The sequence below is a fragment of the Cibotium barometz genome, chromosome 31, assembly GCF_041138505.1.
Source record: "Cibotium barometz isolate CiBa-2024 chromosome 31, ASM4113850v1, whole genome shotgun sequence".
NCBI lineage: Eukaryota > Viridiplantae > Streptophyta > Polypodiopsida > Cyatheales > Cibotiaceae > Cibotium > Cibotium barometz.
The window spans coordinates 48,210,965-48,355,143 of NC_141076.1; the positions used below are offsets into that span (position 1 = coordinate 48,210,965).

Consider the following 144,179-nt stretch of genomic DNA (forward strand, 5'->3'; position numbering starts at 1 on the left):
AGGGTAACCACCACCTAAGTTCAAACTGTTCAAGTACTCAATTGGATATAATATTTTGTCATTCTCAAAGAAACAACCGAATCTGCACTGAGGTGTTCTCTTTCAAGACCAGGTAATGCACACTCATCAACCTCTACATTTCGTGGTGCAAGAATAGTATGGTCTTTGAAGAAGCATGCATAATCCTCCACTCTTTGAAGATCTTTGTATACCCATTGTTACCAAACTCAAAAGGGACTTCCCATAGATCAACATTCGTGGTGGAATTACTATTCTACCTTGATTGTCATGATGGCCTATAGAGCCATCTCCAATTTCTAAAGGCTATTTGACAAATTCCAGTTCTGTAGAATCATAAGCACTCTATCTGACCCGCATGTTTTGGGTGAGCTTTAAAACATTCACATATCTCCAAATATATGACCGGTAAAACATTACATTAGCAATATCCTCACGCGATCCCTTTGCTTCTACAAAAGGTAAGATTTGCCCGAAGTCACCACCAAAGACTATATCACTGCATAATGTCTTTCAATATCCTGTCCAATGCTTCATATGCGTGCTGATGCATCATTGGAGCCTCATCCCAAATGATTAACCTTGCAAGCTTCAACACCTCAGCCAATGGGCTATTAGCTTTGATACCACATGTGCTAGAAGCATTAAGAACCAATGGGATTTTGAAACGTGAGTGTGATGTATGACCATTTGAAAGTAACAATGCAACTATTCCATACGATGCGCATACCAATGCAACTTGATTCTCTCCATGTAATCGAGATAGCAAGGCATTATAAATATATGTTTTGCCTGATCCACCTCGTCCATCAAGAAAAAATACACCACCCTAGTTCAAAGAAACGGCCTCAAGGATAGTATCAAATGCTCTTGAATGACTACTATTTAGACAAATCAGCCTGTTGAAAAGAATTAAACATCATCTCTTCCATTAGCAAACCATTGTTTACAATAGCAACACTTGATCTATCAGGAATAGGTAACCCTTCAAAATCATGTAGCAGTTTTTCATATTGTTGTAAGAGGTCTTGCTTGTGCAACAGAGCTTGATTCTTTGCTATAGAATGACAAACACCAACATCAGCACACCGTCTTTTACAAGGCGTGAAAAAAATCATCTGAAAGTTCAATAGAGAATTTGTTCCAAAGCTGTCCAGAAGATATAGGCTCACAAAAAACTAGTATAATGACAAATAGTTGACGCAGTTGGAATCCAATTTTCTGAAATGCAGCTTCTTGAAGGCATATATAACACTCCTTATCACTCTCCAACATTCCTCTAGCTTCACATGTAGCCTTAAAACAGGGATACAAATGTCCATTCACACTGTTCGTACATCCTCAAAAGATTTACAGCCTTTGCACACTGTGAGGAACATGTGTAGGTAATATTGCTCACTTGCACTCAGGCTAACATTATACATACGTCTAATCATATTTCCCCTTTTTCTTTTGGTCCATGATCGAAGAGTTGTATTCCACACCCACTTGTAAGGGAAATCAATATATATCAAGCTATTTGCATTTGCATGTAATTGATTAGCTCTCAACCATTCGGTGAGAGAAGTTCTTTGGTTTCTGTCACAACTAATTACATCACGTAAATCATCATGGTCATTGAATATCACATCATCCACTTTTCAATATCACATCATCCACTTTCCAATATCAATAATATATGTGCATGTGGCAAGCCTCTTTTTTGAAATTTAATAGCAGAAACAAATCCCACTACCCTTCCAAATAATGCTTTTTTTCACCAATAAGTGCATCATATCCTTATGCTTCTCATAAAAGACCCGTGCTATCGAGTAAGCCAATCTTGGGCAGCTTGACCCGGTAGTAAAGCATTGCTTATTTCATCCCACTTAGGATTGTATGTAAAGGTAATAAAGAGGTCAGATTTACCCATCTTCCTAACAATTGCCATTGAGTCATGATACAATTGATGCATATATCGAGGCCCCCCAGTATATGAAGATGGTAGAACTACCCTACGTCCAGTAATGCCCCTAGAGACTCTATTCACCCCATCACTTAAATTAACCATATCTACAAGACCTTGGTATACTTCAGCACGCAATGATTTATGGTTATTCTTTTCCATACTAATCTTGATTCTTCCATGCTACTATATGCATCAACAATGTAATGTTGCAAAAGTCGACTACCACGCAGAAGGTAGACATTTGTATCTTCCCTTATCTATAGTCTATATGCATAATAGTACCGTTGAGTTACAGTCTTTATCTCCTCATTTGAACCTTGTCTATTCCTACCATGGACTGGAATTCCAACATGCCAACCATCCTCTCCTCGAGTAAATAGAAGAACATATAATAGAGGCATATATGAACGATGCAAGTTAGATATTCTTGTTATAGCACATTATTTAAATCTCTATGTCCCACATGAAAATCATGTCCTTGACCTAGCATGATAGTTGCTACCTCACTTCCTGTAGGAACTAAGTATTACCTTGAGGTTGATCGAGCTTCAGTGTGATGACCATTCTCAAATCTGCATGTGGACTTGACTGCAACATTTCTCTCATTGTATGAAGTACAATGGCGTACGGATTATGTTCATACATCATTGTTTGCAACCTTTTAAGCATGTTATGATTTAAAGAAGGCATCCCATGAAGTCTATTCTCCAATTCATGCTTCGTATCATACACATATAATTGGGTAAATTGAGAAGCCGCATCTCGTGTTTCATCGGGTATTATAGAACCAACACGATGATAGGTAGTACCCTGGATTCGAAAATCGAATACTCCTCTCCCCTGGTGAACTAAAAATTGAATACCTAGTGAAACGAATGCTAAGGAATTGTTTTACAAGAGCGTATATTCTTCTTGTATTCCTTACTTACATTATCATTACCAAGTAACAACTTAACCAATGCAGGAGGAGGATTTTCCAAAGGCAGTAAAGAGATATTCCCACTTGCACAACGGTGTTTGCCCACATATTGTCTAAGCTTTCTTGATGCCTCACATTTCTAAATTAGCGCACCACAAAAATTGCACTTATAAGCAAGGGCTCCTAATGAGCAAAGAGTATAATCTCTGGAATATACCACCATAGTTGTTGGGTGCTTAACATTTCGAGAAAATGAAAACACGCGCCTTATAGAGTGACATTCGAATTTAATACCTTTCACATCGCTAACGACACAGCAAGCGTGTTTTCATTCCGAGAAAATGAAAACATGCGCCTTATAGAGTGACATTCGAATTTAATACCTTTCACATCGCTAACGACACAGCAATAGCTTGAAAATTATAAATAAAACTAATCTCATATATAGGTAACTCATTTAAATCAAAAGAAACAGGGCCTCGTGCCATGTCTCTATGTGCTTTAACATTTTTATGTTCATTGATAGGTTCTTGAAGTACCGTAACATTGGGAGTTACTCTATTACTCAGATCTAAGTAGATTCTACCATAGAATTCTCTATGCTCCTCCTCATCTTCAACCCTTCCAAATGTTTTGATTTTATTTTCATTAAAGTACTCCGTTAAATTAGCGAATACAAGTCCTTGTCCGCGCGAACAATTACGACGAGACACACGTGTTGCATCCAAAATTCAAAGCCGATGAATTCGGTTCAAACTTAGGTATATACATCTCCTAAACCATCTTCAACTTCTTCAAAAAAAATAAAAACAAATACTAATTTTCTTTTTACAAACATTCTTAACCTCAAGTGCCATTATCACACATGTGACCCTACTCTCAGATAGAATCCGCACAGTAGCAAACATGATGTAAATATTAGAGAAAATTATAATAGATAAGTGTGTTTAACATAATACTAATTTTCTTTTTAAAAACATTATTAACTTCAAGTGCCATTATCACACATATGACCCTACTTTCAGATAGAATCCGCACAGTAGCAAACATGATGTAATAGATAAGTGTGTCTAACATATACAATCCATCTCCTTATGACACTAATAAGTGAAAACCCTCTCCATCTCCAAAGAGAGAGAGAGAGAGTGAGTGAGAGAGTGAGAGAGAGAGAGAGAGAGAGAGAGAACAAAATAGAAAGAGAGATGTAAAGAATTTGAAAAAATAGAGAATTCATAGATATCACCACAAAGAGCCAAATCTGGAAAGTTGTCCCTTGAGAAAAAACATCATTACTCTCATAAAATCTCTAGGCAACTACCTTGGTTTCCACCATTTGTCCCTTGGGCAAAAACATCATTACTCTCATAAAATCTCTAGGCAACTACCCTAGTTTCCAACATACGGCTCATCTTTTTCATAATAGCTTTGAGTCAATTTCACGGATATCTCTAGACTCAATACCTCCAAGCCTAATATGTGTACTTGCTCTTTTAGAGAATCGACTTGTTCTTTACATTCCCTATTACATCTACCTAGACGTTCCCCAATTTCAGCATGCATTCCCAATTTTAGAGGATCGACTTGTTCTTTACATTCTCTATTACATCCACCTAGACGTTCCCTAATTTCAGCATGTATATTTTCCATGACGTGAAGATAAGCTGTGTTGGGCTCGTCGGAGGAGTAATTTGCTGCATTTTCTCTTGAGTGGCATGACTAATTGTGGCTTCTTGCATTGTCAATGCTTCTTCCTGGTATGATCTTATTTCCTGTGCCAGCTCAGCCTCCTCTAGTCTTTGTGATTCTGCAGCCACGTTCGAGATGATGCCCCTCATTTTTCTTTCTGTCTTCTTCTTCCTCCCTTTCTTTATCTCCTTCATTATGGCTTGTGTTTCCACTAGTACAGCTTAGCTCTCTTGCATCTCTTCAGCTTGTCAGTGCTGGTTGCTCTGTAAAAATGCTAATTGCATCTACTCTGTTGATTCGGCCTCTGGAAGAGGCCTTTTTACCACATGGTTGAGGACTTGGGTCAGTAGGGTAAGGGTTGCATATCTTGGACTGGTGGGCCTTGAAATAGTTTTCCATTTCCCTAGGTGTGTAATACACCCAGTCCTCTTCCTTTTCTTCATGCACGGTAGCAATCCTGTTCAATGGGACCCTGTTGTAGTGGTCCACTGGCTTCACCTACATGATCAGTGACATAGCTCTGTAGGATTTCTCCGTGACCTCATCCTAGATATTCTCATACTCTGCCCCATTAGAGTTATACAAACTGTGTTAGTGTAGGAGAATTAAAAAAGATGTGTTAATTGAACAGGTAAATGTTGTGGCGTGAAGGTGTAGGAGCTTGGTAGTCTCGTGAACCTACAGGTCGTGTGAGGAGGGAATCCCGTGAGAAGTTGTGATGTGAATGGGAGTTCCATGAAAATTCCATGAGCGCAAGTGATGATACCACCGCAAGGGAAGTTTTAGAAACAACACAGAATTTGGGTGTTGCTAATGCAGATGCTGTTAAAGAGCATGATATTGATTGATCATAAAAATAAAAATAAAAAAGGAAAAAAGAATAAGAAAAGAAAACAATAAATGGTCCAAGCTCCCACCTTAATGGGTGAATGTCGATTAGGGCTGGAAGAACCGGGGAAGGTGATGCACGATCGAATGCGGGAGCTCAAGATGACTTGCATGGATCACATGATGCGAAATGATGAAAAAGAAAAGATTTTTGAATTTATAGCGCAGTCGTCGGAATGGGCGGCTTCCTTAATGAAGAATGCCACGTGGCATCTTGCGATTGGCACATGAGAAGTGACCGTTTCACGACGTGAAGCACTTTAAATCAGTTCACCAGTTTGTGATGGTGGCCACTAAGTGGGCTTTAGGAACCCACATTGCTGTATTGCCTTGGTAGTATCCTTGCGCTCGTAGTAAATCCTTTTGGACCCATTGCTTATGAATGCCTTGTGGGATGTTGGTATGTGTGGAGTACTTCCAACCTGTTTGTGATGAAGGCCAATTCTGATTTTTGGCCTTTGAATCTTTCTTATTGTCTCCGTATTATCCTTCTTTTCCTCCTTGTGGGGATGGTTTTGAGTTGAACCTTGGGCACCCATTTCTATGTACCTTGTGACTTTGGATATTGTTTGTGTAGGGTTTGTGGGACTGATGCTTGTTTTGTTTTATGAGTTTATGTCATCGTACTCGGTGTCGCTATCTCCTCAATCATGGTCTGTTTCCTTGTGTTTGTCAGGCTCCATAAGGGTATGGACATGACATTGTCGCCCTCGCTCAGCAATGCTGTTCTTTTCTCCCATTGGATATTACATTTGCTGGCGCAAATCCAGGATCGTCCTAGGATCATTTCCTCTTCCATGGAACCTGCAAGCATGACAAACACTTTCCCAACCAAGGAATTATTTCTGATGGAAATGCTAACACTTAAAAATCCCTTAGCTTTCGTAGTTAGCAAGTGCACACCGCGTACTTGTGCATCGGTGGGTTCAAGGTGTTGTCTATCTAAGGCTACCCATGTCTCATATGAGATCAAGTTATGAACTTGATCCCGTATCTATTAGTGCAATGCTCGTTGCATGGTCTTTAGTTGTAGAGAGTTCCACCCTGAGTTGTGCTGGCTCAATGTTCAGTTCCTCTTCGTCTGAGAGAGTCAAGGAAGCCATGTTGATATGTAACATTCTCTTCTGGAGTAATTGTTTAGCTTTGGCTTCCCTTGCCTTAGCCTCTTCTTGAGCTTGCTGGGATTTTTCCTTTGCGAGCTGTTTTTGTTGTTTTAAGAGATGTTCTTGCAAGAGCATCTCTTGGGTCAGTGGTCCAAAATATTTTTTAAGTTTGCTTCCATTGATGTAACCCTCCATCTGTACGTCATCAAATTGTCTCAATTCTAATCGACCCCTGAGGTGTGATCTTAGGCACTCGGAAGGATCCTAGGCCTCTGTATTTGAGTTTCTTTTTTTTTTGGTGCTTCCTACATCATACATGAGTACAAGGTCCCCCGTTTCCAGTTCTTTTTGTTTCAAAATTTTGTCGAACCAATGCTTCCTGCGTAGTTTCTTGACCATGAGTCCATGCGATGCTATTAGCCTAGTCTCATCAAGCTTCTTTAAATCGATTAGCCTTTCAGCTCCTTAAGCTTGGAACTAGGTATTCCATAGGCATTACTACCTCAACACCATAAGCTAGACGGAAGGGAGTGTATCTCGTCGCTACCTTATATGACGTTCGGTATGCCCATAGGATCGTTGTCAGCTTATGTTCCTAGTCCGTTCGACTTGCTTCCAATGTTTTCGTCAAGATAGTAAACAAAATTTTGTTTGTACTCTCTGCTGCTTAACCATTAGCCTGTGGATAATAAGGTGATGATTTTTGATGGACCACTAAGAATCTAGCAAGTAAATGATCAATCGCCACATTAATAAAATGTGAGCCGCCGCGGTCACTAACTAATTCTAATGGGGGTAGCCGAATCTTGAGATAATTTGCTCATATAAGAATTTTGCTGTTATTCGTGCATCAGCTTGCTTCGAGGCTCTAGCTTCAGCCCATTCGGTGAAATAGTCCGTGGCCACACGATCACATATCGGGCTTGTGATGGATGTGCCGCTGGACTAATAGGTCCAACAAAATATACTCCTCCCTATTTTTCAAAGCGTTGTCTTACAATAATAGGGGTGAGCGGCATCTTGTCCCTTTGTTGTGGGATAGCAAAACACTGACATTCTTTGTACCTTTTGATAAATTCTATGGTGTCTCTGAACAAGATGGGCCACCATAATCCTACTTGAAGTTGCGAGCCATGATTTCCCTAGCAAAATTCCCGCCTGCTATTCCTGAATGAGCTTCATCCAATATCATGATGAAATCATCTTCTCGCACACATCTTCTTAGGACATTGTCTTTACCCAACTTATATAGTTCTCCCACACACAATTAATTGATAAGGTGCAACAAGCTTTGATAAGCCACTGCATTTTATCTTTGTTCAAGGGTGTTTTCGGTGAAAAAACCATGAGCTAGATAATCAGATATCTCTTCGCTCCAGTTTGAACAAACAAGCAGCATCAGGGAGATCATCTTCAACACCAGTTGCTGGTTCCCCATTTGGAATTCTTGACATATGATCGCTTAACACATGCTATGCCCCTTTTCTTACCACTGTAAAGTCAAATTCCAATAGTAATAGCAACCATCGTGTGATTCTTCCCGTGGTGCAAGGCTTATTCACTAAGTACAATAAGGCTTGATGGTCCATGAAGAATATGAATTTGTTGGCCAATAGGTAGTCTTGATACTTCTTGACAGCGTAAACCATGGCCAATCCTTCTCTCTCTGTGGTGGTGTAGTTCACCTCTACATTATTTAATTGACGACTAGCGAAGCAGACTGGATAGTCCAATTTGAACTCACTGGGATGGGCTAGTACGCATCCAACAGCAAAGTTTTATGCATCAATATGCACATGAAATATGAGGTCCCAATTGGGGGGTCATAGAATTGGCGCAGTGGCCAATGCTTGCTTTAGTCAATCATATGCTTCCTGGCATTCCTCAGTCCATTCAAAGACAATGAGTAGCTTGTACAATGGCATGGCGGTTTTAGCATAGAAAATTATGAAGCGGCGGTAATACCTAACGTAGCCCATAAATCTTTGCACACCTTTATAATTAGTGGGCGGTGGCAGCTTTAATATCAAATTGGATATACCATTCTTTGAGACAACGTGTCCTAATATCACACCATGTTTGACCCAAAATTGGCACTCTAAAGGGTTTAGGGATATACGATATAATCGACATCGCTTGAACACCTTCCTTAAGCAAGCCAGATGGTCCGCCCATCGAGAGTGTGCACACAGATCATCAATGAATACCTCCAACCACTTCTGCAAGTAGTCTTTGAAGGCTGTGCACATTAATCATTGGAATGTTGCTGAGGCATTGGTGAGATTGAAGGGCATGATTTTGTATGCAAATGTCCCCCACATTGTATTGAAAGCTGTCTTATGCTGGTCTTCTGTTGGTACTATGGACACCTAGTTGTAGCTGGAGAATCCATCCAAGAAGCTGTAAGCTTCTTCACTAGTTTTCCTTCGTATAATAGGGCACTTCGTCAGGCAATATATCGTTTCTATTTTCGCCATCTTTTGAGGTGTTGAGCGTTGGTACGGCCTTGTGTTACGGTCCCTTCTATGCTAGAGGGTTCCTCTTTTGATTTTTCATCAATGGTTTGCCAATTAACCATACAGACAAAGGTCATAGGGACAGTTCTAGATTCCACATAATACTGGGTCCCCCTGGGTTGCATCACATTTATGGTAGCTAGCACATGCATCCAGTTTCACTGAAGTCCGAAGGAGGAAGTGATGGATACATTTCCGTTTCCTCTTCTTCCTTATAATTTTCCACCGTGGTTTGGCATATTTGTACATATGTGGTCCGCTCCGTTGTGATTGAATCATTACCGAACAATTGCCCTTTCATGGGGCATGCTTTCCATGTTCTCAGATCTATCTTTAAAATTTGCGAATCCCTACACACATACACGTGATCTAATGCCCAATCATGCACCAATTTGGATTCCCTCATGAAGGATCTCCCCAATATTATGTTATATGAGTCAGGTTGGCACAGGAAGTCCATTACCACAAATGTATGATGGTAACGAAACGTAAAGAATTTGAGTTTCACATTCTCCAAAAGTCCAATGGGCCTTGAAGATGTTCCGTTAGCCATTTTAACGATTAGATCTGCCCTTTTTAGATCGGGTTTTTCCCAGTTTTTCCAATAACGTTTTATGATGATGCTAACCCCCGCCCCACCATCCAGGATAGCCAGTGCATGGTACCCACCATGATGAATCGAGATTATAGCATTTGTGTCATCGCTTTCATAATACCGTCCCAGTTGATTAACTGGTATCTTAACGACTCGGGTTTTCCTTGTGTGTCTTAGGGTTTTTTCTGCTAGAGGTGGTAGAACCTCCTCTATAGTATCAGCTGGTTTTATTCTGCCTTCTACCCATTCCTTTACGTATGTCCATAGGGTTGGTGAACTGCATAACAATTTTCCCAATGGCATTTGCACAGGCGTGGATAGTACAGTTTTGCGAGACTTTCTATGTCTGGGTTCTTTGGTGATTGAGGGTTCTCCCCAGGTGTGTGACTCGTATTCATCCACCATAGGGAAGGAATGGATGGACTCACCCAGCGTATTTTTCCTCAAACATTCTAGACATTGTGTTTTCTTGAGATCCCTCTTCTGTTTCTTTTGGAATTGTAGTAGGTACGTCCAATTCCCTTTCCCTTGTTGGCTCGTTTTGTGGATACATTATATCCCTGACCCGGTTAGCCCTTAGCTTCATGAAGCCATTGATATTCTTCTACTAAGGCCCTAGAGTCTTTGAGCTTTCTTATCTCCCCATCGGAATTGGGGTACTCACCGATTGCTTTAGGAGTTGATGGTCGCTCCCTTTGCTCCTCTAGGTCCGACTCTTTGTGGTTGATCCCTTGATCCCTTGATCCCCTTCTTCTCTCGATTGGGTGGATCCGACCATCATATCTTCTTCGGATCCATCTTGGATTGTGACCCTTGCGTCACCCTTACCCACTTTTTTCACTCTTCTCCTGCGGCCAATTCTGAAAATGGTTGCATCTGCTCGGTTCTTCCCCTTGTCCCCCAATTGGGCTTGGGCTCGCGTGTCAGGACATTGAGTGATGTGATATTTCTAGGCTGCACACTAATGGTTCGGATAGTGGCCTGATTAGAAGTGAAAGCCAAACCACTTGCACGATATGGACAATCCTTGATCAAATGATCAATACCACATTTAGGTACAAGTAAGTACTTGCATGTCATTGGGCGAAGTAGTCACTTGTTGGGGTTGGTACGTATGAACCACATTCTTGTTTGGGCATTCAGCAATTCGATGCAGCCCTCCGCAGCCAAAACATTATAGCGGTCCTCTCCTCATGTCCTTACCCTTCCACTGTATCGTGGTTTGAAACACAAGTACTGACGTGTTGTTCTGTAGGACATAGAATTTTTGTGTGACCACCACAGCTTCTTCATAGTACTCTCTGCTAAGTTCTACTTCACGTACCATATCAATATCTTCAGATGGATCTTCAATGAATACTTGGTTGATTTTAGCCTCCTGTGGTGGTTGTGGTGGTGGTAGAACAAGTGGTGGCAGAGGTGAAGTGTCATGTACTTGGAACATCCCCCTAGGTAAATTGGAAGAGTTAGGTTATCCTGCAGCTACAGTGATTTGTCCAGGTGGTGTTGGTAAAGCTAATGGAGCTCTAGGTACTGGCACAGCTGTGCAGCAGTTTGGAACCTTAGATATTTGTACATTGAAGTGTCATGATTCTCTAATTTTATACAGTGTGCACAATAGACTAATGGCCTTGCTCTTAATTGTGGACATTTGGTGGTAGTGTGATTCAATCTGCACATGGAGCACCATATCAATTCCCTGCGGGGGTAAAGATGGTTATGCCCATGCCCAAATGTTTCTCTTCCCTCCTTTACCTTCAATTTCTCTAGTATTGCGTTACTAAGCTCGTCCACTGTCATGCTTCCGACTTGCTTGCTCTCCGAGTTCCAATCTCTTGGTGACTCGAAACACACGAAGTCGTTTGTTGCTCAAGATATTCTGACATCTTCCGGTTGCGCGAATTCCAGCATATTATCTTCATATTCAATTGATAGTTTGCAACATGCATCTAGAGTGGCTGGTCAGGGCTAGTACTAGATAATCATGCATCTTGTGGTCTCTAATGCCTCTCTGGAAGCAAGGCAATAACGGATCGTCAGTTAACCTCTCCTGTAGTTTGTGCCTTGAATTTAAGTGCTTAAGTCGACTCCATTTCCTTTTGTTTGATATTGTGCAGTTGTGCCACCGGGCTCCATTTATCACACGACTTCTGGCAAAAATGGGCACAAACACATTCTTGAGTCATGTGAAGTTAACCTTATCCTTGAGAGTTCGGAACCACTGATGCGCTTTCCCTTCCAGGGTTAGTGAAAGCATGAATCATTGTCACATCACTGAACCGGCCCGCAGGATTCACACGTGGATTCAAAAATCTCTACATGGATAGGATCTCCATCCCCATAGAATTTTGGACAAGTTTGGAAATGATGTGTGGCTTCATCTGGGAGGGTCGGGATTCTAGAGCAGTGCCTAGTTCCATGACCATTCCTCGGCCCATTTCTATAGCCATATTCAACAAATCCGTCCTTGTGGCTGCATTAAGGTCAATGGTTGGATCCACCTTGGATCTATGAGGAATTTCTCCCGCCCTATCTAGATCTCGTCCTCTTCCTATGTTGGCTCTTCTAGGTATCTCCGATCCATGGGATGGTCTTGCCCCCACTGCACCTTGGAGTGGCTCATCATTAGCTGTCTCTGCACGCCTTTGCAGAATTAAGAGTTCCGTGTCATGTAGTAGGAATGTAGGATGATTGATCGTTTGATGAATGTCTTTTTTGGTATATAGACGGTCCTCCACTTCACCCACTGCTCTTGTTAGATTATCCTCTTCTTCTAGGGTTACAAACCCTTCCTCAGCTCTGGGCTCTTCATTTATGGGTTCTAAGTTTGGATTTTCTCCCTCGCTTTTTCCCATGACTATCTCTGGCTCCTTACCCCGTGATTGGAGTAGATTTAAACCTCCCATCTCCTTTTGTTCAACTCTCGCCTTTCAAGTATCGAGCTCTTGTTTCCTTAAGCTCAACTCTCATAGCTGTCGTTCCACCTCCATCCTTTTTAGATCTAACGCTACTTCTTCTGAGAGGTGGGGAAGAATACTTGACCTGTCCTGGCCGCACTTTCTATGTCTCGTCTCATTCGGGGGTGCCGGTGTTTGACAGCCTTAAATTTGACATTTGGATGGGTACTTCTTGCCTTGGACCAAGTCCAACACTGGTTGACGGACCCATGCCTGCAAATGGCGCTTCTTTATCATGACTGGTTTGGAGACCAAAAAATCCCCGGGTGATATCAATGATACCACTGGATCTGGTTGGGGAGGGTGGTTTCTCCTCTTCCCCAAACCCAGAGTACCTCAGCCCTTCTTCCATGGACTCTTCACTACTAGTTTCAATGGTGGTCAAGTTCCTTAAGACACTCAAGTGAGTGCTTACTGAGTGACCTGAACCCACACTTTTTTGATAGGAAGATCCTGGGTGATTTGATGCACTATCGTCAGGTGTAAGGTCATCTCCAATGAGCTTTCTAGATCTTAAGTGCATGTATGTATGATTTGATAAGCTACTTTGATGTCCCAATTAAGTTTTGATCAGATTCTATCGATCTGTTTCTGAGGCCGTGAGATTGCAGAGAACAGTTCATGGCGTGAAGTGGCAGAAAATAGTTCACGTCGTGAACAATTTTCTACACTTTCATGTGTTAAAATTTTTTTGTTCTTGGAATCAGAACTCCTCGTTACCTTGTTATGGGTGTCAATATTTTCAAGACTTCCTTAGCCTTAACCTGACTATACCAAGCTCGTGAGTTGGATTTGATTAAGGCATGAGATTGCAGGAAAAAGTTCATGTCGACTTTTGATATTAATGAATTTTTGATGTGTATTATATCTTCCTTTTGTATATTTTATTGTCTATTAAATTGTCTATTTGATTTAATCATGTAATATATCTTCCATCACGTTTCAATAAAGGGCTAGAAGGGTGCAAAAAAGGCTCCTCTTGGCCGTGTGCAATGGCCATTTTCACACCCTTCTGGCCCACATGGTTTTTAATTGTAAGATGTATAAATCCATGATAAACTATCATCGCGAAGAAGGGCATAGGGTGCTCAAATGGAGTTAAGAGTAGGAAAATTGTGATGGCCAGAGGGGTGCAAAAATGCTGTGTATGGGGGCCTCGTACAAGACATTTTCACACCCCTCTAGCCCTCCTAAATTTTTTTGTAGTTTTTTTACTGACGGACCAGCCAATAGTGGCCACACAGAGTTGCTTTGAGAAGGTCTTCAATGCAAAAAAGGGGAAGCTGGCATCGGGTGTGAATTGTGAGAATAATCACAGTCATTGGGTGGGAGGTGTCCAATGTAGTGGGCAAGGGCCGAATATGGACCTGCAGTAGATCGCGTTCCCCCGCCCCGCATAGCAAAACTGTACATCTCTAGCACCCTCTATTGCTTATCATCTTCATCTACAGCATTAGCCTTTCTTTCCAAGTCAATGTTGGACTTGGATTCGTCGATATTATATGTTAAAGAGTTAGTGTCCAAGGCACAATTGCACATGATACACTTTGTTGCACCGCTTGGAACTCCTCCTCTTATGACGTTTGCCTGCTCTGCATTCCTGGCTGCCTCCAAAGCAATCACCACTGTCTCCTCGATATCGAGTCTGTGAGTGGGAGGAGGTTCTCCTCCATTTTACCTGTGCTAGAGTCGTCGAATGGAAACTCCTCCTTCACCTTGATCATGCTCAAGAACTCATCTATGCGGAGGCCACATGACTTTTCAATGTCATGCAAAAAAATGAAAAGCTCCCCCCTACCACAGTTGGACATAGAGAGTCAATCTCTATCTCAGGAAGGGGGGCAAAGTCATCTTCATCTTCAATTGCTGTGCCGCTTCCATTGGCCTCAAAGCGGCGTGGATTTTCTGTGAGCGCCAATGCACCTCCTAGAAATTGTTCTGCAAGATGAACATGCTTTCATTGACACCTGTGTGCACTGCACTCTGAGGCTCTTCCTTGTCGTGGATAAATTAGCCAAGGCGCAGTTGTGGCATTTCGACCTCCTCTCCTTCTGAAAGGAAGAAAACAAAGCAGGCCAACCATGATAGAAAGCAATGGCCAATGGCACCTTTGTTGAGCTTGCATATTTGCTTCTTGTCAAGATTTCATAGCCATTGCTTCAAATCTTCTGAGCCGCTTTTGGAAGGGCCTTTCGTTGTGGTTGATGTACTTTAGGAGGTTAAAGGGCACCCATAATTTGTCATCGGTGACCAAAGAGACAGAGTGCGGCTTGATGTGGGTGTCCATGTAAGATAACGTGTCCACAAATAATTCTTCATGGAGCCGGAGTGTGGAGATCCAATCGATCTCACGAGTAAACATTACGTGTAAGTGTGTGGCCTCTAGAAACTCGCTCTCACGAAAGAAGTCCATGAAGCGTTCATCGGCAGCCATGTGCTCTAAAGCTCAAGAGTGGAGGTGGCTTGTGCTGTTTGGGAATGAGTGAAAAATGACACATAAGGCCTTCAAAGTACTATTTATACAAGATATCGGCCATTTCACACTGGACCCAAAAAAAATTGTTGATTTTTTAAAAGCAGAAACCACCTCTTCAAGAAACCAGACAACATATTTTAAATACCAAAGTATCTCAAAAAATACTTTTTTTATACAAAACTCCGGTGGAGGGATATTACAAAATTGTTCCAGTGGATACTCTCATAGCTTAGATTCTTTGAACCAAGGTGACATCATCTGGCCCCCAATCCGAGGACACCTTGGTGTTTGCTTCCATACTCCTTCCAACCTATCCAAACACCCAACAGAGTAAGTGACTCCAGAAAGGGGTGAGCAAATACAGAGGTTTAAATGTCAAACAATTCTTACCTTCCTACCTTGCACATTGAACCAAGCATTATTGATTCCCTCAAATCCCAAAATGCGTAGGTGATTCACGGACGTTCAAAAGGCTCCAATGCTTACTTGCTTGGACAATATCTACCCCCACATTAGATAGGCCTATAGAGAGATATATAGGCTCTACAACCTCCTCTTGAGCGTGTAAGGGTATCCATGCCCCCTTCTTCCTCATCCACCGCTCGTAAACAAAAATGAGTACACAAAGTGGTATGAGCTGGCAAGAATCGAAAGGAGACACTGGAATGCACTACATTGCACCTAAAATTCTCTCCTTTATGCTCCCCCTCCACAATGTCCCACCCTTGGCCAAGCAAATTGACAATCTCTTTATAGCCTACCACCTTGCACATGTACATTGTTGGCATTTGTGTGCAAGTAATGTCTCGAAACATGTGGGCAATTACATGCACAGGGCATGCCCAGCTAAGACCAACCAATCTTGAGGCCTTTGTGTACTTCAAAGAAGAATGTATATCATTGGCCATCTATGCTTTAAGAGCAACAATAGTCCAAACATCAAGCATTGGCCATTCAGCACTAGAGAGGGAAGGAGAGGAGAATTCTTCAAGCTTACCAAACCCGTTGACCTATGTCGGAACTATATATTTGTGGGTGTAGAAGAAAATCTTTCGACTACTAGTAGCAAGGTCAGAAGGGGCAATGTCAAAGAATACACCATCCCCAATGTGCGCATGTACGACACAGAATGTTCCTGTTAGGCTCCTTATGGGCTGCTCCTCAATGATATTAGAAGGGAAAATACCTAGAAATGAGGAAACTGTCAAATAAAGTTGAAAAGAACAGTTCAAATACCATGTACACTAACATACCAAAGTGAAAGCATACAGTTGCAAGGGAAACAAGGACTATAACGATGTGGGCTCAAAGAAATTTTTGATGCCGAGTACACATGTTGCACTAGGGCCACCAATCCATCATGCCTTGTTTCCTTGAATCCTAGTAGACGCCCCTTGCAATGGTGTTCAACCACATCTTGACGCCGAACTCGATGCGGTCCAGTGGCACTAGGCTGCAAATACACCCAATCTCCCTTCTGAAATCGTTTTTCAACCCAAGCATTGTGTTCACCCCTGGTATTGTGTATGAGCAAAGCCCCAACCTCGTCCATTGGCCTTCTCCTCGACAAATATGCACTACCCTCTATAGTGTGTTCTACTAGAAAGGTTTTAGGGGGGGAGAGAAAGAAAGAAGGTTGCACAGTATAGATTAGAGGTTGTTGGGGAGAGGAAGTGGGTGTGAGGAGACTTGAATGTGTGCATGCACGCGTGATAGAGATAGAGAACGCTACAAATCTGAGCACATTAGAGAGAAGGAAGGGAGGGGGAGAGAGAGAGAGAGAGAGAGAGAGAGAGAGAGAGAGAGAGAGAGAGAGGGTTGCGCAGTAGAGAGATAGGTTGAAGATCTACTCATAGTATAAGAGAGAGAGAGAGAGAGAGAGAGAGAGAGAGAGAGAGAGAGAGAGAGAGAGAGAGAAGGTTGCACAGTAGAGAGAGAATGAGCTATGGATATTTGAGGTTTGGGGTGAAGAGAATGATGTTGGAGAGAATAATAATGTGTAGGGGGGAGAGAAATCTGAGGTGAAAAAATAAGTTTTTTGATATAACATGGTTTGGGTTGGGTTTTGAGAGGGAAAAAATACACTTGATTTTTTTTTTGAAAAATCCTATTTTTTTAAGGGTTTTTGACCTACGAGAATAATGAGGCTGAAATTGGTGGAGCCCTCTACTTTTTAGAAGCTACCCCCTTACTTTATGGCACCCTCCTACTTTTTGCACTCCACCTCCCTAATTTATGAATGCCACTCCCCTACCTTTTGAACCCCACAAATGTAGTAATGAGGGAGGCAAGCCTAGTTACCCCCTACTTTTGGAGGAGACCAAATGTGCACACTCCTCTCTTCCTATTGGTCCATTGCTAATGAAGGTCATTATCAAAGGGCCCAAAAGATGTCCATGGGTTTCCCAATGACTAGCGGGGCACCCTTGGGTACCCCCACTCATTATTGATGAGACCTCTTGGAAGGGTTGTTAAGGTTGAGTTTTGGGGGGTGGTCTTCATTTTTGTCGATGAGGTTTTGGACCTCCTTAATGACTTGAGGAGGTGGTTGACATGCGCAACGAGGCAAGAGGAGTGTTGAGTGTTTAGGGGTTACTTGAGTTTATGGCTTTTAAATGGAGGGTGAGGCTTGGGATGTTAATAGATGAGGGATGGTCTCATCCACTAAGGGTACTATAGCCATTCCATGGGAGTGATGCAATTCTTTTTTTCCAACTGACTACATAATCAGCGTGGCTATAATACATCTCCTCCAACAAGGATGATGCTCTCTTTACCTTCACATGACACTTTCAAGACTTAGGTTTAGTTTCAATATAAAATTTAGCTTCAAAACAATCATCAACAGTTACGGATTACGAATTGTCTACTATGATAATGGTTACTACGAATGGTGTGAGGTGTGGGTTGCCGAATGAGGTCCACATCTCCCAAGATAGCACATTATGGCTAGCCATGATGTCAAACAAGCTGGGCCATGCAGCTAGGTGGTCTTTCGATGGAACTTTAGCTCAAGGTGAGCAAGATAATACATTATGGCTAGCCCTGATGTCAACCAAGGTGGGCCATGCAGCTAGGTGGTATTTCAATCAATGGAACTTTAGTTGAAGGTGAGCAAGTTCCACCGAGTTCCACCATGGGGGAGCTCTTGCTTAAGGTGAGCAGGTTCCACTGATTCTATTTCAAATGCAACGAGCACGAACATGGATGTGATTTAAACACCATCCAATAGTGCAATCCTTCTCCCAAGCTTCTACAAAAGAGTGTCCATGGTTGCCAAAACGTGAATCTAATCCTCATAGTCGGCAAGATCTAGGAGGGGCTCATAACCTTAGTCCTCGGTCACTATCCAACATCTTATTTTAGAAGCTCTACATATATCAATTAATGTGGTCCAAGCAGTTGTTTCAAATTCATTGGCGAGAATCCCTCCATTGGTGGGATGAGTCTTCCATGTTTTCAAGTTTATTTTCAAGGGTTGATTACCTTTACGTATGTAAATATGATTGGTTTCTCAATAGTATGTAAATATTTTCAAGGGCCGATTACCTTTACATATGTAAATATGATTGGTTTCTTAATAGTGAACTAGCCTTTGGTCTCATGTAAGGCCTTCCAAGGATCATGGTCTATGACCCTCTTCTCTGAAAATCCATCACGACAAACATGTGGTGGAAGCTTAGCTTGAAGGTCTTAATCTTTGCATCCTGAAGGATACCCAAATATTTAGTTATTTTTGCATCGACGATAAGCTTGATAGCAAGGCTCATGGCTATGAGTGGTGGGATCACGGAAGCCTCCCAACAACCCTTGGTGATTATGTGGACACCAGCATCACAATCCAAGATTATAAAGACCATTGTTTTTTTATAAACAATAGGTAATTCAGCATTCATTTCATCGCTTTTGAAATAATGTGGGCTCACCCAAGCCTCCCAACAATCCTTGGTGATTATGTGGACACCAACACCACCATCCAAGATTACGGAGACCATCATCTCTTTATAAATAATAGGTAACTCAACATTCATTTCATCGCTTTTCAAATAGTGTCCTAGCTTTGTTCATGGGAACTTTTAGCTACACTTTTGTCTTTGGTATGGAAGAAAAGCTCTCAATGTGGCATGGGTCATCTTCCTCCTCTTCAGGTGCAAGTGTGTGGCCTCTTAAGTTCCCTATCATCTAGTCTAATAAGTCTCTCCAAAGTTGAGAACTTCCTTGTAAAAGAGAACTTATTGAAACTCGTACTTTCATGGAGAAGAAGGATGTGAGGCATGCTATGTCTCTCCTGCGATACTCGTACTCACTCAGAGGTCAGCTTGGACCTGCTAATGTGTAGGGTGGGATGTGCACTCATCCTTCCCTAGAGGCAGTGCCTCTGATGAGGTCGAAATGAAATCGTCACCTATTACATTAAAGAAAATATTATGGCAACTAGAAGGCCAACTTTCACCTCCCATTGTCCTTCTTCATTACATCTATAGCAATGTAGAATCTACTTGGATTAGTTCTAAAGGTAGAGGCTCTGGACCACCTAGCTCTTTTGGTGGCTTCTTAAGAATGGTCAAGGGTTTGGCTATACCCATTAGCATGCTAAAGTTCTCTTACTAGTTCTATGATTAACTCTAGCATAGGGTCTGGGATAAGTAAGGATCACTAGTTTATACTTGACCACTTGCTCAAGTACTAGCTCAACTTGCATCCTTCTTACAAGCACTTGGGCTTGTTTCATTTTCTCCTCTAGCATGGGGTTGGGATTCTCTTTGATTTTCTTTGGAAGTTTTGTGTAGTCAATTGAGTTGCTTCTCTTTGGGAAGAGTTGGCTTGACCAGGGGATTTTCAGTTATCTCTATGAGGGAGGCAGCTTTGCTATCTAAACCACTTTCAATGGTCACAACATCGTTGCCCTTGACAACTGATCTTGTGCATTGCATTTTTGCATGCTTTTCAATGTTTTTTTCTTGTAGATCTTTGATTCCAATCCTTTAGCCTTTTCATGGGCTACTATAGCCTTTGGGGCTTGCACCGATGGCTCTTTTTGGTGGTCGGCTTCAAGGTTGAAACATGAGCTTTCTGCTTCTGAGCTTTCTGCACTAGTAAGATGGCAAAACGCCTTTCGATAGGTCGGGCTGGCAGATAAAACCATGTTCACCAACAAAGTGGTAAAGAATATTCAAAAATCAAGATACAATATTCAAAAAACAAAATTTTTGGCATTTGATTATTGTGGACCCATGTTACAACAAAAGAGGTGAAGCGAGAATATATGATGGTTTTAACTTTTGGCCTATTGTAATGCATACTTTTGGCACGATAGAGATATAGACAGGTATTACTAGATTGCTAAATTTTGAATTTCCTTATGGAAGTAGACGGTAAACACGATATGCAACCTGCATGCACATGCTAACTCGTTTGCATATTGTGATTTATTACTTTTGGAAAACCAATCCCAACTACGCCCAAGGATGCATGCACACGCATAGGGAATTCCAACAACACAAGTATGTTTCGTTGATTCACAAGATATGTAGCAAAAGTACTCAATGTATCAAACAAAGCAAGAGATGTGCAAACATAACAAGCATTGTTGAACACCGAATCCATGATGATCCGCCACATCTAATGATGCATTACCACTTTGCAAGATGGTGTAGGATGCAACACACTACAAATGCTCCCTATTTTCCTAATTCGATCATGTTTCTCTAGAAGGGCTTTATTCCTATCCTAAGACCTTAAACGTCAAAGAGAACAAAATCATCAAAAGATCCTATCTTTAAACCTTGAACATTAAAGATAATAATCTTCTTCTCCCTTGCTCTTTGAAGAACCCTTAACTTAGTTATTAGCCCAAAGAACAAAGCTAAAATCATATGTGATACATAACCATTTAGCTCATAGCATTCACCTGTACAAGTTTCATTCTTCATACACATTAAGAACAATTTCTTAAGATAGACTATAGCATGACACCACCTTTTTGCATTGATGCTTAGTTTATCATCGCTTTTCTAACCTTCTATAAGCATTATCATAGAACCCTCGTCTTCCAACAGCCATGTGTCAATTTGATTTCATTGTTTCGTGCTATTTTTCGCTACACAACATTTGAATTACTAATACCCTTAACTGATGAACCATGGTTTAAGATGTATATAATTATGCTGATGCAATGCAAGTACAACTAACCCATTCTATGGGACAAAAAAGGTAAGAGTCTCGTGATTGATGGCCACTTCATTAGTGACGGGAAAGTGCTACATTTCTACTACAATCATATGTTATGCTTTTACTCCTAAGGGATGAAAAGGATCTACAAGTAAGACTCCATTCTTACATAAAACATTGTTCAATTTGCATGTGAGATTGTTTAGCTTCCAAATTTTCGTCACTCCTAAATAATGACTTTGGATTAATTAAGTAATGTGATGGGGGACATCAATTTTTTGACCCTTGGTTATTCTATCATAACGAGCAGATGACACTGATTATTTTCACCTAATGCTTTTTTATTTTACTGCATTAGTGTCAACACAACCCCCCCAATCCCTAAACTACATAAGGATGCCTGCCACCCTTGAACCTTCTCTGGTAGATGTCAGCTTGGCCTCCACTGAGTTACCGTTCCTAGCAGGAGCATAAGGTGCCCTGTTGTTGCATCTCGTGTGTAGAAAAGTGCTGGGATCAAACAACACAGGTACCATCTCACCTGCACCTAAACAGCCCACGCATAAAGGTCACTGCTTCTCCAATCCAGTTTTCTGATAGGAGTCCAATGGAGCTGTCACTTCTGTTTTAATAGCATTGGTAGCAACGCATGGTCAACCAGCCTGCTTGTTTGACAAAGTAACCTTATGCTGCCACACGTGCTGATCGCAACAATAGCTGGTCCCAAATAACGTCTAATGCTTGTAAAGTATAGGATTGTTATAGATAAGGAACGATTCAGGGGTCTTAGGAAGCACACATGCATAGCATGTGGTCTTCTGGCACAGGTAAAATCCACTAGCATGCCTTTCATGATGTGACCTCTAAGACTCCAGATGAGCTCGCTTTCGTGGGGGCTTGGATAAAGCAGAGTCTATTTGAGTTTTCTGGGCTCCTCCATCCCTTGGTGATGGGCTTGAGGTGTCATCACCATGGCCAACTTCAGGACTCCCTGCACCAGAAGGGGTTTCATCAGCTGGACCATCCGTATCAGAACCCTGTTTCTGGCTTTCATCTGAAGTTGGCGCACCACTAGGATTGGCAGCTGCAAAGGCTTCTGTATCCATGGTTGTCCCATCGTCCATGTCCTGAGGGTTAGTGCCATCATCAAGTACTCCAGCATTGCTAGCACCCTGGAAAGCCTATCACTTCTTAAGCATCAAATTGCATGAAATTAACCTATGATGTAAGTTTTTTTTTTTTACAAGACTTACTATCTGTGTATCTTCTGCCTGAGAATTCCCTGCCTTGCTGTCCTCTTCTTTCTTTGTCACTCTTTGTTTGGATCTCTCAGCACCCTTGCCATGCAATCTCACACGTACCTCGGGTGGAAGCAACTCTGGAGGGACCACACCATCAATGCCACGTTCTGTAAACTGCATCCAAAAGCACAGTACGAGAAGACCACGTGACACACTTCGCAGATGGTACAATTTGCAAGCGTTTAATCATGTACAGCTGAGGCCAGCCTCCTTCAGGGATAGGCTGACCCAGGACAAAAGTTTTTCACACATGAATGCAAGTGGAACCAGGTCCAGGTATGTGGGCAGGTGATTCAGGCAGCAGGCAGCTAAGACAGAGGCTGGGAGGCAGGCAGGCGCCCATGGGCAGCAGGTGAAAATAGGTGGGGACAGCATTAAGGTTCAGCCTTATTTGTGAGTAAAAAGTATCTAGTGTGCACGTCACAGTATCATGACAGCTCCAGTAACAGCAGCCCCAGTTGAGAGGAGGCCCCTGTCAAAAGGTGGGAGATCATCAGCTGTATAGCAGCATGGCACCTCTGGCGTGCTTGCTCTGCAGTGAGGCCATAGAGGGCACTACCACGCCACCCGCTGAGTCCATTAGGAGCATATGGACTGACATCACACACACCCTCCATGGCTACTAGGAGAAGCTTCGAGACGGCATATTTGGAGCAGCAGTGCTTTCTTGAAGGTCAGGGACAGCAAAGTTACTTGGCTTTATAGGCCACCTGTTTGGTTGTCACCCCTCATTGTATGAGATAGCCTTCCTCCCAGAGTGGCCAGCCAGCAAGGAAGAGCCCCTCTTGTCCCTTATCGTTTTCTTGTCTTCCATGATTTAGACTGGGTGATGTACTTAGCCGTTTTCACTGTATTTTTGGTTAACTAATGGAAGGGTCTTAAACAAAAGTATCTGGTGCGCAGCACAACCAGCTCTCCACATGGATCAGAAGACTGCAGCATTTAATTGGTGCTAGGAACTGCCACACTTTGAAGCTTTGATCGTACTTTTCACACACTGATGTTGTATGGACATCCTTGGCTTCCATCCACTTTGTGACGAGCACGCATGCACACTCGTGCGCACAAAATTTAGCTGTCTAAAAGGCAGAACACTACTCTAAACACCACTCAAATAGTACAAGAAAATAGACAGGCCATGAAGTCAGTACCCTAGAGAATCCATCAAGATCTTGACGTGCAGAGAACCGTAAACCTTTCCAGCAATACACCTGCATTCATGAATCCCATATGAACAATGAGTCGTTATCAACCAAATAAAAAATAGAAGACAGAAGTTGATCCCAACACGTCGTCATCATGCCACATTACAGGATTAGTTGTGTTTTTTAAGGCGTGCACACAGGCATGTGCAGGGTCCAGCTGATGAATGCGTTGAAGATGGCAATAGCACTACTGCCCTTACAGTGGCATTCAGGGTCTCTTCCTTGGCATCTACGTAGGACATTATGTTCCCAAGGACAAGCTAAATGTCATGTGGCATTCTAACAAAAAGTGGCCTTCCCAGCTTGCCAACCGACACTTTCCAATGTTGTTGTCAATGGTATTGACAAGGTTTGGCTGGCAAGCTGGGATGCAAACTTCTCAACATTGGCAACCGATGCAAAAACGTGAGAACAGGGTTGGGACCTTGCCAGCCCAACCCCTGTCAAAAGTCCACACGTGTGTCTCACTTTGCATCCATATTCCATCAAAATTTCATGACTGTAAAATTCAACAAACTATTACCCGGTTGTTTTTGTGTTGATATTCTGGCTCGATTGCTGCTGACGAATCCAACTGGCAGACCACCGCAAAAGCATTAGAAAAATGTAAAGAATGCCTTGAATCAAAAAAAGCAGGTAATCATACCCACATCATCTGCAAGAGGTTTCCAGTACTCGGTGACAGGAGGCATCCGTGCACGCTGAGCATCTGTCAAGACATTCTGTATCACACAAATCAATCCAACCAAAAAATAAATCTTTTTACCACCTTCTAAGGTTTACGAGTTGAAGACATTGAAAAACATAACCATGTACATGTTCTCTCAGGCCAGTAAGACTAGCTCTCCAACTACTTTAGCGAGCACCTTCATGTCACAGTGATCCCTTGTGAGGACGACATGCATGAATGAAACATGTAAGGAAAAAAGAACAATATGACATCTACAACTATATTGTAAAGTTGAGGAACTACAGGATTTTGATCCGCCCATTTCCACAATTGAGACAATTCTTTGTTCCCGAGTCTCCAGCGCGTCTTCCTGAGTCACAACATAAATAAAACTGTTTTCCTTTGTGTCCTGTGGGAGAAAGCAAACTTTCTCGGCAAACCATACCATACATACATACGTACGTACATACATTTCAAACATGCATATCTATATTAAAAGTAACTTGGAATATGAGATACAAAATCTCATCGCATTCACCTTTTGTGTCATCCTGAAGCTAAAAAGAACATGTGAGAAATTGGGGGTAAAAAGCGCTGACCTTTTCTTGGACTGTTCTTGTGTTGGCTTCTTCTCCGAGGAAATCTTCTCGAATGGAAGGCATCCATCACGCTTCCACCAAACCTAGAAAATACAAAATATGTCAATCTACAGTCCAGGAGTTGAACAGCTGTCTAGGTAAACAAGATGGCAGTTGTAAGCTGACCATGGTATGATGGGAATGGAAGTGCTTTCAAAGACCAAGAAAGATATGCAATCTGGAATCGAAGCAAGGTGAGCATCCCAACAGATTTCCAAGTCGTATTAATTAGTGTCAGTAAAATGCCAAGGTTCTAGATGCATCACAATATAGGGGCCCTATCATGTTGAGAGTAACAAGCACCAAAAAAGTTCTCTGGTGAAACTTCTTTATGTAAGTTCATAAAGCCTTGGAGAAATTGTTGGGCTAGAGCCAAACTTGCTTGTTATGCCCAAACAAAGAGACTGGAAACGCTAAGAGCATTCAGCAAATAAGTGTTTTGAACCAATTAGGAAATGCAGAGGCTACCATGTGTCATACAAACATCCGATTGCCTCGGCTATAGGGCAAGATGCCAATTAACACTTATCCTGTAAATGAGCCACAAAAGTGGCTTGAGACTTTTGCAAAAATGGAAAAGGCAAATAAACTTAAAATTCCATGAAACTACTTGACAGTGCTCGGTTAGCATGCATCTACCCATGGTAAAAATTTTGGAAAAAAAAAATTTGTTGGGATGTCGGAGCTTCTACATGTGAACCAGCCCTTGTAGTGTTTTCCTATGTTTAAATGAAGCACATCTTTTATGATTGTGTGTGCGAACAGCCTCTATAAAGGCTGATTGTGCTTGTGTGTGTGAACCCACTCTTAGAGTGGTTCACTAAATATCTAGATATTTTATAAATTATACCTACATTGACATAAGCAATGATGCCATGTAGATGAACCTACATGGCTAGAAAAGTATTGTACTTGGTGAACTATCATAGGCTCATTGGGTCTTCAGTAGACACTTAATATATCTTTCTCTCTCTGGGGGAGATCAGGAAGGACATTGTGGATTGGATACTGAGAGGACCTCACATCCACCCCTCCAACCCCTAGGGATGAAGATGGCTTTCTACAGAAACCATCTTCTTCACATGACGGAGGACAACTTCATCATACGCCCGCACTACATGGATACACATCTCTCATTTGGGATGCGGTGTGCAATTGGACAAATCCGCACCTCATCCCACCAATTGAGAGTGGAGACAGCCAAATACGGGCCGAGAGCAATTGCACTAGAGGACACGACATGCTAGCTTTGCCATACAGAGGCTCATAATCTATGCAGATGCCCAGTATACTATGAGATCAGGGGGAGGTTCCACTGCCTCTTCCGAGAAGGATTTGGACCACTCTCTAGGATCATAGATTTTCCAGACCAAAGATGCCTGGGGCACTTTCTTTTGGAGCTCCGTAGACACAGGAATCCCTACTGTGGCCCAGATCTGCTGCACCTATCCAAGGACCAACACACAGAGCTCTCACTGAATTCTAGAGCCCCGATAGCAGATCCACCCCCCCTCCGACCTCCAGGCTGATGCAGGAGCCCGGCCAAGAGGAGTGACATTAGACAGAGCCACAGCCTTTGTGGGAGCACAGAATTGGAAGAATTTGAGAAGTTGAAAAAGGAAGCAAAGCACCATGCTAATCTCATAACTGATGATGAGGAGGTACCAGTTGAAGAAGAAGGAGAATTAACTGCAGCACCAGCCCAAGTTTCCCTCAATGAGAAAGACCATGATCGGGCATTCTAGCTACTTCTTCTATGTGTGTGAGAGTCAATAAAGGCTCTCTATCCTGGGTAGTTCCCCTCAAATCTGATTGTACTTATGTTTGTGTGCCTTCAATTATAAAAGGCTTCGCGTCTCCTGTTTATCCTAATTAGGAGCTAGACGGGTGACTAAAGTACTGGCCTTGCTACCTCAATTGCATTATGTGATTGGAGGGCTATTATGACATGGGAAGTGTGCATGATGGGTCGGCTCCGACACGGCATGTGATAGGGTTAGAAGGTAGTGTCTTTCTTTTGTGTTGGGTCTCACCACCTTCGCTCCGAAGGGGGGATTGATGTCGGAGCTTCTACATGTGAACCAGCCCTTGTAGTGTTTTCCTGTGATTGAAAAACCATCTTTTATGATTGTGTGTGAACAGCCTCTATAAAGACTGAGTGTGCTAGTGTGTGTGAACCCACTCTTAAGTGGGTTCACAATCATAAAACCGTCTTTTATGATTGTGCGTGTGAACAGCCTCTATAAAGGCTGAGTGTGCTAGTGTGTGTGAACCCACTCTGAGTAGTTCACCAAATATCTAGATATTTTATATCTACATTGACATAAGCAATGATCTCATGTAGATAAGCATACATGGCTATAAAAGCATTGTACTTGGTGAACTACCATATCAATCATCAATCATTCATTTGTATGTGCAATCATTTGTGCTCTCTCTCTCTCTTTGTTGTGTTTTGTTACATCTCTTTCTCTCTCACCTGCTGATCACCAATACGCGCCTAGTAAATTTGTGATCACCAAAAGTACTAAAAAATAGCATTAAAATGTTGTAATAGCCTTATCTTTAAGGAGGCATGTATTAAAAAGTATCTTTAATTGATAGAAGGTACACGCAATGGCCAAAATACATACAAAGGAATTTATGTATGTTTATAGAAAGTGCCTAAATGATGACCATGGAAGACTGATCTTAAAATGTTTTTGGAACTTGATTTTTTTTTTAACTAGCATATTAGCTTGAAAATATTTCCCTAGTAGGTTGAAACAAAATAACGTTAAGAAAAATTATTTTCTAAAGTCTCAAAAAGCCACAAAAGTGGCTTTTCCTTTACAAGACTAGTGCTGACAATGTTGGGCATTGAGAGCATTAGCACTTCCTTTTTAAGTAAAGTGCTGCCACCACCCTTTTATGTAGAACCTTGGACAACCTCAACATGTAAATCATTGTACTTGAACATACATATCAATGAGACATGTCACTCCATTTTTTCCTTGGATAGGAGAATCAACACTCAACATCAAAACAATGTAGGACTCCACCATTCCCAAGAAACCTAGTGACACATTCTTGAAGGTTGAACTAATTCATCATCCAAACAAATGCAGAGGCTACCATGTGTCATACAAACATATGATTGTCTCGGCTATAGAGGAAGATGCCAATTGACAATATCCGGCATACTACAAGACTTTGAGGGCATTAGCACTTCCTAAGTAGGGTATTACCACTACCCTCTTCAGTAGAACCTTGGACTACTTCAAGATGTAAATCACTTTACTTGAACATACAAATCAATGAAACATATCACTCACCGAGTCTATACATCAAACTGACGCAAGCCACGTAAAGACACATTCTTAAAGGTTTCAACTAATTCATCATCCAAACTATACCACATGGGATAGCTAAACAAAGACAAACCTTCCGGGTCTTACATTGTCATTTTCTGTACATATTTCCACCTACCCAAGAAAAAAATTATTATAGATTGCAAATTTCTGTGTGCCACAGCACGTAAGAGGGTTGAGTTGGCTACTCAAATCTGAAGACAAAAGCGTGTTGCAAAAGAGGAGAGAAGGACTAAGGCTCATTCTCATAACTGACAGAAGGCCGAAATATAACATGTAAACCAACCAATGTCGCTCCTCAAGGGCCTTACAACGGTTCACCAAGTCTTTAAACTCCTGGAAATAGTTGTCGAGGCTCTTCTTTCCCATCTCCAATTTAAACGACCGTCAGGGGTTGTCTATTTTATTAAAGAGACAAACTGTGTCTTAAACCTATGCTGAAAATCAACCCATGTTGTTGGCTTCACTCGAAGGTCCTTCCACTAGGCAAACGCTTTATGCAGGAGCATACTAATACGTTGAGCATCAGTGTACTTGTACAACAGATCAAAAAAAGCGGCCCACTTCCCAAACCAACTATCCAAGTAAAGTTCTTCACACTCTTTCTTCTCACCGGCAAAAGGTTTCCGGATGGAAGGAAACCTGCAAAGGAGGAGGATTACTAGCTGCAGCTTGGGGAGCCTCATAGCATTGCTCCGCCAACTTGTCTCTGTAAATCAAGCACTGTGGAATATAAAGAATCCACAAAAGGAGATGCAAGAGGTTGAGAAGCAGGTGATGATGGTTATCCAAATGGAAAAGGAGGTTACACACAGCCCATATATTGGTGATATGGTTGTGAGTATTGAGAAAAAGCAGAGTAAACATTAGGACCAATACCAGAACTTGCCATAGGAACTGGTTGTCCCAAATACTAAGCTGGTACCTAAGGCATCGAAATCATGTATCCTTGAGAGCCGAGAGGTACCTCTGGAGTCTGTGCACTGCATGGTAGTATCGCTCACGAGGTCACATGGTAGTATCACTCACGAGGTCATAACCGGATGACACCGTCGTGGGCTGGACAACAAAAGCATCCACATGCACCCCCGAAGTTGCTTGTTGTTCTACCATGGAGTAGAGGATGCAGAGTTTTCAGCAAACAAAGAGTAAAAAGCTCGTGATGAGGACGTCAGCTTGTATTACAACTTGAACTTGTGGTCTTGGGCAGCCCTCGCTCCTGTCTTTGGGTGGCTTGAATGGAGGAGGGTGTTGGAGGCAATTCGAGCATGAAATGGCTAGAAGGTGTGTTTGATTATCCCACATGCGGAGACATGGGAAGTCGCTCAGAAGCCACATAACCAATGACACATGGAGCCTCCACTGTTGATAGTGACCACAAGTCTACCATCCCTTCTCCTTGGGGCCTATTACCGCTGAAAATTTGGCTTGGGGAGGGAGGATTCACCCCCACCCGACACTGCCTCAAAGGTGCTTCTCGTGGAGGGAGGAGTGGCCGAGGGTGCTCGTGCAAAACCTCCACTCTGGACGGGGTCTCTCTGTTGTAGGGCTATCCAGCCGTGGTAGCTGCAATCGCCCACTACTAGAGAGACACTAGGGGCATGGCACAGTGTGCCCCATCTGACATTCATAAGGGTAGCCCAGAGAATTATACTCCCTGAGAAAGTGGGACCCATCCAGCCAAGGAAGAGAGACACTAGGAGAGGTTCTCTAGTGAGGAGATAATGAGTCAAAAGAACGGACGTCCTGCCATACATGTTGCCATCGTTCGGGAGATCTCTATCACTTGTCTAAGATGTCACCCAATCATCGAGAGAAGCTCAAATTACTCCTTTGCAAGGCCAAGGATGCATACGGTCACTAGGGAGCTGACCACGAAGGCAAAGGGGTCAAAGTCGCACCTGAAGCCATGGTGCAGACCCATGTGCAGTGGGTGTAGAGAAGCTCTAACCGGATAATCCAGTTGGCATCCTCATGAAAAAGCTAGAGAAAAGGGGAGTCCAAATTGTACTGATTCCTGAAGGAGTGGGAGGTGTTAAAATAAGAGAAGAGCAGCTAGCTATGGAGGCTCATAGATGGCAGCCATGGCTATGATGTTGGAGCCAACAGTGATAGAGAGAGAAAGAGAGAGAGAGCTATAGAGAGAGTGAGAAGTACACGACTCAAGAATGATGTGATGGTTACTTGATTATTTTCAATGAAGTACATGTACCTTTAATAAGTACAAAGGTTCTCTTCTTGCCATCACCGCTTATGTCACATCACACACAAATATCTAGATATTATTGATACCCCTCTAAGAGATGGTTCACACACATACTACCTCACTCATAAGAGTGGGTTCACACACACGTAAGACCTTGTAGAGGAGGAGGAGGTCATCAAGGATATCAAGCATGGGGTTAGCTTGTAGAGGACTCTACACATCCGCTGGGCATGGGACAGTGGCTCTATGCCTCTCCAAGATCTCCTCAAGCTGGGGCTAATGTTTGTGTTGCTGGCGAGGTCCATGGAGTCTGGGACGTCAGCCTCATTGTAGTGTCGTGGCCCAGTCTACAATCACACCAGAGAAAAAGACAGAGAGAGAGTGAGAAGTACACGACTCAAGAATGATGTGATAGTTGCTTGTATTTTCAATGAAGCACATGTACCTTTTATAAGTACAAAGTTCTCTTCCTAACATCATTGCTTATGTCACATCACACACAAATATCTAGATATTATTGATACCCCTCTGAGAGGTGGTTCACACACACATACTACCTCACTCATAAAAGTGGGTTCACACACAGGTAAGACCTTCGTTCCCAACAACAAGAGGTTCATGAAGAGCCCATATCCTGACAACCAAGTGAAAATTCGGGCATACCATACTCCACGGTGGCCCTCGAGTGCTAGCTGTCTCGAGGACTCAAGGGCAAGCCTAGGATACCTGGGAGGATCCATGTGACTAATGCAATGGAGGTATGTGATTGTCTCGAATAGTGCACCACTACCATCCGGGCTGCAACAAACTCTGCTTGGATAATCTGGCGTGGGATTGATGGTTTGTTGCAAATCATATGGGAGAACATCATGACCTAGGGCCTCTTGACTCGCTACCAATCCTCATCAGATAAATATGGCCTGCAGAAGGCTGCTCCATACATCAAGGCTGGTGTGACGAGGGTGTCAAAAAGCCAACCCTTCGTCCTGGGCTCCTAGAAATGTGTTTGGAAACACTGCCACTCAAGTAAGCTCAAGGCTATATATCCCCTCATTACTCTGGCATGTGTTGCGAGAAGCATGGTGAAACGTGGGCCACTGAAAGTGACACCAAGGTAGGCATAGGATGAGACAAGCTCCACAGGATCCCCTCTGTATGTGAAGCTCAATCTGGATGTGAAGGGGCGGGAAGTATTGAAGTCCATTACCTTGGTTTTAACAAGGTTAAGAGTGAGGTCCCGCTAAGTGCAGAAGTCCTGTAAGGCATCAAAATATCTCTAAAGCCCCTCAGCTGAATCTGAAAGGAGGACGATGTCATCTCCATAAAGTAGTAGGGGGATCAATATGCCTACCAGTGCGGGACCAGCCCCACCTAATCTGTCAATGACGCTCGAGATGTCATCAATGTAAAGGCCAAAAAGAGTGGGTGATAGAGGGCAAGCCTATTTCACCGGTACAATCTCAAAAGCTTTAGTGGAGATCCACAACGCAACAGTAAATCCTCTGATGTTGTGCTCTATCCTCCTCGATGATGGCTCGGATGCGATGTACTCCCTAGGGCTCTCACTCGTCCAGTGCCAGACTCATAGATGGCGATGATGTTGGGTGAAGATGTGGTCAAGGGTAGAGTAGCTCCTTCGAAAGCCTACCTGTCCTAAGGCTCTCCATCCCTATCTCTCTGCAAATGAACTGAGTTCCACCTCAACACCGATCCATAGAGTTTTGCCAATGTGTGGCCAATCATGATCATCCTGTAATTATTAGAATCAAGTGGATCTCCGACTTTGAGGATGGGGTGATGGTGTTAGCAGACCAAGAGGGTGGAAATCCTTCACAAAGGGCTCTATTGAACATGTAAGCTAGTAGGGGTGCCAAGGTATCAACGGCATGTGAGATGTACTCGGTAGTGAGTCCCTCGTGATCCTGGGCACGCCCATTATGTAGTCTACGGATGGCCTTGAGGACCATGCCCTTTATGAAGAAGGTGGAGGTGGTGGGGCGGGGATCGGGCGGTGGGGGTAGAGGTGGCTAATGGGAGATATCATAGAGGGAGCGTGCATAGAAGTGCCATCATCCATGTGCCCGGGTAGGTGATACGTGTGGGGGGACGATGTTCGTGGAGTTTCCTCCACAGCTCTTTGCAATTCGGCCCTAAGAGTCGTCGGTACAACGCATCCTCTTTCCAAGCGTAGAACTCTCGTTTCTTGCATTGGGTGAGGATTGAGAAATCCATTGCGCTTGGCGCTTCGTGATTTGCCCAATCTGTACCTCATGCTCGGAGTGTGTGGCTCGGCATTCGTCATCATACCAACAATTTTGGGGCATGGAACTGCAAGGTGGCTTGGCGGTAGACCGCCGCATGCAGATGAAAGAAGTACTGGCAGATGTGTGGAATATGGTGGTGAGTTGTGATGTGAGGGCAGGTATGGGGACAGTAGGATCCACATCCTAGAGTTGGCAGTAGATGTGATCAGAGTAAACAGGGTCAAGCTCGTGATCAAAATGGACCTAGGTGTAATGTGAGATGGGGGGTGGTGGCGGCGGAAGGGTGGTGTGCAAGTAAGAGTGAAAGAGAGGCAAGCATGAGAGAGAGAGAGAGAGAGAGAGAGAGAGAGAGAGAGAGAGAGAGACTCTGAGAGAGAGAGAGAGAGAGAGACTCTGAGAGAGAGAGAGGTGTGCCAGTTCTCCACAGCAGCTACAGAAAGATGCGCAAACTTCAAAGCCAAAGCCTTGATACCATGTAAGAAAAGAAACTGTGGTGTCTACAACACAACAAAGATCTTTCCATACACACAGGACTCAGAGAATTTGCCTAGAAAAGAGATTAAAAACGGAAACTTAATTTGCTGAATGCTTGCAACGAATAGCAAAATTTCTCTGCACACTGACAAGGAAGAGCTACTGCAATTGCTGACAAATATACGTTGGCCGCTACTGCTGCTATACTGCTGAGGGAGTGTCTGAAAGTGGGGGGGGGCCAGGGGGGGGAGCGGGCCAGGGGGGGCCTTTCTCTAACTCCCCAAGCAGCCAAGTTTAGAATGCTGCAGCGAACTATCAGGGACTCAGACCAGCTTGGTCAAGCTCTGGTCAGATAGTGGGCTCTGGAAGTATGTGACTCCAGGGTTTGAGCAAATGGCTTGACTTGGTGTTGGTCCAGATTCAGGCTTTGAGATGCTCCAACGAAAGCTATGGCTGGGGTGGTAAGCTGGCCAGCTCTCCTCCTATGGCCTGGGTGCAAGGAAGTTATTTCGATGTTCATGTTCGATCGAACACACAGGTGAGGGCTCTGCTAAACCCTGATTGCCAAGGATACCTTTTATTAGTTTTCTATATGCAAGCTTTTCCCCCCTCCATGTCCTTGCTGAATACGAACCGCCAAGCATTGCAGGTTCATTGTTCCAACAAGCTCAAGGCTGAGCTATGGAAAAATATGAGCCACTTTCTGTATCTACAAACACCTTATAAGATGAGAGAGAGGAAGACCAGAGAATCATACCATGATTCTTTCCACATGTATTTATACCATGACAAAGGCCGATATGAGATGGGCAAGGAAAAGGCTAAGTGTTGGGGTGACACATGGGACATGCTAGAGCTGGTGAAACAACAGTAATGACGAAAGAAAACTTTGTTTAGCTTCATAAACCGTGAGAAATTTTGCGTTTATGACTTCCACAGAATCATTTAGTTCAAATAGAAAGAAAAACTGACCCAGTTTTGTTCCCGCTCAAGTATATGCTCAACATTCGCAAGAAACTCTTTTCCCTTGGGGGGGGTTACCTCCAAGAGTTTCTTAACACGTTCCTCCAGAACTTTCACCTCCTCCCTCTGCAAAGAGACTCAGACAAAACTTCTATCCTTTAACAAACATCAGTAGCAAAATACCTTCAGGATTGTGATAAACTCTGATAATGTAGAAAACAATGTTGAAGGAGAAACCGGTTGTGGGACATACCAGCAGTTCCCGGAGCCCTTCCTTGTCTGTCTTACTTGGAGTCTGAAGGAACATACGAAGTTTATGAGCACCGACGATATATCTTCAGTAAAAGATAATAAGCATGTTGAGGCCAATCTCTTGTCAACTAAAGGCCAGATAGACTATGATTCTGCTGGATATCTAGTACCTTCAAGTAATCAAAGATGATGAGACATTGGACAAGTATATGTCGTCTGAAGCCTGGATCTTTCAACTGTTTCAACAAAAAATCAAAACACTGAGAAATCTAACAACAGAGATGAAACCAATTCAAGCTCACATGCTTAAAGTACTAAATTAGAGTGTCACTACGACTCCAACTAATGGATGACTGATTACAATTCACAGCACAAGAATACCTAGAATCTGTAGCACATCATTCAACTAAGTAATCAGATACATTGGAAGTCATGGCATAAGGTTCTACTGGGAGTATACCTCCAAGCTCATCAACTTGCTGCTTGTCAAATACTTGATTTTGAATGCAGTGTTGTCGCCCTCGTCTAAATGACCCAAGCTTTCATCATCGTCACCTAATGATTGTGCCTCAAATGTGCTAAGAACAACCTGTATGCAAAAGGCAAAGATATGCTTGCTTTAGACCACACACACACACACACACACTCTCTCAGGCGTGCACAAACACACTCTCGAACATATGCATGCATACATTTAAATTTATATATTTATATATGTATGTATGTAAGGACGTATGTAACTATTATACAAGCACATACACACATGTATGTGCATGCACGCGCGCAAGTTTGCGTGTGCGCGCACGCGTGTGTGTGTGTGTGTATATATATATATATATATAGACCATCCAGCACTTGCTATGGCGCTATATTGACACCCATGATTTCTTGCTTAGTTTATCTGTGCATTTGACTGCCAAATTTCCTGGTACACATTTCTCTAGGAACTTCTGGATCTTTGGCAGATATGAGAGGAGGCTAGCAAGAATGGCTCCATTTTTTTAATGGAAAAGATTTTGGGCTCTCTGGTCACTTTGGATTGCACGCAATCGACTAGCTTTCCAATCACCCCTAATTGACAAGTATTACTACTTCCATCAATCTTTATATGACTTTCTTCAGCTCCAACAGCTAGATCAGAGACATCTAAATTTGTTTTTCAACTGTTTTTTGTTTTGTAAATGAATGAGAAACACTCTCATGAGGGTGCTTCTCTCTGTACAGTAAAGTAATAGAACATTGGTTTTATAAAATAAATAAATAAATAATGTGCACCTAATTTGGGCACTAAATTATTTTTTCTACCACGTAACAAACCACTATAAAGATCACCTACTGAGAAATGGAGCAAGGGATTAGAGAATGTCACCCCTAGACTTGAAGAGAATGTTTGCCACTTTGTCCCAAACTGTAGTAAAACTGTAGGATTGCAGAAGTACTCCTGCAAATATATATAAAGTCCCCCGTTGCAAATGATTTAGTTACTGAATAAACATCACCAAGACACATCTAGTAGCATAAAACCATCTAGTACTAATTGTTTGTGAAGCCTAGTAACTATGTGTAACTTAGTTGAACGGGTTCAAGAGAAGCTAATATAACAGCAGCTTGCAGCACACACATGCATGCGTGCACAAAAAACAAGGAATAAAAGGTGGCTGAATGCAAAGACACCTGTAGGCTCCAGAAGGTTTTATAAAAATTGAAATCGAGAGAAAGTCCTGCGAATAAAAGTAATAAGTTGAAATTCCATTTTTTTAAGTTTTAAAACTTTTTCCTATCAGGAAAAGAAAATGTGAGCTGAAAAAGCAACCTTACCATCTCCAGGATGTTCTTTTTCGTATTTTGTCTCATTGGATGTGTTGAAAATCCCCTTGATATTCACGGCTGTACAAAGGATTGAAAAAAATGTCTTAATGAATGTGTTAATAAAATTGCTCATGGTACAACTGCATTCAAAATTTGAAGTTCGTTCGATAATCAACACCTTATTCTGTTTGCAAAAAACAATTTTCTTACCCGAACGCTCAGACAGAGGAAAGAAGTGAGCCAAAAACATTAAAATTCGACCACAAAAAACCACATCATTGGCCTGCAAACCCATGACAACCATTCTGTTCACATAGCAATTAAACTCTTGAAAGAATAATAAGACTCTCCTTACAATTGGATATCCATTCCATAGTAACATGATCTTTCAGAAGTTGAGTGGATCACTAATTTACATATGTCCACTGAACACATCTTCAAAAGAGGAGTACCTTTGAAAGCCGCCGGAGTAGCTGATTGCAAGTCCTTAACATTACTAATTTACCTCTTCCAAAAAGCTCCGCCTGTACATACAGCAGGATGATGAACATTATCCGAGTATGTGTGCGTGTGAGTGTGTGTGTCAGTGTGACTGTGACTGTGACTGTGACCGTGACTGCAAGTCCTTAACATTACTAATTTCCCCCTATACATACAGCAGCAGAATGATGAATATTTTCTCCGAGTATATCTAAGTGTGAGTGACAAGTGTGAGTGTGAGTGTAAAACTCGTCTCAGTCCAAAATGGATGTTAAGGGCATTTCACACATTTCTCCGTTTATGGATATTGTCAGAAGGATCAACTCATAATAGAGCATAAATGGTGTTTTAGATACTTCCACCTCTCTTGCTAAACCTCCTCTCAATGCCATTTCAATTGGCCGAAATCAAAACGTTCCCTTTGTGCCCATTTTAGTAACTGTTTCATTTTGGAAACCAAAACATATGGGAGGGGGAGAATGCACACACGAGTTACATATAGTTTCGCACACACATGGGCTTAAAACGCTGCTCCAAACCACATGCAGTCCACTAATTACTTGCCTTGCCTAGCGTCTCCTGCTTGCCTTCGATATACCCAAACACTTCCTTGCAATCCTTTATGGTTGAAACTTCAGTAAGGTCCTCTAAAAGTTGAAAGACCATGCCTCCTTCTACATGCCCTCGCTCACAGAGAAACAATACAATGTCTGCATTACAGAAAAAAAGCCCTCGTTTGAGGAAAGAAACACAAGAAAGCCATTCAACATCTTCAACAACCCACTCAGAGCATGCCCCATACAAAGCAATCAAGTTTATGTAAACAGCAGCTCATGTTATAAAAACAAGAAAGGTTTTTCATACCAAGAAGCCTGGTAATAAGACCACTATCATCATCTTCTTCAGCAACAGAACTGCCATATTGCATAACAGGCTGTCCAGCTTCTACTGCAGCACCCTACATACAATCCAACATTAAGCCATGTGTTTATGAATACATTTGTCAACATCAATACACATGGCCAATCCGGACTGGAGACATAGCCATATAGGATATTGTTCAAAGTTTCAACTGTCTAAAAAACCAAGCATGTTGTTAAAGTGATCTGAATTTTTTGCAGATCAAGGGTTGGTCTTCACTTGGACAGGATTTTCTAGGAGATTTGCCTTCATGGACAGGCTGTCTCTTGTTTTTTAAGGTTTGCATTGACCGCAAGTCATTTTCCAATGCTGCGGTAGGTCAAACTTTGTTGTGGATTTCAACACTAATATGCCCCTTGCTCACCTACCATGTCAGCATAGCAAGCCAGCAGTGCTAAACAAATGATGGATACCCTTGGGAAGCCTTCATGAGTCAACAGTAATTACCCATAAATTTATACATTAGTAAAGACGAACCGAAGAGCAAGAGAAAGAAAGAAAGATTGTAATGAATGTCTAATGAAAGACACAAAGGGCCTATGAGACCAACAATAATTCCATATGATCCATACATAACTTGATGTCAAAACATGAAAATGACAACATCTACCAAGAAAAACCGGCCCGCGTACTATGTGGGCCCGTGCATACAACGATTGTAGTTGGAGGTCAAGGTCAATAGATGTCAGCAATGTCTACCTCCACATTCAATAATAGTACCATCCTCCTCCATATCGAAGCACAGAAATGTGATGATGTCCCCCTCTGTGGTGAGACCACTCCATGGCACCAGAATATGTCCTAGATCTGCAGCTAACGGGTGGAAGTCAACGGAACCAGAAGGTGACTCTAGCATACTGTAACAATTTGGCCCTCCTAAGGGCAGACTTCAAAGAGTGGAGGCAAAGTCGCCTTTGGTTGCAGAGTGCATCTTTCAGAGGATACGGGTAGTGGCCGCCGCTTCTCGGAAGTGCCAGACCCTGCAGATGTGGACTCTGATTGGCGCATATGGGCATATGCTGCGCGCCTCTCGGCCCGGCTCCAGTGGGACCCTGGCGAGTACGAGTGGCATGATCCTTATGCGTCCCCGAGGCCACAGAGATCACCTTTTTCCAGTACACTGTTCGGCTGGGGAGGCATATTTTGATTGCGAGGAGGATGGTCTCTCCAGTTGCATCGGAGAGCATTGGCGGCTACAAGGACTCTCACAGGAGTTCCTGGAGGATTTTTGGACCATGCTCTAGGCTAGCCAACAGGCACGCAGGATCTCGACTTTCCAGTGGCTGGTTGCCCACAGGGGCTCTGCAGTTGGCACCTGGCTTGTCTACAGTGGCCTTCCGTCGGCCTGCGTCAGATGTGGCCACCCATTGGAGACACAGCGCGACATTGCCTATGGGACTGTCCACAGGCGCAGCAGATTTGGCTGAGGATTCTGCGCTTTTTGGCCCCCCTCTCTCCAGAGGGCATGTATACGTGGGGAGCCACTGCTTGGTCGACTTCGTCAGGGCCTGCTCTGAGATACGAGTCGGAGCAGGACAGCCAGGCCATCAGATTCATTCGGGGCCAGCCTCGCCTTGTTCCTTCACCGGATTTCTCGTCCGCCGGTTGGACACGAGAGGGATTTACGATGGGAGCTCCTCAGTAGCCTCACCATATGGTTCACCTGGAGAGCCCGTTGTTTCAGGGCCTTTGAGGGGAGACTGGAGCCACCAGCAGAGACTGTTCGAAGTATCTGGCAGGAGTTGATTCACACCCTGCGAGGACAGTATGACCGCATCTGGGGCGACTCGGATCGAGCGATCTTGCGGCGCCAGGCCTTCCACACTACTTGGCGCAGCGGCCCCTTCTATACTCTACACGCGGGTACCCCCCAATGGCACTACAGGCCACCTGTTTGGATTTCCCCCCCTCCTATTGTATGATATAGTCTCTCAGTTATTTGTACTTGTATTTGTACTTTTTTGCACCTAGGGAGAGTCTCCCTAGCTGCCTTGATTGCATCTCTGCTCTGCCTTCTTATGAGCAAGAGAGGGGTTTTTGTAGCCCAGTGGGCGTTTTCTTATAACTAATGAAAGGATCTTTTCTCGGAAAAAAATAAATTTGGCCCTCCTAGCCCTATTCACATGAAGGAATCCTTGCCCGAACACTAGATAGGTGGAAGAAGGCATGAGGACAGGGACCATGAGGTTTGCTCAAGAAAAAGCACCATTCTTGGTCAAAAAGCGAAGAAAAGCAAAAAGTCAAACTAGGTTGACCGCGAGCCAAGAGCACCACTGGCAAGAGGAGACTGAGCCGGACCAAAAAGCAAAAAGCTGCTTTTTCAAAAAGAAGATCTAGGGCCAAAAAGCAAGGCCTTAAAGCCAAAAAAGCAAAGCATAAAAGAACTTTGAAAAGCTGGTCTTATTTGAGTAATATTTTATTGTATAAAGTGAAAAAGGGAAAAGCAAGCAAAAGCAAAAGCATCGATAAGCTTTTCGTAAAAAGTAGGGTTCTCCTCAAGTATAAAAAGGCTTGAATGAAACCGGCCTCTGGTAGAAACCAAAGTGCGGTAGACTAGCAGTCACCCGTCCACTTGTAGTCTAGATATGAAAACAAAATAGATTGGAGCTAGAGTGTCCCAAATCTGAAAATAGAACGACACCTGTTGGCCCCAAAGCTTGGCGCCCCTTGCGGTATTTCTTTATTCAATTTCAAAAATATGTAAGGCTGAGTACACCAAAACCAACCAAGAGAATACACCTGTATGTCCAATCTGGCAGCCCACAATACCTCTTAGCACAGAGGATTTACACACACAGATCTGTGTCTCAAAGCAACACTCTGTGCTTCCCTCTGATCAGCCAAGTCCATTCAGCAGGACTGCCTTGAGCATACATTTGGCATATCTCATGCACATGGTTCAACAACTCAGCACAACATACATTCACTGTTCAATCTCTGTCTCCACCCTTTTCAATTTGCCATACCCCTCCTCTCACAAGGGGCCAGATAGCTCAAATCTGCAACAGACATAAGCCAATGGAAAGAGAGATAGATGAACAAATTCAGAGCTTACCAAAATCAGCTCGTGGATCTACACCGGAGGAAGTGATTGTACCAATCTGTACTTGCATACTTGTTTCAACAACTTTGCTTCACACGTGTGGGTGTACCTGTCTGTACCTTCCTCTCTGCATCCACTTCAGTACTGTACCTGACTGTACATACCATAAAATATGCACTGTACCAGTCCGTACTTGCCACATGTCACTGTACTTGCATGCGCCGCCTGCAGCCAGTCTCTGTACCCGACTGTACCTGCTCAGCCAGTCAGCACTGCCAGCACCTGCTCTGTCCAACGCCGCCTGTACCTGCTCTGTCCATCGCCGCCTGTACCTGCTCTATCCGTACAGTTGTCCGTACACTGTACCTGCAGCAGCACCCACAACGCCGCCTGTACCAGTAAAGCTTGCAGCAGAGAAGACAACCGTACTGTACTTGCAGTCGTACAACTCTGTACGGGCTGCACACGTGGACTATACGGCAGGTTTTCACAGAAGAACAACAGCAAAAAAATAATAATATTCAGCAGTCCCACGTTGCTTCTCCTCTCCTCCACGCCTAGACTTGCACGATTCCCCCAAAAGCTAGAGAGAGAGTCAAGAGAGAGAGGCATGCACTCCAAAAGTGGAGTTGCCCCCTCCCCAAACTTGTCCTAGGGCCCCAACTTTAATAATTATTAAAGTTCCCTAGGGGCCACTAAGGCCTAGGGGCAACCACACATATAACATTAAAATATTAATGTTCTAGTTCCCCCCTTCACACCTAGGGATGTCCATTCCATACATCATTCTCTCTGTCCGAGCACCCCAAATGTGAATCATTTAATATTTTGCCCCAACAACCACCATGCCCACAGCCTCAAAGATCTTATCCTTTGTATGCAAAATGGGTGGTACCTTCTTCCCTCCTTCCACAATCTCAAAAGGCACCTTGCCTGTCGAGGTATGTACAGTGTTGTTATATGCAAACTCCACCAAAGGAAGATACTTTTCCCATTGCTGCTTGTGCTCTGACACATAACACTTAAGAAGATCCAACACTGTAGAGTTAGCCTCTTCTGACTGACCATCGGTTTGTGGATGAAATGACGATGAAAACTTGAGAGTTGTACCCATGTTGTCAAACAACCCTCTCCAGAACAAACTCGTCATCCGTGGATCACGGTCACTAATAATAGACATAGGCAAGCCATGATACTTGAAGATGTTCGCCATGAACAACTTCACCATATGATCCACTTTGATCGTCTTACGCACGGGTATGAAGTGAGCCTGCTTACTGAACCTGCATATGATAGTCCAAATGCCATCATTGCCCGTTTGTGTCCGTGGAAGATCAAATATAAAATCCATGGCAATGCTCTCCCAACGTCTATCTGGAATAGGTAAAGGCTGTAGTAACCCTGGTGTCTTTTGACGGTCAAACTTTACCTTCTGACATACGATGCATTGCCTCACAAAGGCATCAACATCTCTTCTCAAGGTTGGCCAATAAAAGAAAGTCTCCACTGCTTTTACCGTGGGGTCAATACCTCGATGACCTGCATACGGTGGAGCATGACTTTCAATCATAACCTTGAGTCGCAATGGCCTGGTAACACACAGTCTGCCATGCATCAATAGAAACCCATCTCTGAGAGTATAATGCTCATGCCGCTGACCCTCAGACATCTGATCATACAACCTTTCAAAGTCCTCATCATGGGCATACTGCTCTTTCATTTCATCAAGCTCATGATGATAAGCAAGTGAAACTGCGGAGACCTGTGGCTTGCGTGACAAAGCATCTGCCACTACATTCTTTTTGCCTTCCACATGCACAATCTGGAAGTGAAACATAGACAAAAAGTTTGCCCAACGCATATGCTTCTCTGAAAGCTTAGTTTGCGTGAGGAAATAACGCAAGGTCTAATGATCTGTCTGCACAATGAAATCAGCCCCAAGCAAATAGTGTTTCCAGGTAGAAAGAGCATGAATTACAGCCAACATCTCTTTCTCATAAACTTGTAAATGCTTCTCGGCATCTTGCAATATTCTACTCTCATAGGCTATCACATGTCCCTCCCGCATGAGAACTGCACCAATGCTACTTCCGCATGCATCACACTGGACAACAAAAGCCTTTCGGAGGTCCGGTAACACCAATACTGGATCCGAAGTAAGCTTTTCTTTGAGCTTTTTGAATGCTGTAATTTCCCGATCAGCCCATCTAAACGGAGTTGCCTTCTTTGTCAAGGCATGAAGAGGCGAAGCAATTTCAACAAAGTACCGTATGTACCGCCTGTAATAGGAACACAATCCTAGAAAGCTGCGTACATCATGCACGGTCCTCAAATCTGGCCAATTAAGAATTGCTTCCACCTTTGCTGGATCCATACGGACTCCATGCTTAGATACAATATGTCCCAAGAAATGTATCTCTTGCAAAAAGAACTCACTCTTTTTGCCATTAATAACCAGCCTATGGTTTCTGAGTTCTGCAAACACAATGGCCAAATGCCTTCTATGCTCTTCCTCAGTTTGTGAATGCACAATCATATCATCAAAGAATGTGCCCACAAACGCTCTATGAGGCCTGAAAATCCTATCCATCATTCTGTTAAATGTGGCAAGTGCATTTGTCAAACCAAAGGGCATAACCAAAAACTCATACAACCCAAACGTGGTTCGGAATGCTGTCTTATGCACATCCTCGGGTCTAATTTATCTGATGATACCCGCTTTTCAAGTCAATGCGACTAAAGACTGTGGAGCCCTGTAAGCGGTCCAAAATGTCATCGATCCTCGGTATGGGGAATCGATTCTTGATGGTGTTCTTGTTCAGCGCCCTGTAGTCAATACACATGCGCCAAGAACCATCCTTCTTTTGCACTAAGAGTGCAGGTGAGCAAAAGGGTGATGAGCTAGGCTGTATCAACCCTTTATTCAAAAGCTCCTGCGCCTGACTCATAATCTCTTCCTGTTGGGCTGCACTAACACGGTACGATGGTCTATTTGGTGGAGTACTACCAGGAATTAGATCAATGGCATGATCTTCTGACCTCTCCGGAGGAAGTTCCCCTGGCAATGACTCGGAAAAACAATCTTGGAACCCACATAAGAAATCAGTCCTGTCCTTATCTAAAATAGACAAATTAGACTTAGACTCATCATCTTGTGCATCCTTTACATAAATCAAGTACGCAGAAAGATGCTTTTTCATTACTGATGAAATTGCCGAAGCAGATACAATAGGAACAGGTGCCCCTTTAAGTTTCACATCCAATACATGTTCTTTCCCTCTATGAGTCAGAGTGATTTTCCTATTGTATGTATCCACCACCGCATGTACTCTGTGGCACCATGGCATACCCAACAAAACATCACAGCCATCCAGAGGCATGATGAAAAACTCTTCGCTGTCCACATAACCCTGCAAATGAAGCCGAAGCTTCCCAATGATAGGAGTAACGGGTTTTGCATACCCTGGACAAGCCATATTAGCGTCATGTAACGGCCCCATCTCCTCTGCACGAATCCCCAATCGGCCAGCCAAATTTGGTGAAATGAAGTTGGCTCTAGCACCTGTGTCAAAGAATATCAAGGCATTTTGATCTCTCACTTTGCCCCATGCCCTGCACAACTCTGTCTCTTCACCACCTGGCTGTTCCCCCACAAGATCAGGAACTAACCCTGCAGAAGGTTTTGGTTTCTTTGACTCAGGCTCTCCTTTATTGTCAGAGTCCTTTTGGGACTTTCTCTTGGGACAATTAAATGACATATGCCCCTCTTCAGTACAGTAAAAACATTTCCGAGCATCTCTCAAAGCCTGTCTTTCCTCAGAAGTTCTCTTGGGCATTGGCAACTTCTTATACCGCGTCTCTGAAGACCCTTTAGCATCACGTGAAGCATGCCCAGATTTTTCAGCTTTCTTACTCGAGTTCTTACTTCCTTTAAACCCAGATGAACCTCCAGTGAGTAACGCATTAGCTGTCATAGCATTCTCTATCATCTGTGACATGTTCGTTACTCGAGTCTTGATACAATAGCTTTCCTCACCTTAGAGGACTCTGTGTAATTCCCACCAGAAAAAGCAGCATCAAACTGCTGTAAAAAGGTAAGTGCTTTCAATTTATCTTTGGCTCCACTGAATGTATCAAACTTCACTGTAGCTCCCCCTTCCTTATAATCTTTCGCCTTACCCATAGGCGTTAGATTATCGTATGGAAGTGGCTTCGCAAGATTGCTGCCCCCAACATTCATGCCCATCATTGGGTCAACATTTCCCATTCCCACACCTGGCATGCCATACATTCTAGCCATGTTTCCAAACATTCCATTATGCATACCTGGCTGCATGCCACCATACATATTTGCTTGCATTCCAGGTTGCATGCCCCCAAACATATTTCCTTGCATACCGGACTGCATACCACCATACATATTCCCCTGCATACCAAGCTGAAAATTAGCTCCAAAAGGCCCTGGCATACCCATGCCTCCCTGAGGATAACCCCCAGTCATAGATTGGAACACCGAGCCACCACCAAAATAACCTGGATGCATAGTCTGCTGAGGAATAGATGGCTGTCCAAAGAAGGAACTCTGAGAGTTAGCACCATAAGCATGCTGCATGTTCGGAAACTGGCCAAAAGATGGATCCTGTGGGATGGCACCACTATGACCTTGAGGAAGGTTCTTAGATCGCACCTTCTTCTTCTTCTTTTCGGGCTCTGTACGGGATCTCATAAATTCAGTAAACTTCTCACTTTGTGTGAGCTGCATAAACACATCCATAACACCAGCCAAACGATCTTTAAACCGAGCATCATCATCCTCTTTACCAAGTACATCTTCTGGCTGTGTTACATCCTCATAATGCTCATCATCTGCAGCCTATTCTCCTGCAAGATTATCCTCAGATGCATTTCTCTCAGGAGAGGTCTCTTGCTCTTCTTCTTCATGATAAAAGTACTCATCCTCTATATCAGACATGTTGCTGAATTTTTCAGCAATGGCTTTCCTCAAGGCAACCACGAGATCACCCCCTTAAGAAAGTTGATGATTGGTCCCGGCAACGGAACCTTGAAACCGGCCTCTGGTAGAAACCAAAGTGCGGTAGACTAGCAATCACCCATCCACTTGTAGTCTAGATATGAAAACAAAATAGATTGGAGCTAGAGTGCCCCAAATCTGAAAATAGAACGACACATGTTGGCCCCAAAGCTTGGCGCCCCTTGCGGTATTTCTTTATTCAATTTCAAAAATATGTAAGGCTGAGTACACCAAAACCAGCCAAGAGAATACACCTGTATGTCCAATCTGGCAGCCCACAATACCTCTTAGCATAGAGGATTTACACACACAGATCTGTGTCTCAAAGCAACACTCTGTGCTTCCCTCTGATCAGCCAAGTCCATTCAGCAGGACTGCCTTGAGCATACATCTGGCATATCTCATGCACATGGTTCAACAACTCAGCACAACCTACATTCCCTGTTCAATCTCTGTCTCCACCCTTTTCAATCTGCCATAACCCTCCTCTCACAAGGGGCCAGATAGCTCAAATCTGCAACAGACATAAGCCAATGGAAAGAGAGATAGATGAACAAATTCAGAGCTTACCAAAATCAGCTCGTGAATCTGCACCGGAGGAAGTGATTGTACCAGTCTGTACTTGCACACTTGTTTCAACAACTTTGCTTCACACGTGTGGGTGTACCTGTCTGTACCTTCCTCTCTGCATCCACTTCAGTACTGTACCTGACTGTACAAACCATAAAATATGCACTGTACCAGTCCGTACTTGCCACGTGTCACTGTACTTGCATTCGCTGCCTGCAGCCAGTCTCTGTACCCGACTGTACCTGCTCAGCCAGTCAGTGCCGCCAGCACCTGCTCTATCCAGCGCCGCCTGTACCTGCTCTGTCCAACGCCGCCTGTACCTGCTCTGTCCGTACAGCTGTCCGTGCAACAAAATCTGCACAGCAGCACCCACAGCGCCGCCTGTACCGGTAAAGCTTGCAGCAGAGAAGACAGCCGTACTGTACTTGCAGTCGTACAACTTTGTACGGGCTGCACACGTGGACTGTACGGCGGGTTTTCACAGAAAAACAACAGCAAAAAAAAACAATATTCAACAGTCCCACGTTGCTTCTCCTCTCCTCCACGCCTAGACTTGTACGATTCCCCCAAAAGCTAGAGAGAGAGTCAAGAGAGAGTGGCATGCACTCCAAAAGTGGAGTTGCCCCCTCCCCAAACTTGTCCTAGGGCCCCAACTTTAATAATTATTAAAGTTCCCTAGGGGCCACTAAGGCCTAGGGGCAACCACACATATAACATTAAAATATTAATGTTCTAGTTCCCCCCTTCACACCTAGGGATGTCCATACATCATTCTCTCTGTCCGGGCACCCCAAATGTGAATCATTTAATATTTTGCCCCAGCAACCACCATGCCCACACTTGTGCTGTTCCATTTTCACACGGCCATGACACTTGAACCTCTCTTGAAGCTCCAAGAACAAGATCATCAAGGCGTGGCTACCAACATTGAACATCACCATCATCAAGGAAGCATTGAAATTTGAAGCTCATCGTTGACTAAGCGTGGAAGTTGTTATGTGTGTCAACCTACAACATATCTGTTGTGCACCACCGGCTGTTGTCCACGCCTCCAGAGCACCGCCTGGCTGTTCCATTGCTTGGGCCGCCTCTGCCCAGCCAGCACCAGCCAACGCAGCCATCAAGCACCCGTTAGCGCAACCAGCCAAGCACCAGCCAGCGCAGCCAACCAGCACCCGTCAGCGCAGCCAGCCAGAAAGCCCTCAACGCCACCAGCACTAGTTTTCAGCGCTGTCTACTGAAACTTCCACCGCCGCCTCTGTTGCTGCTCACCGTACACCGCCGCCTGAGCCATTTGATGCGGCCACCACTTTCTGCACCAAAAAGTCAGCATATCCAGCTGCGTCACCTCGTTCCACCTCAATACCAGTTGTTGCCAGCGCTTCTATCACTTGGGCTACCGCTTGTAGCCAATGCCGCTACCTGCTGAGCGCTGCCACCATACAAGTTATTGTATGCTTTTACCACCAACTGAACCGAGAGTTGTTGTGTAGCCACGAGAACATTGGTCTTATTCATACTTCCCTGTTTAGTCTTTGAGAGCTGCTTCTACTCCGGATTGGGCATTGAACACCATACACCTCGTCATCTACAGATATTGTCTGTGTCACTTCTTCACGAGCTTGGAGTTTCCTGGATTTGGATTTGGATTCATTGGACTTGGATTTGGGATATTGGATCTCGTACTAGCCCGGTGAGAGATTCTTGTGGGTCATCCCCGTGGTGTGCTCAGCATCAAAGATCTTGTGCCTCAACATCAACTTCGACTTGGATATTCTACATCAGCATATTTGTTTGCTTTTGTATTCATCATTGTATTGATCCTCGCTTGCGGGCCCGTGAATTGGTCTTGAATAAATTCTTGAAAGGAGGTGGAGCCTGTTCCAACCACCCCGTTCTCCAACCATTGTCGCCTTTGCCCCGTCTTCGCCCAAGCGTCCAATGCCACCGGGCCTTGGAAGACAAGAACATCCCATAGACTCTAATTCATAAGAAATCCGGCGATGGATTTTCTCCTCTCCTCCTCCCAACTTGTTCCAAGCTTAACCATGTAGGTCTGGCTCTGATAGCAATGTAAAGTCCTCTTGCCATCAAATCCCTACAGTCAAAGCATAAACATGGAACATAGAGAGACTGGCATTTCGCTCGCCGTCCAACCGTGGAACCATTCAGGCTCACCCCCGAGCCCAGGGGGATAGTAGCATCAGACACATGGCTCCACATGCAATACCATCAAAACACACACATTGGATGTAAGCATGGAGTAGTCTCAAGGCCTCGAGTCTAGGTCTAAGGAGCTCTTTGTCACCCGCCTGTATTTGTGAGAAATCCCCAATCCAAAACCCTAATCAGCTTACAGAGGTTTTTGTATCAAGAATTTTGAAGTTAATAAAACTTGGACATGTTGTCTGACCTAGCATGGCAGACTTTATGGTTGGACATGTGTTCTTTTCCAAGGAACCATGATTGGACATGCTTCTATTCCGAAATAGAAGAGCATAATATTGCATGCATGAATGGACATGCTTCCATCCCGAGAAGTGGGGAAGTATGATCGAACATGCTTCATAAGCATGATGGACTATGCACTCTTACCATTATGGAAGAACGTATAGATGGATACAAGTGTATGGAACGGATGGTACTCACCTTAGGCACATGCACAATAAGCTGTTTGAAGATCTTGCATTGGATGCTAATTTTGAGAATGCTTGAACATTTAGGCATTCATCTTAAAGCATCGAACTTGTGCATAATACTGGTTGTTGATCTAGCGACTTGTATTTTGCAGGAGGTTAAGTATGTTTCTTACTTAAACTACTTTCAATTTTGATAGTTTTACAAGATATGTACCTTTTAAGTTGGAGGTCGATTTTGAGGCCTTTCCCTTCATCTTTTGGGAAAACAGAAAGCTGAAATTGGAATCAGAGCGGTCGAAAACCCCCCGAGTATTTTTTTTAAAATTATTTTATTTTATTTTTTTAAAATTAATTTATTTATTTATTTTTTGAGGTACTCGCCCAGGCCATCTCAGCAACTCTCTCTTCAGTTGCACATGTAAATTCGTTTTAGAACTTGAGTTATAAGCATCTCTTTCTATTTTCCAAAGAGGAAAAGAGAACTAAACTCTTTCTATTTGTTGACAAAGGAAAGTTTCCCATGCAAAACTAAACATGTGTAAAAGTTTCCCATGCAAACTAAAACATGTGTAAAAGTTTCCCATGCAACCTAACATGTGTAATCTTTTTCTATTTTGAACTAAGAAAGCTTTTTAGAAAGGAATTCACCTATAAAAGAAGGTGATTTCCTTCATTTTGGAAGAGGAGAGTTCATGTAAACTTGTGCATTTTTGAGAGCAGGAAAGCAAGAAGACTAGCTTCTTCTCTACCAAGTGTAGAGAACCATTTTTCAAGAGAGAAGGCTATCATGTGAAGACGGAGGTGCTACTCAAAAAGAGGCTTTGAAGAGTTGAAGAAGAGCTTGCTGATTTTCTTCATCAAAGGACTTCACTCTTGTGAGCATCTTTGCCACAAGAGAAGATAACCGGTTGTGTGACCCATTGGTAGGCCATTGGGGTGGCACACAGACGGGTGAGTTTCTCCAACACTTGTGTGTGTGTGGTAGGCCACCACATACAAACTAGGAGATTCCAAAGGCTTTGTTTTCTATCTTGTTTGATGGCGGTACCATACTGATTCAAATCAGCCCATACACTTCTAAAATTCAGGAGGAATAATTCATGTTCCTATGAAGGGGCCCGGCCATTCCGGGTCTATGCTGTGTCGTCTCTCTCTCTCTCATTTATTCTTCCATCTATTTGGCTCAAGTATTGTTGGCTGAAAATTCACAAGTTTTACTTCAATTTTCAGCCATGGTTAAAAGTGGATTAATGTGATTTAGCAGTGATAAGCTTGTTACGCAACCTCAGCGAGTTTCACTCTCTCAAATCGACTCATAAAGTCACTTACGTAAGCCTCCTATAAACTAGGAGCCAAATATAGCACGTCTTATAATAACTACTTACTCCCACTTAAGATGCCTTACCCAGAGGCTATGGTTAACCTAACTTGAAGGTCTTAACCTTGGTTAGCCCTAGCATGTAACACTCGAGTACCTATGGGACATCTCACTGATGCTATGGAGGTATGTTACTGTCTGGAAGAGTGCAAGAAGGGGTTGTGCATAGGCAAGTATACGGAGATGGCTGTGATTCAGAAAAAAAACGTCGATCACTTTTTGTTTAGCTGTTGCGTTATTTTTTTTGGATTGGATGTTTTTTTTTGGATAAAACATGTTTGGTCAGCTTTTTTGAGAAAGTAATGAAAAAGAGTGTTTTTGCGTGCTTGATTTTTGTACGAGATCATGTTGAGGAAAATAATGTACATGTAAACACTCTTAGTAATGATAGGTTGAAATTCTTGGAAGAGTACAATGATTGTTTTGCTGATGAGTTACCAAATGAGTTGCCACCCATACGACCGGAAGATCATCGCGTTGATCTTGTGCCGGGTAGCTCACCACCTAATAGGCCAGCCTATCGTGTAAGTGCATAAAGAGGAGATCATGAAGCAGGTGAATGAGCTTCTTGAGAAGAGTTTGGTTCAACCAAGCTCTTCCCCATATTGTTCACCCGTCCTCTTGGTTCAAAAGGAGGATGGATCCTTTCATATGTGTGTGGATTATAGAGCTTTGAATAAGCTTACCATCAAGAATCGGTATCCGATTCCACGCATAGACGACATCCTTGACAAGTTGGATGGATCGGCATGCTTTAGCCGAATTGATCTCAAGAGTGGGTATCATCAAGTGCGTGTAGTGCCTGAGGATGTACACAAAACTGCTTTCACGACAGCATTTGAGCTTTATGAGTATCTTGTTATGCCTTTTGGTGTTACGAATGTCCCGGCTACATTCAATAGAATGATGGATCGCATATTCCGGGGATACATAAAATTTACAAACGTTTTCTTTGATGACATCCTTGTCTTCTTGAAGACCGAAGAAGAGCATAGAGCTCATTTGGCCATTGTTTTTGAAGAACTCCGTAAGCATAAACTCTTCATAAATGCAAAGAAGAGTGAGTTCTTCTTGTCAGCGATACATTATTTTAGGCATATTGTGTCCAAAGATGGAGTGCGGATGGATCGTGCAAAGATTGATGCAATTCGGAATTGGCTCGAATTGAGTTCAGTGCATGAGATCCGTAGTTTTCTTGGATTATGCTCTTACTACTACCGTAGGTTCATTCGGCACTTTGCATGGATTGCTTCTCCTTTGCATGATTTGACAAAGAAGAAGGCCATGTTCAAATGGACTAATGTAGAGAGGGATGCATTCCTCAAATTGAAAGATGCAACTACTCATGGTCCAGTGTTGATCATTCCGGATTTGCAAAAGCCTTTTAGTGTGGAATGTGATGCATCTGGAAATTGCATAGGAGTTGTCCCTAATCAAGAGGGACATGCCGGGCTTATGAGAGCCGTAGATTGCATGATGCAGAACTATCTCTTGGCATTTATGAGAAAGAGCTCTTGGCTGTAATTCATGCACTTACTATATGGAAACATTACCTTCTTGGGATTGATTTCACTGTAAAGACAGATCACCAGAGTTTGAGGTGTTTTCTTACCCAAACTAAGTTGTCATAGAAGCATATGAGGATGGCCAATTTCCTCTCTATGTTTCATTTTCAGATCTTGCACGCCCCAAGAAAGAAGAATGTAGTGGCAGATGCATTGTCACGAAAGCCGTATATAGCAGCTATCTCGGCTGCCTCTCATGGAGACTTGTCTACCATGCGTGATTTGTATCGTACGGATACTGATTTTGCCACTATTTGGGCTGATTTGATGGCTGGTCATGCGCATGCCTCATATGTGATCAAAGAGGGTTATCTCATGAAAGATAATTGCCTATGTGGTGTCTGACATGAGGCAAAAGGTTTTGGATGAGTGCCATGCTCCTCCATATGCTGGTCATAGAGGCATAATGCCTACTACGCACATGATTGAGCGATATTTCTTTTGGCCAGGTATGCGGAAGGACATAGAGGCACATGTACGTGCATGTATCACTTGTCAAAAGGTGAAATTTGATAGGCAAAAGGCACCAGGCCATTGCCTATTCCCATGCAGCCATGGGAAAGTATTACAATGGATTTCATTATGGACTTGCCACGGACCCAACAGGGTAATGATGCAATTTGGACAATTGTGGACAGGTTTAGCAAGCAAGCTCACTTCTTGCCGATCAAAAAGACCATCAAAGCTGAGCATATGGTTAAAATATATCTTAAACAAGTGTTCAAGCATCATGGAATGCCGAAGTCCATTGTGGGGGATAGAGATCGCAGGACTACAAGTCTCTTTTGGCGGGTCTTATTTGATAATATAGGCACCAAATTGGACTTCTCATCACCTTATCACCCTCAAACGAATGGGTAAAGTGAGGTTGCAAATTCAACCGTGTTGGATCTCTTGAAATATTATGTGGCGGATTAGAAGTCTTCTTGGGAGAAGTACTTACCGCTTGTGGAATTTGCATACAACAACACGGTGCATGCATCTACGAGAAAGGCCTCGTTTGAGATTGTTTATGGTAAGGTGTTTTTGCCACCCATCCTTCGCACAAAGGATGAGATATTTGTAGCTGATGAGTATGTAAGAGACTTGGATATTGCTTTTGCTCAGGTGCGGACAGCCATTGCAAGGTCACAAGACAAACGTAAAAAGGCTACCGACAAGCATAGAAGGCAATTGGATGTTAAAGAGAATGATTCGGTATTACTGAAATTTGAGAAACCAAGACTTGTAAAGAGGCCTGGCAAAGATATCGCATATCCTAAGCTTGCAACCAGGTACTACGGCCTTTTCCAATGATCGAGAAGATCAATCAAGTGGGTTTCAGATTGGCATTACCTAGTCATTGGCACATACACAATGCTTTTCATGTGAGTCTCCTTCGCAAGTATGTAGGGCCGGAGCCCAGTGAAACGGTCATTGAGGATCCACCAGAAGTGGATGAGCTTGACGAGATCTTGCAACCAGAGTAGATTGTGTATCATAAGGAACGCAAGCTTGCTGTAAGCAAAGTTATCAGGCGTTACCTTGTGAAGTTTAAGAACTATCTTCCCATTGATACTAAATGGGTAGATAAAGAGTTCTTCAGAGATTGGCCGTATGTCTTTAAGACATATTTGGATGCTTTTTAGCTGCGGACAACTGTTTAGAAGCCGGGAGGGATGTCACCATTTGGCCACCCAATTGGTCCACCCGTGCTTTCTCATCATGTATGTACATTGGACTGGTATCCATGGCAGTTGTATATGCCGAGGATTGATGCAACTCATGTGATAAGTGTGGACTTGGCTTTCCGTTGGGACTTGTACCGATGTGTGCATGCCCGGAAATGCCTGGTGGAATTGGTGTTCCATTGGGTCTGGTACCTCGTGTACTTACCTGGAGCACGTCTATTTTGGTATAGTCTCATGAACGGGGATTGTCCATACTAATGCTGCATTACATAACATCTTTATGTGCTTGCTTGCAATTGAAATTGCATGCTGTTTTCATGCTTGCTTGACCAATGTGCAGTTCCGGGTAAGGGGACGCCCGCCTACGAACCATGCTTGTGAAATGGTCTGCAGACATGGTTATGTGGCATGTGACAAGTGGTAAGTATTAGTCATAAACCTAGTCTTAGGAGTTAGCACTAATTTATAAGTGAGTGTGTACACACTTCATTAAGTTTTGGGCAACCAAAACTCACTTATAAATTATGACTAGTCCGATGTTCACACACACTGATGTCCCGAGGTGGACAAAACCCAATGTCCCACCGCCCAGACCTTACCCCCTTTGTATAAAGGGAGTAACCAGCCATGTGTCCACTCTAGCTTGCTCCACAAAGCACCTGCCTGCCACCTACACTGGACAACTCACCACCTCACTCCTCCTCCTCTCTCTAGAGATTGGCGGCTCCTTCATGAGGGCTGTTGGGTTGCATTTTCTACACTTTCTCCTTCCCAAGTCCATTTCCAAGCTTGCTAAGGTGTTTCTCAAGCTTCCAAGAGTGTTTCCGGATGCTAATCACTCTCCTACATACTCCCAATGACTGAAATTCAGCAAAACAGCTCTCTTTATTGCTGTAATTTCTGGTCTTTTTGCTGAAAACCCTAATTTCAGCCCTCTTTTCTCAAGTTGAACCATAGGGGAAGCTTTCCCAAGGTTCCCTTCATCCTCTTGAAGACTTTTGTCGTGAAGAAATGCGACAAATCGAAGATTCCATCGCAAAGACTTCCGCTATCATCGACCCTACTTGCAATTGGTAAACTTTTATGCTTAAATATGGAAGCAAGTAGCAGGAGGGAGGAACCGGATTACAAGATCACATACCTTGTGTAGTGTTCTCTTGTCCTACGTGCTCTCTTGCAGATTGTTGCTACCATGTGTTGGTGGAACAATAGAGAGCAGATGGTAGGGAACATAACCACTCTTGAGGTCGATCTTAGTGAAAAATTTAGCACCATCAAAACGCTCCAAAATGTACTCTATCCTTGGCATAGGAAACTTATTCTTAATGGTGAGTTTGTTTAATGCCTTGTAGTCTACACAAAGGCGTGCAGACTTGTCCTTCTTTTGGACAAATAGGATAGGTGCAGCAAATGGTGAGAAAGAAGACCGAATGAATCGGGCTCGAAGGAGCTCAAATAACTGTTTTTCTAACTCGCCCTCTAGAGTCTTGGAAAGACGATAGGAAAACCTGCTACGAGGATCCGATCCAAGGATCAAATCAATGTGATGGTCCTCAGGGCGAGAGGGTGGGAGACTGGGTGGGAGATCGTCCCTGAGCATAATGTCCTGATGTCTGGACAGGAGGTCTGCTAACTGAGGGACTGAAGATGAGATGGATGCTACCGATGAGGTAGAGGCTGTTTGAGGACGAACATAAAGTAGTGCTCCTTCTGCTCCCTTGCGGATAGCTCGTCGGACCTGGAGATGCAAAATCAATGGGATACCAAGAATGCTTCTATCCCCACGAATCACGACAGGCTCAGGAAAACCTTTACAGATAGTAAAAGTGTCCTGCCCCCAATCGGGAATAGGCTCATACTGACGAAACCATTGAATTCCTAAGATCATGTCACACCCAAACAAAGGCGAGACAATGAAGTCTCGTTGGAATGAGGCCTTCTGAACATCAAAGGCAAATTGTTGTGCCTTCTGAGAAATGTGGGTGCGGAGACTAGGTGTGAACCTGTCCACATCCAAATGATATGGGACTAATGTGCAGCTCATTTTGTTAGCCAACTTGGGAGAGATGGCGTCTTCAGAACTGCCCATGTCGAATAGGACTACAAACTGTCGGCGGTCCTTGGCCGAGCCATAAGCTCGGATGAGGCTTTTTTGTGCAGCATCCCTCTCACCCTCCTGCTTAGCATCAAATACCACGGATGAAATAGGATGCATAGAAGATAAAAGTTGAACCGCATTGGTGGTAGTAGGCGGGGCTGGAGGAGCTAGGGATAATGTGGCAATTGTGGCAGAAGGGGCTTTGGTGGCTTGTTCCGCTTGCCATTTGTGGCAATCCTTCTTACCATGCCCTATGATGTGACAGAAAAAACATCTGTTTTCTAACTGGTATTTCTTTTGCTCCTCTGGAGGAAGATAACCTCCAGTAATGCCTCCTTTAGCCTTTTCATCGGGAGTTTTCTTAGGCTTAGATTCTTTATCTTTCTTACCCCCTGAACTAAAGCTATTACTGTCGTCCTTCTTAGCATCTTTAGAAGATGCATTACCTTTCCCTGACTGTGCAGCAGATTGCTCCTGCTGGGGTTTGGTACTGGACTGGGATGACTGCTTGGCCTTGCCTCCGTTCATCTTCATTTCTTCATTCTGAGCGAGAGTCAAAGCCCGGTCATATATACTGGGTTCAAAGTTACAAACTATGAACCGAATGTTGGGATCCAATCCACGAATGAATTGCTCCATCTTGGCCTGCGCAGATAGCCCTAACTGCTGTGCTACTAAAGTAATAACCTTGCCGAAAAACTGAAGCACTGGGGATCCGTCTGAGTCCATAGAACTCATTTGCCAAACCGGTCATGTACTGGGGCGGGAGGAATCTGGTCTTCAGGTCATGGACAAATGTATCCCAACTAAAAGCTGTGACACCTGTGGTCTGGTCTGTATGAAGATCAGACCAATCCTACCACCAAGTGACTCCCTCACCAGTGAGATAGGGAGCCGCTACGTGGACTCTATCCTAAGGATCTGTGATCCTAGCTAATGGAAAATGAGCAGTAAATTGATGAATGAACTGATTAACTGCTAAATGATCACACTCACCATCATACTTACTGAAATTTGGTTGACTGCGAATGACGGTAGTTGATGCTCCGGACGGCTGGCTGTTAGAAGTCATCTCCTGTCTAGTTTTATACACCAGGGCCTTTGTTGTGGGTGTGCCCGCCCTTATCAGGTGTTTTATCATTTTTCCTCACTCCCCGTATTTTTCCCCTATTTTTTCCCATTTTTCTGAGGCTTGGGAGGCAGCCCTGAGGCGGCTGGAGGATCAATATCTGGCCGACTGCCTGGACATCAGTCGTGGACCTCTGTGATGCTGGCCGACTGGATGTATGCAGTCGTGGGCTTCATCTGCTGCTGGCCGACTGTTGATGCAGTCGTGGAGGCCTCTTCAGCAGGCCGACTGCCTATCTGGGGGCATATAAATAGGCCCCCAGCCCCCATACCTTATTTTGTATCATATTCGGGATCTTCTTGTGTATATCAGAGCAGAGTTACACGCCTACTTCTCTCTCTCTCTCTCTCTTGTGCTGTTTTTCTGCCTGCGTTTTTGCTCGTGTTCCCAGATCTAGTCATCATCTCCGCTGCGTATTCTGACATGGTATCAGAGCCCTAGGCTCTAGATAGGTCTTGGGATTTGTGTGAGCAAGAGGGGGACTGTTTTGTGGCTGATTGGTGGACTGTTTTGGGCTGATCGGGAAGAGAAGGTGCAAGAGGAAGGCGGGCTGATTTGCTGGACAGCCACTTGCAGGTTTTAGTTCTTCTTTGTTCCCAACCACCCACCCTTTTCAGAGTACATCCCCACTATGGCAAATCTGTTTGAGATGGCCGAGAGACATGTGAAGATCCCGACACTCCCCACGTTCCCGGTGGACCGTCAGTTGGACGGGAGCAACTACGGCATATGGAAGGTGATGATGGAATCCGTTCTGGAGTCTTATGACCTCGCCGATTTCGTCGTTGTTGGTGTTCCACGACCGGAAGTAGAGGAAGGGGAGTTACCGTCGATCCGAAAGGACTGGGAGGCCTAGACACAGATGTGGGATCGTGTCAACGGTAGGGTCCGTTCGTTTATTTTCCTCAACTGCACACCACAGGTAATCAATCATGTAAAGCACATGACGCTGGCAAGAGGTATATGGCAGCATTTGGCCTCACTTTACAACAGGGTATCGCCCATGAAGAGGATTTCCTTGGAAGTACAGATACGGGTTATGAGCCCTGCAAAGTCGTCGACGATGCGGGAGCATATTAACAAGTTGCACGCTCTTCAGCAGGAAGTTCTTCAGGCTGGGAAGGAGATATCGTCAGAGGACATGGCCATAACGTTGCTGTCACATTTGCCCTCTTCGTACTCAGCATTTTACTCCTCTTTGATTACCAGTGGGCAGGCTCAGCACCATCACGTGGGAGGAGCTTGTGCCCATGGTCCTGGACCAGGAGGAACGATTCACGAACCCTCCTCAGGGTGGAGGTTCGGAGGCCTTTACTCGCCAACGATCGAAAGGCAGTAACTCGGGCAAAGGGAAGGCTTCCTCGGAGAAGTCTTCTGAGAAGAAGTCCGACGCTGACCGCGAGAAGCTGAAGGCAAAGAGGACCTATAATGATTGTGGCGAGAAAGGCCACTATTGGAGGCAGTGTCCCAAGCGGAAGACCGAGAAGGGTGAAGACTCCTTAGCAGCAATCATGAAGACTCCGGCTTTTGTGCACCTGGAGGTGATGGACACCGATGTTTCATTTTCTTCAGGCAGGGAGGAGATTGGAGGACTCTCCGCAACGGATACTCGGGAGTGGATTCTCGATAGTGGTGCTTCCAGGCACATGACTCCTTCCCGTTCCGGTTTACAGGATCTCTGCAGGCTTTCTGGTCATATTCTTACTGGTGATACATCCACTATCCCAGTTCACAGTGAGGGCAGGATGGAGATAGTTCCCGATGAAAACCAGGTGTTGTATGTTCCGGCACTTGGTTTTCATATGTTGTCAGTGCATCAGGTTTGCAAGACTGGCGTACGGGTGGAGTTTGATGAGCATTTTGTTGCTCTCCGGGACAAAGCAACAGGCCAAGTGATTTGGGAAGGTGAAGTGGAGAATGGAGTTTACAGGCTTTCAGCACTCTCTCTCCCAGGTCCTCAGGATTGTGATGAGTGGCAGTCTGGTAATGGCCACTTAAGTGTGGATACGCTGCAGGTGCGGGCTTTCCGAGACCAGGTGGTGGATAGCTTGCCAGTAGATGGCAGCAGTTGGCAGAAACTTTCCAGTACGGATGTTGGTAGTTCTTGTGTTCGTGAGTCAGAGGAAGCTGAACAAGTCACTTATGCTCTGATGTCTCGTAGTGTTCGGGACATAGAACTTCCAGTAGTTGAGGATGTTCTTTCCACGGGGACCTTTCGGAAAGCCAGGCAGGTGGCAGGTGCTTACTTGCAGAAGGAGGTGGTTTCTCCAGGCTTCGTGGTTCCGGATTCAGAGGGGGTGGTTGACAAGTTTCATCAGGTTTCCAGGACTTGCTTGTGCACCGTAACAGGTGTTGATCCTTGTGAGCAGTGTGATGTCTCTGTGACTCAGAAGCTATATGGTTCATTGGTCTGGTTGATGGACACCAGATTGGACGGGAGCTTCCTGATGAGGCGGTTGAGCTCATGGTTGCGGATGTCTCTTTGGGAGGCAGGATTGCGTTTCCTGTGGTTTCTGCGACATGCGAAGGATCAGAGACTCTTTTACACAGGAGGGGGATTGTTGGATGGAGTCCGACTCCACGGTTGGAGTGACTCAGTTTGGGGAGGAGATCCGGACACGAGGGGATCTACTTCAGGCCCAGGAGCAGTTTTACGGAGCAGTTGGAGACAGTCATCTTTTGCCTTGTCGAGAACAGAGGTAGCGTACCGGGCTGTTTATGATGCTGCTTGTGAGGTGGTGAGGATGCAGAGGTTGCATTGCAGGTTTGGGCTTCCACTGGAGGAACCCATGGTCATCCAGAGGCACTTTGTTCGTGACCAAATCGTTGCTGATGACATCTTGCTGGAGTTCTGTTCGACGGAGGACAGTACGGTGGACCTCTTCACGAAGTCGCTCTCTCAGGATTTGCTCAGGCGGCACCCCAGCTCCCAGTGGTTGGTTACACAGCCAGGAGCTGAGAGGGGGTGTTAGAAGTCATCTCCTGTCTAGTTTTATACACCAGGGCCTTTGTTGTGGGTGTGCCCGCCCTTATTAGGTGTTTTATCATTTTTCCTCACTCCCCGTATTTTTCCCCTATTTTTTCCCATTTTTCTAAGGCTTGGGAGGCAGCCCTGAGGCGGCTGGAGGATCAGTAGCTGGCCGACTACCTGGACATCAGTCGTGGACCTCTGTGATGCTGGCCGACTGGATGTATGCAGTCGTGGGCTTCATCTGCTGCTGGCCGACTGTTGATGCAGTCGTGGAGGCCTCTTCAGCCGCCGATCTTCGTCGATCCTGTGTTGGGCTTCCTCATAGTCCCGTCTTTCTGCTTTTTCTTCTTGTTTTCTTGCTTCTGCTTCTGCTTTTTCTTCTCTTTGTCTAGCCTCGTCTTCTCTTCTTTGTTGTTCCATCTGAAAGAAGAGGAAGATGTAGTCGAGGGCTGCTGGAGGCGGAGGAGGACGTGTTGTTGTTGCCTCCAAGTGTTGTTGCACTGTTGATGATAACCCAACTTGTCACCATGCACTACAGTAGTGCAGAGTGCATGTGGCAAGAAAGAATTAGCACAATATCAACTGGCCGCAACTCGGACGAAAACTTCACAATGTGAAATCTACATGTCCGCTAATACGGCTGAATTATATAACTAGATGAATCCAGGAACATGCCCAAATTCACCTTTTAGGAACGTGCATGTTATATACTCATGGTAGTCAACCCACAAGACTATATAACTATCAACTCCATTATGCATAGTATGGACTAGATACTACGACATCCCCACTAACGTCATCAGTTCCCAATAGTGGGTGTAGAACTCTGTATCAAGATATGCTCTCACAAACGCACTCCACACACATACACACATAAGAGCATATATTCACACAAAGCCCTTTGTACTAAGTTTCTGTCAAACCTCCGGAGATGCAGGGCAGACTCAACCATAATGAAGCCTAGCACTAAGGGAAGTGATTGAATGTGCAGAGGAAGAAGGGAAAGTGGAAACACATGAGAAAGAGAGAAAACACAGGTGAGAACCTGCTCTCAATATCATCACCAAAAGGAACACATGTCCCGAGCAAGAGGGGAGAACCTCGTATGTGAGAGACTACAGCTAGACAAGCAGTGAGTAATGAGAGAGGCATGCCAGTTATATATATGCCTACATGAAGACAGCCGACTGGAGATAAAGTGCCTCCACGATTGGGAAAATACCCAGGACCATAAAATGGGGAATAAATATGGGTAAAGTATATGTGAGGGGTGACCAACCCCTCAAGCTAACATGGTCAGCCCTAGAGGCTAAAATAGGACACCAAACAGGAAGCCAGCAAGAAGGAGATGATGTCTAACACCCCCTCTCAGCACCGGATGCTGAGTGAACTCCAAGAAGCCAGAGACACCGTCCTCAATCAAAGATGAAAGACTGCAGAAACAGGTACCAAGAAAGCTCCACAAGCAATCTCCTCAACAACTCAGCTACAAAAGCAACAGAACAAGCTACCAGGTACACCGCTCCTCTGGAAGAAACAACCATGTAGGCTACGACGTGCTGCTCCAAATAATGGTTCCAAACCCAAGTGTAAGAACACTCCCCGAAGTCGAATGTCGTGTATCTAGCCTGGAGAAGGTATGAAAAACCTCATAACCAACCAAGATCAGATTCTATATATAATCAATCCTGGGAGAAGCAAATTGCTCCTCACTCGAACCCTCAAAAAATAGAGTCAATCTGCTCCAACTCTATACCAAGAGTAGCCAAATGCTATACAAAAGCATCCTCTGAAAAGGTTGGCATCGCAAGATGTAAAGACTCTTTAGAAAAGATGGGATCCATTTGCTCAAACTCCATAACATAAGTACACACCACTGAGATGGGCATCACAAGATAAAAGGAATCCACATCTCCCTCTGAAAAAAGATATCGTCGCGAACTGGTACAAGCCCAACCTGATTCTGATCCAAATCCAAAAAACTCTGGAAGTACCACTGTGCCCCAGGCGCACGGTTAGCAACCACAGATACAAAGCATCCCACCGGGTCCAAAAAAGCATCCTCCAAAACAACAAGCCTGCAGAACTAGCAGGGGGAGGGGCATCCTCAGAAGCATCACAAAGAGAGGCAGAGGTAGACTTCTCACAATGAGGAAGGGAAGCAGGAATATAAACTGCAGTGGTAACAAAGTCCTCAAAAGCATCACAGATAGCAGAAGACTGTTCCAGAAGTAGAACCAAATCCCAAGAATCAGTAACAAATAAATGATCCATGTGAAAGGATCACACCGCAAGGGCAAAACACCCTCCCTGTTCTGCAAACACTGCAAAGAACACAAGCTCGGACAAAATAAACTCTACTCTCAGGATCTCTGAAGAGATCACTGCTCTCCTCCAAAAAATTGTAAACTCCTGTCACAGAAGAAAGCCTCCACAGATACAAAATAGCTCCCGAAACTAATCCTCAAGTGAAGTAGCTGGAGATAGGCCCCCCCTGAGTGTAGAAAAACTCCTATGGGAAGCAAAACGCAGCCAAAACACTACTATCCAGCAAAAATAGCACTCCACCGCCAACAGAAGGCAAGGAACATGTAGAAACCGAGAAACCATGAAGGCCAGGAACAAAACACAGGTATAGATACTCCAAAATCAGCAAAACGCTGACTGAAATCTGAAATTCAAAATCCTCCTGTAACTCGGTTGAACACAATGCTAATCAATACACTTAAATACACTTGTTCAAATACAAGTAAATTGCTGAATTGACAAGAGACACACAATGAGCCGGAACGACCGACCCCTCCCTCAAATAAAGTATATTGATCTTGGGAGAATCAAGTACATAGTGTCATGGGCATTTTTGACCAGATTTCCATACCAATGCATATGAATACAGTATTACAAACAAGTGGTTGTCGATGTAGACTTGCAATCCACACTACCCTCTCAAGTGCCCATGTTCCCTACCATCTGCTCTCTATTGTTCCACAACACATGGTAGCAACAATCTGCAAGAGAGCACGTAAGACAAGAAAACACTACACAGGGTATGTGATCTTGTAATCCGGTTCCTCCCTCCTGCTACTTGCTCCCATATTTAAGCATTAAAGCTTACCAATTGCAAGTAGAGTCAATGACAGCGGAAGTCTTCGCGATGCAAGTCCTTGGAGTGAAGAGATCTTCGATTTGTCGCATTTCTTCACGACAAAAGTCTTCAAGAGGATGAAGGGAACCTTAAGAAACCTTCCCCTATGGTTCAACTTGAGAAAGGAGGGCTGAAATTAGGATTTTCAGTAAAAAGACCAGAAATTACAACAATAAAGAGAGCTGTTTTGCTAAATTTCAGTCATTGGGAGCGAGTAGGAGAGTGATTAGCATCCGGAAACACTCTTGGAAGCTTGAGAAACACCTTAGCAAGTTTGGAAATGGAATTGGGAAGGAGAAAGTGTAGAAAATGCAGCCCAACAGCCCTCATGAAGGAGGCGCCAATCTCTAGAGTGCATAGTTACCACGGAACGAGAACGTTCCGGGAACGTCGGATGCTGGAACAGGAGCGGGAACGAGAACGGGAGCGGATCGGGAACGTCGCGGAACGCCACGTCATATGACATGTCAGCATATGACATAAAATGACAAAACATTTAAAATATCCAAGATTAAACTTTAAAGTCTTAAACATTAAAAATTTGAAGAGTCCAGACTCCAAATAGAAACTGAAAAGAAAGTACATCGCATGTGGATATATAGAAACTGAAAAAGAAAGTACATCGCATGACAAGTACAAAACTAGCCTCAAGGGCCAAGGTAACTGGTGAGTCAAAGACTAGTCATCAGCAAGTAGGATCTCATCCTCCTGTCCAGGCTGTCCCTCAATCTGCTCATCCTCATGCTGCTCCACATCATCCTCTCCCTCTGGCTGATCCTCACCATCATTGTCATCAAGATCAAGGCAAAATCCAATAAATGGCTCTGGAGTACACTCAGCCCTGAACTTGTTAAGCAAACGCAAGTTTGCATTAACAAATACAAGGTCATTTGCCTTCTGGACACCAAGCCTGTTCCTCTTCTTGCTTGCAATGTTCCCAAAACTGCTCCATAAGCGCTCACATGGCGAGGAGCTAGCACCCTGGCTAAGCACTCGAATGGCCAATCTTTGCAGCAATGGTGTATCTGCCCCATAATCCTCCCACCCCGTGCACTGGATATCTTGAACCTATCATTTTGTGCATCCTGCAAAGCGAAGAGGCCTCTCTTTTGTCGATAGAAGGAAAGGTCTTCACGAACCCTCCTCCTATCATCTGCACTGGGTACAAGCTTCCTCAAGATATCCTCCCAACCCTGCACAACCTCTGTATCTGTCTCTTGTCCTTTGCCTTGAAATTCTGGATCCACCACAATGTCCCAAAAAGTGTCATCAAGAACTATGGACCTGCATTGAATACCTGCCACTAAGGTACGCTCTCGCCATGCATCCCACTCCTCACAAACTACAAGCTGCCTCAAATGATTCTTCACTTCAAAAAGACGCTTTAGCATAAGGAAATTATATGCAAAGCGTGTATCTGAATACTTTAAGAGATCCTTAGGGGATCTCTGTCGAAATACAACCAAAATGTAGTGGTGGCGAGTGATAAATGAAACAATGTGATTGCCCATTTCAATAGAAGGCTCCACCCACTGCATCTTACCAATATCTTTGAGGAGATTGTTGAGCCCATGTGACATGCAAGGAGTGAAGCAAATATGTGGGTACCTATCCTCAATGATCCTCCCTGCTGCCCTGTTTGAGTTCTCTCCATCAGAAACAAACTGGATGACATTATTGGGACCCACGTAATCAATGGCTTCACTCCAAATATTTGCCAATCTCTCTGCAGTTTTGCCCGCCTCTGAATTGTCAATAGCTTTAATAAAAAAGCTACATCCTCTGGAGTACGCAAGAATACCCTGAATGGAGCGGCTCCTAGTGTCACTCCAACCATCACCCATGATAGTGACGCCACATCTACGCCATACATCCTGAATGGGTCCCAAGGCATCCTCTATGGCCGTCCTCTCTGTGGCTAGAAGTGTAGTGCGCAATGCCTCGGATGAGGGTGGAGCATAGCCAGGTCCGAAAGAAGCAATCTCCTTCACCATATCTGCAAAGTATGGGTTGCGGGCCTTTACCAAAGGAACATCTGCAGCATAAAAAAACCGTGCCACTGATGCATCTACTTGTGCCCTCCTCCCAGGGTGCCATCATGCCACAAGACTAGCCTGCACTAGACCTCGTGAAGCCTGCGTCTGGGAAGCATTTGTTCCATGTGCGGATGACTGTGGAGCAGCCCCAAATAATGGGGTAGATGCACTCGCTGAAGATGCCACGCCTGCAGGTGTAGCTGATGATGATGTACCTCGAGGATCAAGAACAGAGGACCGACTCCCTGCTGCATCAAGTCTATCTGCAAGTGCCTGCAATCGTATGATATCTGCTCCTGACACTGTAGGGCAAACAGAAATGCCTTTGCCTCTAACCCCCAACAAATGGGCTCGCACACTATCCGTGCCTCCAGTCTTAATGGATCCACAAAAGTGGCACTTCCACTTGCGTGACCCTCCTCCTCTTGCACTATCATATCTGGACACAAGATCCACCTCATTCCACCAAGGGGATCTGTTTTCTGCATCTATGCCACGAGGAGGTGCCATTGAAATTGATAAATGGCTGAAAATTAAAAAAACATGCAAAATGCCCTTGCATGAGACATAAGTAAAGTGTCCACAAAGTGGAAAAAAACGCAGCAAACTAGAATCTCCAAAATCCAATGTTCATTGAGTCAAATTTTAAATCTTACCTGCTCAAGACTCGAGTGCCACCCGAGCAAAAGAAGGGGCCAACTTGCCAAGGCCCAAGAGGAGGGGCCAAGAGGAGGTAGGGAGAGTGTGCACTGTGGGGCAGCCAAGGCTCAAGGTAGGGAGAGTGTGGGGCAGCCAAGAGGAAGGGTGGGGTAGTAGGTGGAATGGAGAGTGTGGGGCAGCCAAGGGGGCAGCCAAGAGGAAGGGTGGAGTGGTAGGGAGAGCACTCAAGCAGCAGGCTCAGCCAACAAAACAGGCGCAGCAGCGAAAAGAAGCCGTACGCTGGATAAAAACTGCCGCCGGCGACTTAGCGAAAATGCGCTTTTTTCGGAACGCCCGGAACGTGCGTTCCGGCGTTCCGACAAACGTTCCGCCACGTTCCCCGGCGACTGCGCCGTTCTAGCTCCCGTTTCCGCGTTCCGGGCACGCCTTGAGCTTCGGAGCAGCGTTCCGGCGTTCCAGAAAGGCAGAACGCCGTTCCGCGGTAACTATGCTAGAGAGAGGAGTGAGGTGGTGAGTTGTCAGTGTAGGTGGCAGGCAAGTGCTTTGTGGAGCAAGCTAGAGTGGACACATGGCTGGTTACACCCTTTGTACAAAGGGGGTAAGGTCTAGGCAGTGGGACATTGGGTTATGTCCACCTCGGGACATCAGTGTGTGTGAACATCGGGCTGGTCATAATTTATAAGTTGGTCGCCCAAAACTTAATGAAGTGTGTACACACTCATTTATAAATTAGTGCTAAGTCCTACGGCTAGGTTTATGACCAATACTTACCACTTGTCACATGCCACATAACCATGTCAGCAGACCGTTTCACACGCATGGTTCGTAGGCGGCCGTCCCCTTACCCGGAACTGCACATTGGTCAAGCAAGCATGAAAACAGCATGCAATTTCAATTGCAAGCAAGCACATAAAGATGCTATGCAATGCAGCATTAGTATGGACAATCCCCATTCATGAGACTATATCAAAATAGACGTGCTCTAGGCAAGTACACGAGGTACTAGACCCAATGGAACACCAATCCACCAAGCATTTCCGGGCATGTACACGGAGGCACAAGTCCCAACGGAAAGCCAAGTCCACAGTATCACATGAGTGGCATCAATCCCCGACATATACAACTGCCATGGACACCAGTCCAATGTACATACATGATACGAAAGCACGGGTGGACCAATTGGGTGGCCAAATGGTGACATCCCCCCCGGCTTCTAAACAGTTGTCCGCAACTGAAAACATCCAAATATGTTTGAAGCACATGCGGGCAATCTCTGAAGAACTCTTCATCTACCCATTTAGCATCAATGGGAAGATAGTTCTTAAACTTCACAAGGTAATGCCTGACAACTTTGCCTGCAACAAGCTTGCGTTCCTTGTGATACACAATCTGCTCTGGCTGCAAGATCTCCTGAAGCTCATCCACCTCTGGTGGATCCTCAATGACCGTCTCACTGGGCTCCGGCCCTACATACTTGCGAAGAAGACTCACATGAAAAGCATTGTGTATGTGACAATGACTAGGTAATGCCAATCTGAAAGCCACTTCATTGATCTTCTCGATCACTCGAAAAGGCCCAAAGTACCTAGTTGCAAGCTTAGGATATGCACCCTCTTTGCCAGGACTCTTTGCAAGTCTTGCTTTCTCAAATTTCAGCAATACCCAATCATTTTCTTTAATATCCAATTGCCTTCTATGGTTGTCAGCAACCTTCTTATGTTTGTCTTGGGACCTTGCAATGGCTATCCGCACCTGAACAAAAGCAATATCCAAGTCTCTTACATACTCATCAGCTACAAATATCTCATCCTTTGTGCGAAGGATGGGTGGCAAAACCACCTTACCATAAACAATCTCAAACGGGGCCTTTCCCGTAGATGCATGCACCGAGTTGTTGTATGCAAATTCCACAAGCGGTAAGTACTTCTCCCAAGAAGACTTCTGATCCGCCACATAACATTTCAAGAGATCCAACACGGTTGAATTTGCAGCCTCACTTTGCCCATCCCTTTGAGAGTGATAAGCTGATGAGAAGTCCAATTTGGTGCCCATATTATCAAATAAGGCCCGCCAAAAGAGACTTGTAGTCCTGGAATCTCTATCCCCCACAATGGACTTCCGCATTCCATGATGCTTGAACTGTAATATGCGGAAGCTTCGGAGAAGGATCGGTACTTCAAAACTCAGAAAACAGCACTCGTTTCGCGACGGAATTAACGCACAAAACTGAAAGACGATGTGCAAAAAATAGAGAGAGAAGGGGGAGATGGAGAGGACACAGTATTGGGTCCCAATTACCCTCTGTAGGGCCCCCACCACGGATGGTGTATTTGCTTTATTAGAATGATGTAAATCTGAAAACAAATACAAAGTACTTGACCTTTTCTTGGCTGGAAAACCTGCCCTTGACCTTCAGTCCTTCACCCCTTTGCGTTAGCAATCTCTTGGCTGTCCTGGCCCTTGAATGCTTGATGCACTTGGTGAATTATGAGATGGATTCATTGAATTCTTGGCTGGGCTTTTATACCTCCTTTTGCATCCAGTCGGCCTGCTTCATGAAGCCCCACGACTGGGTCTGATTTAATAAATGCTTTCACACTATAATAAATGCTGTCCAGCCTGCGCTTATGCTTGTGTGGGACAGTACCATGCTGCGCATGGGTGTGGGACTGCCCCTACACCTGGCCGACCTGCTGATTAGGGTTTCTGACCCAGTCGGCTGCCTGTCCAGCAGCAGTACAGCTGGCCGACAGCCCCTCCAGCCCATGCCATGGCTGGTGGGCACAATTTGGGCCCTCCTGGCCCCTTGGGGGTGGTTCTACACCTGCCTACAGAGGCCTGGCATCCAGTTGCAAACCAGATACACAGAACATCTGACATCATTCCAGAGGGAGACTCACAACGCGGACGGGCACTGCTTCATGTGCAGGACTGTGCACACCTGACCTTGGACTCATGTGCAGGACAATGCACACCTGACCTCGGACGACTGAGATGGATCCCTGGCTGACTCGTCCCGGACTGGGCTCACATGGGACCAGTTCACCATCCCAGGTCCTGCACCTTCTGTACAAAAATGTCTACGTGGCATCCAAGTGGGGGATGCACGTGACATCCCCTTCTGCTTAACTTGACGGAAGCTGCATAGCCTCCAAATAATCCGTCAATAATGCCGGATAGTCTTCGAAAAATTCTTTGTCGAGCCATACCGCTTCATGAGTTCCTCGGTCCTGAAACTTCGTGAGGAACTGTCTTAGTCTTCGGCCTGAGCCATGCTTGAAACGGTGCAGAAGGATCTGTTCTGGAACCATTACTTCTGCTTCATCTATAATGTCTGGTTCCGCTTCGTCTTTGACCTCTGAAGGGGGTGGACCTGCATATGGCTTTAACCAACTGACATGAAATACATCGTGCATAGTCCAACTCGGAGGTAGCTTTAACTGCATAGACACCTCATTAATCTTTTTCCGGATGGGAAATGGTCCGAAGCTCCTGAAAGACAACTTTGGGCATCGCTTGCCCACCTGCTTCAATCTTTGCTTCATAATCCGAAGATACACCCAATCCCCTTCCGAAAACTTCATGTCCCTTCGGTCTTTATTGGCCTGTCGAGTGTAGGCCTCTTGCGCTTTAGCCAATCTGTCTTTAACGGACTCTAGGATCTCCTGGTAAGACTCCGTCACTCTGTTCGCCTCCGGTACTGAAGACGAAGTCCTGGTTAACAACGACTGGAAAGGCCTTCCAAACGCTACCTCATATGGAGTCCTGCCAATAGCTGAAGAAAAAGAGTCATTCAAAACAGCTTGAACTAAAGGCAAAAACGATTCCCACTTACCTTGCTGATCGTGGACATAACACTTCAGCACATCAAAGGCCAACTGGTTGTATATCTCTGTCTGGCCATCTGTCTGTGGGTGGAATGCACTGGAAAAATTCAACTTAGTACCAAAATTATCAAACAATGCCCTCCAAAAATGACTGGTAAACTTGGCATCTCGGTCTGACACTATGGTCCTAGGAATCCCGCCAATCGGGTACCAATGCCGAATGAATAGCTGGGCAACATCCTCGGCGGTCACATTGGCCCTGCAAGGAATAAGCATAACAAATTTGCTGAACCTATCAACAATAGTTAAACACTGCGTATTACGCTTACTCGGTCTGGGAGGCAGATTTGTGACAAAGTCCATCGAAATGTCCTGGAAAGGACCCTCAGGAATTGGCAAAGGCTGTAACAACCCTATCTTCTTTCCACGAGGAGCTTTCACCTTTTGACAAATGTCACAGCGTTGTACATATGTAAACACATCACGCCTCATCTTTGGCCAATAGTATTGCCGTTCTAATTTCTCCAGAGTCGAATTCATGCCCCTATGACCACCTCTAATGGCGTCATGGGCATCATGGAGAAGAGCTGCCCGGAATGATTTCATGACACATAGTCGGCCTTTGTAGAAAAGCCAACCATCGCGTATCAGAAAATGGCATGGTCTTGTGGCATCCAATGCCTGTTCCCACTGTGTACCGAATTCCTCGGAATCCGCGTACGTGTGCTTCATGTCTTCTAGTCCTGTACCAACAAGGTCAAGTCTAGTGGTCTGAATCGCAGATACTTGTCCCTTCCTGCTCAAAGCATCGGCCACTGGATTGGCCTTTCCTGGAAGGTACTCAATCATACCACCGAACTGCTCGAATATCTGACTCCAGCGGTGTTGTCGATCACTCCACTGTGCACTTGGCATCGTCTGAATCCAGCGCAATGCCTGATGGTCAGTGCGAACCTCGAAGTCACGGCCATACAGGAAATGTTTCCAATGTTTCAAGGCCTGAATAACTGCTAGGAGTTCACGATCATAGACTGAGTAGTTCTTCTCGGCGGGCAGTAACTTACGAGACATGTAAGCTACTGGATGACCATTCTGTTGCAATACACCTCCAATTGCGATGTTACTCGCATCGGTGATCACCTGAAATGGTTCGTCCCATGAGGCAAGGGCTAAACAAGGCGCTTCTGACAAAGCCACCTTGAGGTTCTGGAATGCCTCCAACGCTCGTGGAGTCATTCGAATCTTTTGCCTCCTTGTTTTCACTCCCTTTAGCAGATCGGTGAGGTCTGCCGAGAGATCAGAAAACTTGTCAATGTGGGTGAAATATGCCTGGCATATACCCACAAATGATCTAATGTCATAAGTAGTCTGAGGTACTTCCCAGTTAACAATCTCGGCCACTTTAGCCGGATCAAGTCGAATGCCTTCAGCACTAATTATATATCCCAAGTAATGTACCTGGAACAGATAAAATTCTGACTTCTTTTCATTGACATAGAGCTCGTTGCTTTCCAGCAACTTAAGGACTTTCTCCACATCAATGTCATGCTGCTCAACTGTAGCTGAAAATATGAGTATGTCGTCCAAAAATATGAACACACACACTCCAATCAACTCCCGGAAAATACGCATCATCATGCGGTTAAATGTAGCTGGGGCGTTCGTCAAACCAAATGGCATGACCACAAATTCATAGTGGGCCCGTTCTGTACGGAAGGCTGTCTTGGGGATGTCCCCCTCTACAATCCGTACCTGGTGGTACCCACTCTTTAAATCCAATTTAGAGAACACCTTAGCTCCATTCAGCCTCTCGAGAATATAGTCAATTCGAGGCATCGGGAATCTGCTCTTGATAGTCAGCTTGTTGAGTGCACGATAATCGACACACAACCGAGAAGACCCATCTTTCTTCTTGACAAATAAGATCGGTGCTGCAAATGGCGACACGCTGGGACGGATGAAGCCAGCTTGCAACAATTCTTGGAGTTGGCGGTCCAACTCCGATTCCATTGCCTTAGAAAGGCGATACGGAAACTTGCTCGGGGGTTCCGAGCCTGGGAGGAGGTCAATCTTGTGATCCTCCGGTCTGGACGGGGGAAGCTGGGGAGGGAGACTGTCCCGAAGAAAAATCTTCTGGAACTTTTCATGGAGAACCGAGTACTTCTCGGAAGCACTGGCCACCGTCTGGGCTGTCTGGATGTAAATCATCGCACACTGTGCGCCTTTCCTGACTGCTCGCTTGGCCTGCAAGTGGCTTATGAGCGGAAAGTTTGGAATACCTGGCTCACACTTAATGGTCACCGGGGTGTTTGACACATTCCGATCGATCTGGAACGTGTGCTTGTCCCACTTGACATCAGGAAGAAACTTGTGAAACCACTGGATACCCAAAATTATGTCTGCTCCTACAAGAGGGGCAACCATAAAGTCACGCACAAACTCTATGCCCTGAATCACTAACTTAGCACCTAGAGCTTCATACTTGACGCTCGTTGTCATACCTGTGCTAAAACCCTCAACTTGTTTGTCCACCGGAGTCAGCTCGAAACGGGCACGCCTAGCGGCCTCTTCCGTGATCACATCCTCCGTGCTGCCGCTGTCAAACAAGACAACGACTCTCTGGCCACCTATGTAGCCAAAGGACTTGAGCAATTCGTTGCGCTCATACTCCTGGTCATGGGCGCCCTTCTGCTTATCTTCGAGCTCCCGGCTAATAATTGCTCCAACTGAAGCACCGGGGGTTGAAGAACTAGGGGTAGCCACTGGGGTCTATGTGGGAGCTGTGCTCACCACGGAAGCTGTGGAGGCGACGGCGGCCTTTGGAGGCTTCTTCGGACAATCCCGAGAAGTATGTCCTTTTGTGTGACAAAAGTAACATCTACCCTCCTTCCTGTACTGAGAAAGCTCCTCAGCACTCAACTTGCCACCTGTCTTGCCTGCCTCCGCTTTCTGGTCTGGAGTAAGCTTAGACGCATTGTTCGAGTTCTTGGAGCCAGAGGCTCCCGGGCTCTGTCCTGGGGAAGACCCCGTCTGGTTCTGGCTTTTGCCCCCCGAGGCGTTAGCCTTGGGAGAAGCCGGCTGGGAAGTCTTGGGCTTGCCACCATTGTGTTTCATTTCTGCACTCTGCGCAAGCGAGAGTGCGTCCTCAAAGGTGGCTGACCTAAACATACGCACCTCCCATTGGATTTGCGTGTCCAGGCCATACAAAAACTGCCCTTTCTTGTCCGTATCAGATAAGCCTAATTGCAGACACAAGGTCGAAATTTTATTCGCAAACTGAAGGACTGGTTGCGCGTTCTGACGCGCTCCCCTGAACTCGTCTTCGAGTCGCTCAAGGTAGTGGGGCGGTAGAAACCGCTGCTCAAGGTCGCGGACGAACTCGTCCCACACATAAGCTGCCATACCTGCTCTGGTGTGGGCATGAGCCCACTGAGTCCACCAAGGAATGGCCTCACCTTCCAAGTACCAACTAGCTAAGATCACTTTGTCTGTATCTGTTTTCCTAACTGCGGCAAAGTAAGCTTCAAATTGATGTAACCATGAATAAAGAGTAGTGGGATCGAGTTTACCATTATACTTACTGAAATTCATTTTCTCGGGAAAATGATTCGAGGGCGCCGCCGGTGTCAATCTGGCGTCCAAAGCTCTGAGGTAACGCTCGTGTTCCACTCGTCGCATGGCGTCGTCTTCTCGTTGTCGAATCTCCAATGCACGCATCTGCATCTCAAGCAAGGAGCTTGTTTGGCTGCGGCTGTGACCCCTCGAGAGGGTCCCTGTGACGAGGATCTGGTATCTGGGATACGGAAGGAGAGGGAGGAGGAGATGGAAAACGCGACGCTAGAGAGCGAGAACGCTCCTCCAGAGCCAAAATCCGCGCCTTCTGCTCATCCAACTTGGTTGTCTGATCTGCGATTGCTCGCATCATCTGCTGGAACATGTCTGTTACACTCAAGCCGGGTGCCCTAGCTGGGCTGCCTGGTGCACTCTGGTCCCATGGTTCTGGTTCTCTCTTGTCGCCAAAGCTCGCCATAGTGGGAAAATGCAATTCCTTTCCGGAACGCAATCTGACCATCCACTATCTGTGTGGGAGACTTCCGGAGGCTTCCGGAGGCTAAAAACCAACCGTCCTTCGAGGGACAGGAGTCACTCCGAAAGGGGTAGTCCACCGGCGTCTAAAAACCAACCACACGAGCGAAAAAATTTTCTGGTTTTCTTTGCTGAATCTTTGTCCTTGAAGTGAGCTCTGATACCACTGTAATATGCAGAAGCTTCGGAGAAGGATCAGTACTTCAAAACTCAGAAAACAGCACTCTTTTCGCGACGGAATTAACGCACAAAACTGAAAGACAATGTGCAAAAAATAGAGAGAGAAGGGGGAGATGGAGAGGACACAGTATTGGGTCCCAATTACCCTCTGTAGGGCCCCCACCACGGATGGTGTATTTGCTTTATTAGAATGATGTAAATCTGAAAACAAATACAAAGTACTTGACCTTTTCTTGGCTGGAAAACCTGCCCTTGACCTTCAGTCCTTCACCCCTTTGCGTTAGCAATCTCTTGGCTGTCCTGGCCCTTGAATGCTTGATGCACTTGGTGAATTATGAGATGGATTCATTGAATTCTTGGCTGGGCTTTTATACCTCCTTTTGCATCCAGTCGGCCTGCTTCATGAAGCCCCACGACTGGGTCTGATTTAATAAATGCTTTCACACTATAATAAATGCTGTCCAGCCTGCGCTTATGCTTGTGTGGGACAGTACCATGCTGCGAATGGGTGTGGGACTGCCCCTACACCTGGCCGACCTGCTGATTAGGGTTTCTGACCCAGTCGGCTGCCTGTCCAGCAGCAGTACAGCTGGCCGACAGCCCCTCCAGCCCATGCCATGGCTGGTGGGCACAATTTGGGCCCTCCTGGCCCCTTGGGGGTGGTTCTACACCTCCCCCATGCCCATACTAAGAGTGCAAGTGCAAATCTTCGCACTGGGGTAGCCCTATGGGCTGGCCCCATCTCTACATGCAAACCTACCTGCCTACAGAGGCCTGGCATCCAGTTGCAAACCAGATACACAGAACATCTGACATCATTCCAGAGGGAGACTCACAGCGCGGACGGGCACTGCTTCATGTGCAGGACTGTGCACACCTGACCTTGGACTCATGTGCAGGACAATGCACACCTGACCTCGGACGACTGAGATGGATCCCTGGCTGACTCGTCCCGGACTGGGCTCACATGGGACCAGTTCACCATCCCAGGTCCTGCACCTTCTGTACAGAAATGTGTACGTGGCATCCAAGTGCGGGATGCACGTGACATGAACACTTGTGTAAGATATATTTTAACCATATGCTCAGCTTTGATGGTCTTTTTGACCGACAAGAAGTGAGCTTGCTTGCTAAACCTGTCCACAATTGTCCAAATTGCATCATTACCCTGTTGGATCCGTGGCAAGTCCATAATGAAATCCATTGTAATACTTTCCCATGGCTACGTGGGAATAGGCAATGGCTGAAGCAAACCTGGTGCCTTTTGCCTATCAAATTTCACCTTTTGACAAGTGATACATGTACGTACATGTGCCTCTATGTCCTTCCGCATACCTGGCCAAAAGAAATACCGCTCAATCATGTGCGTAGTAGGCATTATGCCTCTATGACCAGCATATGGAGGAGCATGGCACTCATCTAAAACCTTTTGCCTCATGTCAGACACCACACATAAGCAATTATCTTTCATGAGATACTCTCTTCGATCACCTATCTCTCAGTGTTTCTTGTGCTGTCTATTTTCTGCACTCTACTTGCTCTTGTGGACCCAAGTTTGGTTATCATTTCCGCTCTGTATTTTGACAGAGAGATACACGGAATACCTGCACCAACAGAAAATTGCAGCCCATGTTGCATGTGTTGTGCATGCACATTTTCAGCCGGCAATGGCATTTGACATACATTTTGACCACTACCATAAACATTGTATCCTTCACGGGCTACATAAGGTATTCCTGCATGGCGTGAAGTCACTGATTGTTCCTCTCCCATAGCATGGAGATTCATCCTCTTAAGACATAAGTTCTTGTTCGGGCACCTGTGGGGATTCCAAGACATGTGGGATGGTTGCCTTTTCTACATAGGCATCATCGGTACAAGCCAAGTATGCACGTGCTGCATCCCTCAGTTGCATGTGCAACTCTTGACCAATCATTGCCATTGCATGATCCATATAAGATTCAGCTTTCTTGGCCTTCAAACGGTCATGTACCAATGGATCCTCACGGCGGTACAGATTTAATTCTTCTTGTTGTGCATGGAGAAGAGCCTGCATACGAGTAAGTTCAGCCCTCAAGACTATGGACTCTTCTTCCTGCATGTTCTCTTTGCCACGGGACGGCTGTCCCACATATTCATGTTCCCTATTATGCACCACATGAGTTTGCTCATCCCGTAAAGCATTGGAGGCAAGCATTTCATTGTCTCTGCCTCTTGTGTTAGCATCTCCAACATTCATTGTATGGCTGTCCATAATGTTCTAAGTGTAGATATAGCTAGTGTTCACGGTGATTGTCTCTCACGATAGAAGTGAAAGAGAACCGTATGCTCTGATACCAATGTAACTTGGTTGAACACAATGCTAATCAATACACTTAAATACACTAAGATTTGATGGACACTTGCTCAAATACAAGAAGTAATTTGCTGAATTGACAAGAGACACACAATGAGCCAGAACGGCCGACCCCTCCCTCAAATAAAGTATATTGATCTTGGGAGAATCAAGTACATAGTGTCATGGGCATTTCTGACCAGATTTCCATACCAATGCATATGAATACAGTATTGCAAACAAGTGGTTGTCGATGTAGACTTACAATCCACACTACCCTCTCAAGTGCCCATGTTCCCTACCATCTGCTCTCTATTGTTCCACAACACATGGTAGCAACAATCTGCAAGAGAGCACGTAGGACAAGAGAACACTACACAAGGTATGTAATCTTGTAATCCGGTTCCTCCCTCCTGCTACTTGCTTCCATATTTAAGCATTAAAGCTTACCACACTGAATGCCCAAGATTATGTCTGCTCCTACAAGAGGGGCAACCATAAAATCACACAAACTCTATGCCCTGAATAACTAATTTAGCACCTAGAGCTTCAAACTTGACGCTTGTCATCATGCCTATGCTAAAACCCTCAACTTGCTTGTCCACCGAAGTCAGGACGAAACGGGCACACCAAGCGGCCTGCTCCGTGACCACATCCTCCATGCTGTCGCTGTTAAACAAGACGACGACTCTTTGGCCACATATATAGCCAAAGGTCTTGAGCAATTTGTTGCGCTCATACTCCTGGTCGTGGGCGCCCTTCTGCTTATCTTCGAGCTCCCAGTTAATGATTGCTCCAACCGAAACATTGGGATTCGAAGAACTAGGGACAGCCACTGGGGTTTGTGTGGAAGCTGGGCTCACCACTAAAGCTGTGGAGGCTGGGGTGGCGGTCTTTGGAGTGGTAGTCTTCTTAGGACACTCCCGAGAAGTGTGTCCTTTTATATGACAAAAGAAACACCTACCCTCCTCCTTGTACTGAGCGATCTCCTTAGCACTCAACTTGCCACCGGTCTTGCCTGCCTCAGCTTTCTGGTCTGGAGTAAGCTTGGGCGTATTGGTCGAGATCTTGAAGCCAGAGGCTCCCGTGCTCTGTCTTGGGGAAGACCCCATCTGGTTCTGGCTTTTTCCCCCCGAGGTGTTAGCCTTAAGGGTAGCCGACTGGAAAGTCTTTGGCTTTCCGCCATTGTGCTTCATTTCAGCACTCTGCGCAAGTGAGAGTGCGTCTTCAAAGGTGGCTGGCCTAAACATATGCACCTCCCACTGAATTTGCGTGTCAAGGCCATAAAGGAATTACCCTTTCTTATCCGTATCAGATAAGCCCAACTGCAAACATAAGTTTGAATTTTATTGGCAAACTTAAGGACTGGTTACGCGTTCTGACGCGCTCCCCTAAACTCGTCTTCAAGTCGCTCAAGGTAGTGGGGCGGTAGAAATTGCTGCTTAAGGTCGAGGACAAACTCGTCCCAAACATAAGCTGCTATACCTAATTTGGTGTGGGCATGAGCCCACTGGGTCCACCACGGAAAGGCCTCACCTTCCAAGTACCAACTAGCTAAGATCACCTTGTCAATATCACTTTTTCGAACTACGGCAAAGTAAGCTTCAAATTGATGCAACCATGAATAAAGAGTTGTGGAGTGGAGTTTACCATTATACTTACTGAAGTTCATTTTCTCAGGAAAATGACTCAAGGAAGCCGCTAGTGTCAGTCTTACGTCCAAAGCCGCAAGGTATCGTTCATGTTCCACGCGTCGCATGGTGTCGTCTTCACGTTGTTGAATCTCCATTGCACGCATCTGCAACTCAAGCATCGAACTCGGCTGCGGTCGTGACCCTTCGAAAGAGTCCCTTTGCAGAGGATCTGGAATCTGGGAAATGAAAGGAGAGGAAGGAGGAGACGGAAAACGCAGAGCTAGAGAACGGGTGCGCTCTTCCAGAGCCACTATCTGCGCCTTTTGCTCTTCCAATTTAGTACTCTGTTTTGCGATTGCTCGCATCATCTTTTGGAACATCTCTGGTACACTCATGCCTGATGCCCTAGATGGACTGCCCAGTGCATTTCGGTCCCAAGGTTCTTGTTCTCTCTCATCGTCATAGCTCGCCATAGCAGGAAAATGCACTCCAGCGCACAATCTGACCATCCACTATGTGTGTGGGAGGCTTCCGGAGGCTGAAACCAACCATCCTTCGAGGGTCAAAAAAAGTCGCTCCGAAAGGGGTGGTCCACCGGAGTCTGAAAACATGCGGAAGCTTCGGGGTAGATCGGTAACTTCAATGCTCAGAAATCAGCAATCATTCACGACGAGAATAACGCACAAAACTGAAAGTAGATGTGTAGAAAAGAGAGAGAGAGAGAGAGAGAGAGAGAGAGAGAGAGAGAGGGAGGGAGGGAGGGAGAAGAGGACCCAGTATTGGGTCCCGAATACCCTTTGTAGGGTCCCCACCACGAATGGTGTATTTGCTTTTATTAGAATGATGCAAAATCTGAAAATAAAAGACTGACTTGACCTATTTTGGCTGAGATGAATCTCTGCCCTTGACCTTCAACCTTCACCCTTGCATTAGCTTCTCCCTTGGCTGTCCAGGCCCTTGAGTAGCTGCAGCACTTTATGAAATATGAGATGAATGAACTGAATTATGGCTGGGCTTTATATACCCCTTTATGTTGCTGGTCGACCAATTCTACCAATCTCGTTTTGCTGAAAAAGCTCACGACCAGTAACAAATAGCATTTAATGCTAAAAAAAACCATCGTTTTCACATCTTATGAAAGGCTGGCCATTATGCGCATGACATGGACAATGCCCAGGCTGCTAGGCAGCCCAGCGCATGGGTGTGGGACGACTGCCTACCACACCTGGCCGACCTGCTAGGTAGGGCTTATAGCCTTGTCGCCTGTATGGCCAGGCCCCTAGGGCTAGCCGACAACCTGCCCAACCCACACTAGGGCTGGTGGGCAAGGCCTGGGGCCTTCCTGGCCCCTTGGGGTGGCTCATAGCCTTCCCCATGTCCACACTAAAAGCAAACCTAAGCTCTACACAGAAGTCTGGTATCTGGTCACAGACCGAATACACAGGGCAACTAACATCATTCCAAAGGGAGACTCACAACGCAGACTAGCACTGCTTCATGTGCAGGACAATGCACACCTGACCTTGGACGCATGGAGTGGAACCCTGGCTGACTCGTCCCTGACTAGGCTCACATGGGACCAGTTTTCCACTCCAGGTCCTGCACCTTCTTGTTCAGATATGTCCACGTGGCATCCAAGTGTAGGATGCACGTGACAAAAACACCACTCCCAAGTGTAAGCTTGCTTTATCTCAACAGAGAGTCAATCTCAAATCCTTCTGCACTCTGACAAAACAACTTACCTTTTGAAAAATACAAGTCTTTCCCTTTTTTAAGTAGGAGCATTGAACTCAACATACCTCCATCAAAACCCACGTAGCCCAAACCACCCGCTTGGGCCTTCAAATCATTCTTTTGTGAGTGCAGACCAAATCAACGAAACAAACTTCTAATATTCCTGACCTCTCTAAAACCCTCACACCTTCCCATCCTTCTTGAAAATTTGATCTTTGACCTCTTGTTAGCCTTCAAAAAGACCAAAAATTTTTGGTGCTACTCTAAGAGGGGCTTCAGAGAAAGGGCAGACATGTCCGGATCCACCAATGCATCATCCCACTTGAATAAGCTGGCCCCATTGCTAGACAAAAATTTAAAGCTGCCATAACATATATATACCTAGATGAATCCAAGAACATGCCCAAATTCACCTTTTAGAAATGTGCATGTTATATACTCATGGTAGTCAACCCAAAAGACTATAAAAGTTTGTCCAGGCGCTTCTTTGTGAAGAAAACATTGACATATATAATTGGCCACCAAGACTGAGGCTACTCTATGCATGGACTTTGATACAAGATGGAAAACCACACCATGCCACTCGAGCATCTTGGCAGAGGCAAGTTTGTAGAAAGCCATCAATCTTTGGGCACACCTTCTCTCACTATGCTGAAATCGTGCTTGAGCATTCAAGATGTTCTCTTTAAAAAGTTTCCACCTCTTTCAGCTATTCTGGCATCCGAAAGCACCGAAGAAGACACACCATTGTCTGTTTATTTGATTAATTGCTGCCATGTAACACACAAATAGATAGGAACTCCAAGTAATATTAGCATGTGGTGATGACACTTACTACGAGCTCTTGCAGGAGGGTGCGAAGCCCGTTCTCCAACAGCTGATTCTCATCTTGCACAAGGACAGTTTGCTTCTGGAAGTGGTGAAAGAAAAAATTAACACCAATCAAAAATAAAACAAGAACCTCAATACAAATGGGTTTTTTTTTGTGTGTGTGTGTGTGTGTGTGGGGAGAGAGAGAGAGAGAGAGAGAACAAAACCTGAGGTCTAACAGCCTCCTGCATAGTGGAGAGAGAGAGAGAGAGAGAGAGAGAGAGAGAGAGAGAGAACAAAACCTGAGGTCTAACAGCCTCCTGCATAGTGCAGAGGGCGATGGTGGCAGGGAAGGCGGGTCGGGAGATGGCGTCTCTAAAAACCTCCTGTAATTTTCAAAAAAAATAAGTAAATAAATAAATAGCTGAAGGACAAAACAGGTGGATGGAGGGAGAACAGACCATGACGCGGTCGCGCTCCCCATGGCAGGAGACAATAACAGGGACGCGCTCACGAGGCGGTTGGCTTAGGTGGATTCTGAGGGGCTGTGGGTGCACAGAGGAAGGCTCTGCCATGCCTCCCGCCTCAAGTGTACAGGAAATATTTTCCTGCACATTCACATTTTTGCCAACAATAGAGTGGGTACTGAAACTACATTCCAACACCACCTCCACTACTCTTTAGTGGGTACTTAAATTACATGAGAACTCCTCCACTTTGGTACATACAACTACCTTTGCGAGGCCTCCACTTTGGGTGCTACTGTTAAGCTGTAGTGTAGGAGGTACTAGTTTTGCGGTGCTGCCTATGGCACTACCCGTGCACAGTCTGCCCCTTTTTATACCCTTGCCACATGGCTAAAGGAGAAGGAGAAGAGATGGTTTTAGAGGAGATTAGACAAGATGCTAGAGAGAGGACAAAACCTGTGCGTAACAGAATAGATAATATATATATAATAGATACATTATATTGAAGGATGCTAGTGTGATGGAGGGAGGGAGAGAAATAGAAAAGTTGCAACCTTTCAGTTACTAAATATATTTTTCAAAAAAGTCACAAATTATTAAGGTCCTTTGATAGCTTTATACAGGTTTTCTCTCTAACTAATTAATGAATTAGATTTTTTCACTCATTGTGTGCCCCTATTAGAATAGATAATATATAATACTATATACATTGTGTGTGTGTGTATGTTTTTTGGGAGAGGAAGAGGGAAATTATATATAATAGAATAGATAATATATAATCTATATATACATTGTGTATGCATGTGTATATGTTTTTTTTACAAGAGGAGGAGGGGAACTATAGATGGCCATCTAAATGAAGCCCCATTAGAGAAGCATGAGAAGAGGCCCATTTCCTTGCATGCTTCCTTGCTTTTCTTTGCTACTCCAATTGGGGAGCACAAGGCAAAACTATTCCACGTTCTACACCCCTTCTACCTCTCCAGCAAACCAACCCTCAACTCATACTATGTGCCAACTACCCCTTCTCAAAATTCCTTTATGATGCACCAACTTGAAGATCGTCCCTTCCAACCAATGGAGACTCATACTATGTGCCAACTGCTCCTTCTCAAAATTCCTTTCTAATGTACCAACTTGAAGATCATCACTTCCAACCAATGGAGACCCTAATCTTGGAGCTTAAAATAAGCACCTACACTAACGATATCTCTAAAAGTACTCAATTGTGCAGTGGAGATCACAAAAATCTTGCCCCAAAGTTTAAGTGAGATAGTTACAACATCATCTCTTCACCCCTCTTAGCTGGAAAAAGAGGTTGTGATTGCACTCGGCGTAGAAGGAGACACAATAACAAGGATGCACTTATGAGGTGACTATAGATTTGGTGGATTATGAAAGGTTGTGGGCACACTTCCCATGCCTCAAATGTGCAATAAATATTTTCATGCACATTACCATGATACACATGTGCATGCATACGTGCATGTGTGCATCCATACATGCATGCGTGCATACGTATATGTGCATGCATGCGTGCGTGCATGTGTGCATGTGTGTGTGTGTGTGTGTGTGTGTGTGTGTGTGTGGAAATCTTGTAGCATAATAGGCAAAGGGGCTTAATGGAGCTTAACTATTGCTAAATCTAACCTCAAGGCAACACGTGCATCCCTCTAACAACCACCCAAACTCCAATTTGCCACTAGTTCCTACTTGTCATGATTATAACGCGCATGATTCATCAAAAAGAGTTACATGCACGCCATTTGGACAACCCTTCTAAGTGGAAAAAGGAAGAGGAAGGGGAGTTATTCCACCCATATGGCAACGTTGTCCCATTTCAAGCACAAGCATGGGACCATCTTCTTTAATGCGAGCTCTCTTGATTTTCTTTGCTACTCTAGCTTGGGAACACCTAAAGGCCATGACCTTTTCTCCCTTTGCACCCCTTTCCCTCTCTTCTAACAAACTAACCCTCAACTTATGGTGTGTGCCAATATCCCCCTCCCCCAAGTCATCCTCGAGGCACCAGCTTGAAGATCATCACTTCCAATCAATGGAGACCCTAATCTTCCAGCTCAGCCTAAGAAGCGCTTACACCAACTTTATCTCTAGAAGCACTCAACAACCATGAAGTTTCCATACATTGTTGCTATGGCACTTGTGAACATCTTGATGTCCTCCCCAAAGGCCAAATGAGACTCTCACTCCATAGTCATCTCTTCACCCATATTAATTGGAATGCCCAATTAAATTTTAGTGTCATCAATGCTTGCATGTTCCTAAAACTTGCAATGTTTTGAATTGTTAGTATAACTTTAAACCCATAACCTACAATGTTTATATTAAATTATTGGCAAAGCCACTTCCAATTGATAAGTACCTCTCTCTCTCTCTCTCTCTCTCTCTCTCTCTCTCTCTCTCTCTCTCTCTCTCTCTCTCTCTCTCTCTCTCTATCCTTCTCTCTCTTTGCTAACTCTCTATGTCCTCCCTATCTCACTCTCTCTATCATTCTCTTTACTCACTCTCTCTATCCTCCCTCTCTCTCTCTACCTTTCTCTTTGCTCCTCGCCCTCTCTCTCTCACACACATACACACTCTTTTTGTCCTTCTCTTTGCTCTCTCTCTCTCTCTCTCTATAATATATATATATATATATATATATCCTCATTTCTCAACACAATATACTTAACTCATGTTTTGCGTATATATCCTAGAGTCTACAAACTTAACACTACTTTATTCATCCACACAATATAGAAAATGTCAATTCTTTATTGCTTTGTACAACGTGTTATGCATAAACATCCTTGCAACTGTCGATGATATCTTATTGCAAAACCCCAACATGCGTCGCTCTCGCCCTCTTTCTCTCTTTTTTAATATGAAAAATAAGATCATGACATAATCATAAAATTGCTAAACCCAGACACTTAAATATTCACAAACAAATATATTCATTCTACTACAATGTAATCTTCATCCTCTTGGGGATCAATACAAACAATGTTCATGCCTAATTTTTGTGCTACCATAGCACAATCTCCACATCCTACATAAAGCTCTACTATCACTTACCCCTTTTTTACATGACACTTTAACAGGCTATCCCAAAAGTCATATCCATGCTATACCAGACTATCCCAAAACTCATATCCACACTAACATCTGCCTACAAAGAAAACATCTCTCTTAATTCCACAAAAAATGTAACGCCCTTATTTTAGAGCACAAAAATGTTTATTCCATACCTCACCATGCTGTCCCATTTGGGCATCTGTCCCAGTGCATCATGTTGTAAGGATCAATAATATAATCAAGTGAGAAAGGTTGTATATGATTTACTCCAACTACGCTCGTGAAGGTAACAGCGACGAGGGTATGTATCCCACAAGAGTATGAGATGATTTTTTGTAGCAAAAAGTGATGTTTAATGGCAACCTCTATGGTTAGTGTTGCTTACCTCTTGTCCAAATGCCTTTCCAATCTACGTTGTACATCGCACATTCACCACGGTGTCTAAGGAGAAGCCATATTTCTCGACCTACTCTATAATGGTTGCCACTTGATACATAGTACCGATGACAATAATAGAGCCATTGTCATCTAAGATGGTCTCACAAATTTGAAGCAATAAAGGCTCCTTTCCATCTACGTGGCATAAGAATGACATGCACAAAAAATGTAAGAATGACATACATGCAACATATACACAACAACACTTAAGGTCTTAATGAAGGAAAAATCATCTCATCACTCACATGTACATAGATTCTATGGTATGACAATGTCCTTGGGGTAGCCATAAATAGAACCTCATGCTCGTAACCTCACTACAATACAATCACATGTTGTGCTTGTATTGACACCTCTAACATTAAAGGTCTTATCTCTCTCTTTGACCATCTGCAACATATCAAAGAGATGTACTAGCTCTTGTGGACACTCCTGGTTCTGAATTGCACGGCCTATCTTCAAAGAATCCCCAACAAATGTCGTCATCTTTATAGAATCATGTCCTACCACACCATGTTGAGTAGAGTTACACATTAATTGTCATTACAGGATATAAAAGACACACCTTAACAATCCTTTCACATGTGGTCTCATAATTGATTATTACACATGTTAGCACCGAGGCTGCAACAATAGAGGAACTAGCACTTTAATGTTTGCTCGAAACGCTGAGGACTACTATCGAGGTTGTATGACGAGACACTCCTACAAAGCATACATTTTATAAGTGCATGTACCACACACTATCATTACCAATGAGTAAAATCATACTTGGCAAATTCATTTAGATTGTGGTTAGAACACCCAGGCTAGGTGGATTATTATGTCACAATAGTGCATTTGGTGCTTCACCTCTTGATAAGCTTATCTGGATCCATAACTTAATCTACGTTAATATCCGAGTGTAGGCTTTCTTACTCAAAGAAACCTTCCCCTTGTGCAGGATTTGCAATCATTGCAGAGTGTAGTATGCCTCCACTTTCTTTCATCTTTATAAAATGCAATTCTCCATTTCTCTTCGAACTCATTTGTAGGCAAGCTATCTACTAGGGGGTCAATATCTCGAGTGCCTGCAAGGTACTCATCCTATTATTCACGTGTTACAACATTAGTTGATAATATGTAAGTGTTAATCATATATTGCAAGTGTCAAAAGATTGAAGGTTTACCTGGAATACTATTTAGGAAAGTTCTAAAAGCTCGTAGTTGTACTAGGACGGGCAACCCTTTTTTCCTACGTCTAGGCATACTTCTCCATCCATGCCTTGTTCATCGCTCTAGTGTGCCTCATAATTGTTTCTTTATTTGCTAATCCAAGAGCCCTAATGAGGCACACTTTATCCACAAGGGACGAAGAAACATAGCCCACTTCATTCATCCTATGGCCAAAAAAAAAGAGTTATGATGAAAGACAAAACGTACTACACTTGGATCATCCTATGTCAAAGAGACTTGAGACATATATGTAGCATTATATGTTAGTAATGTGTGTGAACACACTTAGGACCGTCGAGGCACTTTTTTCCACTAGGAGGTTTTTTCCCTCGTGCGTATGTACACCTCTTATCTACTCATTTTGGGGTGTGTACTTATCTTTTGTATTTGGCACACATTTGTTCATTCTAATCTAGTGAGTTTGTGTGCTCTTAAGCTTCTCTATCTTGTGTGCTCTCAAGCTTCTCTATCTTGTTCATTCTAATCTAGTGAGTTTGTGTGCTCTCAAGCTTCTCTATCTTGTGTGTGTGCATTGTTGCAACCCTGACCCTAATTCCAACAATTGGTATCAGAGCTAGCTTCCTTAACATTTGATCTAGTAGTCTGCCTCCCTCCTCACAACCCTGTTTTGTCTGTCTCCGATTAAGATATTCTCTTAGGAGAAGAAGGTATATATTGTAGTGTGATGTATACAAAGTATACATCTAAAATTTTCGAGGTCCGCGAAGCTATTTGTGCACGTTTTGGGCACCGCAAGGTTTATGTAGACGTTCTCAGAAAGCGTCTGTAAGATTCCTCCCCCAACCCCTTTTTGATGTCTAGTATATTCCCCTGTAATCAATTCCTTTTCTAAAATATAAGAGATCTTGTTTGTGGCTGTTTTAACCTAGAGAGAGAAAATATTCTAGAGAGAGAATATTCAGATTTTGAATATTTTTGGATAGAAAAATATCTCTTATAATTCAGATGAGTTTCCCTGAAACAGAAATTTAAAAAGAATTTTTCAATGTGCAATTGGAATTAATTGGAAATAGGTATAAAGAACCTTAGCCTAAGGGTCTAGATTTTCAGAAATCTTTAGACTATGGTCCAATTAAGGTTTCTATGGGCCAATAGCATCAATCCACATGTAGGGAGGAGATAAATCCAAATTGTAAAAAGAAAATACCCAAAAATGAGTAAATGCTCACATGAGGTGAAGAGTTGAAAATGTACAAGGGTTATTAATAAAAAAACTATGAGCAATATTAAAAATATGAGATATTTTGGGAATAATGATTTTATTATGACACATATGTAAGGAAGGGGAGTCCCTTAAATGCTCACATAAGATGAAGAGTTGAAAATGTACAAGGTTTATTAGTAAAAAACTATGAGCAATATTAAAATGATTCCATTATGACACATATGTAAGGAAGGGGAGTTCTTTAAAGGAGGTGCATATTTCACATAAGATGAAGAGTTGAAAATGTACAAGGTTTATTAGTAAATAAACACATATGTAAGGAAGGGGAGTTCTTTAAAGGAGGTGCATATTTCACACAAGATGAAGAGTTGAAAATGTACAAGGCTTATTAGTAAAAAAACTATGACACATATGTAAGGAAGAGGAGTTCTTTAAAGGAGGTGCATATTTCACATAAGATGAAGAGTTGAAAATGTACAAGGTTTATTAGTAAAAAACTATGAGCAATACAATTTTGACACATATGTAAGGAAGGGGAATTCTTTAAAGGAGGTGCATATTTCACATGCTTGAATGAGTTTTAAACTCATAAAAATTAAGATATTTCATCTCTCCTCTCTCCTCATTCAAGTCTAGTTCCAAAAAGTTAGCTTAATTGACCTAAAAATGGTCAAAAAGTGACCAAACTGACTTGGAAAATTCTAGAATCGGTTTGCTTGGTTAGGAGCTCAAATTTTCCTATAAATAGAAGCCTCCCCTTGTTGAAAAAAAACATAGTCTCTTATGCTTTGTTACTCTACTCCACCTAAGCCAAAATATATAGTCTCTTATGCTTTGTTACTCTACTCCACCTAAGCCAAAATATATAGTCTCTTATGCTTTGTTACTCTACTCCACCTAAGCCAAATTAGATAGTGTCTTATGCTTTGTTACTCTACTCCACCTAAGCTAAAATATATAGTGTCTTATGCCTTGTTACTCTACTCTACCTAAGCCAAGAACTGTGAATTCTTTAATAATTCACTAGTTTTTGATACTTCTCTCTTTCTTCAATCCCCATTGGTGGCTCCATCAACATACTAAACCAATTGATTGGTTGGGGGCCTCTACCGTGAATAAAGAATCAAGCAAATCATAAGGTAAGTATATTGAATTTTGATCTTTTCTATAATTTCTCAATGATTCTCTCTTCTCAACCCCTCTCAAGCTTGAGAAGTTTAATTGGTATGGTTTTTTTTAAATGCTATTGAAGTTAATTGGTGAATAGTAGTGAAGAGTTACATAATTTAATAAATATAGAAGTTAATTTCCACTTATATTTAAATTCTAATGGTCAAGAAATGGTCATACTCATGACCCATTCTCAATCCAAATGAAGCTTTTCATAAAGCTTTTCCTTAATCCAAGATTAAGCTATGCTTGAGGCCAAATTAATGGCTTTTTGCTATGCTTTTAGTTTATGCACATTGATGATTCAATCCATTATGGATTGATGACCCAATTAGAGACCATTCTAATTGTTTTCTTAATGATCCAATTAGAGACCATTATGGATTGATGACCCAATTAGAGACCATTCTAATTGTTTTCTTAATGATCCAATTAGAGACCATTATGGATTGATGATCCAATTAGAGACCATTCTAATTATTTCCTTAATGATAAGCTTTATCCCTTAGAAAAAAATTAAGATTTATCAGTCATAGTAGCGGAGCTATGGCAAAATTTTTTATAGAAATTACGCATAAAATAAATTCATTCAAAGCATAAAAAGAGGACTTCCTACCATATTCTAGGAACTATTATCCTAGATTAATTAAAAGAATTTTATTATGCATGGAGATGTGGATGTTTGCATGTAGATGTAGATGTATAGATGTAGATGTGGATGTGGAGGTGGATGGATGCATGTAGATGTAGATGTATAGATGTAGATGTGAATGGAGATGTGGATGTATGCATGTAGATGTAGATGTATAGATGTGGATGTGGATGTATACATGTAGATGTAGATGTATAGATACGGATGTGGATGTGGAGGTGGATGTATACATGTAGATGTATAGATACGGATGTGGATGTGGAGGTGGATGTATACATGTAGATGTAGATGTATAGATGTAGATGTGGATGTGGAGGTAGATGGATGCATGTAGATGTAGATGTATAGATATAGATGGGAATGGAGATATGGATGTATGCATGTAGATGTAGATGTATAGATGTAGATGTGGATGTGGAGGTGGATGGATGCATGTAGATGTAGATGTATAGATGTAGATGTGAATGGAGATGTGGATGTATGCATGTAGATGTAGATGTATGGAGGTGAATGTGAATGTGGATGTGGATGTATGCATAGAGATGTAGATGTATGCATGTAGATGTGAATGTACGCATATAGATGTGGATGTATGGATGTGAATATACGATATGCGATGTGAGGGAATCTGAAGTGATGAGATAGAAATGATGTGATGGGATGAGTATACATATAAATGGAATATGGAATAAGTAATGTAGATTGATGAGGGATAATGTGGAAAAATGAAAGTTAAAATAGAAATTGTGTTGTAAACTGTTTGTAAATACTGTTTGTAAATGCTGTTTGTAAATGATTGTTTTATGTCAAGAATGCTGGGGGGAGCATTTTGACCATCTTGTGATTAAAGTCGTGATGGTAAAGTTGCAACTGCTGACGGGGAGTCAATGAAGGACGTCTCGCGTAGCAAGGTCGGCCGAGGTCTTGACCAGCCTCGGTGCGATTAAAATGGTGAGCTTCCGGTACGGTGGATGAGGGGCCAAGGAAGCGGCCTATGCGTGAAGCGCTAGGTTACCTGCGAAGGATCCTAGAGGGTGCTGACCATACGGTGCTCGGGCTCTGGGTTGCCTAGGATACCCACGCGTGCGTCGAGGAAGATATTGGAACAGAGTTGGAGTTGTTTTCTGAAATCGAGCATGGATCTGGTTGATTGACCTTGCTGGTCTTCAATGGATGAGTCCATGGCTCCTTATATGGATCTGTTGGTTGATCTTGCTGATCTTCAACGAGAGTCCATCTTGTTAAGTGATTATATTGCCAAGTATTATGGGCTAGGAACTATCGAAACGGCTCCTGAGCGTTCTAGTTGCCAATGATGCCATAGATACTCTGATGAAGGAATGATGGGAAATTAAGAATCAATTGGATAAATTGGAAGATGGTGATCAATGATACTATGGTTTTATTAAAGGATTGTTTTAAACTGGTTGAATCTGGTTGAAAAAGGCAATCTCATATTGGGTGTGTGAGTGGTGTGACTAGTTTTATTTTGCATGAACATCCGGCTAGGGGGCCTTGGAACTCTTTTCCTTGGTACCCGGGACAAAACCTAACCAAATTTTTAATTGGATCCCATCACTACAGTGGTTGGGCGGTTGGCTAACCCATGGGATTGGATGGGGTTAGGCTGGACTGATGGATCCGTAAATCGAGACTCAAACTTTTGTTTTTACGATAGAAAAAAAAAATAAATCCCGGACAGAAACTGTTCTATGGATAGGAATCAATGGCTGTGCCTCTTGAATGGGGAAAAAAGCGTTGATCCCAATGATCCAAGTGCAAGTTTCTTCCTTGAACTGACTAAGTATCTTATAGATGTAATCGGATCATCTCGATCAGAAATGATCTTGACTACGTTAGAGTAAAAAGTTATCCTGGTGGAATCGCCCGTGCTTTCCGGTAGAGGAAGTTTTTCCGGGTTCGGTTTTGGAACAACCGACGGATTAGTCTCTTATCCGGATATCCGTGGGCGAGGCCCCGAGTGTGGGACCCCTGTCCCGCGCGAGAAGCGCTACTTCCGCTGCCAGTACCCGAATCCGTTGCTCGGTGGGAACAGGGATCTTACAGTTGGTATCAGAGCATTTGGTTAATAAAGATCAACTGAGAAGACAAATATGTCAAAAATTTATCAAGAAACACAAAAAGGTTATAATTGTGTGATATAATTCATACAATTTGATATTCAAACTGAAAGTCGTAATTTAGTAATTGGTTCTTCAGATGGAAGTACCGCAATTATATAGAATCCCTGACTTGCTTGAGGCCTAGACATGATAGTATTTACCTTATAATTCCAAGGGCCGTGACTACCCGTATATACCGAGAGTATACTGCAGCTCTTTACTGACAGTATATACGAGTAAATCTAAGACTTGAAATTATAAGCGTTAATGCTATCTAGATGATGATTTCGAATGTGATTGATATGATTTTTAATTCTGTTTGAGAATGAATGAATTGATTTGGATTCTGATTGAAAATGATGATTGAAAAATGTTGATTTTTAAAAATTAGTTGAAATATAATGAAAACACAATGAGGGGGAATGGGACGAGTTCCTGTGATGATATTCATAACTAGAATGATGATAACGAATTCAGCAAATCACTATGAGATTAGTGGGTTGTGCTGTCAGATTGCTACTGTTAATACTTGACCGGTAGATCAAGTTAAGGGATGTCAAATTGAGAACTTGCTTGACTGAAATTTCCGTGTGGAGGAATGTTCCGAAGGAAACTTTTCGGTCTAATGGACCATTATCATGTTAAAGATATGAATGATATAATCTGAATGAATTGTTATTTAATGATGAGTTCTATATAAGGGATATTTATCCCAGTGTTCTGTTGGGTTGACCAGAATATAAGCAACCCCAAAATAAAAATTGGATCTTAAGAATAAGAGCTGTCCTCTACCTTGCGAGATGAGGACATCTCGCACTTTTTAAGTGGGGTAGGATGTAAGATTCCTCCCCAGCCTTCGAGGTATATAGGAGTAAGAATCTCCCTTTCGGATCTTATAATTATTCCCTCTCTAAAATAAAAGAAAGTTTCTGTTTAAAAAAGGAATACCCTTTTCCTAAAATACTTCTCAGGAGTCACGCCTATTTTAAGGATTTAGAACAATGAGTTTAGAAGTGAGAATCGGTGTTTTGGATACCAAGGTTTTGGTTTTCATTCGAGTATGGCCCAAAAGAAGTTCTTTATCTCTTGGGGAGTATAAGAAGTTATCCCCCAGATATTGTGATCCCTATATCTGAATTCAATGAAAGTAGGTGACAGCCTACAAGTTTCTTTTATCTCCTCATCTCAAAATTCTTAATGCCTTCTATGGAAAAATGTGCCAAACCCAAATCATGGAAAGACGGTAAAACTTCAGTGGCAAGTTACCGTTGGCTTCTAGGTTACGCTAGCTCCTTCCTTTATATAAGTCGTAACTTTTACTTGCCGCTCACAGTAATCTTACTCCCATCAATCTCCTTTCTATCTTAATCTCCTTCATGGCGGCCTGGCAAACAGGAACTAGTTTTATCCATGATGATTTCTCACCTTCAAGACGCAAGAGAGTCTGTGAAGAAAGACTTTATAGAACAGTATGAGCGCTCACTTTTTCCTCACCTAGGAACTTCTGTAGCGCAGACCAAATGGCGGACCTATCAAAACATAACTAGGGTAACACCCTGGGGTCAGCAGCACTTTCGTAACAATGTCCGCTTGGCCATGGTTATCGAAGCCTTGGGTTTGGGTCCCCGATACTACTGCGTCATGAGATCAACGCATCTTGGGTTTTCTGAGCGAGTCTTCTTACTGGCATGTTTTCTTCCTCATGAGAAGATATGCCTTTACCCCGTTTTTGGCTTGCCTCTCAGAGGTCCTTTTGTTAGATCACCTCATACCACTGAGATAGGTGCGGCAATAACCAGCAGAATCATTCCCATAGATGAGTTACCCTATACTTGTGCAGCTTGTGAGGACTGCTTTTGTGACCATATGATGGACGGGCTTATGGAAGTGTAAAGAGTTCTTCTATCTTTACTGTATAAGTCCCGTGAATGAATAAAGTTTAAATCTTGTTCTTATTTTGAATCTTGCTCTCTTTAAGACTTTTTCTTGGTGGTTAATCGTGATTAAAATTTTTTCTCTAAGTCTCATATTCGTGCATCTTGCGAAATTATTCCAAGTTGCGAGATGAGGACATCTCGCGTTTTTTAAGTGGGGTAGAATGTAAGATTCCTCCCCCAACCCCTTTTTGATGTCTAGTATATTCCCCTGTAATCAATTCCTTTTCTAAAATATAAGAGATCTTGTTTGTGGCTGTTTTAACCTAGAGAGAGAAAATATTCTAGAGAGAGAATATTCAGATTTTGAATATTTTTGGATAGAAAAATATCTCTTATAATTCAGATGAGTTTCCCTGAAACAGAAATTTAAAAAGAATTTTCCAATGTGCAATTGGAATTAATTGGAAATAGGTATAAAGAACCTTAGCCTAAGGGTCTAGATTTTCAGAAATCTTTAGACTATGGTCCAATTAAGGTTTCTATGGGCCAATAGCATCAATCCACATGTAGGGAGGAGATAAATCCAAATTGTAAAAAGAAAATACCCAAAAATGAGTAAATGCTCACATGAGGTGAAGAGTTGAAAATGTACAAGGGTTATTAATAAAAAAACTATGAGCAATATTAAAAATATGAGATATTTTGGGAATAATGATTTTATTATGACACATATGTAAGGAAGGGGAGTCCCTTAAATGCTCACATAAGATGAAGAGTTGAAAATGTACAAGGTTTATTAGTAAAAAACTATGAGCAATATTAAAATGATTCCATTATGACACATATGTAAGGAAGGGGAGTTCTTTAAAGGAGGTGCATATTTCACATAAGATGAAGAGTTGAAAATGTACAAGGTTTATTAGTAAATAAACACATATGTAAGGAAGGGGAGTTCTTTAAAGGAGGTGCATATTTCACATAAGATGAAGAGTTGAAAATGTACAAGGCTTATTAGTAAAAAAACTATGACACATATGTAAGGAAGAGGAGTTCTTTAAAGGAGGTGCATATTTCACATAAGATGAAGAGTTGAAAATGTACAAGGTTTATTAGTAAAAAACTATGAGCAATACAATTTTGACACATATGTAAGGAAGGGGAATTCTTTAAAGGAGGTGCATATTTCACATGCTTGAATGAGTTTTAAACTCATAAAAATTAAGATATTTCATCTCTCCTCTCTCCTCATTCAAGTCTAGTTCCAAAAAGTTAGCTTAATTGACCTAAAAATGGTCAAAAAGTGACCAAACTGACTTGGAAAATTCTAGAATCGGTTTGCTTGGTTAGGAGCTCAAATTTTCCTATAAATAGAAGCCTCCCCTTGTTGAAAAAAAACATAGTCTCTTATGCTTTGTTACTCTACTCCACCTAAGCCAAAATATATAGTCTCTTATGCTTTGTTACTCTACTCCACCTAAGCCAAAATATATAGTCTCTTATGCTTTGTTACTCTACTCCACCTAAGCCAAATTAGATAGTGTCTTATGCTTTGTTACTCTACTCCACCTAAGCTAAAATATATAGTGTCTTATGCCTTGTTACTCTACTCTACCTAAGCCAAGAACTGTGAATTCTTTAATAATTCACTAGTTTTTGATACTTCTCTCTTTCTTCAATCCCCATTGGTGGCTCCATCAACATACTAAACCAATTGATTGGTTGGGGGCCTCTACCGTGAATAAAGAATCAAGCAAATCATAAGGTAAGTATATTGAATTTTGATCTTTTCTATAATTTCTCAATGATTCTCTCTTCTCAACCCCTCTCAAGCTTGAGAAGTTTAATTGGTATGGTTTTTTTTAAATGCTATTGAAGTTAATTGGTGAATAGTAGTGAAGAGTTACATAATTTAATAAATATAGAAGTTAATTTCCACTTATATTTAAATTCTAATGGTCAAGAAATGGTCATACTCATGACCCATTCTCAATCCAAATGAAGCTTTTCATAAAGCTTTTCCTTAATCCAAGATTAAGCTATGCTTGAGGCCAAATTAATGGCTTTTTGCTATGCTTTTAGTTTATGCACATTGATGATTCAATCCATTATGGATTGATGACCCAATTAGAGACCATTCTAATTGTTTTCTTAATGATCCAATTAGAGACCATTATGGATTGATGACCCAATTAGAGACCATTCTAATTGTTTTCTTAATGATCCAATTAGAGACCATTATGGATTGATGATCCAATTAGAGACCATTCTAATTATTTCCTTAATGATAAGCTTTATCCCTTAGAAAAAAATTAAGATTTATCAGTCATAGTAGCGGAGCTATGGCAAAATTTTTTATAGAAATTACGCATAAAATAAATTCATTCAAAGCATAAAAAGAGGACTTCCTACCATATTCTAGGAACTATTATCCTAGATTAATTAAAAGAATTTTATTATGCATGGAGATGTGGATGTTTGCATGTAGATGTAGATGTATAGATGTAGATGTGGATGTGGAGGTGGATGGATGCATGTAGATGTAGATGTATAGATGTAGATGTGAATGGAGATGTGGATGTATGCATGTAGATGTAGATGTATAGATGTGGATGTGGATGTATACATGTAGATGTAGATGTATAGATACGGATGTGGATGTGGAGGTGGATGTATACATGTAGATGTATAGATACGGATGTGGATGTGGAGGTGGATGTATACATGTAGATGTAGATGTATAGATGTAGATGTGGATGTGGAGGTAGATGGATGCATGTAGATGTAGATGTATAGATATAGATGGGAATGGAGATATGGATGTATGCATGTAGATGTAGATGTATAGATGTAGATGTGGATGTGGAGGTGGATGGATGCATGTAGATGTAGATGTATAGATGTAGATGTGAATGGAGATGTGGATGTATGCATGTAGATGTAGATGTATGGAGGTGAATGTGAATGTGGATGTGGATGTATGCATAGAGATGTAGATGTATGCATGTAGATGTGAATGTACGCATATAGATGTGGATGTATGGATGTGAATATACGATATGCGATGTGAGGGAATCTGAAGTGATGAGATAGAAATGATGTGATGGGATGAGTATACATATAAATGGAATATGGAATAAGTAATGTAGATTGATGAGGGATAATGTGGAAAAATGAAAGTTAAAATAGAAATTGTGTTGTAAACTGTTTGTAAATACTGTTTGTAAATGCTGTTTGTAAATGATTGTTTTATGTCAAGAATGCTGGGGGGAGCATTTTGACCATCTTGTGATTAAAGTCGTGATGGTAAAGTTGCAACTGCTGACGGGGAGTCAATGAAGGACGTCTCGCGTAGCAAGGTCGGCCGAGGTCTTGACCAGCCTCGGTGCGATTAAAATGGTGAGCTTCCGGTACGGTGGATGAGGGGCCAAGGAAGCGGCCTATGCGTGAAGCGCTAGGTTACCTGCGAAGGATCCTAGAGGGTGCTGACCATACGGTGCTCGGGCTCTGGGTTGCCTAGGATACCCACGCGTGCGTCGAGGAAGATATTGGAACAGAGTTGGAGTTGTTTTCTGAAATCGAGCATGGATCTGGTTGATTGACCTTGCTGGTCTTCAATGGATGAGTCCATGGCTCCTTATATGGATCTGTTGGTTGATCTTGCTGATCTTCAACGAGAGTCCATCTTGTTAAGTGATTATATTGCCAAGTATTATGGGCTAGGAACTATCGAAACGGCTCCTGAGCGTTCTAGTTGCCAATGATGCCATAGATACTCTGATGAAGGAATGATGGGAAATTAAGAATCAATTGGATAAATTGGAAGATGGTGATCAATGATACTATGGTTTTATTAAAGGATTGTTTTAAACTGGTTGAATCTGGTTGAAAAAGGCAATCTCATATTGGGTGTGTGAGTGGTGTGACTAGTTTTATTTTGCATGAACATCCGGCTAGGGGGCCTTGGAACTCTTTTCCTTGGTACCCGGGACAAAACCTAACCAAATTTTTAATTGGATCCCATCACTACAGTGGTTGGGCGGTTGGCTAACCCATGGGATTGGATGGGGTTAGGCTGGACTGATGGATCCGTAAATCGAGACTCAAACTTTTGTTTTTACGATAGAAAAAAAAAATAAATCCCGGACAGAAACTGTTCTATGGATAGGAATCAATGGCTGTGCCTCTTGAATGGGGAAAAAAGCGTTGATCCCAATGATCCAAGTGCAAGTTTCTTCCTTGAACTGACTAAGTATCTTATAGATGTAATCGGATCATCTCGATCAGAAATGATCTTGACTACGTTAGAGTAAAAAGTTATCCTGGTGGAATCGCCCGTGCTTTCCGGTAGAGGAAGTTTTTCCGGGTTCGGTTTTGGAACAACCGACGGATTAGTCTCTTATCCGGATATCCGTGGGCGAGGCCCCGAGTGTGGGACCCCTGTCCCGCGCGAGAAGCGCTACTTCCGCTGCCAGTACCCGAATCCGTTGCTCGGTGGGAACAGGGATCTTACAGCGTCATTTTTGGATTGGTTCTGCTCGATTTTGGGTGTTTGGGTTGTGTAGTGGCAAAGATTTGGTGTGCAGTAGCATCTACATTGTCTTCAACAACATCGACCATCATACTTTCACCAGTAACACTTTATTCTCTACTCTGTGTTATTTTTCATACACTTTGTAAGTGATTCAGTCAGTTGGCAGCCATCCAGGTTTGTATTCAGTGAATACTGTACTTGCAATGTGTTGAAAGATTTTGCATTTGGTAGAAAGTCATAATATACAGTATTGATGTATTCAACATGTTGTCTACACTGAGGATAAACTTGATGGGACTAACTACCCATTGTGGTCCTATATGATGAGGCAGGTGCTGGTTGCTAAAGGCCTTTGGAATGTGGTCAGTGGTAGTGAAAACTCGTCCTGTTTCACAACTACCAGTGCAACTAGGTGCTGTAGGTACATATGAAGAAGAATCTGATACGGATGTGGCTCCTCCACATGCACCACCAGTACCTCCCACTGTTGCTCAAATGAGATGGAGTCTGAGCACATGAATGAGGGAGACTTAATGGGCAGCTTCTTGACCAAAATCAAAGATTTTAAGGAGCAGCTTACTAATGTGGATGAGATATATCCTGATAGTACATTGGTGCCCACAGTTCTCAATGCATTGCCGGATTCTTATCAGAGTTTTGCCTCTATCCTTAGACTCATGATGAAGGGAAATCCAAATGCCCATACATTTGATGAGCTGGTTTCAATACTCTTGCAAGAAGAGTAGTCTAGGCAAAACAAATCTGTTATGTGAGTTGGTGACCAAGCTTTTGTTGCCAATCAGAAAGGCAAAGGTAAAGCTTATTTGCATGGTGGCTATAAGCCATAATCAGAATCCTCAGGTAGTAAGGATGCAGAGAAAGAAGGTGATAAGCCTAAAAAGAAGGGCAAGTGTCACTATTGCAGGAAACTAGGGCACTACATAAATGAGTGAAAGAAAAGGCTAGAGAAGGAGAAAAAGAAAGAATCGGGCATAGCCCTTGTGTGGCTACCAGTTCATTCTCACTCATCTTGATGGGCGCCAAGTGTAGAGAAGAAAGAATTTGCAAGTTTCATGTCAGTGGGGCAGAATCGAATGCTTGGTACTTTGACAGTGGTGCTAGTAAGCACATTACGTCACAAAAAAAATTATTCTCATCTCTGGAATCTATCCCAAGTGTAGGAACCATCACATGTGCAAATGGTTTCTCATATCTTGTCAAAGGAGTTGGTAGAGTTGTGCTCACTACTACTACTGTAAATGGAGGCGCATTTACTCTTTCTAAAGTTTTATATGTGCCAGGCATTAAGAAGAGGTTATTGTCAGTTTCACAGCCTTAGCCTTGTCAGGCTTGACGATGAAATTTGTGGATGATAGATATACAATTCAAGATAGAAATGATGGTTATTCTATCATTGCCTCAAGTACCTTGTTTCATGGCCTATATAAGATGGGTGTATTTGAGAAGTTGCAGCATGATGCTTGCTTAGTCTCCATGACTCGTGCTATGAGTGATGCAGAATTATGGCATGTACGATTTAGCCATCTGAATTATGGCAGTTTGTTACACCTTCAAAGGTATGATATGGTGCCTGAGTTGCCAACTCTTGAGAACCCTACTAGACATGTATGTGAGGGGTGTATTCTTGGTAAAATTCATCCGACATCATTTCCAAAGGATGGATATGTAGAGCTGTTAAGAAATTACAGCTTATACATAGTGATGTATGTGGTCCTATGAGGACACCATCTATTGGGGGATATCTCTACTTCGTCACTTTTATTGATGATTACTCCAGATATAGCTGGGTGTATCCATTAAAGTAGAAGTCATAGTTTTTTATGTGCTTTAGGCACTTTGTATCCATGGCTGAAAATGCATGTGAATGTAAAGTTGGCACCCTTCGTTCAGATCGGGGGGGGAGTATATATCCAGGGAATTTCATGCATATATGGCTGGAAAAGGCATAAGGCATCAATGTACAGTGCCATACACACCTTAGCAAAATGGTGTGGCTGAGAGGAAGAACATGTCTCTCATGGAGATGGCACGATGTATGGTGAAAGCCCAAGATTTACCTCATGGTTTTTGGTTAGAGGCAAGTATGTGCACAAACTATGTGTTGAATAAATGCCATACCAAGGCCTTGCAGTCTAAAACTCCTTATGAAGCTTGGCATGGTAGGAAGCCTTTTATGGCTCATTTGCGTGTTTTTGGTTGTCTTGCTTATGCTCTTATGCCCGAGAAACAATGCAGTAAGCTTGATGATAAGGCAGTTAAATGCATATTTGTGGGATACAGTAGTTCAAAGATATAGACTCTACCATCCGGCCTTAAAGTGGATTTTGGTAAGTAGAGATGTTGTTTTTGTCGAAAACTTAGTTCAACCCATTCTTTCATGCAAAAAATAGCAGAATGTATGCTCACAGGACATGGTTGATTCGCTCCTACCTTTGTTTAATGGAGGGCAGCCATATGTAGAGCAATTGAATGGAGGGCAACCATATGTAGAGCAATTGAATGTTTGATTTGCTCCTACCTTTGTTTAATGGAGGGCAGCTATATGTAGAGCAATTGAATGGAGGGCAACCATATGTAGAGCAATTGAATGTTTGATTCGCTCCTACCTTTGTTTGATGGAGGGAAAGCCATATGCAGAGCAATTGAATGCTCAAGCAAGTGCTGAAATTCAGCCTTTACAGGTGTAAAATCAGCCAACAAAATAGCCTTTTGATGAGGTAATTATTGAGGACTTAGTGGGGATGAGGAGAGAGCAGCCATAGAAGAATCTAGGCGTATGCCAAAATGGCTTGTGCAGACATGGGATAGCAAGTTGGCAGCTCCTTTACCTAGCAGAACGCATGCTCATACATATTATTCTCGTGTGGATCATGTTCTCAATTCTACTTTATGTAATGAGGAGGAACCTGATTCCTTTGAGAAAGCACAGGATGATGATCATTGGATGCATACTATGCATACTATGCACGATGATGATCATTGGATGCATACTATGCAGGATCAGTATAACTCTATACTCAAGAATGACACCTGGTATTTGACAGATCTACCTCATAGCAAGAAGGCCATTGGTACTAAGTGGGTTTATAAGTTGAAACGCAAAGCATATGGTAGCATTGATCGTTACAAGGCCAGACTTATTGAAGGGGTATGCCCAGCAAAAAGGCATTGATTATGATGAGACCTTTGTACCCATATCTCGTATAACTACCATTAGGTGTCTCATTGCTTTGGCATCACATCATGGGTGGAATGTACATCAGTTGGACATTAAGACTGGATTTCTTGAATAGTGATTTACATGAGGAGGTGTATGTATCACAGCCTCCTGGTTTTGTTGTTGTGAAAGGAGAAGAGTATAAAGTATGCAGTTGAAAAAGGCTCTTTATGGCCTTAAGCAGGCTCCTAGAGCATGGTATGAGAAGATTCAAACATACTTGGTTGCAAATGATTCTTGTAATAGTCCAACAGAGAGTACCCTCTATGTGAAGAGGAGTAAGGACACATTTTTGGTCATCGTTCTATACGTTAATGACATGCTGCTCACGGCACCCGATATAGATTAGATTTCAGCCTTCAAGGCTGATTTGCAGTCATCGTTTGAGATGTTAGATTTGGGCCCTTGCATTACTATTTGGGGAGTCAGTTTATGCAGCACAATGATGGCATTATTATGTTATAGTCTAAATATATATAGAAGCTATTGAAGAGGTTTAATCTTGAAGACTGTAAACGTGTGGCTACACCTATGGAGACAAGTACTCGACTTAGTCTTCAAGATGCAGGAGACTCTTTTGATGCTAGTTTGTATCAGCAGGCTGTTGGATCTCTTCTTTATGTGTGCAACATGAGGCCAGATATACAGTATGCGGTCTCATAGTTGAGCAGATTTATGCATAGCCCAAGTACGAAGCATTGGTAGGCTGTTAAGCAAGTTTTTCGCTATTTACAGGCACTCAGTATTTTGGATTGTTTTATCCAAAAAGGGGTGAGTCACAGCTGCATGCTTTTAGTGATTCAGATTGGGTTGGATGTTATGACACACGAGTGTCCACTAGTGGGTTTTGCTTTTGCCTTGGGTGATTCATATATATCATGGCTCAGCAAGAAGCAGTCTATAGTGGCCACTTCCAATTGTGAAGCTGAGTATAGGGCAGCTTTTACAGCTACAGTTGAGTGTGTGTGGCTCAGACATCTTATGGCTGATTTGGGTGTTGGATAGTTGTCTAGCACTACGATTTTCACTAACAGCCAGAGTGCATTAGTAGTTGCGAGGAACCTAGTGTTTCATGCTTGCACTAAGCACATTGAGGTGCATTACCACTATGTGAGGGAAAGACTCTCTGCAGAGCAGAGATCAGCTTAGTCTATGTGCCTACACATGACAACATGGCAAATTTGTTCACGCGAAGGCTCTTCCTCGTGAAAAGATCAAAGCTTTTCGTAAAGCTTTGGACTTACTGCCTTTTTAGGATTGATCAGCCATACCCTGTACATGTTCACATCATCACTCTAGGGGGGATTTGTAGCATTATATGGTAGTGATGTGTGTGAACATACTTAGGATCGTCGAGGCACTTTTTCCCTCACTAGGAGGTTTTTTCCCCCATGCGTATGTACACCCTCTTATCTACTCATTTTGGGGTGTGTACTTATCTTTTGTATCTGGCACACATTTGTTCATTCTAATCTAGTGAGTTTGTGTGCTCTCAAGCTTCTCTATCTCGTGTGTGTGCATTGTGGCAGCCCTAACCCTAATTCCAACAATATATTCTCATAATGTGTACGCTCCGTTACTTGTTTAAGTGAGCTATGACTGTGAGGACCTCCCCCTTGCTACCCTTATTGAAGTCAATAAGGATAGCATCAACACATGGATGTTTTGATACAACATTCTTGAATGCTACAATCAGTGTGAAGCTAATTAGTCCCAATTTTATTTTAAAAAACTTAACACCACATAGAAAAAGTAATCAATTTAAGATGACTCACATTTACTAATCTCTTCCATCCATGCCACAATGCAATGAATGCCGTCCCATATATAAAACATCTTGTTGCTCATAAATTTTCACTCTGTGCCTTGATCACATTCTCAAACTCCTTGTTTCTCATTCGCCATATGTCATCCCATGCATTAACATCATGTTGCGTCACTTCTCTAACATGATTATGATATGAGGAGATAAAACAAATGAACTTGTATCAATAGGTAACATAGCCATTTGTATAGAATTCCCTTGCCAGTTTCTTGTACTTAAACTACACTCTTCACACAAATAGGTTAGGCACAAGTCTGCACAAGGGAATAGGTGGCAAAGGAGTGGATTTCTACACCTGCAATGCACACACACAGGTTGTGCTTGGGAGCCATACAAATACCTTATGCGAGATTTGGTAAAAAGTGGATAACAATTACCTTTACTCTCTTTCGGTTGTCTTGTAGGAGTTCTAGTCGCAAACGAGTTGCATGTGTCACCATAAAGTGGTCTTCATTATCACCTTCTTTTTCAGTTCCCTCCTCCACCTCTCTATCTTTTGCGTGTGTCACCATGAAGTGGTCTTCATTTGTTGCTTTCATGGATTTTGAAGAAGCACCTTTTTTTTGAAGAAGCACCTTTCTTTGAAGGGTGTGGTGGATTTCGTCAAGGAGGAGCATTATCTTCATCATCTTCTTGCATTGTTTTCCTCCTCTTCTTTGTACTTGACACTTATTGGCTTGCTTGTCTAATAGGTGTGCTCTTTAAGTGTTGTGCACGCTTTGGATGTAGGGTTTTCTTTGATGTGTTTAGATCAATCTAAACGCATTAACATATATAAGACAAATTACTCTATCGCTTGCTATAAATTACTCTTAACAAAACCATAAAAAAGAGCATAATTGCAAAAGATATAAAACCACTAATGCAATCGTTTACTACAAACAGTTTTAGAGGAAAAGAAAGAGGTACTTCTCCCACTTCGATATCCTTAATCGACACGCTAACATGACCAACAGGGCAAAGGAATTCCATGGACGGTATCCACAGTAGGGTTTTTTGTGCCATTGGACATTAAGAACACTTGTGTCCCTCATTCAAGTTGAGAAGGCACCATGTAAAAAAGAGGAGCTTGAAAGGTGATTGGAAGAGGAGAGAAAGAGACCGAGCAAATAGAATGAACAAAAAAGAAAGAAACTAAGAAGATATAAATAAAAGAAGAAGAGATCTAAATAGGAAAAAAGCTATAAATAGAGAGAAAGCTTAAATAGAGAAAGAGCTAAAAATAGATAGATAAAATATTAAGAAAAATAAATTTAGGGTTTGAGAAAAAGAATGAACAAAAAGAAAGAGAGGTGTTGGAGAGTGATAAGAGATAAGAGAGAGAGAGAATGAATTAAAAGAAAGAAAGAGAGAGAGAGAGAGAGAGAGAGAGAGAGAGAGAGAGAGAGGGGGGAGGCATGGGCGTGAGAGAGAGTGAGAGGGGGGGCGTTGGCGCGTGTGTGCACGAGAGACAGAGAGGCGGTGGCCTTAAGTGAGGGAAGGGCCCGCTCACTAAGGGTGACGTCGCCATTAGTGAGGGGGTCCTCCCTCACTTATGGCCAACTAAGGGCGACATTGTCCTTAGTGAGGGGGCCCTCCCTCACTTAAGGCCAACTAAGGGCGACATTGTCCTTAGTGAGGGGGCCCTCCCCTCACTTAAGGCCACCGCCCCCCCCCTCTCTCTCTCTCTCTCTCTCTCTCTCTCTCTCTCTAAACCACCACTCTCTCTTTTAAAAAGGGAGATTAGAGGGAGAGGGAGAGGAAGAGACAGAAGAAAGAATTAAAAAAGAGTGAGAGAGAGAGAGAGAGAGAGAGGAAGAAAGAATTAAAAGAGAGAGAGAGAGAGAGAGAGGGGCGGGCACCTTAGCCCCCTCGCTAAGGGCGATGTCGCGCTTAGTGCAGGAGCTATGGCGCCTGCCCCTCTCTCCCTCCCTCTCTCTCTCTCTTTCTTTCTTGTGCCTGCAAGCTCTCTCTCTCTCTCTCTCTCTCTCTCTCTCTCTCTCTCTCTCTCTCTCTCTAGTTTGGGTGCTATGCCTTCTAGATCCATTTTTATTATCTCTGTAGTAGTAATCAAGTTAATGTTGAAAAATTGTTCAATCAAATCTTTGAGTTTCAATTTTGTTATTACAAAAGAATGATTGTTACACTTGGAAATAATTATTTTATCCAACTATTAAAATTGATTATGCCTAAATCTCAAAGAAATGATTATTAGATCTCACATTCCACTTATTATTAGATTGATCAAGGTTACGAAAAAAGGGATATATTTGATAATATGAAAAGAAAAAAGTATTACAAAAAGAAGATGTTATTATATAAAATTTTATATATTAAATAGAATAGATGGTTATTCAAAATCATGATTTTAATCATAACAATTATAAGTAGTTAGAAAAGTTAAACATAGTTAGAAAAGTAATTATTAATGAGAGTTAGTTATGTAAGTATTTATTATTAAATATAATTCTTGAAAATGAATTTTAGATTTCATACATTAATGACACTATTTATAATGATTGAAGAGTATTTTATGTTTGTCAGAAATAATATATTTTTTTAAAATGAATATATTTTAAAATTAAGTCTAATATGTTTAGATTTAGTGTTTAAAATTTGATTTCATTTTCATTAGTTTGTTGTGTGTTTGTGAGTTGATTTTGTGAGATATAGTGCTTGACAAATAGAGATCTTTTTCTTTCCTATCTTCTTTTGGTCTGTTTTTTATTTTATTGACATGGACACAACTTTTCACATTTTTGTAGGAGGTTTGGAGAATGATCCTATTGTAAAACTATGCAGGGACGTTTTTATATTACTAAACTTGATGATTTTGATGAAATATTATATCCTCATTCTGGATTGAAGGTTTTTGCAATCAAACCACAAGATGATGGTATAGATCATCTTATATCTATCTAGTCAGCTAGACCCATATTTGATAAAGATATAACAATTGAATACCTGGTTGTTCCAACACTAAAGCAAGTCATTATTGATCTTACAATGGAATATTCTCCCAAAGTTACACCACTTCAGAAGAGTATGATCAAATACTTATTGTATGAGGAATCTCATGCAAGTGTTCCTTGTAGAATGTTATTAGCAAGTACGCATATTGAGAAGGTAGAATAGATTCCTCAAATCTATAATGGCAATGTGGCTTTTGAGTTACCGAATGTACGTGATCCTTCAACCTCTCCAATGTAAGGAATGGAGCAAGCACATGATGGCCATTGTTGGGTGAAACTTGTAGAGAGCCATGTGAAGTTTCCTAGAGTAGTACAAAAGAGTTCTTGTGGAGGCTTATTTGAGTGCACTTATGCCTTGTGTGGAAGTAGAACTATGAATGGTACACTGAATACAACATCATGGATTGGTAAGCTTATTATCTTGGTTCGATTTCAATAAATCATGATTAATAAGAGTATTTATTAGGACTTTTGCATTTTTCCAAATAATAGGCAAGCTCACACAGAAGCTTCTGTCTCTTTGCTGGGCTTAACAACGGATGGATATGGCTCTCTAGTTTGTTTCTACTACGAGAACAAACCTGTATGTAAAAGAATGTGTGGTGCTATGGTGTACTATGGTATGCCTACCGACCCACACATGACTAGATTGATGATACATCAAGGGGAACATTTGCATGCAGTGCAAAGGGGCACATCAAGACATGCATTACAAAGATAAGAGAACTTGTATAAGAGGCAGTTTCAGAGGTGGCTACAAGTGGCCCAAGGAAGATACACATGGATATCACCAAACAACTTATATTCCATGCAGTTGTCTCAGGAGGCATACGAAGGATGGATCAAATATTAGCAACATGGAGTTGTTGCTATTATTGGAACACATTCATCCCTTAATTCAATGTCAAGAAGGTAATGCGTATTCCAGAAATTCTTTGATTATTCTTCTCAACTTAAGTTTACATAGTTTTGTTAAGTTCTTCAATTATCTTATAGATTCAAAAGGACAAGAAGTAAATGATATAGCCAATTGGTCAACAAAGTACAGAAGTGGCATATTGGATATGCCAACCACCAGGAGAATAGATTCGACAATTTCAAACACACAACTATGGTCTTTGAGCATTTGGTCATTAAGGTTGGACAGATGGAAGTGTTTGTAATTGAGATCGAGGAATCCCTACTACACAATGAAAAATACCGGGAGATTATGGGAAAGAATCCAGTATGCACATGTCTCGATTTTCAAATCAAGGTAGGTGATGGTTATGCATGCAAGCACCTTTATTTTGTATATTTGTGTATCTTTGTGTTAGATGCAAACCATAATATGTTTATACATCAACTCACTGTAAAAAAAGGAGGACATAATGAAAATGTTCAGCAGGAGAACAATCTGAAAAGGACCTTGTACTGTTGATGACATTGTACTATAGTTTTGAAAAGGTCCATGTTGTAGAAATAAAATGTTCTTTGTATTACCTCTCTAGCAAGGTCTATTTACTTTTCATTTTTTAAATGTTTTAGTAAGACAATCAATATGGTTGTATATCAATGGAATATGTTCATTGATTATTTCAAGGTTTTCTCAATGTTGATGTCTACGTAGATTTTCTTGAATATATTACTTATTCATGCAATTCCTCATTTTACACACAACACTTATCCATGTATTTACTTTTCTAAATTTAGGGAATAGCCATGCATCTACTTTTCTAAATTTAGATAATAGCCATGTGAAATTCCTTTTTGCTTTTAACTTTGTGTATGTATAAATATGACCCCTGGCTCTTACTCGACCTCTTACTCTAATCCTCACTTCTAAATCTTATTGCCCCCCTCTCCCTCTTATTATATTTCTCTCCCTCACCATCATTTTCTTCCTTAACAACCCTCACCATCATCAACTAACCTTGTTGATCTCAATTATGTTTTCTTCTAATGGCCCCAACTATACTCTGAAGGATACCCTTGATAGGGTTTACAAATATTTGTGCAACAAAATGGGCGGAGATGCGGTAGAACATTTGAGAATCACAACAGAGGCCCGTAATTGCAGCAAGATGCTAGAGGAAGAGCCTATTGATTCTGGAGATTTGTATGTGTGGAATATGAAGATTGGAAGCGCTATTGCCACTTGACGAAATTACGAGTACATTGCCGAAGAGAAGGAGGAGCCCCTCTGAGAGGAGTTGAAGAATAGAGAAGCCTATAAAAGTGCATAGGTGTAGGAACCCTAGGTAGTTATGGTATGTTATCAATTATAAACAGTGTTTAATTGCGATAGCCCTTATAAGTACGTAGATGTCTTTAGCTTGAGAGGATGTTGTAATAACCTTTATGGAATAAAGTGGTCTTTCAACTATAATTCGCCCTGTCTTTTTTATTAATTGCCTTGTCAAATTTCTGGTTTGTTGTATGTGATCCAAATGAAATTTCTTTTCGAGAGAAATTTTATATTGCCCACAATTTTGTATTGTTCAATGTTCTTCATGACATACTTGCTCTTCCCCAAAAAAGTGAGAAAAGATGCCTTCATTATTGGGGTGTAGGATTTTGAGGGAAGATGCCTTTATTATTGACATTAAAAAAGAAGAAAGGTATCTTTTTTTGTTTGGTGCAAAAGAAGATTACACATCTACAAATAACCTCCATGAAACTTTGTTGACCACCACTTAGCTTAGTATTCTTAGGAGAGCACACCACCCACAACCCTCCTTTGTATTGTTTGTGATGGCCTTATAAAAAATTATCATTGAAGTTGTTGCTACATGTATCTCTAGGGAGGCTACCAATGTGGAAGTCAAGCAAAAGACCTTAGATGGTGCACAAGCACGGAAAGCTTTCACATCCTTACCACTTCCTAGTAGTGATGATGATATTTCTCCATTGCAAACCAAAGTGGTGGGATTAATTGCTATATGGTGAGCCCATGGTTTTATTGATGATGCGCTCAAGTGTCTCTTGCTAGAGGAAGTGCGAAAGGGAACAAACATCATTCACTTACTTTGTACCTACACCCCGGAGGATAAGTGACGCCCATAGAACTCTCGATGGAATTGAATAATAGTTATGATAGAAGAGTTGTATTTGGAAGTTATATGTCGTTCACTTACTTTGTACCTACACCCCGGAGGATAAGTGACGCCCATAGAACTCTCGATGGAATTGAATAATAGTTATGATAGAAGAGTTGTATTTGGAAGTTATATGTGAATGAACTTGGTTTTATTTGTAATTGAAAGTAGTATTTTCGATCTTGAGGATGTAATGTTGTCTCATGATGTTCTCTCTCTCTCTCTCTCTCTCTCTCTCTCTCTCTCTCTCTTACTCTCAAATAATTATACCATAACCTTAATAATAATTGTAAAATTATTAACCTTAATAATTTTACATTGTTCACTATTTTTTATGAAATAGTACGCAAGGCATACTAGATATCTTTCCTGGAATGAAATTATTTTGTATATATAATTACGTACATTATTCACCTTGTTAATTGTACTCGTATGCAATGATATGAAGTCACATGAAAAGGCTTCAAATGACACACAATCACGTGCAAAGGCATCTGAAGACATGCAACAAAGAACAAGTAGTACCATGCAATGACATGCATATGTAATAACATCCAAATACAATGCCATGCAATGCAATGTATTATAATGGCACATACATGCATTGATAATATTAAAATATTATAAATAATAAAATATATGATATTTTAATATAGTATATACAAAAGGATAATAAAGAGCAGGCAATGCCATGAAAACACAAAAATACAAATGTAGAAAATAAACTCACATGCAATGCTATGCAAAGGTATGTGTGTGTGTGTGTGTGTGTGTGTGTGTGTGTGAGAGAGAGAGAGAGAGAGAGAGAGAGAGAGAGAGAGAGAGAGAGAAGGGTTGAAGATGAGCGTGAGAGAGGGAATAAGAGATTATGCATAGGGAGGGTGGGAGAGGGAGAGAGAGGGAGAGGGAGAGGGTGGGAGAAGGGGGGAGAGTGAAAGGGAGGGAGGGAGAGGGAAATGAAGGAGAGAGAGAGAGGGAGGGAGGGAGAGGGAAACGGAGAGAGAGAGAGAGAGAGAGAGAGAGAGAGAGAGAGAGGAAAGAACGGGGAAGAGGGAGAGATAGGGAGAGAGAGAGAGGGGAGGAGAGAGAGTTAGAGGAGGGAGGGTGGGAAAGTCATCATGAAGGTCTCTAATATGACTTTAAGTAAGAAAGGGTGAGAGAGAGAGAGAGAGAGAGAGAGAGAGAGAGAGAGAGAGAGAGAGAGAGAGGGGGGGGGAAGGAGAGATTATGCATAGGAAGAGTGGGAGAGAGGGAAATAAAGGAGAGAGGGAAGAGGGTGGTAGAGGGAGAAAGAAGGAAGAGAGAGAGAGGGAAGAGAGTGGGAGAGAGATATAGGGGGAGAAAGGAAGAGAGTGGGAGAGAGAGAAGGGAGGAGCTAAGGTGGGCTAGAGGGGAGAAAGTGGGCTGGGCTGAGAGGTCATGGTGGAGGTAGTTGAAGGATGGGAGGAGGTAGTGGTGGAGGGGTTGGAGAGAGAATGTCCACATTTTTAAGAGAGGATTTTTAAGAGAGGAGCTGCTAGAAAAAGCTCCCTCCACCAAGCTCCCTCAAAAATCACACTCGTAACTAGGTGATAGCATTCAAGGGTGTAAGATCAGGTTTGTTTAGGATTTGCCTTTGCATTTGATCACTTACTTCAATCATGTTTAATGGTATAATGATGGGTCCCACTCGCGGATTTGTTACCACAAGTTTGTTGGGGAAGTATTTAATCCAATGATCTATGCTACAGTAATTACAAGTGGCAGGCGGCATGTTTGAGGATGCAACTTGTTTAAGTTTAAGGAAACTTTATAAGGCACTTTGAGACTCGATGGGGACCTTAGCAGTGGTAACATTGAAGAGGCATCCTTTTCCCTATGCTATTTATGTCATGGCCCCTTTCTACAGTGGTAAGCTAGTAAACTAGCTTGACTCCTCTCCTTCAGTCAACTACATAATAGTCATGGTGAAGTTCCGTGGGATCCTCAAAGAAGTGTGTGATGGGTTTGACGTCAACCTCGTACTCTTGATAGTCAATAGGCTCTTCAAAGCTTACTTGATTAAGTGGTGTAACCCTTGGTGACAGGGGGCTGAGGTCCTAAAACTAGTGGAGGTAATGGTATGGTGGATGCATCGTTTAGGCTCTTGAATACAAGTTGTTGTCAAGAGAAGGGGCTTTGTTGGTCTTCATTTCCTCTTGCAGAACCTTTGAGAAGTCAGTCCAGGTCATTTATGCCAAAGTAATAACTTTATCTATAGGTTTTATAGCTGTGGCACTACGGCTATTGGCACAACAAACTTAGAATCTAAACCTCTAACTCCCTTTATCAATCAAATTATCCTATAGCTGGATGGCATTAGTTATGACTTCATCCCATGTGGTGATAGCTCTAATGACCATGACATCCTCATGCTTAAGCCCATGGATAATCAATCAAGTAATTGATTATTTGAGAAGTGCTCATGTAGTGCACAATGAGAGTTCAAATGCTTAAGTCGGCTAATAAAATCTCTTATTGACTCTTCTTCTCTCTCAGCTTTGTGTAGCTATGAAGCCACACTCCACAAGGCTCCTTCACATGCAAACTACTTTAGGAATAACCAATTGAGACTCGTAAAGTTCAGATGCTCCTCAACTCTTAGGGTTTGATACCAATCATTGGCGTTGCCATCTATTGTAAGGCTAAAGGCATTGGTCTTTGCAAGCTCATTACTCTCGCCTAGGGCTTCACAAACTTGATAAAAAAATTCAAGGTATACTCCAGGATTGCCCTCTCCGTTAAACTTATGCGTGAGCTTAGCAATTTGTGTAGCCTTTCCAAAGCTACTCTGTTTGTTATCTCTCATGGCACGTGCTATACTCTCGGTTACTGCTATCCTCAATGCTTGTGCAAAAGCTACTTGATTTGTAGTGCAGTTGTTGGAGCAATTTGTGCAGTAGATGTAGCATGTGGTATGAAAGGTGTTGCTTTGCGGGCATAGTGGCATGAATCTTGGTGGAGCAACATAAGTGTGCTAAGTGGAGGGTCGTATAGAAGCTCCAATGGGTGCTAACGAAATATGGGCTAAAGGTGACAATGGTCTAGTTGTTTGCAAAGCAACTATGGTTTCCACAGTTGTGACTGAGGGCATGAGACTAATAGGCAACATTGTGGGGCTAGTCACATGACGGGTGTTGTAGTACGTAGCACCATAGGGTTTGGGATGGTGGTTAGTAGTATCTTGTGTAGGGACATCTTTACAGTCTAGAAACATGAAACTCATGCTCGCAGGTTCTTGGATTTCCAGGTAGCCTTGAGGAATGGAAATCGGAGGTTGGTCTATGGTGTAGCCAAGTGTCACTACATATGTGGGATTGGCTGGGCTTATTGGTGGTTGTCTCCATCTTGCTTAGGGTAGGACCCCACATATTGTTTGTCCTAATCTATGTCATATAATGTTAAGAGGATATGGTGATTCCATGTCGTAGGCCTCTCTTGCTCCACCATAGCATGAACACAATCCACGACCATCCGAAGATGCTCTTCCTTGTTCGTGGTAGTAGCAGAGGAAGCTTGCTTAATTTCTTTCCAACTAACAACATAGATGAGGCATGTAGCTAGGTCTGTCAGGGTTTCATGAGTCGCATCAAATTGCTAGTTCTCAGTTTGCAATAGTGTATCTGAGAATCTTATGCCTAAATCTATTTTGGATATGAATTCGCCATGTCTGGAATATCAAGAACATGGAATAGATGTTCAATTTGGGTACCCTAGGTAATTGGTGCAGTTCGAGCTGCTAATCTCTACTGGGCTCGACGGAGAGTTTCTTCCTCTTTTGCTATAATAGGTTGAACTACGGCCTCTACTTTTTACACTTCCTCTTTTGTCCTACCATCTGACAATAAGATTTGTGCTGGGTTTAGTTCAATAGGTGATTGTTTGCCAATCATGATAGATTCCGTGTGTACAAGAATCTCTACACGCATGGGGTTTGTATGTGATAAGACTACATTGGGTGTGGCCTTGGAGTTGACCTGCACTCCTTCATCACCAGTTTGATACGCTATATGGGTATATCCAGAGGCTACAACCAAAGTCAAAAAGCCAAACCCCTGAAGTAATTGGTCATGTGGTCAATCATGCTAGTGGCTAGTCTTGCATTTATTGTTTGAGCAAGGTTTTCTCTCCCTAGGTCTTGTAGTCTTTCCATTAATCCAAGATTAGAGGGAGTGTCAGTACTTGAGAGTCTTAGGCCTTGCATCACGTTGAGATGAGTCCTTGAAGAAAGTCCCGAGCCAACAAGGGTGGGTTGGTAGGAACCTACAGAGTACTCCCCTACTAATTAAGAAGGAAAAACTCCTTCGGATCCACCTCAAACGAGGAGTTTTGGGAAGAAATGATCCAACTAAACACAAACGTGAGTGGAGGAATAGTGGAACACCTAGAAACATTTGCTGCTACTATGGTCTTTTAAGCCCTAGATTTGCTAACTAGATTTGTAAACATGCCATAAACTTCATGAAAAGGACATGAAGCTGCCCTTTTTTTGGGTGAAGCTTAAGTGAAGGAGCATGGGTAAGACTAGGAACCTTAAGTTTTCCTCCCTCTTAGGAAGTGGTCAAACCATACTAGATACAACAATGTTTCAAACTGTTAATCCATTCCTAGGGTTAATAAGAGTTACTGCCATTATCTTACATCAAGGAGTTAAGGTAGATATACCAAAAGGTCATACATTCAAGATATGAAGCAATGGTGTCCAAATCTACAACTTGGATGGGCGCCCGTAATGGTGTGTGGAATCCTTATGGCAATCCCTGCTTTAAGAGCGTGTAGTAGCAAGTTAGGATGAAGTCCCAAGTGATGTACTTCATAGATATATTATGAGAGTAGTCATTGTAATAGTATTAGGCCTCTTATGAGCCTAAAGTGCCTAGTCGACCACAGTTTAAGTGAGTGTGAACACTTATGGCCATAAGTGAATTTCTCTCATAATACAATATACTCTCCCATTGTGCAATAGAGTCTTGCTCTTGCTAATCTCTCTCTCTAATGCATGCTAGTGAGTGTGTGTGAGTGATGTGAGGTGAGAGGAGGGACGAGTACACGTAGTACAACGCGGTGGTGTGACAACGCTTGTGGGAGATGCGGTGGAATTGCTTCTTAAGGAGTTGTAGAGCTTCGAGACCTCGAGGGTTACGAGCTCTGCCATTGGAAAGATCCTCACACGACAGTTGCGGTTCACCAGGAAATCTCTTGTTGGATGTGTTTCAAGGGGGGTTAGGGTGAGCCATAACATAGGTGTTGATCATGAGCTAGGTTTATCCCAAGTTTAACCATGGATGCCATAATATTTCAAACATTTAGTGTTGATCATGAGCTGGGTTTATGCCAAGCTCAAACCATGTCAGACACGACAATGTTTTAAACATTTGGTGTCGAATCTTCATTTGGGTTTATCCCAAGCTCAACCTAACAACCGTAACTTATGACATGTCTCTTTTGTTGTACCATTAGGAATAAGTGTTCCTCAAAATACCCAACAATAAGCACACACATTACAAGCATGAGTCCAAAGTCCAACCTTCTCAACAAGGAGCCCAATATAGAAGCTTCTTCACCACAGAACCTAGCTCTAGTTCTTCTTCATTCAGATGAGGAACAAAGAACATGTGGAAGATTATCTGAATGAAGAAGAACTAGAGCTAGGTTCTGTGGTAAAGAGGAAATTTTCAAGATTATCTCAAACCAGGGAATTCATATATAAAGATGTTTGCACAATGACCTTACAACCTCAAAGCCAGAGGCTAGTGTAGGATAAGTGCCATTGGAAAACCCGCACGTTGTGAATCAAGAAATCCCAAACCCCAAAACATAGGGTTTGTGCAACCACTCCCGAAAACCCATAAATAAGGGGACTGCAACCGCCACCTTGGGAAGTTAGCCAGCCACATCAAAACCTCGCAAGTGCAAGAAGCTGAAGTCCTTGAAACACCGCCAACCAAATCAAACTCGCCGACAAGATCCCCAACAGTTGAAAAGCCACCCAAGGAAGCTAACAAAGAAGGAAAATTATAACTGTCAAGAAACCGAGAACAAGATGTGAAGCAACTGGAACGCATTGAGAATTGAGAACAAGGTGTGAAGAAACCAAAAAGCATCGGCAATTCAGTAAGACCCGCTCACGCAACATTGTCCTACCCTCTTCCCAATAAACTAGTACTAGTATTGGACCCGCGCGTTGCTGCGGCGCGACAGGTAGAGTTCTAGAAAAAATAAACTCAGTTTCTCCAATTTAGGTCATGTTTTACATTATTTCAAGTGACTTCATATATACATATCTCAAAATAACATCCATGTCTCATAGATTTACGGTGAAAACAAAAATATCATAGTAATGTAGCATACGAAGATGCAAAAAAGGACCAATATTACATATTCTCAAAATGCACCACAAAACACGTATTCTCAGTAATGTCAGAATCAACAAATTGAATTCTTCTCTTGTGAGAAGGATCATTCAATTGTCTCCTCATCACAATACGCTCTCTATTGTAAAGCGGTGATCCATCCCGCACATGCTCTACTATCGATGAATGCAAAGGACCTGCACAAACGAAACAATGATAAATCAAATCTGCACATAACGACACATTGATAAATAAAATCTCAAAAAAATCTTATAATAGAAAAACATAATCAAAATTACCTCGTACAATAGAACATCGAGTGGATGGTACATGAGGAGCTCTAGTATAAAACGCATAACGAATACCAATGGTCATGATGGATGTAAGAAACAACCACTCATCGGGTACTGAATACCCCTCAAATGATGCAAAGCATCTGTCCATCTCTCTCCAAAACAAATAGACACCCCACTCCTCATCAGGAACACCAATCCCGTACATCTCGATGCCCTCGTCGACAACTCTTACCATAAACGTATCAATGTCATGTAATATCCTAAAATCAAAGCATAACAAATAGGTTATACAATTATTTATATATAGGTTCAAAAAATATTCATACAATGCCTAACAATTACACTTATACTTACCCATCCCTATAAGTATCAATCATAATCCCTGCTATGTGACCTGCAGTAATAGGAGCTGACCATAGCGGTGGCTCTGTACAGATAGGCATTAGTATAGAATGTCATGTTCCATACTTTGCAATCAAGAAAAGTTAAGCAAATATAGAGAATAACTCACCTACTATCCTCGACAAAGGCATGTCCAATGTAAAGGTAATCTTAGACATGTCTGTCAAAACATAAACAACAAAAATAGGTACTTTTACCATGGACAAATATGTATAAAAAAAGAAATCACAACAAAATTAATCAAATTGCAGAACTTAAATAAGAAAACTGACTTCACTCTGAAGTCATCAAGATCTCCTTATAAACAATATTGTTTGTTGTAGGTGTATAACTTTGAAGATCATCAAATGAACACTCCACATTAGCGTTATCCTCAAGTAACACCTTCACAGCATGAGGAGACCGTGCTCGTGACAACGCGACATACAATTGTCCATGAATAAACACTGGAGTCACCAAATACAACCCCAAGACATTTAGAGTTTGGCCTTGTGATTTGTTTATTGACATGCCAAATGCCAACCGCACGGGAAACTGTCTCCGCCTCATAGTGAATGGTAGTTGGGCCTCGCTGCATATATAGGTAATCCGTGGAAGAAATAATCTTTCACCAACTTTAGTACCAGTGATGATTTAAGTCTCCAAGACTTTAGAGTGAAAGGCCTTACATATCATCCGTGTACCATTACAGAGTCCACGTCTTGGATCCAAGTTACGAAACAAAATAACAGGAGCTTCTAACTTTGAAACCAAGCAGTGAGGTGGATATCCGCCCCGAAGGTCGATTGTGTTCAAAAATTCTGTGGAATATAGGAATGACTTTTCATCATTTTTAAGAATTGAATCTGCACTGAAATATTGCTTAGGCTCACCAAGCATTGCATCCAAAGCTGTCTTATTCACAATATCCACTTGACTGTTTATCGGAGCAATAATAGCACGCTCACTAAAGTATGAAGCATATGTCGTAGTGATACCCAATTCAGAGTATACCCAATGTACCAAGTCTTTAAGAGTCGATCTTTGGAAGACCATATTACTTGGTAGTGTCACCATCGTATTATCATCACTACAATCCACTCCATTCCCAATATTCATGACCCACTGTTTAAACTCATTGCATCCATTAGTATTGCTTGATTGAATACGCATATTTCCAGTTAACTTTGATAGAGTTTCATAGAAAGGAACGACACAATGCTGCATTAACAATATCCTCACGTCTTCCCTTCATAATAACAGGCAAGATTTGTCTAAAATTTAGAACTTTGATAGAGTTCCATAGAAAGGAACGACACAATGCTGCATTAACAATATCCTCACGTCTTCCCTTCATAATAACAGGCAAGATTTGTCTAAAATCTCTCCCATTAATACAACCTTTCCACCAAATGGCTTATTTGAGAATAATACATCTTGTAAGCTCCTATCCAATGCTTCAAAAGCATAATGATGAATCATTGGAGCCTCATCCCAAATAATGAGCTTACAAACTCTCAAAACCTCAGCAAGTTGTCCATGTACAGGGATTTTGCAAGTTGAAGAATTGTTTAGCTCCAGAGGTATCTTGAATCTAGAATGTGCAGTACATCCATTCGCCAAGAGTAGAGAAGCAATACCTGACGATGCAGTGGCCAAAGCAACATACCCTTATCCATGTACTCGCGCAAGTAAGCAATTATACAAATGGGTCTTGCCCGATCCCCCCGGACCATCCAGGAAAAAAATGTCACCTGCATCTGTCGCAATTGCATGCATTACAGCATCGAAAGCAACACGCTGGCTATCTGTTAATGTTGACTCCATAGCACTTGACAGGTTATATTGTTCCACAGTATCAAAAGATCTCTCTTCCAAAAGCAATGTATTTTCACCCAAGACTTCCAAATCAGTTCTGTTTAGTTCAGGCATTCCTTCAAAATCTGCTAATGTCCGTCTCTGAGCACGAAGAATTTCTTCTAAATGTAGTAGTGCATGAGTTTCAGCTAATTGTTCAATACCAATAAACTGACCCCTGCTTCTCGATAATAACTGGTATAGAAAATCTTCTATCATTTCTTCTCGAAATCTCTTCCACAATATTCTTGGACAGGAAGGCTCACAAAATAGCAATATAGTACCAAAAAGACATCTCAATTGCAAGGCATTTTGCATGGATGATGCTTCCTCCATACATGCAACCCATTCAGAATCATCTTCTAGTATCCCTCTGGCAATGCAAGCTGCCTTGAAAGAAGGATAGATGTGACCATTGAGCGAACGCAAATCTTCAAATGACTTAGATCCTTTACATATTGTAAGAAGTAGGCGAACATAGTATGCCTCACCTGCCAAAGGAGCTACAAAGTACATGCGCCCTATAGTGTTTCCAATCTTTCTTTTGGTCCATTTCTTTAACCTGGAGTTCCAAACCCATTGTTGAGGGAAATCACTATTATACAATGTATTGTTTGCTTTAGGATGTTGTTGATTACAGGTAAACCATTCAGTCATAGTAGTCTTGCCTACATTTTCCCTCTGAAAAACATCTGCAATATTATCATCATCTCTGAAGATAACATTATGACCCCCATCTAAGTGTACCTGCAACCGTTGCACATCAGGCTTCTCATTGTGTAAATCATACTCAAAGAGTCTCCAACATGCCTCTGATGCAGAGACGTAACGTGCCAAATACCTCTGAATCTCATCGACTACGCAAGCAGCATTAACATCCCCACCTTGTACAGTGCTAAATCTTATTGTTGCTCTGTCATGCCCCTTGTATATGTACTTATAAAGATATTTCACTGCTGCTATTGTTGAGCATATTTCCACATTTACATGAGCATTATATGTGACTAAAAGATAAGGGTTATATGGCACAACCCATCTATTATCAACATTACACTTTTTCAATGCCACAGTTCTTCCATCATTTTGACGCATATACACGGGGTAACCACTCTCATCCACAGTAGTCTCTTGTGCAAAAGCTCGTGGATAGTTCCTTGTGCATTTCCCTTTATCCATACAAATTGCACTTGGATTGAATGGCCCACAGGGTGTATGGATATTGCAATGCAACACGACATCATGCAGAGCAGGAAACATTTGCTTATCAGGCAATTCGGCACATACTAATCTATCATAGTCTTGGAGAGTCTTAGGTTTATGGGCACTATCCAAGATCAATAACGTGTGTGAATGAGGCAATCCTCTTTTTTGGAACTCAATGACACTCACATATCCATTCACCTTACCAAAGAGCTCCTTCTTCACGATATTTTTCATCATATCTGAATGTTTTTGGTGAAATACTCTAGTAGTTAAATCAGGCCGGTCACATGCACTTTGCCCCGGGAGTAAAGCATCTAATACCTCTGGCCACTTTGGGTTACAGGTGAAAGTAATGAATAAATCGGGCTTGCCCTTTGAACGAACAATTGCCATGGCATCCTGATAAAGTTGATACATTTGTCGTGGCCCACCAGTAAAACTGGTGGGCCACGACATTTGATACAATTGTCGTGGCATCCTGATAAAGTTGATACATTTGTCGTGGCCCACCAGTAAAACTGGAAGGTAACACTATTCTACTTCCCACTGTCCTTCCTGCAATACCACTTCCACTTCCTTCCACATGAAGCATGTCTGCTAAACCACTATAAACCTCTGAACGCAAACTTTTTTGATTATGGCGTAGCCAAGATAATCGTGACTCTTCAACACTGCAATAGGCATCAACCATAAACTGTTGCAACAACCTTCCACCACGTAGCAAGCATGCATTTGTATCTGGGTGAATTTGCAATCGATAAGCATAGCATTGTCGTTGAGTCACACAATGACCATTTCTCAATGCACTCACTTGTGCATCAGCATAAGGGATTCTCAAGTGCCATCCATCCTCCCCTTTTGGAAATAACACTACGTACAAAAGAGGCATATAGCACCTATGCAAATTAGAGATGTGTTTGCATGTGCCTTCTCGAGTATGCAATAAAATATCACGACGACCAACATTATGATCATCACCTTGACCAATCATGATACCAGCAATCTCGGAAGCTATTGGCATTGAGTACTGCCTAGATGTGGATTTCGTCTCACATATAGTCATTTTCAAATCCAAACTTGGATTGTCACTCAACATTCTTCCCACATACTTAAAAGCTTGTGCAAATGGATTAGAAGTGTGCATCATTGATTGAAGTGCTTCTAGGGTTGTGGATTCCAATCCATTCATGACACCTAGTCGATTTTGTAATTCGTGCTCAGTATCAAACACATACAACTGTGCAAACTGTGGCTTAGGATTGTACATATTATTGGGGACCAAGGACCCAATCCAATGATAAACAGTCCCATGCACCTTGAAAGTATAGACACTACTATTGTGAAAGAGAGAGTCATCTATTTGTGCACCGAATGATGAAAAAGCCAACACACTATTATAAGCCCTGATGTTTTCTCGAAATTTTTTACTTGTAGTGTCACTACCAATTAAAAGAGACCTTAATGGCTCAGGTGGTTCAGCAAGTGAAGGAATAGACACACGCCCATGTTTACAACAATATTTGCCAAGAACCTATCCACAACTCATCTTCTTTTCACTTGCCCATAACTGTGCTCCACAAAACCGACACTCATGTGTCATCCCTCCTAATGAGTGACTTAAAGTGCACGAATATACCAAAGGCCAAGTAGCTGCATGTGTACCTTGTACGGGCGAGAGTTCATGGAGGATAGACAAAATCCCTCCCTTTCTTTTTTCAAATACATAGGAGGGAATTTCTTTGATACTCTCCCTTCTTATTGTATTAGCAAATGGTGCTTCTCTCTCTTCATGGGCAAAAAAGAAAGACATTGTAATTGCATTACCCTCATTTACTCTTCTAGCTGCATTATAAGAGGTCCTATTTCTAGCGATGAAGCGACGGTACCGTAAGTCTCAAACTTTGAACCAGTGATATCCTTGAATAAACTCCACTTGCCATTTCTCTTGTTATTTCTTTCAAAAGAGTCCTATTCCTAGCAATTTCACGGCGAAACACTTCTAGCACTCTTGTTAGATATCCTTTTATCTCCACCCACAGTGCAATTTGAGACCTCTTAGTGCTAGATTGAGGTAAATACATCAAAGTTTCTTTTGCTACTTGTTTTTGTGCACAAAAAGTATCATTTTCTGCAAGAATCCTATGAGTCTCTTGCATAAATACATCACCGGTATTACAGGTAACATTATGCATCCTTGCATCACAACAATGAGGTTCACTATCCCTTGACTCCTGTGCACATTTTATTTTTTCATTTCTTCTCTTTTCCTTGGAGCATTCAAGGAAATGGTCTGAAGAGGACACCTCAAACTACGTTTCTCTACCATTCTTGCTATAAACCTAATTCCATCATAAAATAGTAAAGTCATTTTCTTTATTATAAAATAGTAAACATTGAATAAAAATAACAATATTTTTTCTATAATATTTGTGTATACACATAATATACAATCCCTCATGAGATTTTCTCCAATCTTCACATACATACTAAAAGATTATAAAGCTCTCTCTCTCTCTCTCTCTCTCTCTCTCTCTCTCTCTCTCTCTCGGGATGACATTTACCCACCTGGGTTTAAGTCTCCCCATCGATTGGGTAGAAATAACCCTCTAAGTCGATGTTAAGCGGTCTAGTCTCAAGTGGGTATATACACATGTATATGTATATATATATATATACACACACACACATATATATACATATATATATATATATATATATATATATATATATATACACACACACATCTATATATACATGTGTATATACATGTATTGTATATATACAATACATATATATATACATGTATATATAGATACATATATACATGTATATATAGATGTCTATATATACATGTATATATGTATCTATATATACATGTATATATATATGTATTGTATATATACAATACATATATATATACATGTATATATATATATATATATACATATATACATGTATATATATATATATATATATATACACATATATATATACATGTATATATGTATTGTATATATATATATATATATACATGTATATATGTATATATATATATATACAATACATATATATATACATGTATATATGTATATATATATATACATGTATGTATATATACATATGTATATATATATATGTATATATATATATACATGTATATATTCATGTGTATATACATGTATATATACATCTATATATACATGTATATATATATATATGTATATACATGTATATACATGAATATATATATATATATATATATATACATGTATATACATGAATATATATATATGTACATGTATATATATATATATATATACATATGCATATATATATATGTATATATACACATATATATACACTTATATACATATATATACATATGTATATATATATGCATATGTATATATACACATATATATACACTTATATACATACATACATACATATATATATATATATACATATATACATATATATATATATATATATATATATATATATATATATATATATATACATATATATATATCCATCTCTTTGACTCAAGCTAGATTGTGCTTATATGTAGGTAAGTAAATGTCATAAACTTATTTGATCTTTGCCAAGTTTCATCTTTTCTCATGAGCATTAAAATCCTTATGCTCTTATCAAAACTATATCGAACTATTCGTATTTAAAAATCATAAATTCTAAAAATAAACATATAATTAAGAAGAAAAACAAAAATAAAGCAAAGTTTTGGTAGCTTACCTCAAAAGACTAAGGAAGACCCAAACTATATGACAAATCAACAATATGGCAGCCCTATGAAAAGCTAATGTACCTACATTGATCCACAAAGTAGAATAGATGAGAGCGCTTTCCATCCCCTTAACTTCATTTCACATTTTTCCTTAAAACTTACATATATAAAAATAACAGACAAAATCTATAATCCTAAAACATTACATATATACTTATAAAAAGATAATAACAATGTCACAAATATTACAAAAACATTATAAAATCAACATCCAATGTCTTCCAATGACCAAACCAAGCTTAGAAATCTCTCTCTCTCTCTCTCTCTCTCTCTCTCTCTCTTCCCCCCATGTACATATAAGAGACAAAAAGCCATAAAAGGAGAATTTTCTATAAAAAACCATTAAAAGAGACATTCTCTATAATCTCCATATAAATACTAAGAGATTATATCCACATATATAAATCTCTCTCTCTCTCTCTCTCACAATGATATCTGAGAGACAAAAAGAACCATCATTATCATTCGGGTACTTAGAGCCCAAAGTTACAAAAAGAAAATACTGTCATAAGCATTACAAAAGGATCATAACATCAACTTCTAATTGGTGAACCAAATGAATAATTACATTCCATGTGTTTACAATCTATAACTCATTTTGGTAAGTAAAGGACCATCATTATCATTAGAGTACTTAGAGCCCAAACTTACAAAAAGATAATAGTGTCATAAGCATTACAAAAGGATCATAAGATCAACTCCTAATTGGTGAACCAATTGAGTAATTACATTCCACGTGTTTGCAATCTACGACTCATTTGGGTAAGTAAAGCCCCAAACCTATTCAATGTTACTTTAAGGCTTGATACTTCCATTCCAAGCCTATCAACATGGGCACTTAACTTGTCTTGTTGCTCTTTTATAGCATCAATTGTCTTTCGACAACCAATATCACAAAGGTGTGCTCCGAAAGCACCACATGTATCCATTATGCGGAGGTAGGTAGCTTCTTCCACTTGGTAAGCCAAAAACCCCCATTTTGATTATGATAGGTGAAACATAACAAAGTAAAGTTTCATCACCTTCTTCTTCTGAGTGTGCCTAATGCTTTCCTAATGTGCTTTATGCATGTGTGTGTGTGTGTGAGAGAGAGAGATCTTATGTAGGATGATCATGGAGATGCCACAATTGTTATTGGATCTTGACTTGCATCATTAGTCGTGTAGCTTGTAGATGGACAATTCTGGGCGATGATTATAAACGGACGACCTTCCCCGTAGCTTGTGATTGTAGATGGACGATGACTCTGGGAGATGATTGCAGACGGACCACTATCCCTTGCTAATAAAGCATCATCGCCCGTTTTAGCTTTATTACAGCATTACATGTGACGTGGCAGTTAACTACTGCGTCACCTGCCACATCATATTGCCAAAGTTCGGCAATATGACGTGGCAGTCGCAAGCCACATCATTTTCCACATCGCCCATTGTCTCTCGTTAGTTGCTGTCACCTCTCGTCAATTGTCGTCGCCTGCCGTCACCTCTGATCAATTGCCCACCGCTCACTTGTCACATCAATTTCCTGTCGTCTGTCGATTGCCAATCTGTTGATTGCCGTCACCCATCCTGATATGGCTACCACGTTGTTTGGCAATATGACGTGGCTGCCATGTCATAATGCCGAGCTTCGGCAATATAACATGGCATTCGCCAGCCACATCATCGGCGCGGTCTCTCGTAAAGCTGGTGGAGAGCCAAGTGGTGTGAGAGGCCTCCATCGAAAGCTGAGCGAGCTTTTGCTAGAGATCCCCGTTTGGTTGGTGCGCATGGGGTTCGCACGTGTCCTGTAGGTCAGAGCACCTCCGAGCCCCTCACGTACTTCCTTTGCTAGAGATCCCAGTTTGGCTGGTGCGCATGGGGTTCGCACGTGTCCTGTAGGTCAGAGCACCTCTGAGCCTCTCACGTACTTCCTTGTCTGCATTGCCACCACCTCATTAATAGACGGTGTACCGTTGATAAGCCGCCCAATTGCGGTGCCCCGGTGGGGTTTGGGAGCCCATATGGGCAGGCTGCTCTGCTCGGGGAAAGTCCCTTATAAATGGTTGATTATCCCATGATGGTACCCTAGATCTATCACCCAAAAAGTCCCTAATGGTACCCTAGATCTATGAACCTGTGATGGCCGTACGGACGCGAGCCTTGTACGAGCGGACGTCCGGCACGAAACACTACGTCTTTGTCGCACGCGGCCACTTGATGGCTCATGACGGCTCCACCAGCCCGTCGAGCGCGTTGCGCGCGTTTGCCTTGCGGGTCTCACCGATCACTTGCCCTTCATGCCCGGCTCGGCTCCAGGGGCCTCACTCGGGACTTGCCTTCCATCCATGCCCTGCCAGCCTAGGGTCCATCGCGGCCCGTCGGCCCGGCCCGGCGCGCCATCGACGGCGGCGCGGCCGTTTTTCCACCGTTCTCGGTCCCGTCGGCTCATTCGGTCCCGACTCCGTCAAGGTTGGGAGGGCATCCCCCGGGCACACTCGCGGCTCCATAAACCCCCACCGCAACACGGGAGGCCTAACGTGCCTACCCGGTGCGTGAGTGCGTCTATGTGCCTACCATGGGTCCATGCTTTGCCCCTCCAAGCACTTCCTCCCCATATAGATGCATTATATTCGAGGCAGTCTAGCATACCCCTCGGGCACCATGTCCCTCCGGATAGAAATCCCGCGACGCGTCACGGAAAACGACCGAAACGGCCGTTTATAGCCGAAACGGCCGAAAACGACGAAACGCGTCACATACACCCCCCCTTTATAGAATTGACGCCCTCGTCAATTACTTTGAAACGAAAGGTGGGATGCATGACCTGATTATAACGCATCTGTGCAATGTGGTAGATATTTTATTTGAAGGACGGGAGGTCTTTACCCTGCTTTATAGCCATGAGCAGAGTCAGTGTCTGTCCCGTTTACAAAGAAAAAACTAACTGTGCATATTTTTGTATTTTTGCCATTTTTCAAATTTTTTTTTGGCTTTTTTCTCTATACATGGCCTGGACTTCAAGCCCCCGCTCGAGAGTCCCCCAATCCCCACAAAAATGGCGAGGTGACTGCGTGGTCTCACCGGAAGCTCTTGTTTGAGCCAAGTAAGAGTGATTACCTTCAGCAATGCAGTTTTGCCGGGAAAGTAAGAGTCTTCAATGGAGTCGAGATTTGTTCGCCGAGTTGACACCAACTTGGTTTGCAAGAGCTTTACTTCAAATCTGACTTCACATTCCTTGTTGATGGAGCTTTGTCTTGAGCCTTGTTGCTCTCCGCCGATGCCCCTTGCGCTCTTTGATCTGAATCTTTAATGAACAAGAGTTGCCCACCTCACTGACGCCAGCTTGGTTTGCCCCTTCTTGTGCCACTTCAAGTTCTGCACTTTGTTGACCTTGGACCTTGACGCCCAGCTTCAACCTGTTTGGTACATAAGTGCATCCATTCTCTGTGACAAAGTGCCTTTGGCCCCACCTGACACCAAGTGAAAACCACCGCGAACCTTTGGCATTCGAACTTCTGCACTTCTTCGGCTTCGGTTCACCTGACTCGAGTGCTCTAGCCTGCCTTGACTCCAAGACCTGCTTTGCCATGCTCTAGCCAAACTGTCCCTCAACCTGTTCAGGCGGTTTTGACCTTTACGCCATAATCTGCCTGTTCCTGCTCTTCAAAGCGCAAAGTCCCTCCACTTCGTCTTGCTCAAGCCCCCATGACACCATGACGACTTTTACACAGCTCAGCTTCTTGACTCTGCACCATCACCTTGAGCCTTTGACGCTCAGAATGTGTCATGCCGAACTGCGAAGCGCCAGTCTTCTTTGACGTCATCCCAACAAGCTCTGCTTGGACGGCTAGGAGCCAAGTTTCACCTGCTTGAACTTCGCCTCGGGCCGGATCTTCCTGTTTTGCACTCGCTTTGCCCTTGATGGCTTGATATGAGTGCTTTCCACATCCAAGCTACCATTGAACTTCAGTGAGCCAGCTGCCACCTTGACCCACCCAACTGCATGCACATTACCACCTGCACACCCAGCTGTTTTCGTCTTCTGGTAACTTGGTCCAAGAACACGCCTTCGAACTTCAATGAGCCAACTGCCACTTTGACCCACCCAACTGCATGCACATTGCCACCTGCACATCCAGCTGTTTCCATCTTCAGGTATGACCTTGGAGAGCCAAACGACTCCGGTCCACTTGCCCAACTCCAGTTGTACAAGGTCACGCCCTCACCCAGAGTGCTATGTGCCCGGCACTACGGTTCCATGTCCTGAACTTGAGCGATCACAAGTAGTCCCCTTCATCAAGCTTGCTTTCCACAGCCCTTCAACTCGTGAGCCACACAACTCAAGTCCACAGGAGTGAGTCCAGCTATACCCGTTTGCTCCTTCACCCAGAGTGCTATCTGCCCGGCACCACGGTCCTTAGGCTGCGATCCAGAGCTCCCAAGTAGTCCCCTTCTTCAAACTTGCTTTCCCAAGCCACACAGCTCTTGTGCCGTTGCAGCCCTTGATGACTTGATTTGGCACTTTCCCTCAGCATGGCCCTCCCCGGATTGCTCCAGCTCGGGCCGGTGTGCCCTCGCGGCACGATGAATCCTTGGACTTTGACGGGATGCCCAGGGCTCTTGGCGCCGCGCGCGGACTTACCCTCACCCAGGCGAGACGTCGGAGGAGAACGTGACGCGTGCACCACGACGGGCTACACGGCCACAGAGAGAGCCACGGGGTCTTGGTGCCTCTCATAGGGCTTACCCTCACTCGGCTCAGTACATCGGAGAAGAGAGGGTGACGCGTGTGCGCTGGCCTCGGCGGGCGGCACGGCCACAAGAAGGTGAAGGGGTCATGGGTGTTTTGGTGTCATCGAAGGGACTTACCCTCAACCGCATGCCCGGAAGCCCAGGGCTCTTGGTGCCTCTTCTTAGGACTTACCCTCACCTAGGCAGAACATCAGAGAAGAGGAGAGAAAACCCAGGGCTCTTGGTGCCTCTCCATAGGGCTTACCCTCACCCCAGGCGGAACGCGAAGGTTCTTTGTATGGCTCTTGGTAGCCGGAAAGGGGTATTGACGCCTTCTGGTCTCACCCTGCTTTTGCACTACGAAGGAGTGCGGGTTCAGCTTGCTGCCTCCCCCTTGACGATCCTGGATGATCTGAAGAGGGTTCGGCTCCTTCCGGCCTAGACCTCGATGCTCTTTCTCAGCACATGGAGATAAGGGGCTTCAGCTTTGCTGCTTCCACCCAAGGCGCAATCCTTGATGATCTGGAAAGGCGTCGGCTTCTCCTGCCTAGCCTGTTGTCTTCGTTGATGAGGTTTGGGTGGCTGCTTCACCACGAGGCTCGCCATGGCCTCAGCGGGCACCTTTGCCGCTTGTCTTTTCCATGAGATTGGCTCGGCGGCGTCTTTCTGCTCTTCATGGGCACCACACCGAGACGACGTCCCATTCCGCCGCCCCCAGTTTCTTAGCATAAGCGGACCCGATCCCATTCCCGGCGCTGCCTCCGCATGCGTGGCCCCTTTGTCTTTGTCTTGCTTTGACCTGAGTGACCTCCAGCCCGCAGTCCTCATCTGAGGTGCTACTGGTCCGCGTGCCACACTTGACTTGCCAGCCTCGCCGTTTTCTTTGAAGCTTTAACCTTGGCGTTGGTGGTAGCTCTGAAAGATCCCGAAGCCTGACGGCCCCCACGAGGATCAAGCTAGATTCTGCCTTTGTTCAGCTCTGTTTTGGTGGTAACTCTTAGAGATCCCCAAGCCCGCTGATCTTCCATTGCTGAAAGTGCTGACGGCCCCCACAAGGATCCAGTTAGAATGCTCCTCCGTTCAGCTCTTTGCCAAGGTCGAATGTTGGGTCTTTGCACCTGTGTGACCTCACCTTGCTTTGAACCCAACTTTCCACTGACCCCAAAACATGTCGGCCCACTCAGGAATTTGTTCGAAAGGACCATGCGATTGCGATCCCCTCGAAAAACTGATCATTTTTCATATATAGCACTCCCCCAAATTCCTTCGTCTTGGCCCCCAAACGGGAGCTGCGCGGTCCACCCCCCAGGCGCCGTCAGCTCGGGGTCCCGATGGGTCCGGCCGACCATGCCATCCTGAACCTTGCACCCTGCTCCACGAGATCGGTAAAGGTCACGAACGGGCAAATTCCGCCGTCTTGAAGCTCAAATCTCAGTTGGCAGTTTTGTGCCGTTTTTCGGCTCGTGGCCGTCACATAGGCTCGACTCGCCGTTTCGTCGTTTTTCGGCCTTTTTGCCGTTTTCGACGTTTCCGCCGTTTCTGACGGTCCCGCCGTTTTTGCATTCTTTAGCCCATGTTGGCTCTGATACCAAGTGTGATGGCCGTACGGACGCGAGCCCTGTACGAGCGGACGTCCGGCACGAAACACCACGTCTTTGCCGCACGCGACCACTTGATGGCTCATGACGGCTCCACCGGCCCGTCGAGCGCGTTGCGCGCGTTTGCCTTGCGGGTCTCACCGATCACTTGCCCTTCATGCCCGGCTCGGCTCCAGGGGCCTCACTTGGGACTTGCCTTCCATCCATGCCCTGCCGGCCTAGGGTCCATCACGGCCCGTCGGCCCGGCCCGGTGCGCCGTCGACGGCGGCGGTCGTTTTTCCACCGTTCTCGGTCCCGTCGGCTCATTCGGTCCCGACTCCGTCAAGGTTGGGAGGGCGTCCCCCGGGCACACTCGGCTCCATAAACCCCCACCGCAACACGGGAGGCCTAACGTGCCTACCCGGTGCGTGAGTGCGTCTACGTGCCTACCATGGGTCCATGCTTTGCCCCTCCAAGCACTTCCTCCCCATATAGATGCATTATATTCGGGGCGGTCTAGCATACCCCTCGGGCACCATGTCCCTCCGGATAGAAATCCCGCGACGCGTCACGAAAAACGGCCGAAACGGCCGTTTTTAGCCGAAACGGCCGAAAACGACGAAACGCGTCACAGAACCAAAAAGTAATCCTCGCTATAAGAGGAGGATCACTCGTCTAATGGCGGCATAGTATAAATTTGAGATTTTCATAAAATTACCACTGGTAACATATACCAAATTTTGAGTTACAATTTGGTAATTTTCTAGATCTTAAAGTTTCCAAAGATCTCTTCATTTCTTTCATACATGCTAGATGTTGTATGAGTTTCAAAAAATTAAAGCTATTTCTATTAGTTATTGAGAGAACTGAGAGAACTTGGAAAAAATAGCAAGATATTATAGTGATTTCTACTTGGTGAACCTCAAGTTATTAATTTGAGCCTTGTTAAGCATGCATCATATAGGCTTATAGAAAAACCCTAATGGTAATTTTTCTTAAAAGGTGAGTTATCATTTGGTAATTTTTTACTAGTGCAAAGTTACCAAATGGTAATCATCAATCTAAATTAGATTACAATTTGTAACTTTTTAGTCGTTTGGTTCCAAGGTGGTTACCAAATTTATACTGTGAATGGCAGACACCCCCCGTACGGTGTTGTGCCGTCATAATACCCTTCTCATTTTTTATAATGCCCTATTATCATGGATCCTTAGGAGTAGGCATCATCGACACCATATAAAGAAGATATCTTTAAATAAATACTAATCAAATACATAAGCCTAGCCTATGCTTAAATGTATGTATAGGCTATGCTTAAGCTTATGCATAGGCTATACTTATGCATATGCATAGCATTAGTCTATGCGAATGCTTATGCAAATGCATGTCTATGCATATTCATATGAACAAGCCTATCCATAGACATAAGCATATGTATATGAACAAGCCTATCCATAGACATAAGCATATGTATATGCACAAGCCTAGCCTATGCTGAAATATATGCACAGGCTATGCAAAAACATAGGCATTATCATAGGGTGTGCCTAAGCTCTATGCAAGAAGCTATGCATATAGGTAAATGCAAGACGTTATGAATAAAGAGATGCATAAAGAGATAATAATGCCATATGCATAGGGCTCTTTAAGCATGCCATATGCATATACAAAAGAAGAGTCCTGAGGGTGCACTTGTTGAGGGTGCCTGCATCCACCATGACTTGTAAAAAAACTCCGGACCAAGGCTTATATTTTTTAGGCTGCTTTAAAAACATGTGTGGGCCTTTCCTCTATATCTAGATCCATAAAATGAGCAATGTGCTCTTCTCCCTTATGGAGATAAGGGTTTTTTTATTTTACACTAAAAGTGCCCATGTGTGCATGTGCTTGTGCATGCATGTACCTCTACCAAAGGTTCTCTTTATTTGTCATCTTAATGGAAGTAAGATTGGTTAGCACTAACCCTAACCCTAACCCTAATACAAACGATAATGTATGAGATATTTGATAGTCATTTATTTAAGACTTCCTATCAAGTTATTCTCTCTCTCTCTCTCTCTCTCTCTCTCTCTCTCTCTCTCTCTCTCTCTCTCTCTCTCTCTCTCTCTCTCTCACACACACACACACACACACACACACACACACACACACACACACACATGAACACATCCCTCTCATCTGTCTCTCTCACACACATCTTTCTCTCTATCTCTATTATGGAGGCCAACATTATTTTCCCCAATAGTGAAATAGGTGAGATGAGGGTGCCTTTGAGCAATGGTGAAGTCTTTGTGAACAAGGAATTTCTTATTCGAAAATGTTTACAATCACAGATCAAGGGTTTAGAGACGATTATAATCAATCACAGCAAATAAAGAGACACGTGTTACCCTTGTTCCACTACAAGATATAGAAGGTAAGGACATCTACCTCCTTGATGACCTCATATCTCTTACATATGAGGTATCTATAAGCTCAAAATCCAATACATCAATTGGTACCTATAATTATGTGAATATTGAAAGTTTAACAAATTTTGATGATAATCTGCTCTATAGAAGACACCTGTATTAGATGCTGTGCCTCTATACACCCAATTACCCGACCATGAAGTACTTTCACCCTTGAAATCAAAAAGCATTGTAGAGTTCTTATTGAACATGAGGAAGGAGAACACTTTGACAAAACTAGTGAGACGTTTACCATGGTTGTTTCAGGTGAATGAGCTTCCTAGATTCTATGATGGGGATGTAATATTTGAGTTTCCTGCCACCGTGGGTTTTCAAGCAGGCATGGATGGCATGGATCATAAGTAAGATGGTCACATGTGGACAAAGGAAGCTACATCGAATGTCAACTTTCCCAGGGTGTGTAGGATAAGCCATTGCATTGTAGGATAAGTCATTACATTGATGATAAGCCATTTCCTAAAGAAGACATAAACACATTCAGAAATGATATGTCACGAGATGGCCGTCACACAAGATACAGAACATGCATTTCAAAAGAAGCTACAGAAAGGATCAAGAAACTAGATATTAATGCACAAGTTACATAATTGCAGGTGTTTCAATCTGCCAAACTTGGTGTTTCAAGTACATGAGAGTATGGGATTGAGCCAAAATGAAAATATGTTTATTCACCAACCAATTTTGACAGAAAGGGAGATAACCAAATATTTACGCCAAGAACGAACTTACCCTGATTTGGTTTAGTAGACAACTCATGTTCATAATTTAACTTTAGAGATGTATGGGATGTGCAAAAATGTTATGGGGTATTATTTTATTGGAACAACTTTCATGGAGAAATTTTATTTTCAGAGATTGTATCATTTTATTGGAGTAATTTTATTATGCTATTGAGAGAGATAGATAAGAGAGACATAAATAGAGAGAGAGAGAGAGAGAGAGAGAGAGAGAGAGAGAGAGAGAGAGAGAGAGAGAGAGAGAATGATGTACTGCTCGCCATATTTGGGAAATTGCTTGCCGAATGTGCTCGCCAAAAAAAAACCCCCAAACGTGCCCGAAACGCATTTTCAGCCCAAAAAAAATTCCATCCAATGAACAATATAGTTGCCGTGTAGCTCTACTCCCTCGAAGAAAGCTCCTCAATAAGAGGTCATTTGTCGGTGCCTCCCAAAGAGCTCCCGAACAAGGGTGTAGTAGCCAACACAAAGGGGAAAAGTAGATGAAGCTCTTACCCTCATACCGCTTCATGTGCTTCTCTTGCTTGCCACTCAGCCCTTAGCATGAACCAGGCTCTAATACCATAAAAAGATGCAGGGGAGAAGAGAGCTTTGGTAGAGGGTCGACTAAGTGATGAAGGGTGGCCTCTGTTAAGTTTCGGTGCCTTGCAAAATCCGCGGTGGTGCAGGCGGCGGTGGTGTGCACGAGAGATCCCTTTGCTATTTGGGCGCTCGGCTCATGGCCTCCTGATGCAGTCCTTTGATGACTGTAAGCTCTTTTTTGGCTATCGCAGCTGTTGCATGGGCTTGGTTAACCTGTTGTCGCTGGAGCTCCGTAATCCTAGAAATGGCCATGCCTAGTTGCTCTATCGCTCCATGAACTGGACATTTGTCTGGTATAACTTCTCAGACACTGCTCTCTCCTGGGCTTTGGGCTAATAACATTCTCTTTGTGAAATTTGTGCCACTTCCTGATGTCGAGAGATGCAGTCTGTCATCTATTGGATGAGCTCTCGGGCCATATTAGCAAAACCCTGGGCAAAATTGGGCACGTCTCCTCGGGCCACATGGATGCTTTCTGTGTAATTTTGGCTAGAGCTGAAACTGCCTGCGCGGGCCCAACGGAGAGTGTTGACAGTATTTTGGGTGTCAATGGGGGATGAGGGCCTAGCCTGATCATGAGGTGGCATGTCTGCAAACTTCTCAGGGGGTGGAGTCTCATAAAGACTTCTGTGAAGGAATTCTTACTGCTGGCGATCCTCTTCCTCTTTTGTAGCCTTCTTGGCAGCTTCTACAACTGCAGCAATCTCTTCCTGTGTGGGCCTAGGGCTTGCGGGTAGTTGTGCCTATTCTGTAGGTGTGAGTTCATGGTGGGGCCTCTTGACTGGTGGGGAAATGGGAGAGGTGGATGGATGGTATAAAGAAGCAACTGTGGCATCATGTCCGCTTAACTATATGGCTGGTGGTAGCTCTTCCCATCCCACTACGATAAATTTAATTTTTAAATAAAATATCCATTATTTTAGTATTCTAAATTTTTCTCTGTCCTCATTGGAATACATGGATCTCTATTGTCATGGGAATTTCTCTTTTATCATAAAAATGAATTACTAGAAATTTCCCTTTTCCTAATTAACTATTTATGCATAAACATTAAAATCAATTTTTCCATGGTTATGATGAGAATTATTCAATTAACCTAGGATGATTAATCCTAGAATATGGTAGGAAGTCCTCTTTTCATATTATGCATGAAATTAATTTATGTGTTAATTTTTTAGAAATTTTGCCATGGCTCCGCTATTATTGATAATTTTCAATAATTTTGTAAGCATAAAGTTTTAGTAATACAATATGATAGAATAACTATCATTTGGATCAATATCCAATTATGGACTTGATTCCTAAGTTTTTCATAATTTAAATAGCATAAAAACATTAAAAAGCCACTTCTTTGGCCTCTAATTTGACAAGCATAGAAATTACTTTTAGATTTGAGAATTTCTTCATGAGAAGCATCATTTGAATATAGAATTGGTCATAGGAATGACCATTCTTTGGGGGAGAGAGAGATATGCTCAAAAAATATTTTAATTTAAGCATAAATGTAAACTTTATGTGTTTAGTTACTAAAATTCATTAGAGAGCTTCAATTGCATTAAAGAGCCATTCAATTGAATACTTCTCAAGCTTGAGAGGGGTTGAGAAGTGAGAAAAATTTAGAGATTAAGAAAAAGACCATAAAATCACACTTTACCTCTTGTTTTGCTTGATTCTTTAGTCATTGGAGAGGCCCCCAACCAATCAATTGGTTAGTATGTTGAGGAAGGCTCCAAAGAAGGTTGAAGAGAGAGAGAAACTCCAATCTCTCCAAATTGTAGAGGATTTTTTGAGAATAATAGAAAATATCATTATTTTAGTATAATATTGGCATGGTATAGTTCACATATTTTTTTACAAAGGACTAAGGATCTATTTATAGGTGAGGGAGGCCTCTAACCAAGTCCAACTAGGTTCTAGAATTTTCCAGGTTCAGTTTGGCTGAATTTGGACAAGATTTGGACCTAGTTTGGCTCCCTTTTGATTTGGTTTGATCCAGGAGAGAGGAGAGATAAAAATATCACAATATTTTTGAGTTAAAAACTCCACCACATGTGTGAAATAGGTGCCTCCTTGAAGTGCCCCCTTCTCCTTACCAAGGTGTCAAAAATGTATCATTATACCCAAAATATCTCATTTTTTTAGTAATATTCATAGTTTTTTACTAATAAACCTTGTACTTAGTCAACTCTTCATCTTATGTGGGCATTTACTCATTTTTGGATATTTTTCTTTTATAAATTGGATTTATCTCCTCCCCACACTTGGATTGATCCTATTGGCCCATAGGAACCTTAATTAGACCATAATCCATTTTTTTTTGAAAATCTAGACCCTTAGGCTAAGGTCCTTTATACCTATTTTCAATTAATTCTAATTATACATTGAAAAGTTCTTTTTGAATTTCTGTTCCAAGGGAAACCATTTTAGACACTAGGAGGTTTTTATATCCAAAAATCTCAATTCTGGACTACCTCCCTCTAGACATTTTCTCTCTCCAGGCCAAAACAGGATCTTTCTTTTATTCAGAGGGAAATAATTATAAGATCAGAAGGCGAGGTTCGTACTCCTTTACACCTCAAAAGCTGGAGGGAGGAATCTTACAGTGAAAGCCCAAGATTTACCTCATGGTTTTTGGTTAGAGGCAACTATGTGCGCAAACTATGTGTTGAACAAATGCCCTACCAAGGCCTTGCAGTCTAAAACTCCTTATAAAGCTTGGCATAGCAGGAAGCCTTCCGTGGCTCATTTACGTGTTTTTGGTTATCTTGCTTATGCTCTTGTACTACCTGAGCAACAATGTAGTAAGCCTGATGATAAGGTACTTAAATGCATATTTGTGGGATACAGTTCAGAAAGCAAGGGATATAAACTCTACCATCCGGTCTCAAAGCGGATTCTGGTAAGTAGAGATGTTGTTTTTGTCAAAAACTCAGTTCAGCCCATGCTTTCATGCAAAAAACATTAGAATATATGCTCACAGGACATGTTTGATTCGCTCCTACCTTTGTTTAATGGAGGGCAGGCATATGTAGAGCAATTGAATGCTCAACCAAGTGCTGAAATTCAGCCTTTACAGGTGCAAAATCAGCCTTTTGATGAGGTAATTATTGAGGATGTAGTGGATGAGGAGAGAGCAGTCATAGAAGAATCTAGGCGTATGCCAAAATGGCTTGTGCAGACATTGAGGGATAGCAAGTTGGCACCTCCTTTACCTAGCAGAACTTGTGCAAGTTCTCATCATGCAGATTATTCTCATATGGATCATGTTATCATTTCTACTTTATGTAATGAGGAGGAACCTATTTCCTTTGAGGAAGCACAGGATGATGATCATTGGATGCATGCTATATGCAAGATGAGTATGCAAGACGAGTATAACTCTATACTCAAGAATGCCACCTGGTATTTAACAAATCTACCTCATGGCAAGAAGGCCATTGGTACTAAGTGGGTTTACAAGTTAAAATGCAAAACAGATGGTAGCATTGATCGCTACAAGGCCAGACTTGTTGCAAAGGGGTATGCCCAACAAAATGGCATTAATTATGATGAGACCTTTGCACCCACATCTCGTATGACTACCATTAGGTGTCTCATTGCTTTGGCAGCACATCATGGGTGGAATGTACATTAATTGGACATTAAGACTGCATTCTTGAATGGTGATTTACATGAGGAGGTGTATGTATCGTTGTCTCCTGGTTTTGATGTGAAAGGAGAAGAGTCTAAAGTATGCATGTTGAAAAAGGCTCTTTATGGGCCTTAAGCAGGGTCCTAGAGCATGGTATGAGAAGATTCATGCATACTTGGTTGCAAATGATTTTTGCAACAGTCCAACAGAGAGTACCCTCTATGTGAAGAGGAGTAAGGACACATTTTTGGTCATCGTTATATACATTTTTGTCAGGGAAAGACTCTCTACAGATCAGCTTGGTCTATGTGCCTACACATGATAACATGGCAGATTAGGCTGGATGTTATGACACACAAGTGTCCACTAGTGGTGTTTGCTTTCACCTTGGTGATTCTTGTATATCATGGCTCATCAAGAAGCAGCCTACAGTGGCCACTTCCAGTTGTGAAGCTGAGTACAGGGCAGCTTTTATAGCAGCTACAGCTGAGTGTGTGGCTCAGACGTCCTATGGCTAATTTAGGTGTTGGACAGTCGTCTAGCACTACGATTTTCGCTGACAGCCAGAGCGCATTAGCAGTTGCGAGAAACCCAGTGTTTCATGCTCGCACTAAGCACATTGAGGTGCATTACCACTTTGTCAGGGAAAGACTCTCTACAGATCAGCTTGGTCTATGTGCCTACACATGATAACATGGTAAATTTATTCACGAAGGCTCTTCCTCGTGAAAAGTTTGAAGCTTTTTGTAAAGCTTTGGGCTTACTGCCTTTTCAGGATTGATCGGCCATACCTTGTACATGTTCACATTATCACTCCATGGAGGATTTGTAGCATTATATGGTAGTGATGTGTGTGAATACACTTAGGACCGCCGAGGCACTTTTTCCCTCACTAGGAGGTTTTTTCCCCCCGTGCGTATGTACACCCTCTTATCTACTCATTTTGGGGTGTGTACTTATCTTTTGTATCGAGCACACATTTGTTCATTCTAATCTAGTGAGTTTGTGTGCTCTCAAGCTTTTCTATCTTGTGTGTGTGCATTGTTGCGACCCTAACCTTAATTCCAACACTAACTAAGGATCCTAAGGTGAAAGGAAGAGAGATTATGAGGTTTTACTTAATTTAATGCTAATGTTACCCTAAAAAGAATAAACAATCACTCTAATCACTTGCTAATTATCCTAGCTCCTAGAAGAGAAAAAATAAGCTTTAACCCTTCCCTAATCACTCTAATAATTCTCCTAAACCCTAAGCTTTGATACAAACTTAAAATTTGGATCTAAGAATGGGGTACTTACGCATACAAAATCATGCCTTTTGGATTGACCAATGCCCCTGGAACCTTCCAACGCTTAATGTGTATGGCTTACAAGGAATCTCTCTAGAAATTCGTAGAAGTCTTCATGGACAACCTATGTGTCAATTCTTCTTGGAAGGAGCACCTCATATGTTTGCGTAAGGTGTTAGAGCAATGTAGACTATATCGCATCTCGTCGCGTTGAACCCTCTTAAATATGGGGTTCAACACGGAGTGATCCTGGGACACATCGTCTCCAGGCAAGGAATATAGACTGACGACAGCAAAGTGCGGCTCATTCTCGAGCTGTCGCCACCTACCAACTTCAAGGGTGTCCAGCGCTTCATGGAGCATGTCGGCTATTATCGACAATTCATTTTTATGTATGCTGATATTGCTAGACCCCTTTATGGACTCCTTATAGTTTTCAAGTGGACAGAAGAATACCATAGAGCTTACACTATAGTCAAAAAAGCCTTGGCAAGTGCTCCAATCCTTAGATCCCCTAACTCCTGGGATCTCATCTTCCATGTCCATATTGACACCCCAGCATTTGCTATAGGGTACGTGCTGGCCCAACTCGGCGAACACAAGATGGACTTCCCCATTAGTTTTGCCAACCCCGCCAACTCAACAAAGCTAAGAGGAATTACACCACAACTGAGAGAGAAGGATTAGCTATGGTATACATGGTTAAGAAGTTCCGCCTTTTGGCGACTAAGTTTATCTTCTTCGTAGACCATCAAGTCCTCTTGTACCTGGTTAGTAAGCCCTGTATGATAGGCAGAATCACCAGGTGGCTGCTTATCTTGATAGAGTTTGATTTGAATGTTATTGGTGAGAAAAGGCTCTCAGCATATTCTAGTAGACCACATGTCAAGGATCCCCAATTGTGAACCACCAGTGGGAGTAGACGATGATTTACCAGATGTAGCCCTGTTCCAACTTGGCCTAGTTTCCTGAGTGGGGTGAAGAAGTGGCTCACTTTTTAGCCACTGGCTTACCAGTTGATCCTCTCCTCAACAAGGATTGCACCTGTCGCTTAATCAAAAAAGCAGCCCCATACCAACTAATCGCGGGTCAACTTTACAAGCAGGGCAAGGACAAAATCCTAAGACGTATGCGGGAAGACAAATATGAACACTCTCACTCTACCTGTTGCTGGCGGGCACTTTGCTACAGGCATCACTGCTTGTAAGGTTATCACAACAGTTGGGTTATGGTGGCCCACTTTAATGGCTAACGTTGTTGAGTATGTCAAACGATGTGATGAATGCCAACGTGTATCAATCCCTCATTTTCAAGGATCATATGCCCCTGAACCCCATCGTGTCCTTACAACCATTTGAAAAATGGGGCATAGACTTCATAAGACCCATCAGACCAGTACACTAAAGCCAGATATATAGTTGCCACCCCACGACTACTGCACCCCAAGTGGGTAGAAGCTTGCACAATCCGAAAACTGATGCTCGATCAACGACCAAATTTCTCTATGAGTCTGTAATCACATGCTTCGGGTGTCCTCTCAAGCTTGTTAGTGACAATGGAACACATTTCATCAACGAAGTAATCAAATTCCTTTTACAAGAGTTCCTTGTCACCCACAGGAAGCCCTCCCCTTACTATCCTCAAGCGAATGGCCAAGCCGAAAGTACAAACAAAATCTTGTGTGCCATTCTGACCAAAACAGTGGAGGCTAGTCCCAACGATTGGGAACAAAAATTGCCAGCTGCACTTTGGGCTTATAGAACTTCATATAAGGCAGCAACAACTAATGCTACCCTCTTCAGTTTAACCTATGGCACCGAAGCAGTCATGCCCATGGAGTGATGGATATGAATGAATGTGATGTGATGGATGTAAATGGATGTGATTTAAATGAATGTGATGTGATGGATGTAAATGGATGTGATGTAAATGAATGTGATGTACGTGAATAGATGTGATGTAAATGAATGTGACGTACGTGAATAGATGTGATGTGATGTGAATCCGGATGTGAATGGATGAGATGTGATGTCATGTGAATCGGGATGTGAATGAATGATATGGGATATGAATGGATGAGATAAGATGTGATGTGAATCGAGATGTCAATGAATGAGATGTGATGTGAAATGGATGTGATGAGATATGATGTAAATTGGGATAGATGTGAATGGATGATATGTGATGTGAATGGATGTGATGCGAATCAGGATAGATGTGAATGAATGAGATGTGATGTGAATTGATGAGATGTGATGGGATGTGAATCAGGATAGATGTGAATGAATGAGATGTGAGGTAAAATGGATGTGATGTGATGTGAATCAGGATGTGAATGAATGAGATGTGGTGTGAAATGTATGTGATGAGATATGATGTAAATTGGGATAGATGTGAATGGATGATATGTGATGTGATGTGATGTGATAGATGTGAATGAATGAGATGTGATGTGAATTGATGAGATGTGAATCGGGATAGATATGAATGAATGAGATGTGAAGTAAAATGGATGTGAGGTGATGTGATGTGATGTGGATCGAGGTAGATATGAATGGATGAGATGTGAATGAATGTGATGTGATGAGATGTGGATATGGGTAGATGCGAGTGGATGAGATGTGGATATGGGTAGATGCGAGTGGATGAGATATGATGAGGATAAATAAGAAAAGATGTGATGAGATGGAAAATGATGTGATTGGATGAGAATGGGAATACATAAGACTTGGATGTGGATAAAGTAATGTGGATTGATGTGGAACAATGTGGAAAGACGAGAGTTCGTTATAGAAACTGGATTTATGACCTGTTTTTAAATGACTGTTTTATGTCAATAATGCTGGGGAAGCATTTTGACCGCCTTGTGAATGAGGTCGTGGAGACCTAACTGCTGATAAAGTTACAATGGGTCAACAGAGGACGTCTCGCGTAGCAAGGTCTGGCGGAGGTCTTGACTAGCCTCGGTTCGGCTCGATTTAAATGGTGAGCTTCCGGTACGGTGGATAAGGAACCAAGGAAGCGGCCTATGAGTGAAGTGCCAAGTGACTTGCGAAGGATCCTAGAGGGTGCTGACCATACGACGGTGCTCGGGCTTTGGGTCGCCGAAGATACCCACACGTGCATCGGGGAAGATATTAGAACAAGGAGTAAGAGTTGTTTTCCTGAAACCGGGCATGGATCTGGTTGATTGACCTTGCTGGTCCTCAACGGATAAGTCCATGGCTCTTTTATATGGATCTATTGGTTGATAACGGAGATTCCATCTGGATTTTTATAAGTGAATATATTGTCGGGTACGATGAGCTAGGAACTATCGAAAAGGCCCCTGAGTGAGCATTCTAGTTACCAATAATGCCATAGGTACACCGATGAAGGAATGATTGGAAATGAGAATTCAACTGGATATTTTGGAGGATTATGATCAGTGATATTATGGTTTCATTAAAAGATTATTTTAAAGGCGGTTGAATATGTGAAACAAGCAATTTCATACTGGGTGTGTAAGTGGTGTGACTATCTTGAAGTTTGCATGAAGCGCCAGCTAGGGGGCCTTGGAACTCTTTTCCCTGGTACGTGGGACAAAACCTAACCAAATTCCTAATTGGATCCCATCACTACAGTGATTGGGCAGTTGGCTAACCCATGGGACTCGATGGGGTTAGGCTGGACTGATGGATCCCTAAAATGAGACTCAATTCTGTTATGGTGGTACGATAGATGAAGTAAATCCCAGACAGTCCTTGTTCTATGGAAAAGAATCAACGGCTGTGCCTCTCGATGAGGAAAAAAGCATTGGTCTCTATGATCCAAGTGCAAGTCTTTTCCTTGATCTGACCATGGGACTTACGGGTTCGGTCAGATCAGTTCAGTTAGTTAAGGCTCTTGACTACGTTAGAGTAAAAATATCATGGAGGAATTGCACGTGCTTTCCGGGTAGGGGGGTTTTTCCGGGTTCGGTGGATTAGTCTCTTGTCTGGATAGCTGCGGGCGAGGCCTCGAGTGAGGGACCCTGCCCCACGCAAGAAGTGCTACTTCCGTTGCTAGCACCCCCGAATTCGTTGCAGGGTGGGGGCAGGGATCTTTCAGCTGGTATCAGAGCGAATTGGCTAAAGTGGATCAACCGAGGAGCCAGAAATGTCAAAAATTTATGAAGCAGCAGTATAAAAGTTGGAATTGCATGATGAAATTCATACAAGTTGATATTCAGAATGAAGATTCATAAATACTTCAGATGGAAGTACCGTAATTGTATAGAAATCCTGACTTGCTTGAGGCCCAGACGTGATGGTATTCACCTTATAATTCCAAGGACCGTAACTACCTGCATATACCGAGGGTATAACTGCAGCTCTTTACTGGCAGTACACTTATGGTCCATTAGACCGGAAATTTTATCTGAACATTCCTCCACGGGAATTTTAGTCATGTAGATTCTCAATTTGTCATCCCTTAACTTGATCCACTAGGTCAAGTGTTAACAGTAGCAATCTATCAGCACAATCCACTAATCTCATAGTGATTTGCTGAAGTCACAATCATCATTCTAGTTATTATCATCATCACTGGGATTCGTCCCATTCATCCTCATTGTGGCTTTATTAAACTTATCTTCTTTCAACTAGAATTCAGGAATCATTATCTTTCAATCAGAATCCAAATCAACTCATCAATTCTCAACCAGAATTCTAAAGTCATATCAACCAACATTCGAATTCATCATCAAGATAGCATTTTTGCTTATAATTTCAAGGTCTTGATATGATCTGAATGAATTGTTATCTGATAATGAGTTCTATATAAGGGATCTTTATCCCAGGATTCTGTTGGGTTGACCAGACTATAAGGAACCCCATAATCAGTTGGATCTTAAGGGAAAGAGTTGTCCTCCATTGTGAGATGAGGACATCTCGCATTTTTTAAAGTGGGGTAGCATGTAAGATTCCTCCCTCCAGCTTTTGAGGTGTAAAGGAGTAAGAACCTCCCCTTCTGATATTATATTTATTCCCCTCTGAAATAAAAGAAAGATCATGTTTTACCCTGTTTTGGCATGGAGAGAGAAAATGTCTAGAGGGGGGTAGTCCAGAATTGAGATATTTTTGGATATAAGAATCTTCCTAGTGTCTAAAATGGTTTTCCCTGAAACAGAAATTAAAAAAGAACTTTCCAATGTGTAATTAGAATTAATTGAAAATAGGTATTAAGGACCTTAGCCTAAGGGTCTAGATTTTCAGAAATTTTTGGATTATGGTCCAATTAAGGTTCTTATCGGCCAATAAGACCATCCAAGTGTGGGGAGGAGATAAATCCAATTTATAAAAGAAAATACCCAAAAATGAGTAAATGCCCACATAAGATGAAGAGTTGACTAAGTACAAGGTTTATTAGTAAAAAACTATGAATATTACTAAAAAAAAGAGATATTTTGGGTATAATGATACATTTTTGACACCTTGGTAAGGAGAAGGGGGCACTTCAAGGAGGTGCCTATTTCACATATGTGGTGGAGTTTTTAACTCAAAAATATTGTGATATTTTATCTCTCCTCTCTCCTGGATCAAACCAAATCAAAAGGAAGCCAACAAACTAGGTCCAAATCTTGTCCAAATTCAGCCAAACTGAACCTGGAAAATTCTAGAACCTAGTTGGACTTGGTTAGAGGCCTCCCTCACCTATAAATAGATCCTTAGTCCTTTGTAAAAAAATATGTGAACTATACCATGCCAATATTATACTAAAATAATGATATTTTCTATTATCCTCTAAAAATCTCCACAATTTGGAGAGATTGGAGTTTCTCTCTCTCTTCAACCTTCTTTGGAGCCTTCCTCAACATACTAACCAATTGATTGGTTGGGGGCCTCTCCAATGACTAAAGAATCAAGCAAAACAAGAGGTAAAGTGTGATTTTATGGTCTTTTTCTTAATCTCTAAATGTTTCTCGCTTCTCAACCCCTCTCAAGCTTGAGAAGTATTCAATTGAATGGCTCTTTAATGCAATTGAAGCTCTCTAATGAATTTTAGTATAACTAAACACATAAAGTTTACATTTATGCTTAAATCAAAATGTTTTTAAGCATATCTCTCCCCCCCCCAAAGAATGGTCATTTCTATGACCAATTCTATATTCAAATGATGCTTCTCATGTGAAGAAATTCTCAAATCTAAAAGTAATTTCTATCTATGCTTGTCAAATTAGAGGCCAACGAAGTGGCTTTTTAATGCTTTTATGATATTTAAATTATGGAAAACTTAGGAATCAAGTCCATAATTGGATATTGATCCAAATGAGAGTTATTCTCTTATATTGTATCACTAAAACTTTATGCTTTCAAAGTTATTGAAAATTATCAGTATAATAGCAGACAGCAGAGCTATGGCAAAATTTTTGAAAAATTAACACATAAATCAATTTCATGCATAATATGAAAAGAGGACTTCCTACCATATTCTAGGATTAATCATCCTAGGTTAATTGAATAATTCTCATCATAACCATGGAAAATTTGATTTTAATGTTTATGCATAAATAGTTAATTAGGAAAAAGGAGAAATTTCTAGTAATTCATTTTTATGATAAAAGAGAAATTCCCATGACAATAGAAATCCATGTATTCCTATGAGGAAAGAGAAAAATTTAGAATACTAAAATAATGGATATTTTATTTAAAAATTAAAGAAGAATTTTAGTTAAATTTATCTTTTTGCATAGATAAATTTAAATGATAAAAGAGGAATTCCCACCATATTTGGAATTCAATCATTTAAATGGGAAAAGAGAAATTCCTAGCATATTGGAATTAATGGATATTTTATTTAAATTCAAAGATGAATTTTAGATAAATTTATTTTTATATATGATAAATATTTAAATGATAAAAGAGGAATTCCTATGACATTTGAAATTCAATCATTTAGATGGAAAAAGAGAAATTCCTAGCATATTGGAATTAATGGATATTTTATTCAAAGATAAATTTTAGATAAATTTATTTTATCTATGAGAAATATTTGACGATAAGAGAGGAATTCCCATGATATTGGAATGCAAATAATCAAATGCAAAAAGAGGAATTCCCATGATAT

At 42.7% G+C, this 144,179-nt stretch overlaps 1 protein-coding gene across 2 annotated transcripts; it reads right to left on the reverse strand.

The window, feature by feature from the left end:
• Positions 1-21,442: 21,442 nt before the first annotated feature.
• Positions 21,443-81,033, reverse strand: THO1 (nuclear matrix protein-like protein). Of its 2 annotated transcripts, XM_086825246.1 has the most exons (21): positions 80,814-81,033; positions 80,655-80,738; positions 80,378-80,452; positions 37,754-37,847; positions 37,454-37,599; positions 36,862-36,933; positions 36,620-36,692; positions 36,419-36,487; positions 36,275-36,321; positions 35,970-36,041; positions 35,061-35,189; positions 34,771-34,836; positions 34,602-34,643; positions 34,358-34,474; positions 25,053-25,135; positions 24,757-24,823; positions 24,434-24,505; positions 24,307-24,357; positions 23,730-23,789; positions 22,531-22,692; positions 21,443-22,449 (listed from the first exon to the last, which is right to left on the reverse strand). In XM_086825246.1, exons 1-21 carry the CDS (start codon positions 80,925-80,927, stop codon positions 22,141-22,143), a joined length of 2,004 nt encoding a protein of 667 aa, XP_086681372.1. In that variant the 5' UTR covers positions 80,928-81,033; the 3' UTR covers positions 21,443-22,140. The 2 variants fall into 2 exon arrangements, with proteins under 2 accessions (XP_086681372.1, XP_086681373.1); XM_086825247.1 differs by lacking the exons at positions 80,655-80,738; positions 80,814-81,033 and adding an exon at positions 80,580-80,608.
• Between the last annotated feature and the right edge of the window lie 63,146 nt (positions 81,034-144,179).

What these genes read in the sequence shown, in the direction of transcription:
- THO1 (XM_086825246.1), bottom strand. Translation starts at nt 80,927, where the DNA reads ATGGCAGAGCCTTCCTCTGTGCACCCACAGCCCCTCAGAATCCACCTA. An exon ending in AAAAGAACATCCTGGAGATG is followed by an intron (nt 36,322 to 36,418) that starts GTAAGGTTGCTT and finishes TTTTATTCGCAG; the next exon opens with GACTTTCTCTCGATTTCAAT. An exon ending in TTGAGCGGGAACAAAACTGG is followed by an intron (nt 25,136 to 34,357) that starts GTCAGTTTTTCT and finishes TGTATTTTCTAG; the next exon opens with GTTTGGTGGAAGCGTGATGG.